Genomic DNA, 144179 nt, shown 5'->3' with positions numbered 1-144179 from the left:
AGTATGATAATTTTCATTAAAACTTGATTTCTATAACTTCGAATGATGACAAATGAATTATTTGCTTGAATTGGACCATTTTACACTATGTCCATTGTAGATTTGTGTCTCTAACAGTTTGTTTGGTTGCAGGGGACATATTCAGTTTTTATGGCCAAAATGTGCTTTTCAGGGGCTGAAAAGCATGTTTTGGCCGAATATGATAATTTTCATTAAAACTTGATTTCTATCACTTCGAATGATGCCAAATCAATAACTTACTTGAATTGGACCATTTTACACTATGTCCATTGTAGATTTGTGTCTCTGACAGTTCGTTTGGTTGCAGGGGACATATTCAGTTTTTATGGCCAAAATGTGCTTTTCAGGGGCTGAAAAGCATGTTTTGGCCGAGTATGATAGTTTTCAATAAAACTTGATTTCTATCACTTCGAATGATGCCAAATGAATAACTTACTTGAATTGGACCATTTTACACTATGTCCATTGTAGATTTGTGTCTCTAACAGTTTGTTTGGTTGCAGGGGACATATTCAGTTTTTATGGCCAAAATGTGCTTTTCAGAGGCTGAAAAGCATGTTTTGGCCGAGTATGATAATTTTCATTAAAACTTGATTTCTATAACTTCGAATGATGACAAATGAATTATTTGCTTGAATTGGACCATTTTACACTATGTCCATTGTAGATTTGTGTCTCTAACAGTTTGTTTGGTTGCAGGGGACATATTCAGTTTTTATGGCCAAAATGTGCTTTTCAGGGGCTGAAAAGCATGTTTTGGCCGAATATGATAATTTTCATTAAAACTTGATTTCTATCACTTCGAATGATGCCAAATCAATAACTTACTTGAATTGGACCATTTTACACTATGTCCATTGTAGATTTGTGTCTCTGACAGTTCGTTTGGTTGCAGGGGACATATTCAGTTTTTATGGCCAAAATGTGCTTTTCAGGGGCTGAAAAGCATGTTTTGGCCGAGTATGATAATTTTCAATAAAACTTGATTTCTATCACTTCGAATGATGCCAAATGAATAACTTACTTGAATTGGACCATTTTACACTATGTCCATTGTAGATTTGTGTCTCCGACAGTTCGTTTGGTTGCAGGGGACATTTTCAGTTTTTATGGCCAAAATGTGCTTTTCAGAGGCTGAAAAGCATGTTTTGGCCGAGTATGATAATTTTCATTAAAACTTAATTTCTATCACTTCGAATGATGCCAAATGAATAACTTACTTGAATTGGACCATTTTACACTATGTCCATTGTAGATTTGTGTCTCTGACAGTTCGTTTGGTTGCAGGGGACATATTCAGTTTTTATGGCCAAAATGTGCTTTTCAGGGGCTGAAAAGCATGTTTTGGCCGAGTATGATAATTTTCATTAAAACTTGATTTCTATCACTTCGATTGATGCCAAATGAATAACTTACTTGAATTGGACCATTTTACACTATGTCCATTGTAGATTTGTGTCTCCGACAGTTCGTTTGGTTGCAGGGGACATTTTCAGTTTTTATGGCCAAAATGTGCTTTTCAGAGGCTGAAAAGCATGTTTTGGCCGAGTATGATAATTTTCATTAAAACTTGATTTCTATCACTTCGAATGATGCCAAATGAATAATTTACTTGAATTGGACCATTTTACACTATGTCCATTGTAAATTTGTGTCTCTAACAGTTCGTTTGGTTGCAGGGGACATATTCAGTTTTTATGGCCAAAATGTGCTTTTCAGAGGCTGAAAAGCATGTTTTGGCCGAGTATGATAATTTTCATTAAAACTTGATTTCTATCACTTCGAATGATGCCAAATGAATAACTTACTTGAATTGGACCATTTTACACTATGTCCATTGTAGATTTGTGTCTCCGACCGTTCGTTTGGTTGCAGGGGACATTTTCAGTTTTTATGGCCAAAATGTGCTTTTCAGAGGCTGAAAAGCATGTTTTGGCCGAGTATGATCATTTTCATTAAAACTTAATTTCTATCACTTCGAATGATGCCAAATGAATGATTTACTTGAATTGGACCATTTTACACTATGTCCATTGTAGATTTGTATCTCTGACAGTTCGTTTGGTTGCAGGGGACAAATTCAGTTTTTATGGCCAAAATGTGCTTTTCAGAGGCTGAAAAGCATGTTTTGGCCGAGTATGATAATTTTGATTAAAACTTAATTTCTATCACTTCGAATGATGCCAAATGAATAACTTACTTGAATTGGACCATTTTACACTATGTCCATTGTAGATTTGTGTCTCTGACTGTTCGTTTGGTTGCAGGGGACATATTCAGTTTTTAAGGCCAAAATGTGCTTTTCAGGGGCTGAAAAGCATGTTTTGGGCGAGTATGATCATTTTCATTAAAACTTGATTTCTATCCATTCGAATGATGCCAAATCAATAACTTACTTGAATTGGACCATTTTACACTATGTCCATTGTAGATTTGTGTCTCCGACAGTTCGTTTGGTTGCAGTGGACATTTTCAGTTTTTATGGCCAAAATGTGCTTTTCAGAGGCTGAAAAGCATGTTTTGGCCGAGTATGATAATTTTCATTAAAACTTGATTTCTATCACTTCGAATGATGCCAAATGAATAACTTACTTGAATTGGACCATTTTACACTATGTCCATTGTAGATTTGTGTCTCTGACTGTTCGTTTGGTTGCAGGGGACATATTCAGTTTTTAAGGCCAAAATGTGCTTTTCAGGGGCTGAAAAGCATGTTTTGGCCGAGTATGATAATTTTCATTAAAACTTGATTTCTATCCATTCGAATGATGCCAAATGAATAACTTATTTGAATTGGACCATTTTACACTATGTCCATTGTAGATTTGTGTCTCTGACAGTTCGTTTGGTTGCAGGGGACATATTCAGTTTTTATGGCCAAAATGTGCTTTTCAGGGGCTGAAAAGCACGTTTTGGCAGAGTATGATAATTTTCATTAAAACTTGATTTCTATCCATTCGAATGATGCCAAATGAATAATTTACTTGAATTGGACCATTTTACACTATGTCCATTGTAGATTTGTGTCTCCGACAGTTCGTTTGGTTGCAGGGGACATATTCAGTTTTTATGGCCAAAATGTGCTTTTCAGGGGCTGAAAAGCACGTTTTGGCAGAGTATGATAATTTTCATTAAAACTTGATTTCTATCCATTCGAATGATGCCAAATGAATAACTTACTTGAATTGGACCATTTTACACTATGTCCATTGTAGATTTGTGTCTCTAACAGTTTGTTTGGTTGCAGGGGACATACTCAGTTTTTATGGCCAAAATGTGCTTTTCAGAGGCTGAAAAGCATGTTTTGGCCGAGTATGATAATTTTCATTAAAACTTGATTTCTATAACTTCGAATGATGACAAATGAATTATTTGCTTGAATTGGACCATTTTACACTATGTCCATTGTAGATTTGTGTCTCTAACAGTTTGTTTGGTTGCAGGGGACATATTCAGTTTTTATGGCCAAAATGTGCTTTTCAGGGGCTGAAAAGCATGTTTTGGCCGAATATGATAATTTTCATTAAAACTTGATTTCTATCACTTCGAATGATGCCAAATCAATAACTTACTTGAATTGGACCATTTTACACTATGTCCATTGTAGATTTGTGTCTCTGACAGTTCGTTTGGTTGCAGGGGACATATTCAGTTTTTATGGCCAAAATGTGCTTTTCAGGGGCTGAAAAGCATGTTTTGGCCGAGTATGATAGTTTTCAATAAAACTTGATTTCTATCACTTCGAATGATGCCAAATGAATAACTTACTTGAATTGGACCATTTTACACTATGTCCATTGTAGATTTGTGTCTCCGACAGTTCGTTTGGTTGCAGGGGACATTTTCAGTTTTTATGGCCAAAATGTGCTTTTCAGAGGCTGAAAAGCATGTTTTGGCCGAGTATGATAATTTTCATTAAAACTTAATTTCTATCACTTCGAATGATGCCAAATGAATAACTTACTTGAATTGGACCATTTTACACTATGTCCATTGTAGATTTGTGTCTCTGACAGTTCGTTTGGTTGCAGGGGACATATTCAGTTTTTATGGCCAAAATGTGCTTTTCAGGGGCTGAAAAGCATGTTTTGGCCGAGTATGATAATTTTCATTAAAACTTGATTTCTATCACTTCGATTGATGCCAAATGAATAACTTACTTGAATTGGACCATTTTACACTATGTCCATTGTAGATTTGTGTCTCCGACAGTTCGTTTGGTTGCAGGGGACATTTTCAGTTTTTATGGCCAAAATGTGCTTTTCAGAGGCTGAAAAGCATGTTTTGGCCGAGTATGATAATTTTCATTAAAACTTGATTTCTATCACTTCGAATGATGCCAAATGAATAATTTACTTGAATTGGACCATTTTACACTATGTCCATTGTAAATTTGTGTCTCTAACAGTTCGTTTGGTTGCAGGGGACATATTCAGTTTTTATGGCCAAAATGTGCTTTTCAGAGGCTGAAAAGCATGTTTTGGCCGAGTATGATAATTTTCATTAAAACTTGATTTCTATCACTTCGAATGATGCCAAATGAATAACTTACTTGAATTGGACCATTTTACACTATGTCCATTGTAGATTTGTGTCTCCGACCGTTCGTTTGGTTGCAGGGGACATTTTCAGTTTTTATGGCCAAAATGTGCTTTTCAGAGGCTGAAAAGCATGTTTTGGCCGAGTATGATCATTTTCATTAAAACTTAATTTCTATCACTTCGAATGATGCCAAATGAATGATTTACTTGAATTGGACCATTTTACACTATGTCCATTGTAGATTTGTATCTCTGACAGTTCGTTTGGTTGCAGGGGACATATTCAGTTTTTATGGCCAAAATGTGCTTTTCAGAGGCTGAAAAGCATGTTTTGGCCGAGTATGATAATTTTGATTAAAACTTAATTTCTATCACTTCGAATGATGCCAAATGAATAACTTACTTGAATTGGACCATTTTACACTATGTCCATTGTAGATTTGTGTCTCTGACTGTTCGTTTGGTTGCAGGGGACATATTCAGTTTTTAAGGCCAAAATGTGCTTTTCAGGGGCTGAAAAGCATGTTTTGGGCGAGTATGATCATTTTCATTAAAACTTGATTTCTATCCATTCGAATGATGCCAAATCAATAACTTACTTGAATTGGACCATTTTACACTATGTCCATTGTAGATTTGTGTCTCCGACAGTTCGTTTGGTTGCAGTGGACATTTTCAGTTTTTATGGCCAAAATGTGCTTTTCAGAGGCTGAAAAGCATGTTTTGGCCGAGTATGATAATTTTCATTAAAACTTGATTTCTATCACTTCGAATGATGCCAAATGAATAACTTACTTGAATTGGACCATTTTACACTATGTCCATTGTAGATTTGTGTCTCTGACTGTTCGTTTGGTTGCAGGGGACATATTCAGTTTTTAAGGCCAAAATGTGCTTTTCAGGGGCTGAAAAGCATGTTTTGGCCGAGTATGATAATTTTCATTAAAACTTGATTTCTATCCATTCGAATGATGCCAAATGAATAACTTATTTGAATTGGACCATTTTACACTATGTCCATTGTAGATTTGTGTCTCTGACAGTTCGTTTGGTTGCAGGGGACATATTCAGTTTTTATGGCCAAAATGTGCTTTTCAGGGGCTGAAAAGCACGTTTTGGCAGAGTATGATAATTTTCATTAAAACTTGATTTCTATCCATTCGAATGATGCCAAATGAATAATTTACTTGAATTGGACCATTTTACACTATGTCCATTGTAGATTTGTGTCTCCGACAGTTCGTTTGGTTGCAGGGGACATATTCAGTTTTTATGGCCAAAATGTGCTTTTCAGGGGCTGAAAAGCACGTTTTGGCAGAGTATGATAATTTTCATTAAAACTTGATTTCTATCCATTCGAATGATGCCAAATGAATAACTTACTTGAATTGGACCATTTTACACTATGTCCATTGTAGATTTGTGTCTCTAACAGTTTGTTTGGTTGCAGGGGACATACTCAGTTTTTATGGCCAAAATGTGCTTTTCAGAGGCTGAAAAGCATGTTTTGGCCGAGTATGATAATTTTCATTAAAACTTGATTTCTATAACTTCGAATGATGACAAATGAATTATTTGCTTGAATTGGACCATTTTACACTATGTCCATTGTAGATTTGTGTCTCTAACAGTTTGTTTGGTTGCAGGGGACATATTCAGTTTTTATGGCCAAAATGTGCTTTTCAGGGGCTGAAAAGCATGTTTTGGCCGAATATGATAATTTTCATTAAAACTTGATTTCTATCACTTCGAATGATGCCAAATCAATAACTTACTTGAATTGGACCATTTTACACTATGTCCATTGTAGATTTGTGTCTCTGACAGTTCGTTTGGTTGCAGGGGACATATTCAGTTTTTATGGCCAAAATGTGCTTTTCAGGGGCTGAAAAGCATGTTTTGGCCGAGTATGATAGTTTTCAATAAAACTTGATTTCTATCACTTCGAATGATGCCAAATGAATAACTTACTTGAATTGGACCATTTTACACTATGTCCATTGTAGATTTGTGTCTCCGACAGTTCGTTTGGTTGCAGGGGACATTTTCAGTTTTTATGGCCAAAATGTGCTTTTCAGAGGCTGAAAAGCATGTTTTGGCCGAGTATGATAATTTTCATTAAAACTTAATTTCTATCACTTCGAATGATGCCAAATGAATAACTTACTTGAATTGGACCATTTTACACTATGTCCATTGTAGATTTGTGTCTCTGACAGTTCGTTTGGTTGCAGGGGACATATTCAGTTTTTATGGCCAAAATGTGCTTTTCAGGGGCTGAAAAGCATGTTTTGGCCGAGTATGATAATTTTCATTAAAACTTGATTTCTATCACTTCGATTGATGCCAAATGAATAACTTACTTGAATTGGACCATTTTACACTATGTCCATTGTAGATTTGTGTCTCCGACAGTTCGTTTGGTTGCAGGGGACATTTTCAGTTTTTATGGCCAAAATGTGCTTTTCAGAGGCTGAAAAGCATGTTTTGGCCGAGTATGATAATTTTCATTAAAACTTGATTTCTATCACTTCGAATGATGCCAAATGAATAATTTACTTGAATTGGACCATTTTACACTATGTCCATTGTAAATTTGTGTCTCTAACAGTTCGTTTGGTTGCAGGGGACATATTCAGTTTTTATGGCCAAAATGTGCTTTTCAGAGGCTGAAAAGCATGTTTTGGCCGAGTATGATAATTTTCATTAAAACTTGATTTCTATCACTTCGAATGATGCCAAATGAATAACTTACTTGAATTGGACCATTTTACACTATGTCCATTGTAGATTTGTGTCTCCGACCGTTCGTTTGGTTGCAGGGGACATTTTCAGTTTTTATGGCCAAAATGTGCTTTTCAGAGGCTGAAAAGCATGTTTTGGCCGAGTATGATCATTTTCATTAAAACTTAATTTCTATCACTTCGAATGATGCCAAATGAATGATTTACTTGAATTGGACCATTTTACACTATGTCCATTGTAGATTTGTATCTCTGACAGTTCGTTTGGTTGCAGGGGACATATTCAGTTTTTATGGCCAAAATGTGCTTTTCAGAGGCTGAAAAGCATGTTTTGGCCGAGTATGATAATTTTGATTAAAACTTAATTTCTATCACTTCGAATGATGCCAAATGAATAACTTACTTGAATTGGACCATTTTACACTATGTCCATTGTAGATTTGTGTCTCTGACTGTTCGTTTGGTTGCAGGGGACATATTCAGTTTTTAAGGCCAAAATGTGCTTTTCAGGGGCTGAAAAGCATGTTTTGGGCGAGTATGATCATTTTCATTAAAACTTGATTTCTATCCATTCGAATGATGCCAAATCAATAACTTACTTGAATTGGACCATTTTACACTATGTCCATTGTAGATTTGTGTCTCCGACAGTTCGTTTGGTTGCAGTGGACATTTTCAGTTTTTATGGCCAAAATGTGCTTTTCAGAGGCTGAAAAGCATGTTTTGGCCGAGTATTATAATTTTCATTAAAACTTGATTTCTATCACTTCGAATGATGCCAAATGAATAACTTACTTGAATTGGACCATTTTACACTATGTCCATTGTAGATTTGTGTCTCTGACTGTTCGTTTGGTTGCAGGGGACATATTCAGTTTTTAAGGCCAAAATGTGCTTTTCAGGGGCTGAAAAGCATGTTTTGGCCGAGTATGATAATTTTCATTAAAACTTGATTTCTATCCATTCGAATGATGCCAAATGAATAACTTATTTGAATTGGACCATTTTACACTATGTCCATTGTAGATTTGTGTCTCTGACAGTTCGTTTGGTTGCAGGGGACATATTCAGTTTTTATGGCCAAAATGTGCTTTTCAGGGGCTGAAAAGCACGTTTTGGCAGAGTATGATAATTTTCATTAAAACTTGATTTCTATCCATTCGAATGATGCCAAATGAATAATTTACTTGAATTGGACCATTTTACACTATGTCCATTGTAGATTTGTGTCTCCGACAGTTCGTTTGGTTGCAGGGGACATATTCAGTTTTTATGGCCAAAATGTGCTTTTCAGGGGCTGAAAAGCACGTTTTGGCAGAGTATGATAATTTTCATTAAAACTTGATTTCTATCCATTCGAATGATGCCAAATGAATAACTTACTTGAATTGGACCATTTTACACTATGTCCATTGTAGATTTGTGTCTCTAACAGTTTGTTTGGTTGCAGGGGACATATTCAGTTTTTATGGCCAAAATGTGCTTTTCAGAGGCTGAAAAGCATGTTTTGGCCGAGTATGATAATTTTCATTAAAACTTGATTTCTATAACTTCGAATGATGACAAATGAATTATTTGCTTGAATTGGACCATTTTACACTATGTCCATTGTAGATTTGTGTCTCTAACAGTTTGTTTGGTTGCAGGGTACATATTCAGTTTTTATGGCCAAAATGTGCTTTTCAGGGGCTGAAAAGCATGTTTTGGCCGAATATGATAATTTTCATTAAAACTTGATTTCTATCACTTCGAATGATGCCAAATCAATAACTTACTTGAATTGGACCATTTTACACTATGTCCATTGTAGATTTGTGTCTCTGACAGTTCGTTTGGTTGCAGGGGACATATTCAGTTTTTATGGCCAAAATGTGCTTTTCAGGGGCTGAAAAGCATGTTTTGGCCGAGTATGATAATTTTCAATAAAACTTGATTTCTATCACTTCGAATGATGCCAAATGAATAACTTACTTGAATTGGACCATTTTACACTATGTCTGTCCATTGTAGATTTGTGTCTCCGACAGTTCGTTTGGTTGCAGGGGACATTTTCAGTTTTTATGGCCAAAATGTGCTTTTCAGAGGCTGAAAAGCATGTTTTGGCCGAGTATGATAATTTTCATTAAAACTTAATTTCTATCACTTCGAATGATGCCAAATAAATAACTTACTTGAATTGGACCATTTTACACTATGTCCATTGTAGATTTGTGTCTCTGACAGTTCGTTTGGTTGCAGGGGACATATTCAGTTTTTATGGCCAAAATGTGCTTTTCAGGGGCTGAAAAGCATGTTTTGGCCGAGTATGATAATTTTCATTAAAACTTGATTTCTATCACTTCGATTGATGCCAAATGAATAACTTACTTGAATTGGACCATTTTACACTATGTCCATTGTAGATTTGTGTCTCCGACAGTTCGTTTGGTTGCAGGGGACATTTTCAGTTTTTATGGCCAAAATGTGCTTTTCAGAGGCTGAAAAGCATGTTTTGGCCGAGTATGATAATTTTCATTAAAACTTGATTTCTATCACTTCGAATGATGCCAAATGAATAACTTACTTGAATTGGACCATTTTACACTATGTCCATTGTAGATTTGTGTCTCCGACCGTTCGTTTGGTTGCAGGGGACATTTTCAGTTTTTATGGCCAAAATGTGCTTTTCAGAGGCTGAAAAGCATGTTTTGGCCGAGTATGATCATTTTCATTAAAACTTAATTTCTATCACTTCGAATGATGCCAAATGAATGATTTACTTGAATTGGACCATTTTACACTATGTCCATTGTAGATTTGTATCTCTGACAGTTCGTTTGGTTGCAGGGGACATATTCAGTTTTTATGGCCAAAATGTGCTTTTCAGAGGCTGAAAAGCATGTTTTGGCCGAGTATGATAATTTTGATTAAAACTTAATTTCTATCACTTCGAATGATGCCAAATGAATAACTTACTTGAATTGGACCATTTTACACTATGTCCATTGTAGATTTGTGTCTCTGACTGTTCGTTTGGTTGCAGGGGACATATTCAGTTTTTAAGGCCAAAATGTGCTTTTCAGGGGCTGAAAAGCATGTTTTGGGCGAGTATGATCATTTTCATTAAAACTTGATTTCTATCCATTCGAATGATGCCAAATCAATAACTTACTTGAATTGGACCATTTTACACTATGTCCATTGTAGATTTGTGTCTCCGACAGTTCGTTTGGTTGCAGTGGACATTTTCAGTTTTTATGGCCAAAATGTGCTTTTCAGAGGCTGAAAAGCATGTTTTGGCCGAGTATGATAATTTTCATTAAAACTTGATTTCTATCACTTCGAATGATGCCAAATGAATAACTTACTTGAATTGGACCATTTTACACTATGTCCATTGTAGATTTGTGTCTCTGACTGTTCGTTTGGTTGCAGGGGACATATTCAGTTTTTAAGGCCAAAATGTGCTTTTCAGGGGCTGAAAAGCATGTTTTGGGCGAGTATGATAATTTTCATTAAAACTTGATTTCTATCCATTCGAAAGATGCCAAATGAATAACTTACTTGAATTGAACCATTTTACACTATGTCCATTGTAGATTTGTGTCTCCGACAGTTCGTTTGGTTGCAGTGGACATTTTCAGTTTTTATGGCCAAAATGTGCTTTTCAGAGGCTGAAAAGCATGTTTTGGCCGAGTATGATAATTTTCATTAAAACTTGATTTCTATCACTTCGAATGATGCCAAATGAATAACTTACTTGAATTGGACCATTTTACACTATGTCCATTGTAGATTTGTGTCTCTGACTGTTCGTTTGGTTGCAGGGGACATATTAAGTTTTTATGGCCAAAATGTGCTTTTCAGGGGCTGAAAAGCATGTTTTGGCCGAGTATGATAATTTTCATTGAAACTTGATTTCTATCACTTCGAATGATGCCAAATGAATAACTTACTTGAATTGGACCATTTAACACTATGTCCATTGTAGATTTGTGTCTCTGACAGTTCGTTTGGTTGCAGGGGACATATTCAGTTTTTATGGCCAAAATGTGCTTTTCAGGGGCTGAAAAGCACGTTTTGGCAGAGTATGATAATTTTCATTAAAACTTGATTTCTATCCATTCGAATGATGCCAAATGATTAATTTACTTGAATTGGACCATTTTACTCTATGTCCATTGTAGATTTGTGTCTCCGACAGTTCGTTTGGTTGCAGGGGACATATTCAGTTTTTATGGCCAAAATGTGCTTTTCAGGGGCTGAAAAGCACGTTTTGGCAGAGTATGATAATTTTCATTAAAACTTGATTTCTATCCATTCGAATGATGCCAAATGAATAACTTACTTGAATTGGACCATTTTACACTATGTCCATTGTAGATTTGTGTCTCCGACAGTTCGTTTGGTTGCAGGGGACATTTTCAGTTTTTATGGCCAAAATGTGCTTTTCAGAGGCTGAAAAGCATGTTTTGGCCGAGTATGATAATTTTCATTAAAACTTGATTTCTATCACTTCGAATGATGCCAAATGAATAATTTACTTGAATTGGACCATTTTACACTATGTCCATTGTAAATTTGTGTCTCTAACAGTTCGTTTGGTTGCAGGGGAAATATTCAGTTTTTATGGCCAAAATGTGCTTTTCAGGGGCTGAAAAGCATGTTTTGGCCGAGTATGATAATTTTCATTAAAACTTGATTTCTATCACTTCGAATGATGCCAAATGAATAACTTACTTGAATTGGACCATTTTACACTATGTCCATTGTAGATTTGTGTCTCCGACCGTTCGTTTGGTTGCAGGGGACATTTTCAGTTTTTATGGCCAAAATGTGCTTTTCAGAGGCTGAAAAGCATGTTTTGGCCGAGTATGATCATTTTCATTAAAACTTAATTTCTATCACTTCGAATGATGCCAAATGAATGATTTACTTGAATTGGACCATTTTACACTATGTCCATTGTAGATTTGTATCTCTGACAGTTCGTTTGGTTGCAGGGGACATATTCAGTTTTTATGGCCAAAATGTGCTTTTCAGAGGCTGAAAAGCATGTTTTGGCCGAGTATGATAATTTTGATTAAAACTTAATTTCTATCACTTCGAATGATGCCAAATGAATAACTTACTTGAATTGGACCATTTTACACTATGTCCATTGTAGATTTGTGTCTCTGATTGTTCGTTTGGTTGCAGGGGACATATTCAGTTTTTAAGGCCAAAATGTGCTTTTTAGGGGCTGAAAAGCATGTTTTGGGCGAGTATGATCATTTTCATTAAAACTTGATTTCTATCCATTCGAATGATGCCAAATCAATAACTTACTTGAATTGGACCATTTTACACTATGTCCATTGTAGATTTGTGTCTCCGACAGTTCGTTTGGTTGCAGTGGACATTTTCAGTTTTTATGGCCAAAATGTGCTTTTCAGAGGCTGAAAAGCATGTTTTGGACGAGTATGATAATTTTCATTAAAACTTGATTTCTATCAATTCGAATGATGCCAAATGAATAACTTACTTGAATTGGACCATTTTACACTATGTCCATTGTAGATTTGTGTCTCTGACTGTTCGTTTGGTTGCAGGGGACATATTCAGTTTTTAAGGCCAAAATGTGCTTTTCAGGGGCTGAAAAGCATGTTTTGGGCGAGTATGATAATTTTCATTAAAACTTGATTTCTATCCATTCGAAAGATGCCAAATGAATAACTTACTTGAATTGAACCATTTTACACTATGTCCATTGTAGATTTGTGTCTCCGACAGTTCGTTTGGTTGCAGTGGACATTTTCAGTTTTTATGGCCAAAATGTGCTTTTCAGAGGCTGAAAAGCATGTTTTGGCCGAGTATGATAATTTTCATTAAAACTTGATTTCTATCACTTCGAATGATGCCAAATGAATAACTTACTTGAATTGGACCATTTTACACTATGTCCATTGTAGATTTGTGTCTCTGACTGTTCGTTTGGTTGCAGGGGACATATTCAGTTTTTAAGGCCAAAATGTGCTTTTCAGGGGCTGAAAAGCATGTTTTGGCCGAGTATGATAATTTTCATTAAAACTTGATTTCTATCCATTCGAATGATGCCAAATGAATAACTTATTTGAATTGGACCATTTTACACTATGTCCATTGTAGATTTGTGTCTCTGACAGTTCGTTTGGTTGCAGGGGACATATTCAGTTTTTATGGCCAAAATGTGCTTTTCAGGGGCTGAAAAGCATGTTTTGGCCGAGTATGATAATTTTCATTGAAACTTGATTTCTATCACTTCGAATGATGCCAAATGAATAACTTACTTGAATTGGACCATTTAACACTATGTCCATTGTAGATTTGTGTCTCTGACAGTTCGTTTTGGTTGCAGGGGACATATTCAGTTTTTATGGCCAAAATGTGCTTTTCAGGTGCTGAAAAGCACGTTTTGGCAGAGTATGATAATTTTCATTAAAACTTGATTTCTATCCATTCGAATGATGCCAAATGATTAATTTACTTGAATTGGACCATTTTACACTATGTCCATTGTAGATTTGTGTCTCTAACAGTTTGTTTGGTTGCAGGGGACATATTCAGTTTTTATGGCCAAAATGTGCTTTTCAGAGGCTGAAAAGCATGTTTTGGCCGAGTATGATAATTTTCATTAAAACTTGATTTCTATAACTTCGAATGATGACAAATGAATTATTTGCTTGAATTGGACCATTTTACACTATGTCCATTGTAGATTTGTGTCTCTGACAGTTCGTTTGGTTGCAGGGGACATATTCATTTTTTAAGGCCAAAATGTGCTTTTCAGGGGCTGAAAAGCATGTTTTGGCCGAGTATGATAATTTTCAATAAAACTTGATTTCTATCACTTCGAATGATGCCAAATGAATAACTTACTTGAATTGGACCATTTTACACTATGTCCATTGTAGATTTGTGTCTCCGACAGTTCGTTTGGTTGCAGGGGACATTTTCAGTTTTTATGGCCAAAATGTGCTTTTCAGAGGCTGAAAAGCATGTTTTGGCCGAGTATGATAATTTTCATTAAAACTTAATTTCTATCACTTCGAATGATGCCAAATGAATAACTTACTTGAATTGGACCATTTTACACTATGTCCATTGTAGATTTGTGTCTCTGACAGTTCGTTTGGTTGCAGGGGACATATTCAGTTTTTATGGCCAAAATGTGCTTTTCAGGGGCTGAAAAGCATGTTTTGGCCGAGTATGATAATTTTCATTAAAACTTGATTTCTATCACTTCGATTGATGCCAAATGAATAACTTACTCGAATTGGACCATTTTACACTATGTCCATTGTAGATTTGTGTCTCCGACAGTTCGTTTGGTTGCAGGGGACATTTTCAGTTTTTATGGCCAAAATGTGCTTTTCAGAGGCTGAAAAGCATGTTTTGGCCGAGTATGATAATTTTCATTAAAACTTGATTTCTATCACTTCGAATGATGCCAAATGAATAATTTACTTGAATTGGACCATTTTACACTATGTCCATTGTAGATTTGTGTCTCTAACAGTTCGTTTGGTTGCAGGGGACATATTCAGTTTTTATGGCCAAAATGTGCTTTTCAGGGGCTGAAAAGCATGTTTTGGCCGAGTATGATAATTTTCATTAAAACTTGATTTCTATCACTTCGAATGATGCCAAATGAATAACTTACTTGAATTGGACCATTTTACACTATGTCCATTGTAGATTTGTGTCTCCGACAGTTCGTTTGGTTGCAGGGGACATTTTCAGTTTTTATGGCCAAAATGTGCTTTTCAGAGGCTGAAAAGCATGTTTTGGCCGAGTATGATCATTTTCATTAAAACTTAATTTCTATCACTTCGAATGATGCCAAATGAATGATTTACTTGAATTGGACCATTTTACACTATGTCCATTGTAGATTTGTATCTCTGACAGTTCGTTTGGTTGCAGGGGACATATTCAGTTTTTAAGGCCAAAAGGTGCTTTTCAGGGGCTGAAAAGCATGTTTTGGCCGAGTATGATAATTTGCATTAAAACGATTTCTATCACTTCGAATGATGCCAAATGAATAATTTGCTTGAATTGGACCATTTTACACTATGTCCATTGTAGATTTGTGTCTCCGACAGTTCGTTTGGTTGCAGGGGACATTTTCAGTTTTTATGGCCAAAATGTGCTTTTCAGAGGCTGTAAAGCATGTTTTGGCCGAGTATGATAATTTTCATTAAAACTTGATTTCTATCACTTCGAATGATGCCAAATGAATAACTTACTTGAATTGGACTATTTTACACTATGTCCATTGTAGATTTGTGTCTCTGACTGTTCGTTTGGTTGCAGGGGACATATTCAGTTTTTAAGGCCAAAATGTGCTTTTCAGGGGCTGAAAAGCATGTTTTGGGCGAGTATGATAATTTTCATTAAAACTTGATTTCTATCCATTCGAAAGATGCCAAATGAATTACTTACTTGAATTGAACCATTTTACACTATGTCCATTGTAGATTTTTGTCTCCGACAGTTCGTTTGGTTGCAGTGGACATTTTCAGTTTTTATGGCCAAAATGTGCTTTTCAGAGGCTGAAAAGCATGTTTTGGCCGAGTATGATAATTTTCATTAAACCTTGATTTCTATCACTTCGAATGATGCCAAATGAATAACTTACTTGAATTGGACCATTTTACACTATGTCCATTGTAGATTTGTGTCTCTGACTGTTCGTTTGGTTGCAGGGGACATATTCAGTTTTTAAGGCCAAAATGTGCTTTTCAGGGGCTGAAAAGCATGTTTTGGCCGAGTATGATAATTTTCATTAAAACTTGATTTCTATCCATTCGAATGATGCCAAATGAATAACTTATTTGAATTGGACCATTTTACACTATGTCCATTGTAGATTTGTGTCTCTGACAGTTCGTTTGGTTGCAGGGGACATATTCAGTTTTTATGGCCAAAATGTGCTTTTCAGGGGCTGAAAAGCATGTTTTGGCCGAGTATGATAATTTTCATTGAAACTTGATTTCTATCACTTCGAATGATGCCAAATGAATAACTTACTTGAATTGGACCATTTAACACTATGTCCATTGTAGATTTGTGTCTCTGACAGTTCGTTTTGGTTGCAGGGGACATATTCAGTTTTTATGGCCAAAATGTGCTTTTCAGGGGCTGAAAAGCACGTTTTGGCAGAGTATGATAATTTTCATTAAAACTTGATTTCTATCCATTCGAATGATGCCAAATGATTAATTTACTTGAATTGGACCATTTTACACTATGTCCATTGTAGATTTGTGTCTCCGACAGTTCGTTTGGTTGCAGGGGACATATTCAGTTTTTATGGCCAAAATGTGCTTTTCAGGGGCTGAAAAGCACGTTTTGGCAGAGTATGATAATTTTCATTAAAACTTGATTTCTATCCATTCGAATGATGCCAAATGAATAACTTACTTGAATTGGACCATTTTACACTATGTCCATTGTAGATTTGTGTCTCTAACAGTTTGTTTGGTTGCAGGGGACATATTCAGTTTTTATGGCCAAAATGTGCTTTTCAGAGGCTGAAAAGCATGTTTTGGCCGAGTATGATAATTTTCATTAAAACTTGATTTCTATAACTTCGAATGATGACAAATGAATTATTTGCTTGAATTGGACCATTTTACACTATGTCCATTGTAGATTTGTGTCTCTGACAGTTCGTTTGGTTGCAGGGGACATATTCATTTTTTAAGGCCAAAATGTGCTTTTCAGGGGCTGAAAAGCATGTTTTGGCCGAGTATGATAATTTTCATTAAAACTTGATTTCTATCCATTCGAATGATGCCAACTTATTTGAATTGGACCATTTTACACTATGTCCATTGTAGATTTGTGTCTCCGACAGTTCGTTTGGTTGCAGGGGACATATTCAGTTTTTATGGCCAAAATGTGCTTTTCAGGGGCTGAAAAGCATGTTTTGGCCGAGTATGATAATTTTCATTAAAACTTGATTTCTATCACTTCGATTTATGCCAAATGAATAACTTACTCGAATTGGACCATTTTACACTATGTCCATTGTAGATTTGTGTCTCCGACAGTTCGTTTGGTTGCAGGGGACATTTTCAGTTTTTATGGCCAAAATGTGCTTTTCAGAGGCTGAAAAGCATGTTTTGGCCGAGTATGATAATTTTCATTAAAACTTGATTTCTATCACTTCGAATGATGCCAAATGAATAATTTACTTGAATTGGACCATTTTACACTATGTCCATTGTAGATTTGTGTCTCTAACAGTTCGTTTGGTTGCAGGGGACATATTCAGTTTTTATGGCCAAAATGTGCTTTTCAGAGGCTGAAAAGCATGTTTTGGCCGAGTATGATCATTTTCATTAAAACTTAATTTCTATCACTTCGAATGATGCCAAATGAATGATTTACTTGAATTGGACCATTTTACACTATGTCCATTGTAGATTTGTATCTCTGACAGTTCGTTTGGTTGCAGGGGACATATTCAGTTTTTAAGGCCAAAAGGTGCTTTTCAGGGGCTGAAAAGCATGTTTTGGCCGAGTATGATAATTTGCATTAAAACTTGATTTCTATCACTTCGAATGATGCCAAATGAATAATTTGCTTGAATTGGACCATTTTACACTATGTCCATTATAGATTTGTGTCTCCGACAGTTCGTTTGGTTGCAGGGGACATTTTCAGTTTTTATGGCCAAAATGTGCTTTTCAGAGGCTGTAAAGCATGTTTTGGCCGAGTATGATAATTTTGATTAAAACTTAATTTCTATCACTTCGAATGATGCCAAATGAATAACTTACTTGAATTGGACCATTTTACACTATGTCCATTGTAGATTTGTGTCTCTGACTGTTCGTTTGGTTGCAGGGGACATATTCAGTTTTTAAGGCCAAAATGTGCTTTTCAGGGGCTGAAAAGCATGTTTTGGGCGAGTATGATCATTTTCATTAAAACTTGATTTCTATCCATTCGAATGATGCCAAATGAATAACTTACTTGAATTGGACCATTTTATACTATGTCCATTGTAGATTTGTGTCTCTGACTGTTCGTTTGGTTGCAGGGGACATATTCAGTTTTTAAGGCCAAAATGTGCTTTTCAGGGGCTGAAAAGCATGTTTTGGGCGAGTATGATAATTTTCATTAAAACTTGATTTCTATCCATTCGAATGATGCCAAATTAATAACTTACTTGAATTGGACCATTTTACACTATGTCCATTGTAGATTTGTGTCTCCGACAGTTCTTTTGGTTGCAGTGGACATTTTCAGTTTTTATGGCCAAAATGTGCTTTTCAGAGGCTGAAAAGCATGTTTTGGCCGAGTATGATAATTTTCATTAAAACTTGATTTCTATCACTTCGAATGATGCCAAATGAATAATTTGCTTGAATTGGACCATTTTACACTATGTCCATTGTAGATTTGTGTCTCTGACAGTTCGTTTGGTTGCAGGGGACATATTCATTTTTTAAGGCCAAAATGTGCTTTTCAGGGGCTGAAAAGCATGTTTTGGCCGAGTATGATAATTTTCAATAAAACTTGATTTATATCACTTCGAATGATGCCAAATGAATAACTTACTTGAATTGGACCATTTTACACTATGTCCATTGTAGATTTGTGTCTCCGAAGGTTCGTTTGGTTGCAGGGGATATTCAGTTTTTATGGCCAAAAGGTGCTTTTCAGGGGCTGAAAAGCATGTTTTGGCCGAGTATGATAATTTTCATTAAAACTTGATTTCTATCACTTCAATTGATGCCAAATGAATAACTTACTTGAATTGGACCATTTTACACTATGTCCATTGTAGATTTGTGTCTCCGACAGTTCGTTTGGTTGCAGGGGACATATTCAGTTTTTAAGGCCAAAATGTGCTTTTCAGGGGCTGAAAAGCATGTTTTGGCCGAGTATGATAATTTTCATTAAAACTTGATTTCTATCCATTCGAATGATGCCAAATGAATAACTTACTTGAATTGGACCATTTTACACTATGTCCATTGTAGATTTGTGTCTCCGACAGTTCGTTTGGTTGCAGGGGACATATTCAGTTTTTAAGGCCAAAATGTGCTTTTCAGGGGCTGAAAAGCATGTTTTGGGCGAGTATGATAATTTTCATTAAAACTTGATTTCTATCCATTCGAATGATGCCAAATGAATAACTTACTTGAATTGGACCATTTTACACTATGTCCATTGTAGATTTGTGTCTCTGACAGTTCGTTTGGTTGCAGGGGACATATTCAGTTTTTATGGCCAAAATGTGCTTTTCAGGGGCTGAAAAGCATGTTTTGGCCGAGTATGATAATTTTCATTAAAACTTGATTTCTATCCATTCGAATGATGCCAAATGAATAACTTATTTGAATTGGACCATTTTACACTATGTCCATTGTAGATTTGTGTCTCTGACAGTTCGTTTGGTTGCAGGGGACATATTCAGTTTTTATGGCCAAAATGTGCTTTTCAGGGGCTGAAAAGCATGTTTTGGCCGAGTATGATAATTTTCATTGAAACTTGATTTCTATCACTTCGAATGATGCCAAATGAATAACTTACTTGAATTGGACCATTTAACACTATGTCCATTGTAGATTTGTGTCTCTGACAGTTCGTTTTGGTTGCAGGGGACATATTCAGTTTTTATGGCCAAAATGTGCTTTTCAGGGGCTGAAAAGCACGTTTTGGCAGAGTATGATAATTTTCATTAAAACTTGATTTCTATCCATTCGAATGATGCCAAATGATTAATTTACTTGAATTGGACCATTTTACACTATGTCCATTGTAGATTTGTGTCTCCGACAGTTCGTTTGGTTGCAGGGGACATATTCAGTTTTTATGGCCAAAATGTGCTTTTCAGGGGCTGAAAAGCACGTTTTGGCAGAGTATGATAATTTTCATTAAAACTTGATTTCTATCCATTCGAATGATGCCAAATGAATAACTTACTTGAATTGGACCATTTTACACTATGTCCATTGTAGATTTGTGTCTCTAACAGTTTGTTTGGTTGCAGGGGACATATTCAGTTTTTATGGCCAAAATGTGCTTTTCAGAGGCTGAAAAGCATGTTTTGGCCGAGTATGATAATTTTCATTAAAACTTGATTTCCATAACTTCGAATGATGACAAATGAATTATTTGCTTGAATTGGACCATTTTACACTATGTCCATTGTAGATTTGTGTCTCTGACAGTTCGTTTGGTTGCAGGGGACATATTCATTTTTTAAGGCCAAAATGTGCTTTTCAGGGGCTGAAAAGCATGTTTTGGCCGAGTATGATAATTTTCATTAAAACTTGATTTCTATCCATTCGAATGATGCCAACTTATTTGAATTGGACCATTTTACACTATGTCCATTGTAGATTTGTGTCTCCGACAGTTCGTTTGGTTGCAGGGGACATATTCAGTTTTTATGGCCAAAATGTGCTTTTCAGGGGCTGAAAAGCATGTTTTGGCCGAGTATGATAATTTTCATTAAAACTTGATTTCTATCACTTCGATTTATGCCAAATGAATAACTTACTCGAATTGGACCATTTTACACTATGTCCATTGTAGATTTGTGTCTCCGACAGTTCGTTTGGTTGCAGGGGACATTTTCAGTTTTTATGGCCAAAATGTGCTTTTCAGAGGCTGAAAAGCATGTTTTGGCCGAGTATGATAATTTTCATTAAAACTTGATTTCTATCACTTCGAATGATGCCAAATGAATAATTTACTTGAATTGGACCATTTTACACTATGTCCATTGTAGATTTGTGTCTCTAACAGTTCGTTTGGTTGCAGGGGACATATTCAGTTTTTATGGCCAAAATGTGCTTTTCAGAGGCTGAAAAGCACGTTTTGGCCGAGTATGATCATTTTCATTAAAACTTAATTTCTATCACTTCGAATGATGCCAAATGAATGATTTACTTGAATTGGACCATTTTACACTATGTCCATTGTAGATTTGTATCTCTGACAGTTCGTTTGGTTGCAGGGGACATATTCAGTTTTTAAGGCCAAAAGGTGCTTTTCAGGGGCTGAAAAGCATGTTTTGGCCGAGTATGATAATTTGCATTAAAACTTGATTTCTATCACTTCGAATGATGCCAAATGAATAATTTGCTTGAATTGGACCATTTTACACTATGTCCATTGTAGATTTGTGTCTCCGACAGTTCGTTTGGTTGCAGGGGACATTTTCAGTTTTTATGGCCAAAATGTGCTTTTCAGAGGCTGTAAAGCATGTTTTGGCCGAGTATGATAATTTTGATTAAAACTTAATTTCTATCACTTCGAATGATGCCAAATGAATAACTTACTTGAATTGGACCATTTTACACTATGTCCATTGTAGATTTGTGTCTCTGACTGTTCGTTTGGTTGCAGGGGACATATTCAGTTTTTAAGGCCAAAATGTGCTTTTCAGGGGCTGAAAAGCATGTTTTGGGCGAGTATGATCATTTTCATTAAAACTTGATTTCTATCCATTCGAATGATGCCAAATGAATAACTTACTTGAATTGGACCATTTTATACTATGTCCATTGTAGATTTGTGTCTCCGACAGTTCGTTTGGTTGCAGTGGACATTTTCAGTTTTTATGGCCAAAATGTGCTTTTCAGAGGCTGAAAAGCATGTTTTGGCCGAGTATGATAATTTTCATTAAAACTTGATTTCTATCACTTCGAATGATGCCAAATGAATAACTTACTTGAATTGGACCATTTTACACTATGTCCATTGTAGATTTGTGTCTCTGACTGTTCGTTTGGTTGCAGGGGACATATTCAGTTTTTAAGGCCAAAATGTGCTTTTCAGGGGCTGAAAAGCATGTTTTGGGCGAGTATGATAATTTTCATTAAAACTTGATTTCTATCCATTCTAATGATGCCAAATTAATAACTTACTTGAATTGGACCATTTTACACTATGTCCATTGTAGATTTGTGTCTCCGACAGTTCTTTTGGTTGCAGTGGACATTTTCAGTTTTTATGGCCAAAATGTGCTTTTCAGAGGCTGAAAAGCATGTTTTGGCCGAGTATGATAATTTTCATTAAAACTTGATTTCTATCACTTCGAATGATGCCAAATGAATAATTTGCTTGAATTGGACCATTTTACACTATGTCCATTGTAGATTTGTGTCTCTGACAGTTCGTTTGGTTGCAGGGGACATATTCAGTTTTTAAGGCCAAAATGTGCTTTTCAGGGGCTGAAAAGCATGTTTTGGCCGAGTATGATAATTTTCATTAAAACTTGATTTCTATCCATTCGAATGATGCCAAATGAATAACTTACTTGAATTGGACCATTTTACACTATGTCCATTGTAGATTTGTGTCTCTGACAGTTGGTTTGGTTGCAGGGGACATATTCAGTTTTTAAGGCCAAAATGTGCTTTTCAGGGGCTGAAAAGCATGTTTTGGGCGAGTATGATAATTTTCATTAAAACTTGATTTCTATCCATTCGAATGATGCCAAATGAATAACTTACTTGAATTGGACCATTTTACACTATGTCCATTGTAGATTTGTGTCTCTGACAGTTCGTTTGGTTGCAGGGGACATATTCAGTTTTTATGGCCAAAATGTGCTTTTCAGGGGCTGAAAAGCATGTTTTGGCCGAGTATGATAATTTTCAATAAAACTTGATTTCTATCACTTCGAATGATGCCAAATGAATAACTTACTTGAATTGGACCATTTTACACTATGTCCATTGTAGATTTGTGTCTCTGACTGTTCGTTTGGTTGCAGGGGACATATTCAGTTTTTAAGGCCAAAATGTGCTTTTCAGGGGCTGAAAAGCATGTTTTGGGCGAGTATGATAATTTTCATTAAAACTTGATTTCTATCCATTAGAATGATGCCAAATGAATAACTTACTTGAATTGGACCATTTTACACTATGTCCATTGTAGATTTGTGTCTCCGACAGTTCGTTTGGTTGCAGGGGACATTTTCAGTTTTTATGGCCAAAATGTGCTTTTCAGAGGCTGTAAAGCATGTTTTGGCCGAGTATGATAATTTTGATTAAAACTTAATTTCTATCACTTCGAATGATGCCAAATGAATAACTTACTTGAATTGGACCATTTTACACTATGTCCATTGTAGATTTGTGTCTCCGAAGGTTCGTTTGGTTGCAGGGGATATTCAGTTTTTATGGCCAAAAGGTGCTTTTCAGGGGCTGAAAAGCATGTTTTGGCCGAGTATGATAATTTTCATTAAAACTTGATTTCTATCCATTCGAATGATGCCAAATTAATAACTTACTTGAATTGGACCATTTTACACTATGTCCATTGTAGATTTGTGTCTCCGACAGTTCTTTTGGTTGCAGTGGACATTTTCAGTTTTTATGGCCAAAATGTGCTTTTCAGAGGCTGAAAAGCATGTTTTGGCCAAGTATGATAATTTTCATTAAAACTTGATTTCTATCACTTCGAATGATGCCAAATGAATAATTTGCTTGAATTGGACCATTTTACACTATGTCCATTGTAGATTTGTGTCTCTGACAGTTCGTTTGGTTGCAGGGGACATATTCATTTTTTAAGGCCAAAATGTGCTTTTCAGGGGCTGAAAAGCATGTTTTGGCCGAGTATGATAATTTTCATTAAAACTTGATTTCTATCCATTCGAATGATGCCAAATGAATAACTTACTAGAATTGGACCATTTTACACTATGTCCATTGTAGATTTGTGTCTCTGACAGTTCGTTTGGTTGCAGGGGACATATTCCGTTTTTATGGCCAAAATGTGCTTTTCAGGGGCTGAAAAGCATGTTTTGGCCGAGTATGATAATTTTCAATAAAACTTGATTTATATCACTTCGAATGATGCCAAATGAATAACTTACTTGAATTGGACCATTTTACACTATGTCCATTGTAGATTTGTGTCTCCGAAGGTTCGTTTGGTTGCAGGGGATATTCAGTTTTTATGGCCAAAAGGTGCTTTTCAGGGGCTGAAAAGCATGTTTTGGCCGAGTATGATAATTTTCATTAAAACTTGATTTCTATCACTTCAATTGATGCCAAATGAATAACTTACTTGAATTGGACCATTTTACACTATGTCCATTGTAGATTTGTGTCTCCGACAGTTCGTTTGGTTGCAGGGGACATATTCAGTTTTTAAGGCCAAAATGTGCTTTTCAGGGGCTGAAAAGCATGTTTTGGCCGAGTATGATAATTTTCATTAAAACTTGATTTCTATCCATTTGAATGATGCCAAATGAATAACTTACTTGAATTGGACCATTTTACACTATGTCCATTGTAGATTTGTGTCTCTGACAGTTGGTTTGGTTGCAGGGGACATATTCAGTTTTTAAGGCCAAAATGTGCTTTTCAGGGGCTGAAAAGCATGTTTTGGGCGAGTATGATAATTTTCATTAAAACTTGATTTCTATCCATTCGAATGATGCCAAATGAATAACTTACTTGAATTGGACCATTTTACACTATGTCCATTGTAGATTTGTGTCTCTGACAGTTCGTTTGGTTGCAGGGGACATATTCAGTTTTTATGGCCAAAATGTGCTTTTCAGGGGCTGAAAAGCATGTTTTGGCCGAGTATGATAATTTTCAATAAAACTTGATTTCTATCACTTCGAATGATGCCAAATGAATAACTTACTTGAATTGGACCATTTTACACTATGTCCATTGTAGATTTGTGTCTCTGACTGTTCGTTTGGTTGCAGGGGACATATTCAGTTTTTAAGGCCAAAATGTGCTTTTCAGGGGCTGAAAAGCATGTTTTGGGCGAGTATGATAATTTTCATTAAAACTTGATTTCTATCCATTCGAATGATGCCAAATGAATAACTTACTTGAATTGGACCATTTTACACTATGTCCATTGTAGATTTGTGTCTCCGACAGTTCGTTTGGTTGCAGTGGACATTTTCAGTTTTTATGGCCAAAATGTGCTTTTCAGAGGCTGAAAAGCATGTTTTGGCCGAGTATGATAATTTTCATTAAAACTTGATTTCTATCACTTCGAATGATGCCAAATGAATAACTTACTTGAATTGGACCATTTTACACTATGTCCATTGTAGATTTGTGTCTCTGACTGTTCGTTTGGTTGCAGGGGACATATTCAGTTTTTAAGGCCAAAATGTGCTATTCAGGGGCTGAAAAGCATGTTTTGGGCGAGTATGATAATTTTCATTAAAACTTGATTTCTATCCATTCGAATGATGCCAAATGAATAACTTACTTGAATTGGACCATTTTACACTATGTCCATTGTAGATTTGTGTCTCCGACAGTTCGTTTGGTTGCAGTGGACATTTTCAGTTTTTATGGCCAAAATGTGCTTTTCAGGGGCTGAAAAGCACGTTTTGGCAGAGTATGATAATTTTCATTAAAACTTGATTTCTATCCATTCGAATGATGCCAAATGAATAACTTACTTGAATTGGACCATTTTACACTATGTCCATTGTAGATTTGTGTGTCTGACAGTTCGTTTGGTTGCAGGGGACATATTCAGTTTTTATGGCCAAAATGTGCTTTTCAGAGGCTGAAAAGCATGTTTTGGCCGAGTATGATAATTTTCATTAAAACTTGATTTCTATAACTTCGAATGATGACAAATGAATTATTTGCTTGAATTGGACCATTTTACACTATGTCCATTGTAGATTTGTGTCTCTGACAGTTCGTTTGGTTGCAGGGGACATATTCATTTTTTAAGGCCAAAATGTGCTTTTCAGGGGCTGAAAAGCATGTTTTGGCCGAGTATGATAATTTTCAATAAAACTTGATTTCTATCACTTCGAATGATGCCAAATGAATAACTTACTTGAATTGGACCATTTTATACTATGTCCATTGTAGATTTGTGTCTCCGACAGTTCGTTTGGTTGCAGTGGACATTTTCAGTTTTTATGGCCAAAATGTGCTTTTCAGAGGCTGAAAAGCATGTTTTGGCCGAGTATGATAATTTTCATTAAAACTTGATTTCTATCACTTCGAATGATGCCAAATGAATAACTTACTTGAATTGGACCATTTTACACTATGTCCATTGTAGATTTGTGTCTCTGACTGTTCGTTTGGTTGCAGGGGACATATTCAGTTTTTAAGGCCAAAATGTGCTTTTCAGGGGCTGAAAAGCATGTTTTGGGCGAGTATGATAATTTTCATTAAAACTTGATTTCTATCCATTCGAATGATGCCAAATTAATAACTTACTTGAATTGGACCATTTTACACTATGTCCATTGTAGATTTGTGTCTCCGACAGTTCTTTTGGTTGCAGTGGACATTTTCAGTTTTTATGGCCAAAATGTGCTTTTCAGAGGCTGAAAAGCATGTTTTGGCCGAGTATGATAATTTTCATTAAAACTTGATTTCTATCACTTCGAATGATGCCAAATGAATAATTTGCTTGAATTGGACCATTTTACACTATGTCCATTGTAGATTTGTGTCTCTGACAGTTCGTTTGGTTGCAGGGGACATATTCATTTTTTAAGGCCAAAATGTGCTTTTCAGGGGCTGAAAAGCATGTTTTGGCCGAGTATGATAATTTTCATTAAAACTTGATTTCTATCCATTCGAATGATGCCAAATGAATAACTTACTAGAATTGGACCATTTTACACTATGTCCATTGTAGATTTGTGTCTCTGACAGTTCGTTTGGTTGCAGGGGACATATTCCGTTTTTATGGCCAAAATGTGCTTTTCAGGGGCTGAAAAGCATGTTTTGGCCGAGTATGATAATTTTCAATAAAACTTGATTTATATCACTTCGAATGATGCCAAATGAATAACTTACTTGAATTGGACCATTTTACACTATGTCCATTGTAGATTTGTGTCTCCGAAGGTTCGTTTGGTTGCAGGGGATATTCAGTTTTTATGGCCAAAAGGTGCTTTTCAGGGGCTGAAAAGCATGTTTTGGCCGAGTATGATAATTTTCATTAAAACTTGATTTCTATCCATTCGAATGATGCCAAATTAATAACTTACTTGAATTGGACCATTTTACACTATGTCCATTGTAGATTTGTGTCTCCGACAGTTCTTTTGGTTGCAGTGGACATTTTCAGTTTTTATGGCCAAAATGTGCTTTTCAGAGGCTGAAAAGCATGTTTTGGCCGAGTATGATAATTTTCATTAAAACTTGATTTCTATCACTTCGAATGATGCCAAATGAATAATTTGCTTGAATTGGACCATTTTACACTATGTCCATTGTAGATTTGTGTCTCTGACAGTTCGTTTGGTTGCAGGGGACATATTCATTTTTTAAGGCCAAAATGTGCTTTTCAGGGGCTGAAAAGCATGTTTTGGCCGAGTATGATAATTTTCATTAAAACTTGATTTCTATCCATTCGAATGATGCCAAATGAATAACTTACTAGAATTGGACCATTTTACACTATGTCCATTGTAGATTTGTGTCTCTGACAGTTCGTTTGGTTGCAGGGGACATATTCCGTTTTTATGGCCAAAATGTGCTTTTCAGGGGCTGAAAAGCATGTTTTGGCCGAGTATGATAATTTTCAATAAAACTTGATTTATATCACTTCGAATGATGCCAAATGAATAACTTACTTGAATTGGACCATTTTACACTATGTCCATTGTAGATTTGTGTCTCCGAAGGTTCGTTTGGTTGCAGGGGATATTCAGTTTTTATGGCCAAAAGGTGCTTTTCAGGGGCTGAAAAGCATGTTTTGGCCGAGTATGATAATTTTCATTAAAACTTGATTTCTATCACTTCAATTGATGCCAAATGAATAACTTACTTGAATTGGACCATTTTACACTATGTCCATTGTAGATTTGTGTCTCCGACAGTTCGTTTGGTTGCAGGGGACATATTCAGTTTTTAAGGCCAAAATGTGCTTTTCAGGGGCTGAAAAGCATGTTTTGGCCGAGTATGATAATTTTCATTAAAACTTGATTTCTATCCATTTGAATGATGCCAAATGAATAACTTACTTGAATTGGACCATTTTACACTATGTCCATTGTAGATTTGTGTCTCTGACAGTTGGTTTGGTTGCAGGGGACATATTCAGTTTTTAAGGCCAAAATGTGCTTTTCAGGGGCTGAAAAGCATGTTTTGGGCGAGTATGATAATTTTCATTAAAACTTGATTTCTATCCATTCGAATGATGCCAAATGAATAACTTACTTGAATTGGACCATTTTACACTATGTCCATTGTAGATTTGTGTCTCTGACAGTTCGTTTGGTTGCAGGGGACATATTCAGTTTTTATGGCCAAAATGTGCTTTTCAGGGGCTGAAAAGCATGTTTTGGCCGAGTATGATAATTTTCAATAAAACTTGATTTCTATCACTTCGAATGATGCCAAATGAATAACTTACTTGAATTGGACCATTTTACACTATGTCCATTGTAGATTTGTGTCTCTGACTGTTCGTTTGGTTGCAGGGGACATATTCAGTTTTTAAGGCCAAAATGTGCTTTTCAGGGGCTGAAAAGCATGTTTTGGGCGAGTATGATAATTTTCATTAAAACTTGATTTCTATCCATTCGAATGATGCCAAATGAATAACTTACTTGAATTGGACCATTTTACACTATGTCCATTGTAGATTTGTGTCTCCGACAGTTCGTTTGGTTGCAGTGGACATTTTCAGTTTTTATGGCCAAAATGTGCTTTTCAGAGGCTGAAAAGCATGTTTTGGCCGAGTATGATAATTTTCATTAAAACTTGATTTCTATCACTTCGAATGATGCCAAATGAATAACTTACTTGAATTGGACCATTTTACACTATGTCCATTGTAGATTTGTGTCTCTGACTGTTCGTTTGGTTGCAGGGGACATATTCAGTTTTTAAGGCCAAAATGTGCTATTCAGGGGCTGAAAAGCATGTTTTGGGCGAGTATGATAATTTTCATTAAAACTTGATTTCTATCCATTCGAATGATGCCAAATGAATAACTTACTTGAATTGGACCATTTTACACTATGTCCATTGTAGATTTGTGTCTCCGACAGTTCGTTTGGTTGCAGTGGACATTTTCAGTTTTTATGGCCAAAATGTGCTTTTCAGGGGCTGAAAAGCACGTTTTGGCAGAGTATGATAATTTTCATTAAAACTTGATTTCTATCCATTCGAATGATGCCAAATGAATAACTTACTTGAATTGGACCATTTTACACTATGTCCATTGTAGATTTGTGTGTCTGACAGTTCGTTTGGTTGCAGGGGACATATTCAGTTTTTATGGCCAAAATGTGCTTTTCAGAGGCTGAAAAGCATGTTTTGGCCGAGTATGATAATTTTCATTAAAACTTGATTTCTATAACTTCGAATGATGACAAATGAATTATTTGCTTGAATTGGACCATTTTACACTATGTCCATTGTAGATTTGTGTCTCTGACAGTTCGTTTGGTTGCAGGGGACATATTCATTTTTTAAGGCCAAAATGTGCTTTTCAGGGGCTGAAAAGCATGTTTTGGCCGAGTATGATAATTTTCAATAAAACTTGATTTCTATCACTTCGAATGATGCCAAATGAATAACTTACTTGAATTGGACCATTTTACACTATGTCCATTGTAGATTTGTGTCTCCGACAGTTCGTTTGGTTGCAGGGGACATTTTCAGTTTTTATGGCCAAAATGTGCTTTTCAGAGGCTGAAAAGCATGTTTTGGCCGAGTATGATAATTTTCATTAAAACTTGATTTCTATCACTTCGAATGATGCCAAATGAATAACTTACTTGAATTGGACCATTTTACACTATGTCCATTGTAGATTTGTGTCTCTGACTGTTCGTTTGGTTGCAGGGGACATATTCAGTTTTTAAGGCCAAAATGTGCTTTTCAGGGGCTGAAAAGCATGTTTTGGGCGAGTATGATAATTTTCATTAAAACTTGATTTCTATCACTTCGAATGATGCCAAATGAATAACTAACTTGAATTGGACCATTTTACACTATGTCCATTGTAGATTTGTGTCTCTGACTGTTCGTTTGGTTGCAGGGGACATATTCAGTTTTTAAGGCCAAAATGTGCTTTTCAGGGGCTGAAAAGCATGTTTTGGGCGAGTATGATAATTTTCATTAAAACTTGATTTCTATCACTTCGAATGATGCCAAATGAATAACTTACTTGAATTGGACCATTTTACACTATGTCCATTGTAGATTTGTGTCTCTGACTGTTCGTTTGGTTGCAGGGGACATATTCAGTTTTTAAGGCCAAAATGTGCTTTTCAGGGGCTGAAAAGCATGTTTTGGCCGAGTATGATAATTTTCATTAAAACTTGATTTCTATCCATTCGAATGATGCCAAATGAATAACTTACTTGAATTGGACCATTTTACACTATGTCCATTGTAGATTTGTGTCTCTGACAGTTCGTTTGGTTGCAGGGGACATATTCAGTTTTTATGGCCAAAATGTGCTTTTCAGAGGCTGAAAAGCATGTTTTGGCCGAGTATGATAATTTTCATTAAAACTTGATTTCTATCACTTCGAATGATGCCAAATGAATAACTTACTTGAATTGGACCATTTTACACTATGTCCATTGTAGATTTGTGTCTCCGACAGTTCTTTTGGTTGCAGTGGACATTTTCAGTTTTTATGGCCAAAATGTGCTTTTCAGAGGCTGAAAAGCATGTTTTGGCCGAGTATGATAATTTTCATTAAAACTTGATTTCTATCACTTCGAATGATGCCAAATGAATAATTTGCTTGAATTGGACCATTTTACACTATGTCCATTGTAGATTTGTGTCTCTGACAGTTCGTTTGGTTGCAGGGGACATATTCATTTTTTAAGGCCAAAATGTGCTTTTCAGGGGCTGAAAAGCATGTTTTGGCCGAGTATGATAATTTTCATTAAAACTTGATTTCTATCCATTCGAATGATGCCAAATGAATAACTTACTAGAATTGGACCATTTTACACTATGTCCATTGTAGATTTGTGTCTCTGACAGTTCGTTTGGTTGCAGGGGACATATTCCGTTTTTATGGCCAAAATGTGCTTTTCAGGGGCTGAAAAGCATGTTTTGGCCGAGTATGATAATTTTCAATAAAACTTGATTTATATCACTTCGAATGATGCCAAATGAATAACTTACTTGAATTGGACCATTTTACACTATGTCCATTGTAGATTTGTGTCTCCGAAGGTTCGTTTGGTTGCAGGGGATATTCAGTTTTTATGGCCAAAAGGTGCTTTTCAGGGGCTGAAAAGCATGTTTTGGCCGAGTATGATAATTTTCATTAAAACTTGATTTCTATCACTTCAATTGATGCCAAATGAATAACTTACTTGAATTGGACCATTTTACACTATGTCCATTGTAGATTTGTGTCTCCGACAGTTCGTTTGGTTGCAGGGGACATATTCAGTTTTTAAGGCCAAAATGTGCTTTTCAGGGGCTGAAAAGCATGTTTTGGCCGAGTATGATAATTTTCATTAAAACTTGATTTCTATCCATTTGAATGATGCCAAATGAATAACTTACTTGAATTGGACCATTTTACACTATGTCCATTGTAGATTTGTGTCTCTGACAGTTGGTTTGGTTGCAGGGGACATATTCAGTTTTTAAGGCCAAAATGTGCTTTTCAGGGGCTGAAAAGCATGTTTTGGGCGAGTATGATAATTTTCATTAAAACTTGATTTCTATCCATTCGAATGATGCCAAATGAATAACTTACTTGAATTGGACCATTTTACACTATGTCCATTGTAGATTTGTGTCTCTGACAGTTCGTTTGGTTGCAGGGGACATATTCAGTTTTTATGGCCAAAATGTGCTTTTCAGGGGCTGAAAAGCATGTTTTGGCCGAGTATGATAATTTTCAATAAAACTTGATTTCTATCACTTCGAATGATGCCAAATGAATAACTTACTTGAATTGGACCATTTTACACTATGTCCATTGTAGATTTGTGTCTCTGACTGTTCGTTTGGTTGCAGGGGACATATTCAGTTTTTAAGGCCAAAATGTGCTTTTCAGGGGCTGAAAAGCATGTTTTGGGCGAGTATGATAATTTTCATTAAAACTTGATTTCTATCCATTCGAATGATGCCAAATGAATAACTTACTTGAATTGGACCATTTTACACTATGTCCATTGTAGATTTGTGTCTCCGACAGTTCGTTTGGTTGCAGTGGACATTTTCAGTTTTTATGGCCAAAATGTGCTTTTCAGAGGCTGAAAAGCATGTTTTGGCCGAGTATGATAATTTTCATTAAAACTTGATTTCTATCACTTCGAATGATGCCAAATGAATAACTTACTTGAATTGGACCATTTTACACTATGTCCATTGTAGATTTGTGTCTCTGACTGTTCGTTTGGTTGCAGGGGACATATTCAGTTTTTAAGGCCAAAATGTGCTATTCAGGGGCTGAAAAGCATGTTTTGGGCGAGTATGATAATTTTCATTAAAACTTGATTTCTATCCATTCGAATGATGCCAAATGAATAACTTACTTGAATTGGACCATTTTACACTATGTCCATTGTAGATTTGTGTCTCCGACAGTTCGTTTGGTTGCAGTGGACATTTTCAGTTTTTATGGCCAAAATGTGCTTTTCAGGGGCTGAAAAGCACGTTTTGGCAGAGTATGATAATTTTCATTAAAACTTGATTTCTATCCATTCGAATGATGCCAAATGAATAACTTACTTGAATTGGACCATTTTACACTATGTCCATTGTAGATTTGTGTGTCTGACAGTTCGTTTGGTTGCAGGGGACATATTCAGTTTTTATGGCCAAAATGTGCTTTTCAGAGGCTGAAAAGCATGTTTTGGCCGAGTATGATAATTTTCATTAAAACTTGATTTCTATAACTTCGAATGATGACAAATGAATTATTTGCTTGAATTGGACCATTTTACACTATGTCCATTGTAGATTTGTGTCTCTGACAGTTCGTTTGGTTGCAGGGGACATATTCATTTTTTAAGGCCAAAATGTGCTTTTCAGGGGCTGAAAAGCATGTTTTGGCCGAGTATGATAATTTTCAATAAAACTTGATTTCTATCACTTCGAATGATGCCAAATGAATAACTTACTTGAATTGTACCATTTTACACTATGTCCATTGTAGATTTGTGTCTCCGACAGTTCGTTTGGTTGCAGGGGACATTTTCAGTTTTTATGGCCAAAATGTGCTTTTCAGAGGCTGAAAAGCATGTTTTGGCCGAGTATGATAATTTTCATTAAAACTTGATTTCTATCACTTCGAATGATGCCAAATGAATAACTTACTTGAATTGGACCATTTTACACTATGTCCATTGTAGATTTGTGTCTCTGACTGTTCGTTTGGTTGCAGGGGACATATTCAGTTTTTAAGGCCAAAATGTGCTTTTCAGGGGCTGAAAAGCATGTTTTGGGCGAGTATGATAATTTTCATTAAAACTTGATTTCTATCACTTCGAATGATGCCAAATGAATAACTAACTTGAATTGGACCATTTTACACTATGTCCATTGTAGATTTGTGTCTCTGACTGTTCGTTTGGTTGCAGGGGACATATTCAGTTTTTAAGGCCAAAATGTGCTTTTCAGGGGCTGAAAAGCATGTTTTGGGCGAGTATGATAATTTTCATTAAAACTTGATTTCTATCACTTCGAATGATGCCAAATGAATAACTTACTTGAATTGGACCATTTTACACTATGTCCATTGTAGATTTGTGTCTCTGACAGTTGGTTTGGTTGCAGGGGACATATTCAGTTTTTAAGGCCAAAATGTGCTTTTCAGGGGCTGAAAAGCATGTTTTGGGCGAGTATGATAATTTTCATTAAAACTTGATTTCTATCCATTCGAATGATGCCAAATGAATAACTTACTTGAATTGGACCATTTTACACTATGTCCATTGTAGATTTGTGTCTCTGACAGTTCGTTTGGTTGCAGGGGACATATTCAGTTTTTATGGCCAAAATGTGCTTTTCAGGGGCTGAAAAGCATGTTTTGGCCGAGTATGATAATTTTCAATAAAACTTGATTTCTATCACTTCGAATGATGCCAAATGAATAACTTACTTGAATTGGACCATTTTACACTATGTCCATTGTAGATTTGTGTCTCTGACTGTTCGTTTGGTTGCAGGGGACATATTCAGTTTTTAAGGCCAAAATGTGCTTTTCAGGGGCTGAAAAGCATGTTTTGGGCGAGTATGATAATTTTCATTAAAACTTGATTTCTATCCATTCGAATGATGCCAAATGAATAACTTACTTGAATTGGACCATTTTACACTATGTCCATTGTAGATTTGTGTCTCCGACAGTTCGTTTGGTTGCAGTGGACATTTTCAGTTTTTATGGCCAAAATGTGCTTTTCAGAGGCTGAAAAGCATGTTTTGGCCGAGTATGATAATTTTCATTAAAACTTGATTTCTATCACTTCGAATGATGCCAAATGAATAACTTACTTGAATTGGACCATTTTACACTATGTCCATTGTAGATTTGTGTCTCTGACTGTTCGTTTGGTTGCAGGGGACATATTCAGTTTTTAAGGCCAAAATGTGCTATTCAGGGGCTGAAAAGCATGTTTTGGGCGAGTATGATAATTTTCATTAAAACTTGATTTCTATCCATTCGAATGATGCCAAATGAATAACTTACTTGAATTGGACCATTTTACACTATGTCCATTGTAGATTTGTGTCTCCGACAGTTCGTTTGGTTGCAGTGGACATTTTCAGTTTTTATGGCCAAAATGTGCTTTTCAGGGGCTGAAAAGCACGTTTTGGCAGAGTATGATAATTTTCATTAAAACTTGATTTCTATCCATTCGAATGATGCCAAATGAATAACTTACTTGAATTGGACCATTTTACACTATGTCCATTGTAGATTTGTGTGTCTGACAGTTCGTTTGGTTGCAGGGGACATATTCAGTTTTTATGGCCAAAATGTGCTTTTCAGAGGCTGAAAAGCATGTTTTGGCCGAGTATGATAATTTTCATTAAAACTTGATTTCTATAACTTCGAATGATGACAAATGAATTATTTGCTTGAATTGGACCATTTTACACTATGTCCATTGTAGATTTGTGTCTCTGACAGTTCGTTTGGTTGCAGGGGACATATTCATTTTTTAAGGCCAAAATGTGCTTTTCAGGGGCTGAAAAGCATGTTTTGGCCGAGTATGATAATTTTCAATAAAACTTGATTTCTATCACTTCGAATGATGCCAAATGAATAACTTACTTGAATTGGACCATTTTACACTATGTCCATTGTAGATTTGTGTCTCCGACAGTTCGTTTGGTTGCAGGGGACATTTTCAGTTTTTATGGCCAAAATGTGCTTTTCAGAGGCTGAAAAGCATGTTTTGGCCGAGTATGATAATTTTCATTAAAACTTGATTTCTATCACTTCGAATGATGCCAAATGAATAACTTACTTGAATTGGACCATTTTACACTATGTCCATTGTAGATTTGTGTCTCTGACTGTTCGTTTGGTTGCAGGGGACATATTCAGTTTTTAAGGCCAAAATGTGCTTTTCAGGGGCTGAAAAGCATGTTTTGGGCGAGTATGATAATTTTCATTAAAACTTGATTTCTATCACTTCGAATGATGCCAAATGAATAACTAACTTGAATTGGACCATTTTACACTATGTCCATTGTAGATTTGTGTCTCTGACTGTTCGTTTGGTTGCAGGGGACATATTCAGTTTTTAAGGCCAAAATGTGCTTTTCAGGGGCTGAAAAGCATGTTTTGGGCGAGTATGATAATTTTCATTAAAACTTGATTTCTATCACTTCGAATGATGCCAAATGAATAACTTACTTGAATTGGACCATTTTACACTATGTCCATTGTAGATTTGTGTCTCTGACTGTTCGTTTGGTTGCAGGGGACATATTCAGTTTTTAAGGCCAAAATGTGCTTTTCAGGGGCTGAAAAGCATGTTTTGGCCGAGTATGATAATTTTCATTAAAACTTGATTTCTATCCATTCGAATGATGCCAAATGAATAACTTACTTGAATTGGACCATTTTACACTATGTCCATTGTAGATTTGTGTCTCTGACAGTTCGTTTGGTTGCAGGGGACATATTCAGTTTTTATGGCCAAAATGTGCTTTTCAGAGGCTGAAAAGCATGTTTTGGCCGAGTATGATAATTTTCATTAAAACTTGATTTCTATCACTTCGAATGATGCCAAATGAATAACTTACTTGAATTGGACCATTTTACACTATGTCCATTGTAGATTTGTGTCTCCGACAGTTCTTTTGGTTGCAGTGGACATTTTCAGTTTTTATGGCCAAAATGTGCTTTTCAGAGGCTGAAAAGCATGTTTTGGCCGAGTATGATAATTTTCATTAAAACTTGATTTCTATCACTTCGAATGATGCCAAATGAATAATTTGCTTGAATTGGACCATTTTACACTATGTCCATTGTAGATTTGTGTCTCTGACAGTTCGTTTGGTTGCAGGGGACATATTCATTTTTTAAGGCCAAAATGTGCTTTTCAGGGGCTGAAAAGCATGTTTTGGCCGAGTATGATAATTTTCATTAAAACTTGATTTCTATCCATTCGAATGATGCCAAATGAATAACTTACTAGAATTGGACCATTTTACACTATGTCCATTGTAGATTTGTGTCTCTGACAGTTCGTTTGGTTGCAGGGGACATATTCCGTTTTTATGGCCAAAATGTGCTTTTCAGGGGCTGAAAAGCATGTTTTGGCCGAGTATGATAATTTTCAATAAAACTTGATTTATATCACTTCGAATGATGCCAAATGAATAACTTACTTGAATTGGACCATTTTACACTATGTCCATTGTAGATTTGTGTCTCCGAAGGTTCGTTTGGTTGCAGGGGATATTCAGTTTTTATGGCCAAAAGGTGCTTTTCAGGGGCTGAAAAGCATGTTTTGGCCGAGTATGATAATTTTCATTAAAACTTGATTTCTATCACTTCAATTGATGCCAAATGAATAACTTACTTGAATTGGACCATTTTACACTATGTCCATTGTAGATTTGTGTCTCCGACAGTTCGTTTGGTTGCAGGGGACATATTCAGTTTTTAAGGCCAAAATGTGCTTTTCAGGGGCTGAAAAGCATGTTTTGGCCGAGTATGATAATTTTCATTAAAACTTGATTTCTATCCATTTGAATGATGCCAAATGAATAACTTACTTGAATTGGACCATTTTACACTATGTCCATTGTAGATTTGTGTCTCTGACAGTTGGTTTGGTTGCAGGGGACATATTCAGTTTTTAAGGCCAAAATGTGCTTTTCAGGGGCTGAAAAGCATGTTTTGGGCGAGTATGATAATTTTCATTAAAACTTGATTTCTATCCATTCGAATGATGCCAAATGAATAACTTACTTGAATTGGACCATTTTACACTATGTCCATTGTAGATTTGTGTCTCTGACAGTTCGTTTGGTTGCAGGGGACATATTCAGTTTTTATGGCCAAAATGTGCTTTTCAGGGGCTGAAAAGCATGTTTTGGCCGAGTATGATAATTTTCAATAAAACTTGATTTCTATCACTTCGAATGATGCCAAATGAATAACTTACTTGAATTGGACCATTTTACACTATGTCCATTGTAGATTTGTGTCTCTGACTGTTCGTTTGGTTGCAGGGGACATATTCAGTTTTTAAGGCCAAAATGTGCTTTTCAGGGGCTGAAAAGCATGTTTTGGGCGAGTATGATAATTTTCATTAAAACTTGATTTCTATCCATTCGAATGATGCCAAATGAATAACTTACTTGAATTGGACCATTTTACACTATGTCCATTGTAGATTTGTGTCTCCGACAGTTCGTTTGGTTGCAGTGGACATTTTCAGTTTTTATGGCCAAAATGTGCTTTTCAGAGGCTGAAAAGCATGTTTTGGCCGAGTATGATAATTTTCATTAAAACTTGATTTCTATCACTTCGAATGATGCCAAATGAATAACTTACTTGAATTGGACCATTTTACACTATGTCCATTGTAGATTTGTGTCTCTGACTGTTCGTTTGGTTGCAGGGGACATATTCAGTTTTTAAGGCCAAAATGTGCTATTCAGGGGCTGAAAAGCATGTTTTGGGCGAGTATGATAATTTTCATTAAAACTTGATTTCTATCCATTCGAATGATGCCAAATGAATAACTTACTTGAATTGGACCATTTTACACTATGTCCATTGTAGATTTGTGTCTCCGACAGTTCGTTTGGTTGCAGTGGACATTTTCAGTTTTTATGGCCAAAATGTGCTTTTCAGGGGCTGAAAAGCACGTTTTGGCAGAGTATGATAATTTTCATTAAAACTTGATTTCTATCCATTCGAATGATGCCAAATGAATAACTTACTTGAATTGGACCATTTTACACTATGTCCATTGTAGATTTGTGTGTCTGACAGTTCGTTTGGTTGCAGGGGACATATTCAGTTTTTATGGCCAAAATGTGCTTTTCAGAGGCTGAAAAGCATGTTTTGGCCGAGTATGATAATTTTCATTAAAACTTGATTTCTATAACTTCGAATGATGACAAATGAATTATTTGCTTGAATTGGACCATTTTACACTATGTCCATTGTAGATTTGTGTCTCTGACAGTTCGTTTGGTTGCAGGGGACATATTCATTTTTTAAGGCCAAAATGTGCTTTTCAGGGGCTGAAAAGCATGTTTTGGCCGAGTATGATAATTTTCAATAAAACTTGATTTCTATCACTTCGAATGATGCCAAATGAATAACTTACTTGAATTGTACCATTTTACACTATGTCCATTGTAGATTTGTGTCTCCGACAGTTCGTTTGGTTGCAGGGGACATTTTCAGTTTTTATGGCCAAAATGTGCTTTTCAGAGGCTGAAAAGCATGTTTTGGCCGAGTATGATAATTTTCATTAAAACTTGATTTCTATCACTTCGAATGATGCCAAATGAATAACTAACTTGAATTGGACCATTTTACACTATGTCCATTGTAGATTTGTGTCTCTGACTGTTCGTTTGGTTGCAGGGGACATATTCAGTTTTTAAGGCCAAAATGTGCTTTTCAGGGGCTGAAAAGCATGTTTTGGGCGAGTATGATAATTTTCATTAAAACTTGATTTCTATCACTTCGAATGATGCCAAATGAATAACTTACTTGAATTGGACCATTTTACACTATGTCCATTGTAGATTTGTGTCTCTGACAGTTGGTTTGGTTGCAGGGGACATATTCAGTTTTTAAGGCCAAAATGTGCTTTTCAGGGGCTGAAAAGCATGTTTTGGGCGAGTATGATAATTTTCATTAAAACTTGATTTCTATCCATTCGAATGATGCCAAATGAATAACTTACTTGAATTGGACCATTTTACACTATGTCCATTGTAGATTTGTGTCTCTGACAGTTCGTTTGGTTGCAGGGGACATATTCAGTTTTTATGGCCAAAATGTGCTTTTCAGGGGCTGAAAAGCATGTTTTGGCCGAGTATGATAATTTTCAATAAAACTTGATTTCTATCACTTCGAATGATGCCAAATGAATAACTTACTTGAATTGGACCATTTTACACTATGTCCATTGTAGATTTGTGTCTCTGACTGTTCGTTTGGTTGCAGGGGACATATTCAGTTTTTAAGGCCAAAATGTGCTTTTCAGGGGCTGAAAAGCATGTTTTGGGCGAGTATGATAATTTTCATTAAAACTTGATTTCTATCCATTCGAATGATGCCAAATGAATAACTTACTTGAATTGGACCATTTTACACTATGTCCATTGTAGATTTGTGTCTCCGACAGTTCGTTTGGTTGCAGTGGACATTTTCAGTTTTTATGGCCAAAATGTGCTTTTCAGAGGCTGAAAAGCATGTTTTGGCCGAGTATGATAATTTTCATTAAAACTTGATTTCTATCACTTCGAATGATGCCAAATGAATAACTTACTTGAATTGGACCATTTTACACTATGTCCATTGTAGATTTGTGTCTCTGACTGTTCGTTTGGTTGCAGGGGACATATTCAGTTTTTAAGGCCAAAATGTGCTATTCAGGGGCTGAAAAGCATGTTTTGGGCGAGTATGATAATTTTCATTAAAACTTGATTTCTATCCATTCGAATGATGCCAAATGAATAACTTACTTGAATTGGACCATTTTACACTATGTCCATTGTAGATTTGTGTCTCCGACAGTTCGTTTGGTTGCAGTGGACATTTTCAGTTTTTATGGCCAAAATGTGCTTTTCAGGGGCTGAAAAGCACGTTTTGGCAGAGTATGATAATTTTCATTAAAACTTGATTTCTATCCATTCGAATGATGCCAAATGAATAACTTACTTGAATTGGACCATTTTACACTATGTCCATTGTAGATTTGTGTGTCTGACAGTTCGTTTGGTTGCAGGGGACATATTCAGTTTTTATGGCCAAAATGTGCTTTTCAGAGGCTGAAAAGCATGTTTTGGCCGAGTATGATAATTTTCATTAAAACTTGATTTCTATAACTTCGAATGATGACAAATGAATTATTTGCTTGAATTGGACCATTTTACACTATGTCCATTGTAGATTTGTGTCTCTGACAGTTCGTTTGGTTGCAGGGGACATATTCATTTTTTAAGGCCAAAATGTGCTTTTCAGGGGCTGAAAAGCATGTTTTGGCCGAGTATGATAATTTTCAATAAAACTTGATTTCTATCACTTCGAATGATGCCAAATGAATAACTTACTTGAATTGGACCATTTTACACTATGTCCATTGTAGATTTGTGTCTCCGACAGTTCGTTTGGTTGCAGGGGACATTTTCAGTTTTTATGGCCAAAATGTGCTTTTCAGAGGCTGAAAAGCATGTTTTGGCCGAGTATGATAATTTTCATTAAAACTTGATTTCTATCACTTCGAATGATGCCAAATGAATAACTTACTTGAATTGGACCATTTTACACTATGTCCATTGTAGATTTGTGTCTCTGACTGTTCGTTTGGTTGCAGGGGACATATTCAGTTTTTAAGGCCAAAATGTGCTTTTCAGGGGCTGAAAAGCATGTTTTGGGCGAGTATGATAATTTTCATTAAAACTTGATTTCTATCACTTCGAATGATGCCAAATGAATAACTAACTTGAATTGGACCATTTTACACTATGTCCATTGTAGATTTGTGTCTCTGACTGTTCGTTTGGTTGCAGGGGACATATTCAGTTTTTAAGGCCAAAATGTGCTTTTCAGGGGCTGAAAAGCATGTTTTGGGCGAGTATGATAATTTTCATTAAAACTTGATTTCTATCACTTCGAATGATGCCAAATGAATAACTTACTTGAATTGGACCATTTTACACTATGTCCATTGTAGATTTGTGTCTCTGACTGTTCGTTTGGTTGCAGGGGACATATTCAGTTTTTAAGGCCAAAATGTGCTTTTCAGGGGCTGAAAAGCATGTTTTGGCCGAGTATGATAATTTTCATTAAAACTTGATTTCTATCCATTCGAATGATGCCAAATGAATAACTTACTTGAATTGGACCATTTTACACTATGTCCATTGTAGATTTGTGTCTCTGACAGTTCGTTTGGTTGCAGGGGACATATTCAGTTTTTATGGCCAAAATGTGCTTTTCAGGGGCTGAAAAGCATGTTTTGGCCGAATATGATAATTTTCATTAAAACTTGATTTCTATCATTTCGAATGATGCCAAATGAATAACTTACTTGAATTTGAACATTTTACACTATGTCCATTGTAGATTTGTGTGTCTGACAGTTCGTTTGGTTGCAGGGGACATATTCAGTTTTTAAGGCCAAAATGTGCTTTTCAGGGGCTGAAAAGCATGTTTTGGGCGAGTATGATAATTTTCATTAAAACTTGATTTCTATCCATTCGAATGATGCCAAATGAATAACTTACTTGAATTGGACCATTTTACACTATGTCCATTGTAGATTTGTGTCTCTGACAGTTCGTTTGGTTGCAGGGGACATATTCAGTTTTTATGGCCAAAATGTGCTTTTCAGGGGCTGAAAAGCATGTTTTGGCCGAGTATGATAATTTTCAATAAAACTTGATTTCTATCACTTCGAATGATGCCAAATGAATAACTTACTTGAATTGGACCATTTTACACTATGTCCATTGTAGATTTGTGTCTCTGACTGTTCGTTTGGTTGCAGGGGACATATTCAGTTTTTAAGGCCAAAATGTGCTTTTCAGGGGCTGAAAAGCATGTTTTGGGCGAGTATGATAATTTTCATTAAAACTTGATTTCTATCCATTCGAATGATGCCAAATGAATAACTTACTTGAATTGGACCATTTTACACTATGTCCATTGTAGATTTGTGTCTCCGACAGTTCGTTTGGTTGCAGTGGACATTTTCAGTTTTTATGGCCAAAATGTGCTTTTCAGAGGCTGAAAAGCATGTTTTGGCCGAGTATGATAATTTTCATTAAAACTTGATTTCTATCACTTCGAATGATGCCAAATGAATAACTTACTTGAATTGGACCATTTTACACTATGTCCATTGTAGATTTGTGTCTCTGACTGTTCGTTTGGTTGCAGGGGACATATTCAGTTTTTAAGGCCAAAATGTGCTATTCAGGGGCTGAAAAGCATGTTTTGGGCGAGTATGATAATTTTCATTAAAACTTGATTTCTATCCATTCGAATGATGCCAAATGAATAACTTACTTGAATTGGACCATTTTACACTATGTCCATTGTAGATTTGTGTCTCCGACAGTTCGTTTGGTTGCAGTGGACATTTTCAGTTTTTATGGCCAAAATGTGCTTTTCAGGGGCTGAAAAGCACGTTTTGGCAGAGTATGATAATTTTCATTAAAACTTGATTTCTATCCATTCGAATGATGCCAAATGAATAACTTACTTGAATTGGACCATTTTACACTATGTCCATTGTAGATTTGTGTGTCTGACAGTTCGTTTGGTTGCAGGGGACATATTCAGTTTTTATGGCCAAAATGTGCTTTTCAGAGGCTGAAAAGCATGTTTTGGCCGAGTATGATAATTTTCATTAAAACTTGATTTCTATAACTTCGAATGATGACAAATGAATTATTTGCTTGAATTGGACCATTTTACACTATGTCCATTGTAGATTTGTGTCTCTGACAGTTCGTTTGGTTGCAGGGGACATATTCATTTTTTAAGGCCAAAATGTGCTTTTCAGGGGCTGAAAAGCATGTTTTGGCCGAGTATGATAATTTTCAATAAAACTTGATTTCTATCACTTCGAATGATGCCAAATGAATAACTTACTTGAATTGGACCATTTTACACTATGTCCATTGTAGATTTGTGTCTCCGACAGTTCGTTTGGTTGCAGGGGACATTTTCAGTTTTTATGGCCAAAATGTGCTTTTCAGAGGCTGAAAAGCATGTTTTGGCCGAGTATGATAATTTTCATTAAAACTTGATTTCTATCACTTCGAATGATGCCAAATGAATAACTTACTTGAATTGGACCATTTTACACTATGTCCATTGTAGATTTGTGTCTCTGACTGTTCGTTTGGTTGCAGGGGACATATTCAGTTTTTAAGGCCAAAATGTGCTTTTCAGGGGCTGAAAAGCATGTTTTGGGCGAGTATGATAATTTTCATTAAAACTTGATTTCTATCACTTCGAATGATGCCAAATGAATAACTAACTTGAATTGGACCATTTTACACTATGTCCATTGTAGATTTGTGTCTCTGACTGTTCGTTTGGTTGCAGGGGACATATTCAGTTTTTAAGGCCAAAATGTGCTTTTCAGGGGCTGAAAAGCATGTTTTGGGCGAGTATGATAATTTTCATTAAAACTTGATTTCTATCACTTCGAATGATGCCAAATGAATAACTTACTTGAATTGGACCATTTTACACTCTGTCCATTGTAGATTTGTGTCTCTGACTGTTCGTTTGGTTGCAGGGGACATATTCAGTTTTTAAGGCCAAAATGTGCTTTTCAGGGGCTGAAAAGCATGTTTTGGCCGAGTATGATAATTTTCATTAAAACTTGATTTCTATCCATTCGAATGATGCCAAATGAATAACTTACTTGAATTGGACCATTTTACACTATGTCCATTGTAGATTTGTGTCTCTGACAGTTCGTTTGGTTGCAGGGGACATATTCAGTTTTTATGGCCAAAATGTGCTTTTCAGGGGCTGAAAAGCATGTTTTGGCCGAATATGATAATTTTCATTAAAACTTGATTTCTATCATTTCGAATGATGCCAAATGAATAACTTACTTGAATTGGAACATTTTACACTATGTCCATTGTAGATTTGTGTGTCTGACAGTTCGTTTGGTTGCAGGGGACATATTCAGTTTTTAAGGCCAAAATGTGCTTTTCAGGGGCTGAAAAGCATGTTTTGGCCGAGTATGATAATTTTCATTAAAACTTGATTTCTATCCATTCGAATGATGCCAAATGAATAACTTACTTGAAATGGACCATTTTACACTATGTCCATTGTAGATTTGTGTCTCTGACTGTTCGTTTGGTTGCAGGGGACATATTCAGTTTTTAAGGCCAAAATGTGCTTTTCAGGGGCTGAAAAGCATGTTTTGGGCGAGTATGATAATTTTCATTAAAACTTGATTTCTATCCATTCGATTGATGCCAAATGAATAACTTACTTGAATTGGACCATTTTACACTATGTCCATTGTAGATTTGTGTCTCCGACAGTTCGTTTGGTTGCAGTGGACATTTTCAGTTTTTATGGCCAAAATGTGCTTTTCAGAGGCTGAAAAGCATGTTTTGGCCGAGTATGATAATTTTCATTAAAACTTGATTTCTATCACTTCGAATGATGCCAAATGAATAACTTACTTGAATTGGACCATTTTACACTATGTCCATTGTAGATTTGTGTCTCTGACTGTTCGTTTGGTTGCAGTGGACATTTTCAGTTTTTATGGCCAAATTGTGCTTTTCAGGGGCTGAAAAGCATGTTTTGGCCGAATATGATAATTTTCATTAAAACTTGATTTCTATCATTTCGAATGATGCCAAATGAATAACTTACTTGAATTGGACCATTTTACACTATGTCCATTGTAGATTTGTGTGTCTGACAGTTCGTTTGGTTGCAGGGGACATATTCAGTTTTTATGGCCAAAATGTGCTTTTCAGGGGCTGAAAAGCATGTTTTGGCCGAGTATGATAATTTTCAATAAAACTTGATTTATATCACTTCGAATGATGCCAAATGAATAACTTACTTGAATTGGACCATTTTACACTATGTCCATTGTAGATTTGTGTCTCCGACAGTTCGTTTGGTTGCAGGGGATATTCAGTTTTTATGGCCAAAATGTGCTTTTCAGGGGCTGAAAAGCATGTTTTGGCCGAGTATGGTAATTTTCATTAAAACTTGATTTCTATCCATTCGAATGATGCCAAATGAATAACTTACTTGAATTGGACCATTTTACACTATGTCCATTGTAGATTTGTGTCTCTGACTGTTCGTTTGGTTGCAGGGGACATATTCAGTTTTTAAGGCCAAAATGTGCTTTTCAGGGGCTGAAAAGCATGTTTTGGCCGAGTATGATAATTTTCATTAAAACTTGATTTCTATCCATTCGAATGATGCCAAATGAATAACTTACTTGAAATGGACCATTTTACACTATGTCCATTGTAGATTTGTGTCTCTGACAGTTCGTTTGGTTGCAGGGGACATTTTCAGTTTTTATGGCCAAAATGTGCTTTTCAGGGGCTGAAAAGCATGTTTTGGCCGAGTATGATGATTTTCATTAAAACTTAATTTCTATCACTTCGAATTATGCCAAATGAATAACTTACTTGAATTGGACCATTTTACACTATGTCCATTGTAGATTTGTGTCTCCGACAGTTCGTTTGGTTGCAGTGGACATTTTCAGTTTTTATGGCCAAAATGTGCTTTTCAGAGGCTGAAAAGCATGTTTTGGCCGAGTATGATAATTTTCATTAAAACTTGATTTCTATCACTTCGAATGATGCCAAATGAATGATTTGCTTGAATTGGACCATTTTACACTATGTCCATTGTAGATTTGTGTCTCTGACAGTTCGTTTGGTTGCAGGGGACATATTCATTTTTTAAGGCCAAAATGTGCTTTTCAGGGGCTGAAAAGCATGTTTTGGCCGAGTATGATAATTTTCATTAAAACTTGATTTCTATCCATTTGAATGATGCCAAATGAATAACTTACTAGAATTAGACCATTGTACACTATGTCCATTGTAGATTTGTGTCTCTGACAGTTCGTTTGGTTGCAGGGGACATATTCAGTTTTTATGGCCAAAATGTGCTTTTCAGGGGCTGAAAAGCATGTTTTGGCCGAGTATGATAATTTTCAATAAAACTTGATTTATATCACTTCGAATGATGCCAAATGAATAACTTACTTGAATTGGAGCATTTTACACTATGTCCATTGTAGATTTGTGTCTCCGACAGTTCGTTTGGTTGATGGGGATATTCAGTTTTTATGGCCAAAAGGTGCTTTTCAGGGGCTGAAAAGCATGTTTTGGCCGAGTATGATAATTTTCATTAAAACTTGATTTCTATCACTTCGATTGATGCCAAATGAATAACTTACTTGAATTGGACCATTTTACACTATGTCCATTGTAGATTTGTGTCTCCGACAGTTCGTTTGGTTGCAGGGGATAGTCAGTTTTTATGGCCAAAATGTGCTTTTCAGGGGCTGAAAAGCATGTTTTGGCCGAGTATGGTAATTTTCATTAAAACTTGATTTCTATCCATTCGAATGATGCCAAATGAATAACTTACTTGAATTGGACCATTTTACACTATGTCCATTGTAGATTTGTGTCTCTGACAGTTGGTTTGGTTGCAGGGGACATATTCAGTTTTTAAGGCCAAAATGTGCTTTTCAGGGGCTGAAAAGCATGTTATGGGCGAGTATGATAATTTTCATTAAAATTTGATTTCTATCACTTCGAATGATGCCAAATGAATAACTTACTTGAATTGGACCATTTTACACTTTGTCCATTGTAGATTTGTGTCTCCGACAGTTCGTTTGGTTGCAGGGGACATTTTCAGTTTTTATGGCCAAAATGTGCTTTTCAGAGGCTGAAAAGCATGTTTTGGCCGAGTATGATAATTTTCAATAAAACTTGATTTCTATCACTTCGAATGATGCCAAATGAATAACTTACTTGAATTGGACCATTTTACACTATGTCCATTGTAGATTTGTGTCTCCGACAGTTCGTTTGGTTGCAGGGGACATTTTCAGTTTTTATGGCCAAAATGTGCTTTTCAGAGGCTGAAAAGCATGTTTTGGCCGAGTATGATAATTTTGATTAAAACTTAATTTCTATCACTTCGAATGATGCCAAATGAATAACTTACTTGAATTGGACCATTTTACACTATGTCCATTGTAGATTTGTGTCTCTGACTGTTCGTTTGGTTGCAGGGGACATATTCAGTTTTTAAGGCCAAAATGTGCTTTTCAGGGGCTGAAAAGCATGTTTTGGCCGAATATGATAATTTTCATTAAAACTTGATTTCTATCATTTCGAATGATGCCAAATGAATAACTTACTTGAATTGGAACATTTTACACTATGTCCATTGTAGATTTGTGTGTCTGACAGTTCGTTTGGTTGCAGGGGACATATTCAGTTTTTAAGGCCAAAATGTGCTTTTCAGGGGCTGAAAAGCATGTTTTGGCCGAGTATGATAATTTTCATTAAAACTTGATTTCTATCCATTCGAATGATGCCAAATGAATAACTTACTTGAAATGGACCATTTTACACTATGTCCATTGTAGATTTGTGTCTCTGACTGTTCGTTTGGTTGCAGGGGACATATTCAGTTTTTAAGGCCAAAATGTGCTTTTCAGGGGCTGAAAAGCATGTTTTGGGCGAGTATGATAATTTTCATTAAAACTTGATTTCTATCCATTCGATTGATGCCAAATGAATAACTTACTTGAATTGGACCATTTTACACTATGTCCATTGTAGATTTGTGTCTCCGACAGTTCGTTTGGTTGCAGTGGACATTTTCAGTTTTTATGGCCAAAATGTGCTTTTCAGAGGCTGAAAAGCATGTTTTGGCCGAGTATGATAATTTTCATTAAAACTTGATTTCTATCACTTCGAATGATGCCAAATGAATAACTTACTTGAATTGGACCATTTTACACTATGTCCATTGTAGATTTGTGTCTCTGACTGTTCGTTTGGTTGCAGTGGACATTTTCAGTTTTTATGGCCAAATTGTGCTTTTCAGGGGCTGAAAAGCATGTTTTGGCCGAATATGATAATTTTCATTAAAACTTGATTTCTATCATTTCGAATGATGCCAAATGAATAACTTACTTGAATTGGACCATTTTACACTATGTCCATTGTAGATTTGTGTGTCTGACAGTTCGTTTGGTTGCAGGGGACATATTCAGTTTTTATGGCCAAAATGTGCTTTTCAGGGGCTGAAAAGCATGTTTTGGCCGAGTATGATAATTTTCAATAAAACTTGATTTATATCACTTCGAATGATGCCAAATGAATAACTTACTTGAATTGGACCATTTTACACTATGTCCATTGTAGATTTGTGTCTCCGACAGTTCGTTTGGTTGCAGGGGATATTCAGTTTTTATGGCCAAAATGTGCTTTTCAGGGGCTGAAAAGCATGTTTTGGCCGAGTATGGTAATTTTCATTAAAACTTGATTTCTATCCATTCGAATGATGCCAAATGAATAACTTACTTGAATTGGACCATTTTACACTATGTCCATTGTAGATTTGTGTCTCTGACTGTTCGTTTGGTTGCAGGGGACATATTCAGTTTTTAAGGCCAAAATGTGCTTTTCAGGGGCTGAAAAGCATGTTTTGGCCGAGTATGATAATTTTCATTAAAACTTGATTTCTATCCATTCGAATGATGCCAAATGAATAACTTACTTGAAATGGACCATTTTACACTATGTCCATTGTAGATTTGTGTCTCTGACAGTTCGTTTGGTTGCAGGGGACATTTTCAGTTTTTATGGCCAAAATGTGCTTTTCAGGGGCTGAAAAGCATGTTTTGGCCGAGTATGATGATTTTCATTAAAACTTAATTTCTATCACTTCGAATTATGCCAAATGAATAACTTACTTGAATTGGACCATTTTACACTATGTCCATTGTAGATTTGTGTCTCCGACAGTTCGTTTGGTTGCAGTGGACATTTTCAGTTTTTATGGCCAAAATGTGCTTTTCAGAGGCTGAAAAGCATGTTTTGGCCGAGTATGATAATTTTCATTAAAACTTGATTTCTATCACTTCGAATGATGCCAAATGAATGATTTGCTTGAATTGGACCATTTTACACTATGTCCATTGTAGATTTGTGTCTCTGACAGTTCGTTTGGTTGCAGGGGACATATTCATTTTTTAAGGCCAAAATGTGCTTTTCAGGGGCTGAAAAGCATGTTTTGGCCGAGTATGATAATTTTCATTAAAACTTGATTTCTATCCATTTGAATGATGCCAAATGAATAACTTACTAGAATTAGACCATTGTACACTATGTCCATTGTAGATTTGTGTCTCTGACAGTTCGTTTGGTTGCAGGGGACATATTCAGTTTTTATGGCCAAAATGTGCTTTTCAGGGGCTGAAAAGCATGTTTTGGCCGAGTATGATAATTTTCAATAAAACTTGATTTATATCACTTCGAATGATGCCAAATGAATAACTTACTTGAATTGGAGCATTTTACACTATGTCCATTGTAGATTTGTGTCTCCGACAGTTCGTTTGGTTGATGGGGATATTCAGTTTTTATGGCCAAAAGGTGCTTTTCAGGGGCTGAAAAGCATGTTTTGGCCGAGTATGATAATTTTCATTAAAACTTGATTTCTATCACTTCGATTGATGCCAAATGAATAACTTACTTGAATTGGACCATTTTACACTATGTCCATTGTAGATTTGTGTCTCCGACAGTTCGTTTGGTTGCAGGGGATAGTCAGTTTTTATGGCCAAAATGTGCTTTTCAGGGGCTGAAAAGCATGTTTTGGCCGAGTATGGTAATTTTCATTAAAACTTGATTTCTATCCATTCGAATGATGCCAAATGAATAACTTACTTGAATTGGACCATTTTACACTATGTCCATTGTAGATTTGTGTCTCTGACAGTTGGTTTGGTTGCAGGGGACATATTCAGTTTTTAAGGCCAAAATGTGCTTTTCAGGGGCTGAAAAGCATGTTATGGGCGAGTATGATAATTTTCATTAAAATTTGATTTCTATCACTTCGAATGATGCCAAATGAATAACTTACTTGAATTGGACCATTTTACACTTTGTCCATTGTTGATTTGTGTCTCCGACAGTTCGTTTGGTTGCAGGGGACATTTTCAGTTTTTATGGCCAAAATGTGCTTTTCAGAGGCTGAAAAGCATGTTTTGGCCGAGTATGATAATTTTCAATAAAACTTGATTTCTATCACTTCGAATGATGCCAAATGAATAACTTACTTGAATTGGACCATTTTACACTATGTCCATTGTAGATTTGTGTCTCCGACAGTTCGTTTGGTTGCAGGGGACATTTTCAGTTTTTATGGCCAAAATGTGCTTTTCAGAGGCTGAAAAGCATGTTTTGGCCGAGTATGATAATTTTGATTAAAACTTAATTTCTATCACTTCGAATGATGCCAAATGAATAACTTACTTGAATTGGACCATTTTACACTATGTCCATTGTAGATTTGTGTCTCTGACTGTTCGTTTGGTTGCAGGGGACATATTCAGTTTTTAAGGCCAAAATGTGCTTTTCAGGGGCTGAAAAGCATGTTTTGGGCGAGTATGACATTTTCATTAAAACTTGATTTCTATCCATTCGAATGATGCCAAATGAATAACTTACTTGAATTGGACCATTTTACACTATGTCCATTGTAGATTTGTGTCTCCGACAGTTCGTTTGGTTGCAGTGGACATTTTCAGTTTTTATGGCCAAAATGTGCTTTTCAGAGGCTGAAAAGCATGTTTTGGCCGAGTATGATAATTTTCATTAAAACTTGATTTCTATCACTTCGAATGATGCCAAATGAATAACTTACTTGAATTGGACCATTTTACACTATGTCCATTGTAGATTTGTGTCTCTGACTGTTCGTTTGGTTGCAGGGGACATATTCAGTTTTTAAGGCCAAAATGTGCTTTTCAGGGGCTGAAAAGCATGTTTTGGGCGAGTATGATAATTTTCATTAAAACTTGATTTCTATCCATTCGAATGATGCCAAATGAATAACTTACTTGAATTGGACCATTTTACACTATGTCCATTGTAGATTTGTGTCTCGGACAGTTCGTTTGGTTGCAGTGGACATTTTCAGTTTTTATGGCCAAAATGTGCTTTTCAGAGGCTGAAAAGCATGTTTTGGCCGAGTATGATAATTTTCATTAAAACTTGATTTCTATCACTTCGAATGATGCCAAATGAATAATTTGCTTGAATTGGACCATTTTACACTATGTCCATTGTAGATTTGTGTCTCTGACAGTTCGTTTGGTTGCAGGGGACATATTCAGTTTTTATGGCCAAAATGTGCTTTTCAGGGGTTGAAAAGCATGTTTTGGCCGAATATGATAATTTTCATTAAAACTTGATTTCTATCATTTCGAATGATGCCAAATGAATAACTTACTTGAATTGGACCATTTTACACTATGTCCATTGTAGATTTGTGTGTCTGACAGTTCGTTTGGTTGCAGGGGACATATTCAGTTTTTATGGCCAAAATGTGCTTTTCAGGGGCTGAAAAGCATGTTTTGGCCGAGTATGATAATTTTCAATAAAACTTGATTTCTATCCATTCGAATGATGCCAAATGAATAACTTACTTGAATTGGACAATTTTACACTATGTCCATTGTAGATTTGTGTCTCCGACAGTTCGTTTGGTTGCAGGGGATATTCAGTTTTTATGGCCAAAATGTGCTTTTCAGGGGCTGAAAAGCATGTTTTGGCCGAGTATGGTAATTTTCATTAAAACTTGATTTCTATCCATTCGAATGATGCCAAATGAATAACTTACTTGAATTGGACCATTTTACACTATGTCCATTGTAGATTTGTGTCTCTGACTGTTCGTTTGGTTGCAGGGGACATATTCAGTTTTTAAGGCCAAAATGTGCTTTTCAGGGGCTGAAAAGCATGTTTTGGCCGAGTATGATAATTTTCATTAAAACTTGATTTCTATCCATTCGAATGATGCCAAATGAATAACTTACTTGAAATGGACCATTTTACACTATGTCCATTGTAGATTTGTGTCTCTGACTGTTCGTTTGGTTGCAGGGGACATATTCAGTTTTTAAGGCCAAAATGTGCTTTTCAGGGGCTGAAAAGCATGTTTTGGGCGAGTATGATAATTTTCATTAAAACTTGATTTCTATCCATTCGAATGATGCCAAATGAATAACTTACTTGAATTGGACCATTTTACACTATGTCCATTGTAGATTTGTGTCTCCGACAGTTCGTTTGGTTGCAGTGGACATTTTCAGTTTTTATGGCCAAAATGTGCTTTTCAGAGGCTGAAAAGCATGTTTTGGCCGAGTATGATAATTTTCATTAAAACTTGATTTCTATCACTTCGAATGATGCCAAATGAATAACTTACTTGAATTGGACCATTTTACACTATGTCCATTGTAGATTTTTGTCTCTCCGACAGTTCGTTTGGTTGCAGGGGATATTCAGTTTTTATGGCCAAAATATGCTTTTCAGGGGCTGAAAAGCATGTTTTGGCCGAGTATGATAATTTTCATTAAAACTTGATTTCTGTCACTTCGATTGATGCCAAATGAATAACTTACTTGAATTGGACCATTTTACACTATGTCCATTGTAGATTTGTGTCTCCGACAGTTCGTTTGGTTGCAGGGGATATTCCGTTTTTATGGCCAAAATGTGCTTTTCAGGGGCTGAAAAGCATGTTTTGGCCGAGTATGGTAATTTTCATTAAAACTTGATTTCTATCCATTCGAATGATGCCAAATGAATAACTTACTTGAATTGGACCATTTTACACTATGTCCATTGTAGATTTGTGTCTCTGACTGTTCGTTTGGTTGCAGGGGACATTTTCAGTTTTTATGGCCAAAATGTTCTTTTCAGGGGCTGAAAAGCATGTTTTGGCCGAGTATGATGATTTTCATTAAAACTTAATTTCTATCACTTCGAATGATGCCAAATGAATAACTTACTTGAATTGGACCATTTTACACTATGTCCATTGTAGATTTGTGTCTCCGACAGTTCGTTTGGTTGCAGTGGACATTTTCAGTTTTTATGGCCAAAATGTGCTTTTCAGAGGCTGAAAAGCATGTTTTGGCCGAGTATGATAATTTTCATTAAAACTTGATTTCTATCACTTCGAATGATGCCAAATGAATAATTTGCTTGAATTGGACCATTTTACACTATGTCCATTGTAGATTTGTGTCTCTGACAGTTCGTTTGGTTGCAGGGGACATATTCATTTTTTAAGGCCAAAATGTGCTTTTCAGGGGCTGAAAAGCATGTTTTGGCCGAGTATGATAATTTTCATTAAAACTTGATTTCTATCCATTTGAATGATGCCAAATGAATAACTTACTAGAATTAGACCATTGTACACTATGTTTATGTAGATTTGTGTCTCTGACAGTTCGTTTGGTTGCAGGGGACATATTCAGTTTTTATGGCCAAAATGTGCTTTTCAGGGGCTGAAAAGCATGTTTTGGCCGAGTATGATAATTTTCAATAAAACTTGATTTATATCACTTCGAATGATGCCAAATGAATAACTTACTTGAATTGGACCATTTTACACTATGTCCATTGTAGATTTGTGTCTCTGACTGTTCGTTTGGTTGCAGGGGACATATTCAGTTTTTAAGGCCAAAATGTGCTTTTCAGGGGCTGAAAAGCATGTTTTGGCCGAGTATGATAATTTTCATTAAAACTTGATTTCTATCCATTCGAATGATGCCAAATGAATAACTTACTTGAATTGGACCATTTTACACTATGTCCATTGTAGATTTGTGTCTCTGACAGTTCGTTTGGTTGCAGGGGACATATTCAGTTTTTATGGCCAAAATGTGCTTTTCAGGGGCTGAAAAGCATGTTTTGGCCGAATATGATAATTTTCATTAAAACTTGATTTCTATCATTTCGAATGATGCCAAATGAATAACTTACTTGAATTGGAACATTTTACACTATGTCCATTGTAGATTTGTGTGTCTGACAGTTCGTTTGGTTGCAGGGGACATATTCAGTTTTTAAGGCCAAAATGTGCTTTTCAGGGGCTGAAAAGCATGTTTTGGCCGAGTATGATAATTTTCATTAAAACTTGATTTCTATCCATTCGAATGATGCCAAATGAATAACTTACTTGAAATGGACCATTTTACACTATGTCCATTGTAGATTTGTGTCTCTGACTGTTCGTTTGGTTGCAGGGGACATATTCAGTTTTTAAGGCCAAAATGTGCTTTTCAGGGGCTGAAAAGCATGTTTTGGGCGAGTATGATAATTTTCATTAAAACTTGATTTCTATCCATTCGAATGATGCCAAATGAATAACTTACTTGAATTGGACCATTTTACACTATGTCCATTGTAGATTTGTGTCTCCGACAGTTCGTTTGGTTGCAGTGGACATTTTCAGTTTTTATGGCCAAAATGTGCTTTTCAGAGGCTGAAAAGCATGTTTTGGCCGAGTATGATAATTTTCATTAAAACTTGATTTCTATCACTTCGAATGATGCCAAATGAATAACTTACTTGAATTGGACCATTTTACACTATGTCCATTGTAGATTTGTGTCTCTGACTGTTCGTTTGGTTGCAGTGGACATTTTCAGTTTTTATGGCCAAAATGTGCTTTTCAGGGGCTGAAAAGCATGTTTTGGCCGAATATGATAATTTTCATTAAAACTTGATTTCTATCATTTCGAATGATGCCAAATGAATAACTTACTTGAATTGGACCATTTTACACTATGTCCATTGTAGATTTGTGTGTCTGACAGTTCGTTTGGTTGCAGGGGACATATTCAGTTTTTATGGCCAAAATGTGCTTTTCAGGGGCTGAAAAGCATGTTTTGGCCGAGTATGATAATTTTCAATAAAACTTGATTTATATCACTTCGAATGATGCCAAATGAATAACTTACTTGAATTGGACCATTTTACACTATGTCCATTGTAGATTTGTGTCTCCGACAGTTCGTTTGGTTGCAGGGGATATTCAGTTTTTATGGCCAAAATGTGCTTTTCAGGGGCTGAAAAGCATGTTTTGGCCGAGTATGGTAATTTTCATTAAAACTTGATTTCTATCCATTCGAATGATGCCAAATGAATAACTTACTTGAATTGGACCATTTTACACTATGTCCATTGTAGATTTGTGTCTCTGACTGTTCGTTTGGTTGCAGGGGACATATTCAGTTTTTAAGGCCAAAATGTGCTTTTCAGGGGCTGAAAAGCATGTTTTGGCCGAGTATGATATTTTTCATTAAAACTTGATTTCTATCCATTCGAATGATGCCAAATGAATAACTTACTTGAAATGGACCATTTTACACTATGTCCATTGTAGATTTGTGTCTCTGACAGTTCGTTTGGTTGCAGGGGACATTTTCAGTTTTTATGGCCAAAATGTGCTTTTCAGGGGCTGAAAAGCATGTTTTGGCCGAGTATGATGATTTTCATTAAAACTTAATTTCTATCACTTCGAATTATGCCAAATGAATAACTTACTTGAATTGGACCATTTTACACTATGTCCATTGTAGATTTGTGTCTCCGACAGTTCGTTTGGTTGCAGTGGACATTTTCAGTTTTTATGGCCAAAATGTGCTTTTCAGAGGCTGAAAAGCATGTTTTGGCCGAGTATGATAATTTTCATTAAAACTTGATTTCTATCACTTCGAATGATGCCAAATGAATGATTTGCTTGAATTGGACCATTTTACACTATGTCCATTGTAGATTTGTGTCTCTGACAGTTCGTTTGGTTGCAGGGGACATATTCATTTTTTAAGGCCAAAATGTGCTTTTCAGGGGCTGAAAAGCATGTTTTGGCCGAGTATGATAATTTTCATTAAAACTTGATTTCTATCCATTTGAATGATGCCAAATGAATAACTTACTAGAATTAGACCATTGTACACTATGTCCATTGTAGATTTGTGTCTCTGACAGTTCGTTTGGTTGCAGGGGACATATTCAGTTTTTATGGCCAAAATGTGCTTTTCAGGGGCTGAAAAGCATGTTTTGGCCGAGTATGATAATTTTCAATAAAACTTGATTTATATCACTTCGAATGATGCCAAATGAATAACTTACTTGAATTGGACCATTTTACACTATGTCCATTGTAGATTTGTGTCTCCGACAGTTCGTTTGGTTGATGGGGATATTCAGTTTTTATGGCCAAAAGGTGCTTTTCAGGGGCTGAAAAGCATGTTTTGGCCGAGTATGATAATTTTCATTAAAACTTGATTTCTATCACTTCGATTGATGCCAAATGAATAACTTACTTGAATTGGACCATTTTACACTATGTCCATTGTAGATTTGTGTCTCCGACAGTTCGTTTGGTTGCAGGGGATAGTCAGTTTTTATGGCCAAAATGTGCTTTTCAGGGGCTGAAAAGCATGTTTTGGCCGAGTATGGTAATTTTCATTAAAACTTGATTTCTATCCATTCGAATGATGCCAAATGAATAACTTACTTGAATTGGACCATTTTACACTATGTCCATTGTAGATTTGTGTCTCTGACAGTTGGTTTGGTTGCAGGGGACATATTCAGTTTTTAAGGCCAAAATGTGCTTTTCAGGGGCTGAAAAGCATGTTATGGGCGAGTATGATAATTTTCATTAAAATTTGATTTCTATCACTTCGATTGATGCCAAATGAATAACTACTTGAATTGGACCATTTTACACTATGTCCATTGTAGATTTGTGTCTCCGACAGTTCGTTTGGTTGCAGGGGACATTTTCAGTTTTTATGGCCAAAATGTGCTTTTCAGAGGCTGAAAAGCATGTTTTGGCCGAGTATGATAATTTTGATTAAAACTTAATTTCTATCACTTCGAATGATGCCAAATGAATAACTTACTTGAATTGGACCATTTTACACTATGTCCATTGTAGATTTGTGTCTCTGACTGTTCGTTTGGTTGCAGGGGACATATTCAGTTTTTAAGGCCAAAATGTGCTTTTCAGAGGCTAAAAAGCATGTTTTGGCCGAGTATGATAATTTTCATTAAAACTTGATTTCTATCACTTCGAATGATGCCAAATGAATAACTTACTTGAATTGGACCATTTTACACTATGTCCATTGTAGATTTGTGTCTCTGACTGTTCGTTTGGTTGCAGGGGACATATTCAGTTTTTAAGGCCAAAATGTGCTTTTCAGGGGCTGAAAAGCATGTTTTGGGCGAGTATGATAATTTTCATTAAAACTTGATTTCTATCCATTCGAATGATGCCAAATGAATAACTTACTTGAATTGGACCATTTTACACTATGTCCATTGTAGATTTGTGTCTTGGACAGTTCGTTTGGTTGCAGTGGACATTTTCAGTTTTTATGGCCAAAATGTGCTTTTCAGAGGCTGAAAAGCATGTTTTGGCCGAGTATGATAATTTTCATTAAAACTTGATTTCTATCACTTCGAATGATGCCAAATGAATAATTTGCTTGAATTGGACCATTTTACACTATGTCCATTGTAGATTTGTGTCTCTGACAGTTCGTTTGGTTGCAGGGGACATATTCAGTTTTTATGGCCAAAATGTGCTTTTCAGGCGTTGAAAAGCATGTTTTGGCCGAATATGATAATTTTCATTAAAACTTGATTTCTATCATTTCGAATGATGCCAAATGAATAACTTACTTGAATTGGACCATTTTACACTATGTCCATTGTAGATTTGTGTGTCTGACAGTTCGTTTGGTTGCAGGGGACATATTCAGTTTTTATGGCCAAAATGTGCTTTTCAGGGGCTGAAAAGCATGTTTTGGCCGAGTATGATAATTTTCAATAAAACTTGATTTCTATCCATTCGAATGATGCCAAATGAATAACTTACTTGAATTGGACCATTTTACACTATGTCCATTGTAGATTTGTGTCTCCGACAGTTCGTTTGGTTGCAGGGGATATTCAGTTTTTATGGCCAAAATGTGCTTTTCAGGGGCTGAAAAGCATGTTTTGGCCGAGTATGGTAATTTTCATTAAAACTTGATTTCTATCCATTCGAATGATGCCAAATGAATAACTTACTTGAATTGGACCATTTTACACTATGTCCATTGTAGATTTGTGTCTCTGACTGTTCGTTTGGTTGCAGGGGACATATTCAGTTTTTAAGGCCAAAATGTGCTTTTCAGGGGCTGAAAAGCATGTTTTGGCCGAGTATGATAATTTTCATTAAAACTTGATTTCTATCCATTCGAATGATGCCAAATGAATAACTTACTTGAAATGGACCATTTTACACTATGTCCATTGTAGATTTGTGTCTCTGACTGTTCGTTTGGTTGCAGGGGACATATTCAGTTTTTAAGGCCAAAATGTGCTTTTCAGGGGCTGAAAAGCATGTTTTGGGCGAGTATGATAATTTTCATTAAAACTTGATTTCTATCCATTCGAATGATGCCAAATGAATAACTTACTTGAATTGGACCATTTTACACTATGTCCATTGTAGATTTGTGTCTCCGACAGTTCGTTTGGTTGCAGTGGACATTTTCAGTTTTTATGGCCAAAATGTGCTTTTCAGAGGCTGAAAAGCATGTTTTGGCCGAGTATGATAATTTTCATTAAAACTTGATTTCTATCACTTCGAATGATGCCAAATGAATAACTTACTTGAATTGGACCATTTTACACTATGTCCATTGTAGATTTTTGTCTCTCCGACAGTTCGTTTGGTTGCAGGGGATATTCAGTTTTTATGGCCAAAATATGCTTTTCAGGGGCTGAAAAGCATGTTTTGGCCGAGTATGATAATTTTCATTAAAACTTGATTTCTGTCACTTCGATTGATGCCAAATGAATAACTTACTTGAATTGGACCATTTTACACTATGTCCATTGTAGATTTGTGTCTCCGACAGTTCGTTTGGTTGCAGGGGATATTCCGTTTTTATGGCCAAAATGTGCTTTTCAGGGGCTGAAAAGCATGTTTTGGCCGAGTATGGTAATTTTCATTAAAACTTGATTTCTATCCATTCGAATGATGCCAAATGAATAACTTACTTGAATTGGACCATTTTACACTATGTCCATTGTAGATTTGTGTCTCTGACAGTTCGTTTGGTTGCAGGGGACATATTCATTTTTTAAGGCCAAAATGTGCTTTTCAGGGGCTGAAAAGCATGTTTTGGCCGAGTATGATAATTTTCATTAAAACTTGATTTCTATCCATTTGAATGATGCCAAATGAATAACTTACTAGAATTAGACCATTGTACACTATGTTTATGTAGATTTGTGTCTCTGACAGTTCGTTTGGTTGCAGGGGACATATTCAGTTTTTATGGCCAAAATGTGCTTTTCAGGGGCTGAAAAGCATGTTTTGGCCGAGTATGATAATTTTCAATAAAACTTGATTTATATCACTTCGAATGATGCCAAATGAATAACTTACTTGAATTGGACCATTTTACACTATGTCCATTGTAGATTTGTGTCTCCGACAGTTCGTTTGGTTGATGGGGATATTCAGTTTTTATGGCCAAAAGGTGCTTTTCAGGGGCTGAAAAGCATGTTTTGGCCGAGTATGATAATTTTCATTAAAACTTGATTTCTATCACTTCGATTGATGCCAAATGAATAACTTACTTGAATTGGACCATTTTACACTATGTCCATTGTAGATTTGTGTCTCTGTTCGTTTGGTTGCAGGGGACATATTCAGTTTTTAAGGCCAAAATGTGCTTTTCAGGGGCTGAAAAGCATATTTTGGCCGAGTATGATAATTTTCATTAAAACTTGATTTCTATCCATTCGAATGATGCCAAATGAATAACTTACTTGAATTGGACCATTTTACACTATGTCCATTGTAGATTTGTGTCTCTGACAGTTGATTTGGTTGCAGGGGACATATTCAGTTTTTAAGGCCAAAATGTGCTTTTCAGGGGCTGAAAAGCATGTTTTGGGCGAGTATGATAATTTTCATTAAAACTTGATTTCTATCCATTCGAATGATGCCAAATGAATAACTTACTTGAATTGGACCATTTTACACTATGTCCATTGTAGATTTGTGTCTCTGACAGTTCGTTTGGTTGCAGGGGACATATTCAGTTTTTATGGCCAAAATGTGCTTTTCAGGGGCTGAAAAGCATGTTTTGGCCGAATATGATAATTTTCATTAAAACTTGATTTCTATCATTTCGAATGATGCCAAATGAATAACTTACTTGAATTGGACCATTTTACTCTATGTCCATTGTAGATTTGTGTGTCTGACAGTTCGTTTGGTTGCAGGGGACATATTCAGTTTTTAAGGCCAAAATGTGCTTTTCAGGGGCTGAAAAGCATGTTTTGGCCGAGTATGATAATTTTCATTAAAACTTGATTTCTATCACTTCGAATGATGCCAAATGAATAACTTACTTGAATTGGACCATTTTACACTATGTCCATTGTAGATTTGTGTCTCTGACAGTTGGTTTGGTTGCAGGGGACATATTCAGTTTTTAAGGCCAAAATGTGCTTTTCAGGGGCTGAAAAGCATGTTTTGGGCGAGTATAATAATTTTCATTAAAACTTGATTTCTATCACTTCGAATGATGCCAAATGAATAACTTACTTGAATTGGACCATTTTACACTATGTCCATTGTAGATTTGTGTCTCCGACAGTTCGTTTGGTTGCAGGGGACATTTTCAGTTTTTATGGCCAAAATGTGCTTTTCAGAGGCTGAAAAGCATGTTTTGGCCGAGTATGATAATTTTCATTAAAACTTGATTTCTATCCATTCGAATGATGCCAAATGAATAACTTACTTGAAATGGACCATTTTACACTATGTCCATTGTAGATTTGTGTCTCTGACTGTTCGTTTGGTTGCAGGGGACATATTCAGTTTTTAAGGCCAAAATGTGCTTTTCAGGGGCTGAAAAGCATGTTTTGGGCGAGTATGACATTTTCATTAAAACTTGATTTCTATCCATTCGAATGATGCCAAATGAATAACTTACTTGAATTGGACCATTTTACACTATGTCCATTGTAGATTTGTGTCTCCGACAGTTCGTTTGGTTGCAGTGGACATTTTCAGTTTTTATGGCCAAAATGTGCTTTTCAGAGGCTGAAAAGCATGTTTTGGCCGAGTATGATAATTTTCATTAAAACTTGATTTCTATCACTTCGAATGATGCCAAATGAATAACTTACTTGAATTGGACCATTTTACACTATGTCCATTGTAGATTTGTGTCTCTGACTGTTCGTTTGGTTGCAGGGGACATATTCAGTTTTTAAGGCCAAAATGTGCTTTTCAGGGGCTGAAAAGCATGTTTTGGGCGAGTATGATAATTTTCATTAAAACTTGATTTCTATCCATTCGAATGATGCCAAATGAATAACTTACTTGAATTGGACCATTTTACACTATGTCCATTGTAGATTTGTGTCTCGGACAGTTCGTTTGGTTGCAGTGGACATTTTCAGTTTTTATGGCCAAAATGTGCTTTTCAGAGGCTGAAAAGCATGTTTTGGCCGAGTATGATAATTTTCATTAAAACTTGATTTCTATCACTTCGAATGATGCCAAATGAATAATTTGCTTGAATTGGACCATTTTACACTATGTCCATTGTAGATTTGTGTCTCTGACAGTTCGTTTGGTTGCAGGGGACATATTCAGTTTTTATGGCCAAAATGTGCTTTTCAGGGGCTGAAAAGCATGTTTTGGCCGAATATGATAATTTTCATTAAAACTTGATTTCTATCATTTCGAATGATGCCAAATGAATAACTTACTTGAATTGGACCATTTTACACTATGTCCATTGTAGATTTGTGTGTCTGACAGTTCGTTTGGTTGCAGGGGACATATTCAGTTTTTATGGCCAAAATGTGCTTTTCAGGGGCTGAAAAGCATGTTTTGGCCGAGTATGATAATTTTCAATAAAACTTGATTTCTATCCATTCGAATGATGCCAAATGAATAACTTACTTGAATTGGACCATTTTACACTATGTCCATTGTAGATTTGTGTCTCCGACAGTTCGTTTGGTTGCAGGGGATATTCAGTTTTTATGGCCAAAATGTGCTTTTCAGGGGCTGAAAAGCATGTTTTGGCCGAGTATGGTAATTTTCATTAAAACTTGATTTCTATCCATTCGAATGATGCCAAATGAATAACTTACTTGAATTGGACCATTTTACACTATGTCCATTGTAGATTTGTGTCTCCGACAGTTCGTTTGGTTGCAGTGGACATTTTCAGTTTTTATGGCCAAAATGTGCTTTTCAGAGGCTGAAAAGCATGTTTTGGCCGAGTATGATAATTTTCATTAAAACTTGATTTCTATCACTTCGAATGATGCCAAATGAATAACTTACTTGAATTGGACCATTTTACACTATGTCCATTGTAGATTTGTGTCTCTGACTGTTCGTTTGGTTGCAGGGGACATATTCAGTTTTTAAGGCCAAAATGTGCTTTTCAGGGGCTGAAAAGCATGTTTTGGGCGAGTATGATAATTTTCATTAAAACTTGATTTCTATCCATTCGAATGATGCCAAATGAATAACTTACTTGAATTGGACCATTTTACACTATGTCCATTGTAGATTTGTGTCTCGGACAGTTCGTTTGGTTGCAGTGGACATTTTCAGTTTTTATGGCCAAAATGTGCTTTTCAGAGGCTGAAAAGCATGTTTTGGCCGAGTATGATAATTTTCATTAAAACTTGATTTCTATCACTTCGAATGATGCCAAATGAATAATTTGCTTGAATTGGACCATTTTACACTATGTCCATTGTAGATTTGTGTCTCTGACAGTTCGTTTGGTTGCAGGGGACATATTCAGTTTTTATGGCCAAAATGTGCTTTTCAGGGGCTGAAAAGCATGTTTTGGCCGAATATGATAATTTTCATTAAAACTTGATTTCTATCATTTCGAATGATGCCAAATGAATAACTTACTTGAATTGGACCATTTTACACTATGTCCATTGTAGATTTGTGTGTCTGACAGTTCGTTTGGTTGCAGGGGACATATTCAGTTTTTATGGCCAAAATGTGCTTTTCAGGGGCTGAAAAGCATGTTTTGGCCGAGTATGATAATTTTCAATAAAACTTGATTTCTATCCATTCGAATGATGCCAAATGAATAACTTACTTGAATTGGACCATTTTACACTATGTCCATTGTAGATTTGTGTCTCCGACAGTTCGTTTGGTTGCAGGGGATATTCAGTTTTTATGGCCAAAATGTGCTTTTCAGGGGCTGAAAAGCATGTTTTGGCCGAGTATGGTAATTTTCATTAAAACTTGATTTCTATCCATTCGAATGATGCCAAATGAATAACTTACTTGAATTGGACCATTTTACACTATGTCCATTGTAGATTTGTGTCTCTGACTGTTCGTTTGGTTGCAGGGGACATATTCAGTTTTTAAGGCCAAAATGTGCTTTTCAGGGGCTGAAAAGCATGTTTTGGCCGAGTATGATAATTTTCATTAAAACTTGATTTCTATCCATTCGAATGATGCCAAATGAATAACTTACTTGAAATGGACCATTTTACACTATGTCCATTGTAGATTTGTGTCTCTGACTGTTCGTTTGGTTGCAGGGGACATATTCAGTTTTTAAGGCCAAAATGTGCTTTTCAGGGGCTGAAAAGCATGTTTTGGGCGAGTATGATAATTTTCATTAAAACTTGATTTCTATCCATTCGAATGATGCCAAATGAATAACTTACTTGAATTGGACCATTTTACACTATGTCCATTGTAGATTTGTGTCTCCGACAGTTCGTTTGGTTGCAGTGGACATTTTCAGTTTTTATGGCCAAAATGTGCTTTTCAGAGGCTGAAAAGCATGTTTTGGCCGAGTATGATAATTTTCATTAAAACTTGATTTCTATCACTTCGAATGATGCCAAATGAATAACTTACTTGAATTGGACCATTTTACACTATGTCCATTGTAGATTTGTGTCTCCGACAGTTCGTTTGGTTGCAGGGGATATTCAGTTTTTATGGCCAAAATATGCTTTTCAGGGGCTGAAAAGCATGTTTTGGCCGAGTATGATAATTTTCATTAAAACTTGATTTCTGTCACTTCGATTGATGCCAAATGAATAACTTACTTGAATTGGACCATTTTACACTATGTCCATTGTAGATTTGTGTCTCCGACAGTTCGTTTGGTTGCAGGGGATATTCAGTTTTTATGGCCAAAATGTGCTTTTCAGGGGCTGAAAAGCATGTTTTGGCCGAGTATGGTAATTTTCATTAAAACTTGATTTCTATCCATTCGAATGATGCCAAATGAATAACTTACTTGAATTGGACCATTTTACACTATGTCCATTGTAGATTTGTGTCTCTGACTGTTCGTTTGGTTGCAGGGGACATTTTCAGTTTTTATGGCCAAAATGTGCTTTTCAGGGGCTGAAAAGCATGTTTTGGCCGAGTATGATGATTTTCATTAAAACTTAATTTCTATCACTTCGAATGATGCCAAATGAATAACTTACTTGAATTGGACCATTTTACACTATGTCCATTGTAGATTTGTGTCTCCGACAGTTCGTTTGGTTGCAGTGGACATTTTCAGTTTTTATGGCCAAAATGTGCTTTTCAGAGGCTGAAAAGCATGTTTTGGCCGAGTATGATAATTTTCATTAAAACTTGATTTCTATCACTTCGAATGATGCCAAATGAATAATTTGCTTGAATTGGACCATTTTACACTATGTCCATTGTAGATTTGTGTCTCTGACAGTTCGTTTGGTTGCAGGGGACATATTCATTTTTTAAGGCCAAAATGTGCTTTTCAGGGGCTGAAAAGCATGTTTTGGCCGAGTATGATAATTTTCATTAAAACTTGATTTCTATCCATTTGAATGATGCCAAATGAATAACTTACTAGAATTAGACCATTGTACACTATGTCCATTGTAGATTTGTGTCTCTGACAGTTCGTTTGGTTGCAGGGGACATATTCAGTTTTTATGGCCAAAATGTGCTTTTCAGGGGCTGAAAAGCATGTTTTGGCCGAGTATGATAATTTTCAATAAAACTTGATTTATATCACTTCGAATGATGCCAAATGAATAACTTACTTGAATTGGACCATTTTACACTATGTCCATTGTAGATTTGTGTCTCCGACAGTTCGTTTGGTTGATGGGGATATTCAGTTTTTATGGCCAAAAGGTGCTTTTCAGGGGCTGAAAAGCATGTTTTGGCCGAGTATGATAATTTTCATTAAAACTTGATTTCTATCACTTCGATTGATGCCAAATGAATAACTTACTTGAATTGGACCATTTTACACTATGTCCATTGTAGATTTGTGTCTCCGACAGTTCGTTTGGTTGCAGGGGATATTCAGTTTTTATGGCCAAAATGTGCTTTTCAGGGGCTGAAAAGCATGTTTTGGCCGAGTATGGTAATTTTCATTAAAACTTGATTTCTATCCATTCGAATGATGCCAAATGAATAACTTACTTGAATTGGACCATTTTACACTATGTCCATTGTAGATTTGTGTCTCTGTTCGTTTGGTTGCAGGGGTCATATTCAGTTTTTAAGGCCAAAATGTGCTTTTCAGGGGCTGAAAAGCATATTTTGGCCGAGTATGATAATTTTCATTAAAACTTGATTTCTATCCATTCGAATGATGCCAAATGAATAACTTACTTGAATTGGACCATTTTACACTATGTCCATTGTAGATTTGTGTCTCTGACAGTTGATTTGGTTGCAGGGGACATATTCAGTTTTTAAGGCCAAAATGTGCTTTTCAGGGGCTGAAAAGCATGTTTTGGGCGAGTATGATAATTTTCATTAAAACTTGATTTCTATCCATTCGAATGATGCCAAATGAATAACTTACTTGATGGACCATTTTACACTATGTCCATTGTAGATTTGTGTCTCTGACAGTTCGTTTGGTTGCAGGGGACATATTCAGTTTTTATGGCCAAAATGTGCTTTTCAGGGGCTGAAAAGCATGTTTTGGCCGAATATGATAATTTTCATTAAAACTTGATTTCTATCATTTCGAATGATGCCAAATGAATAACTTACTTGAATTGGACCATTTTACACTATGTCCATTGTAGATTTGTGTGTCTGACAGTTCGTTTGGTTGCAGGGGACATATTCAGTTTTTAAGGCCAAAATGTGCTTTTCAGGGGCTGAAAAGCATGTTTTGGCCGAGTATGATAATTTTCATTAAAACTTGATTTCTATCACTTCGAATGATGCCAAATGAATAACTTACTTGAATTGGACCATTTTACACTATGTCCATTGTAGATTTGTGTCTCTGACAGTTGGTTTGGTTGCAGGGGACATATTCAGTTTTTAAGGCCAAAATGTGCTTTTCAGGGGCTGAAAAGCATGTTTTGGGCGAGTATGATAATTTTCATTAAAACTTGATTTCTATCACTTCGAATGATGCCAAATGAATAATTTACTTGAATTGGACCATTTTACACTATGTCCATTGTAGATTTGTGTCTCCGACAGTTCGTTTGGTTGCAGGGGACATTTTCAGTTTTTATGGCCAAAATGTGCTTTTCAGAGTCTGAAAAGCATGTTTTGGCCGAGTATGATAATTTTCAATAAAACTTGATTTCTATCACTTCGAATGATGCCAAATGAATAACTTACTTGAATTGGACCATTTTACACTATGTCCATTGTAGATTTGTGTCTCCGACAGTTCGTTTGGTTGCAGGGGACATTTTCAGTTTTTATGGCCAAAATGTGCTTTTCAGAGTCTGAAAAGCATGTTTTGGCCGAGTATGATAATTTTCAATAAAACTTGATTTCTATCACTTCGAATGATGCCAAATGAATAACTTACTTGAATTGGACCATTTTACACTATGTCCATTGTAGATTTGTGTCTCTGACAGTTCGTTTGGTTGCAGGGGACATTTTCAGTTTTTATGGCCAAAATGTGCTTTTCAGAGGCTGAAAAGCATGTTTTGGCCGAGTATGATAATTTTCATTAAAACTTAATTTCTATCACTTCGAATGATGCCAAATGAATAACTTACTTGAATTGGACCATTTTACACTATGTCCATTGTAGATTTGTGTCTCCGACAGTTCGTTTGGTTGCAGGGGACATTTTCAGTTTTTATGGCCAAAATGTGCTTTTCAGAGGCTGAAAAGCATGTTTTGGCCGAGTATGATAATTTTCATTAAAACTTGATTTCTATCACTTCGAATGATGCCAAATGAATAATTTACTTGAATTGGACCATTTTACCATATGTCCATTGTAGATTTGTGTCTCTAACAGTTCGTTTGGTTGCAGGGGACATATTCAGTTTTTATGGCCAAAATGTGCTTTTCAGGGGCTGAAAAGCATGTTTTGGCCGAGTATGATAATTTTCATTAAAACTTGATTTCTATCACTTCGAATGATGCCAAATGAATAACTACTTGAATTGGACCATTTTACACTATGTCCATTGTAGATTTGTGTCTCTGACAGTTGGTTTGGTTGCAGGGGACATATTCAGTTTTTAAGGCCAAAATGTGCTTTTCAGGGGCTGAAAAGCATGTTTTGGGCGAGTATGATAATTTTCATTAAAACTTGATTTCTATCACTTCGAATGATGCCAAATGAATAATTTACTTGAATTGGACCATTTTACACTATGTCCATTGTAGATTTGTGTCTCCGACAGTTCGTTTGGTTGCAGGGGACATTTTCAGTTTTTATGGCCAAAATGTGCTTTTCAGAGTCTGAAAAGCATGTTTTGGCCGAGTATGATAATTTTCAATAAAACTTGATTTCTATCACTTCGAATGATGCCAAATGAATAACTTACTTGAATTGGACCATTTTACACTATGTCCATTGTAGATTTGTGTCTCCGACAGTTCGTTTGGTTGCAGGGGACATTTTCAGTTTTTATGGCCAAAATGTGCTTTTCAGAGTCTGAAAAGCATGTTTTGGCCGAGTATGATAATTTTCAATAAAACTTGATTTCTATCACTTCGAATGATGCCAAATGAATAACTTACTTGAATTGGACCATTTTACACTATGTCCATTGTAGATTTGTGTCTCTGACAGTTCGTTTGGTTGCAGGGGACATTTTCAGTTTTTATGGCCAAAATGTGCTTTTCAGAGGCTGAAAAGCATGTTTTGGCCGAGTATGATAATTTTCATTAAAACTTAATTTCTATCACTTCGAATGATGCCAAATGAATAACTTACTTGAATTGGACCATTTTACACTATGTCCATTGTAGATTTGTGTCTCCGACAGTTCGTTTGGTTGCAGGGGACATTTTCAGTTTTTATGGCCAAAATGTGCTTTTCAGAGGCTGAAAAGCATGTTTTGGCCGAGTATGATAATTTTCATTAAAACTTGATTTCTATCACTTCGAATGATGCCAAATGAATAATTTACTTGAATTGGACCATTTTACCATATGTCCATTGTAGATTTGTGTCTCTAACAGTTCGTTTGGTTGCAGGGGACATATTCAGTTTTTATGGCCAAAATGTGCTTTTCAGGGGCTGAAAAGCATGTTTTGGCCGAGTATGATAATTTTCATTAAAACTTGATTTCTATCACTTCGAATGATGCCAAATGAATAACTACTTGAATTGGACCATTTTACACTATGTCCATTGTAGATTTGTGTCTCCGACAGTTCGTTTGGTTGCAGGGGACATTTTCAGTTTTTATGGCCAAAATGTGCTTTTCAGAGGCTGAAAAGCATGTTTTGGCCGAGTATGATAATTTTGATTAAAACTTAATTTCTATCACTTCGAATGATGCCAAATGAATAACTTACTTGAATTGGACCATTTTACACTATGTCCATTGTAGATTTGTGTCTCTGACTGTTCGTTTGGTTGCAGGGGACATATTCAGTTTTTAAGGCCAAAATGTGCTTTTCAGGGGCTGAAAAGCATGTTTTGGGCGAGTATGACATTTTCATTAAAACTTGATTTCTATCCATTCGAATGATGCCAAATGAATAACTTACTTGAATTGGACCATTTTACACTATGTCCATTGTAGATTTGTGTGTCTGACAGTTCGTTTGGTTGCAGGGGACATATTCAGTTTTTATGGCCAAAATGTGCTTTTCAGGGGCTGAAAAGCATGTTTTGGCCGAGTATGATAATTTTCAATAAAACTTGATTTCTATCCATTCGAATGATGCCAAATGAATAACTTACTTGAATTGGACCATTTTACACTATGTCCATTGTAGATTTGTGTCTCCGACAGATCGTTTGGTTGCAGGGGATATTCAGTTTTTATGGCCAAAATGTGCTTTTCAGGGGCTGAAAAGCATGTTTTGGCCGAGTATGATAATTTTCATTAAAACTTGATTTCTATCACTTCGATTGATGCCAAATGAATAACTTACTTGAATTGGACCATTTTACACTATGTCCATTGTAGATTTGTGTCTCCGACAGTTCGTTTGGTTGCAGGGGATATTCAGTTTTTATGGCCAAAATGTGCTTTTCAGGGGCTGAAAAGCATGTTTTGGCCGAGTATGGTAATTTTCATTAAAACTTGATTTCTATCCATTCGAATGATGCCAAATGAATAACTTACTTGAATTGGACCATTTTACACTATGTCCATTGTAGATTTGTGTCTCTGACTGTTCGTTTGGTTGCAGGGGACATATTCAGTTTTTAAGGCCAAAATGTGCTTTTCTGGGGCTGAAAAGCATGTTTTGGCCGAGTATGATAATTTTCATTAAAACTTGATTTCTATCCATTCGAATGATGCCAAATGAATAACTTACTTGAAATGGACCATTTTACACTATGTCCATTGTAGATTTGTGTCTCTGACTGTTCGTTTGGTTGCAGGGGACATATTCAGTTTTTAAGGCCAAAATGTGCTTTTCAGGGGCTGAAAAGCATGTTTTGGGCGAGTATGATAATTTTCATTAAAACTTGATTTCTATCCATTCGAATGATGCCAAATGAATAACTTACTTGAATTGGACCATTTTACACTATGTCCATTGTAGATTTGTGTCTCCGACAGTTCGTTTGGTTGCAGTGGACATTTTCAGTTTTTATGGCCAAAATGTGCTTTTCAGAGGCTGAAAAGCATGTTTTGGCCGAGTATGATAATTTTCATTAAAACTTGATTTCTATCACTTCGAATGATGCCAAATGAATAACTTACTTGAATTGGACCATTTTACACTATGTCCATTGCAGATTTGTGTCTCTGACTGTTCGTTTGGTTGCAGGGGACATATTCAGTTTTTAAGGCCAAAATGTGCTTTTCAGGGGCTGAAAAGCATGTTTTGGGCGAGTATGATAATTTTCATTAAAACTTGATTTCTATCCATTCGAATGATGCCAAATGAATAACTTACTTGAATTGGACCATTTTACACTATGTCCATTGTAGATTTGTGTCTCCGACAGTTCGTTTGGTTGCAGTGGACATTTTCAGTTTTTATGGCCAAAATGTGCTTTTCAGGGGCTGAAAAGCATGTTTTGGGCGAGTATGATAATTTTCATTAAAACTTGATTTCTATCCATTCGAATGATGCCAAATGAATAACTTACTTGAATTGGACCATTTTACACTATGTCCATTGTAGATTTGTGTCTCCGACAGTTCGTTTGGTTGCAGTGGACATTTTCAGTTTTTATGGCCAAAATGTGCTTTTCAGAGGCTGAAAAGCATGTTTTGGCCGAGTATGATAATTTTCATTAAAACTTGATTTCTATCACTTCGAATGATGCCAAATGAATAACTTACTTGAATTGGACCATTTTACACTATGTCCATTGCAGATTTGTGTCTCTGACTGTTCGTTTGGTTGCAGGGGACATATTCAGTTTTTAAGGCCAAAATGTGCTTTTCAGGGGCTGAAAAGCATGTTTTGGGCGAGTATGATAATTTTCATTAAAACTTGATTTCTATCCATTCGAATGATGCCAAATGAATAACTTACTTGAATTGGACCATTTTACACTATGTCCATTGTAGATTTGTGTCTCCGACAGTTCGTTTGGTTGCAGTGGACATTTTCAGTTTTTATGGCCAAAATGTGCTTTTCAGAGGCTGAAAAGCATGTTTTGGCCGAGTATGATAATTTTCATTAAAACTTGATTTCTATCCATTCGAATGATGCCAAATGAATAACTTACTTGAATTGGACCATTTTACACTATGTCCATTGTAGATTTGTGTCTCTGACAGTTCGTTTGGTTGCAGGGGACATATTCAGTTTTTATGGCCAAAATGTGCTTTTCAGGGGCTGAAAAGCATGTTTTGGCCGAATATGATAATTTTCATTAAAACTTGATTTCTATCATTTCGAATGATGCCAAATGAATAACTTACTTGAATTGGACCATTTTACACTATGTCCATTGTAGATTTGTGTGTCTGACAGTTTGTTTGGTTGCAGGGGACATATTCAGTTTTTATGGCCAAAATGTGCTTTTCAGGGGCTGAAAAGCATGTTTTGGCCGAGTATGATAATTTTCAATAAAACTTGATTTATATCACTTCGAATGATGCCAAATGAATAACTTACTTGAATTGGACCATTTTACACTATGTCCATTGTAGATTTGTGTCTCCGACAGTTCGTTTGGTTGCAGGGGATATTCAGTTTTTATGGCCAAAATGTGCTTTTCAGGGGCTGAAAAGCATGTTTTGGCCGAGTATGATAATTTTCATTAAAACTTGATTTCTGTCACTTCGATTGATGCCAAATGAATAACTTACTTGAATTGGACCATTTTACACTATGTCCATTGTAGATTTGTGTCTCCGACAGTTCGTTTGGTTGCAGGGGATATTCAGTTTTTATGGCCAAAATGTGCTTTTCAGCGGCTGAAAAGCATGTTTTGGCCGAGTATGGTAATTTTCATTAAAACTTTATTTCTATCCATTCGAATGATGCCAAATGAATAACTTACTTGAATTGGACCATTTTACGCTATGTCCATTGTAGATTTGTGTCTCTGACTGTTCGTTTGGTTGCAGGGGACATATTCAGTTTTTAAGGCCAAAATGTGCTTTTCAGGGGCTGAAAAGCATGTTTTGGCCGAGTATGATAATTTTCATTAAAACTTAATTTCTATCCATTCGAATGATGCCAAATGAATAACTTACTTGAAATGGACCATTTTACACTATGTCCATTGTAGATTTGTGTCTCCGACAGTTCGTTTGGTTGCAGGGGACATTTTCAGTTTTTATGGCCAAAATGTGCTTTTCAGAGGCTGAAAAGCATGTTTTGGCAGAGTATGATAATTTTCATTAAAACTTAATTTCTATCACTTCGAATGATGCCAAATGAATAACTTACTTGAATTGGATCATTTTACACTATGTCCATTGTAGATTTGTGTCTCTGACAGTTCGTTTGGTTGCAGGGGAAATATTCAGTTTTTAAGGCCAAAAGGTGCTTTTCAGGGGCTGAAAAGCATGTTTTGGCCGAGTATGATAATTTTCATTAAAACTTGATTTCTATCACTTCGAATGATGCCAAATGAATAATTTGCTTGAATTGGACCATTTTACACTATGTCCATTGTAGATTTGTGTCTCCGACAGTTCGTTTGGTTGCAGGGGACATTTTCAGTTTTTATGGCCAAAATGTGCTTTTCAGAGGCTGAAAAGCATGTTTTGGCCGAGTATGATAATTTTCATTAAAACTTGATTTCTATCACTTCGATTGATGCCAAATGAATAACTTACTTGAATTGGACCATTTTACACTATGTCCATTGTAGATTTGTGTCTCCGACAGTTCGTTTGGTTGCAGGGGATATTCAGTTTTTATGGCCAAAATGTGCTTTTCAGGGGCTGAAAAGCATGTTTTGGCCGAGTATGGTAATTTTCATTAAAACTTGATTTCTATCCATTCGAATGATGCCAAATGAATAACTTACTTGAATTGGACCATTTTACACTATGTCCATTGTAGATTTGTGTCTCTGACTGTTCGTTTGGTTGCAGGGGACATATTCAGTTTTTAAGGCCAAAATGTGCTTTTCAGGGGCTGAAAAGCATGTTTTGGCCGAGTATGATAATTTTCATTAAAACTTGATTTCTATCCATTCGAATGATGCCAAATGATTAACTTACTTGAAATGGACCATTTTACACTATGTCCATTGTAGATTTGTGTCTCTGACTGTTCGTTTGGTTGCAGGGGACATATTCAGTTTTTAAGGCCAAAATGTGCTTTTCAGGGGCTGAAAAGCATGTTTTGGGCGAGTATGATAATTTTCATTAAAACTTGATTTCTATCCATTCGAATGATGCCAAATGAATAACTTACTTGAATTGGACCATTTTACACTATGTCCATTGTAGATTTGTGTCTCCGACAGTTCGTTTGGTTGCAGTGGACATTTTCAGTTTTTATGGCCAAAATGTGCTTTTCAGAGGCTGAAAAGCATGTTTTGGCCGAGTATGATAATTTTCATTAAAACTTGATTTCTATCACTTCGAATGATGCCAAATGAATAACTTACTTGAATTGGACCATTTTACACTATGTCCATTGCAGATTTGTGTCTCTGACTGTTCGTTTGGTTGCAGGGGACATATTCAGTTTTTTAAGGCCAAAATGTGCTTTTCAGGGGCTGAAAAGCATGTTTTGGGCGAGTATGATAATTTTCATTAAAACTTGATTTCTATCCATTCGAATGATGCCAAATGAATAACTTACTTGAATTGGACCATTTTACACTATGTCCATTGTAGATTTGTGTCTCCGACAGTTCGTTTGGTTGCAGTGGACATTTTCAGTTTTTATGGCCAAAATGTGCTTTTCAGGGGCTGAAAAGCATGTTTTGGGCGAGTATGATAATTTTCATTAAAACTTGATTTCTATCCATTCGAATGATGCCAAATGAATAACTTACTTGAATTGGACCATTTTACACTATGTCCATTGTAGATTTGTGTCTCCAACAGTTCGTTTGGTTGCAGTGGACATTTTCAGTTTTTATGGCCAAAATGTGCTTTTCAGAGGCTGAAAAGCATGTTTTGGCCGAGTATGATAATTTTCATTAAAACTTGATTTCTATCACTTCGAATGATGCCAAATGAATAACTTACTTGAATTGGACCATTTTACACTATGTCCATTGCAGATTTGTGTCTCTGACTGTTCGTTTGGTTGCAGGGGACATATTCAGTTTTTAAGGCCAAAATGTGCTTTTCAGGGGCTGAAAAGCATGTTTTGGGCGAGTATGATAATTTTCATTAAAACTTGATTTCTATCCATTCGAATGATGCCAAATGAATAACTTACTTGAATTGGACCATTTTACACTATGTCCATTGTAGATTTGTGTCTCCAACAGTTCGTTTGGTTGCAGTGGACATTTTCAGTTTTTATGGCCAAAATGTGCTTTTCAGAGGCTGAAAAGCATGTTTTGGCCGAGTATGATAATTTTCATTAAAACTTGATTTCTATCACTTCGAATGATGCCAAATGAATAACTTACTTGAATTGGACCATTTTACACTATGTCCATTGCAGATTTGTGTCTCTGACTGTTCGTTTGGTTGCAGGGGACATATTCAGTTTTTAAGGCCAAAATGTGCTTTTCAGGGGCTGAAAAGCATGTTTTGGGCGAGTATGATAATTTTCATTAAAACTTGATTTCTATCCATTCGAATGATGCCAAATGAATAACTTACTTGAATTGGACCATTTTACACTATGTCCATTGTAGATTTGTGTCTCCGACAGTTCGTTTGGTTGCAGTGGACATTTTCAGTTTTTATGGCCAAAATGTGCTTTTCAGAGGCTGAAAAGCATGTTTTGGCCGAGTATGATAATTTTCATTAAAACTTGATTTCTATCCATTCGAATGATGCCAAATGAATAACTTACTTGAATTGGACCATTTTACACTATGTCCATTGTAGATTTGTGTCTCTGACAGTTCGTTTGGTTGCAGGGGACATATTCAGTTTTTATGGCCAAAATGTGCTTTTCAGGGGCTGAAAAGCATGTTTTGGCCGAATATGATAATTTTCATTAAAACTTGATTTCTATCATTTCGAATGATGCCAAATGAATAACTTACTTGAATTGGACCATTTTACACTATGTCCATTGTAGATTTGTGTGTCTGACAGTTTGTTTGGTTGCAGGGGACATATTCAGTTTTTATGGCCAAAATGTGCTTTTCAGGGGCTGAAAAGCATGTTTTGGCCGAGTATGATAATTTTCAATAAAACTTGATTTATATCACTTCGAATGATGCCAAATGAATAACTTACTTGAATTGGACCATTTTACACTATGTCCATTGTAGATTTGTGTCTCCGACAGTTCGTTTGGTTGCAGGGGATATTCAGTTTTTATGGCCAAAATGTGCTTTTCAGGGGCTGAAAAGCATGTTTTGGCCGAGTATGATAATTTTCATTAAAACTTGATTTCTGTCACTTCGATTGATGCCAAATGAATAACTTACTTGAATTGGACCATTTTACACTATGTCCATTGTAGATTTGTGTCTCCGACAGTTCGTTTGGTTGCAGGGGATATTCAGTTTTTATGGCCAAAATGTGCTTTTCAGCGGCTGAAAAGCATGTTTTGGCCGAGTATGGTAATTTTCATTAAAACTTTATTTCTATCCATTCGAATGATGCCAAATGAATAACTTACTTGAATTGGACCATTTTACGCTATGTCCATTGTAGATTTGTGTCTCTGACTGTTCGTTTGGTTGCAGGGGACATATTCAGTTTTTAAGGCCAAAATGTGCTTTTCAGGGGCTGAAAAGCATGTTTTGGCCGAGTATGATAATTTTCATTAAAACTTAATTTCTATCCATTCGAATGATGCCAAATGAATAACTTACTTGAAATGGACCATTTTACACTATGTCCATTGTAGATTTGTGTCTCCGACAGTTCGTTTGGTTGCAGGGGACATTTTCAGTTTTTATGGCCAAAATGTGCTTTTCAGAGGCTGAAAAGCATGTTTTGGCAGAGTATGATAATTTTCATTAAAACTTAATTTCTATCACTTCGAATGATGCCAAATGAATAACTTACTTGAATTGGACCATTTTACACTATGTCCATTGTAGATTTGTGTCTCTGACAGTTGGTTTGGTTGCAGGGGACATATTCAGTTTTTAAGGCCAAAATGTGCTTTTCAGGGGCTGAAAAGCATGTTTTGGGCGAGAATGATAATTTTCATTAAAACTTGATTTCTATCCATTCGAATGATGCCAAATGAATAACTTACTTGAATTGGACCATTTTACACTATGTCCATTGTAGATTTGTGTCTCTGACTGTTCGTTTGGTTGCAGGGGACATATTCAGTTTTTATGGCCAAAATGTGCTTTTCAGAGGCTGAAAAGCATGTTTTGGCCGAGTATGATAATTTTGAATAAAACTTGATTTCTATCACTTCGAATGATGCCAAATGAATAACTTACTTGAATTGGACCATTTTACACTATGTCCATTGTAGATTTGTGTCTCTGACAGTTCGTTTGGTTGCAGGGGACATTTTCAGTTTTTATGGCCAAAATGTGCTTTTCAGAGGCTGAAAAGCATGTTTTGGCCGAGTATGATAATTTTCAATAAAACTTGATTTCTATCACTTCGAATGATGCCAAATGAATAACTTACTTGAATTGGACCATTTTACACTATGTCCATTGTAGATTTGTGTCTCCGACAGTTCGTTTGGTTGCAGTGGACATTTTCAGTTTTTATGGCCAAAATGTGCTTTTCAGAGGCTGAAAAGCATGTTTTGGCCGAGTATGATAATTTTCATTAAAACTTGATTTCTATCACTTAGAATGATGCCAAATGAATAACTTACTTGAATTGGACCATTTTACACTATGTCCATTGTAGATTTGTGTCTCTGACTGTTCGTTTGGTTGCAGGGGACATATTCAGTTTTTAAGGCCAAAATGTGCTTTTCAGGGGCTGAAAAGCATGTTTTGGGCGAGTATGATAATTTTCATTAAAACTTGATTTCTATCCATTCGAATGATGCCAAATGAATAACTTACTTGAATTGGACCATTTTACACTATGTCCATTGTAGATTTGTGTCTCCGACAGTTCGTTTGGTTGCAGTGGACATTTTCAGTTTTTATGGCCAAAATGTGCTTTTCAGAGGCTGAAAAGCATGTTTTGGCCGAGTATGATAGTTTTCATTAAAACTTGATTTCTATCCATTCGAATGATGCCAAATGAATAACTTACTTGAATTGGACCATTTTACACTATGTCCATTGTAGATTTGTGTCTCCGACAGTTCGTTTGGTTGATGGGGATATTCAGTTTTTATGGCCAAAAGGTGCTTTTCACGGGCTGAAAAGCATGTTTTGGCCGAGTATGATAATTTTCATTAAAACTTGATTTCTATCACTTCGATTGATGCCAAATGAATAACTTACTTGAATTGGACCATTTTACACTATGTCCATTGTAGATTTGTGTCTCCGACAGTTCGTTTGGTTGCAGGGGATATTCAGTTTTTATGGCCAAAATGTGCTTTTCAGGGGCTGAAAAGCATGTTTTGGCCGAGTATGGTAATTTTCATTAAAACTTGATTTCTATCCATTCGAATGATGCCAAATGAATAACTTACTTGAATTGGACCATTTTACACTATGTCCATTGTAGATTTGTGTCTCTGACTGTTCGTTTGGTTGCAGGGGACATATTCAGTTTTTAAGGCCAAAATGTGCTTTTCAGGGGCTGAAAAGCATGTTTTGGCCGAGTATGATAATTTTCATTAAAACTTGATTTCTATCCATTCGAATGATGCCAAATGAATAACTTACTTGAATTGGACCATTTTACACTATGTCCATTGTAGATTTGTGTCTCTGACAGTTGGTTTGGTTGCAGGGGACATATTCAGTTTTTAAGGCCAAAATGTGCTTTTCAGGGGCTGAAAAGCATGTTTTGGGCGAGAATGATAATTTTCATTAAAACTTGATTTCTATCCATTCGAATGATGCCAAATGAATAACTTACTTGAATTGGACCATTTTACACTATGTCCATTGTAGATTTGTGTCTCTGACTGTTCGTTTGGTTGCAGGGGACATATTCAGTTTTTATGGCCAAAATGTGCTTTTCAGAGGCTGAAAAGCATGTTTTGGCCGAGTATGATAATTTTGAATAAAACTTGATTTCTATCACTTCGAATGATGCCAAATGAATAACTTACTTGAATTGGACCATTTTACACTATGTCCATTGTAGATTTGTGTCTCTGACAGTTCGTTTGGTTGCAGGGGACATTTTCAGTTTTTATGGCCAAAATGTGCTTTTCAGAGGCTGAAAAGCATGTTTTGGCCGAGTATGATAATTTTCAATAAAACTTGATTTCTATCACTTCGAATGATGCCAAATGAATAACTTACTTGAATTGGACCATTTTACACTATGTCCATTGTAGATTTGTGTCTCCGACAGTTCGTTTGGTTGCAGGGGACATTTTCAGTTTTTATGGCCAAAATGTGCTTTTCAGAGGCTGAAAAGCATGTTTTGGCCGAGTATGATAATTTTCATTAAAACTTAATTTCTATCACTTCGAATGATGCCAAATGAATAACTTACTTGAATTGGACCATTTTACATTATGTCCATTGTAGATTTGTGTCTCCGACAGTTCGTTTGGTTGCAGGGGACATTTTCAGTTTTTATGGCCAAAATGTGCTTTTCAGGGGCTGAAAAGCATGTTTTGGCCGAGTATGATAATTTTCATTAAAACTTGATTTCTATCACTTCGAATGATGCCAAATGAATAACTACTTGAATTGGACCATTTTACACTATGTCCATTGTAGATTTGTGTCTCTGACAGTTCGTTTGGTTGCAGGGGACATTTTCAGTTTTTATGGCCAAAATGTGCTTTTCAGAGGCTGAAAAGCATGTTTTGGCCGAGTATGATAATTTTCAATAAAACTTGATTTCTATCACTTCGAATGATGCCAAATGAATAACTTACTTGAATTGGACCATTTTACACTATGTCCATTGTAGATTTGTGTCTCCGACAGTTCGTTTGGTTGCAGGGGACATTTTCAGTTTTTATGGCCAAAATGTGCTTTTCAGAGGCTGAAAAGCATGTTTTGGCCGAGTATGATAATTTTCATTAAAACTTAATTTCTATCACTTCGAATGATGCCAAATGAATAACTTACTTGAATTGGACTATTTTACACTATGTCCATTGTAGATTTGTGTCTCCGACAGTTCGTTTGGTTGCAGGGGACATTTTCAGTTTTTATGGCCAAAATGTGCTTTTCAGAGGCTGAAAAGCATGTTTTGGCCGAGTATGATCATTTTCATTAAAACTTGATTTCTATCACTTCGAATGATGCCAAATGAATGATTTACTTGAATTGGACCATTTTACACTATGTCCATTGTAGATTTGTGTCTCTGATTGTTCGTTTGGTTGCAGGGGACATATTCAGTTTTTAAGGCCAAAATGTGCTTTTCAGGGGCTGAAAAGCATGTTTTGGCCGAGTATGATAATTTTCATTAAAACTTGATTTCTATCACTTCGATTGATGCCAAATGAATAACTTACTTGAATTGGACCATTTTACACTATGTCCATTGTAGATTTGTGTCTCCGACAGTTCGTTTGGTTGCAGGGGATATTCAGTTTTTATGGCCAAAATGTGCTTTTCAGGGGCTGAAAAGCATGTTTTGGCCGAGTATGGTAATTTTCATTAAAACTTGATTTCTATCCATTCGAATGATGCCAAATGAATAACTTACTTGAATTGGACCATTTTACACTATGTCCATTGTAGATTTGTGTCTCTGACTGTTCGTTTGGTTGCAGGGGACATATTCAGTTTTTAAGGCCAAAATGTGCTTTTCAGGGGCTGAAAAGCATGTTTTGGCCGAGTATGATAATTTTCATTAAAACTTGATTTCTATCCATTCGAATGATGCCAAATGAATAACTTACTTGAATTGGACCATTTTACACTATGTCCATTGTAGATTTGTGTCTCTGACAGTTGGTTTGGTTGCAGGGGACATATTCAGTTTTTAAGGCCAAAATGTGCTTTTCAGGGGCTGAAAAGCATGTTTTGGGCGAGTATGATAATTTTCATTAAAACTTGATTTCTATCCATTCGAATGATGCCAAATGAATAACTTACTTGAATTGGACCATTTTACACTATGTCCATTGTAGATTTGTGTCTCTGACTGTTCGTTTGGTTGCAGGGGACATATTCAGTTTTTATGGCCAAAATGTGCTTTTCAGGGGCTGAAAAGCATGTTTTGGCCGAGTATGATAATTTTCAATAAAACTTGATTTCTATCACTTCGAATGATGCCAAATGAATAACTTACTTGAATTGGACCATTTTACACTATGTCCATTGTAGATTTGTGTCTCCGACAGTTCGTTTGGTTGCAGTGGACATTTTCAGTTTTTATGGCCAAAATGTGCTTTTCAGAGGCTGAAAAGCATGTTTTGGCCGAGTATGATAATTTTCATTAAAACTTGATTTCTATCACTTCGAATGATGCCAAATGAATAACTTACTTGAATTGGACCATTTTACACTATGTCCATTGCAGATTTGTGTCTCTGACTGTTCGTTTGGTTGCAGGGGACATATTCAGTTTTTTAAGGCCAAAATGTGCTTTTCAGGGGCTGAAAAGCATGTTTTGGGCGAGTATGATAATTTTCATTAAAACTTGATTTCTATCCATTCGAATGATGCCAAATGAATAACTTACTTGAATTGGACCATTTTACACTATGTCCATTGTAGATTTGTGTCTCCGACAGTTCGTTTGGTTGCAGTGGACATTTTCAGTTTTTATGGCCAAAATGTGCTTTTCAGGGGCTGAAAAGCATGTTTTGGGCGAGTATGATAATTTTCATTAAAACTTGATTTCTATCCATTCGAATGATGCCAAATGAATAACTTACTTGAATTGGACCATTTTACACTATGTCCATTGTAGATTTGTGTCTCCAACAGTTCGTTTGGTTGCAGTGGACATTTTCAGTTTTTATGGCCAAAATGTGCTTTTCAGAGGCTGAAAAGCATGTTTTGGCCGAGTATGATAATTTTCATTAAAACTTGATTTCTATCACTTCGAATGATGCCAAATGAATAACTTACTTGAATTGGACCATTTTACACTATGTCCATTGCAGATTTGTGTCTCTGACTGTTCGTTTGGTTGCAGGGGACATATTCAGTTTTTAAGGCCAAAATGTGCTTTTCAGGGGCTGAAAAGCATGTTTTGGGCGAGTATGATAATTTTCATTAAAACTTGATTTCTATCCATTCGAATGATGCCAAATGAATAACTTACTTGAATTGGACCATTTTACACTATGTCCATTGTAGATTTGTGTCTCCAACAGTTCGTTTGGTTGCAGTGGACATTTTCAGTTTTTATGGCCAAAATGTGCTTTTCAGAGGCTGAAAAGCATGTTTTGGCCGAGTATGATAATTTTCATTAAAACTTGATTTCTATCACTTCGAATGATGCCAAATGAATAACTTACTTGAATTGGACCATTTTACACTATGTCCATTGCAGATTTGTGTCTCTGACTGTTCGTTTGGTTGCAGGGGACATATTCAGTTTTTAAGGCCAAAATGTGCTTTTCAGGGGCTGAAAAGCATGTTTTGGGCGAGTATGATAATTTTCATTAAAACTTGATTTCTATCCATTCGAATGATGCCAAATGAATAACTTACTTGAATTGGACCATTTTACACTATGTCCATTGTAGATTTGTGTCTCCGACAGTTCGTTTGGTTGCAGTGGACATTTTCAGTTTTTATGGCCAAAATGTGCTTTTCAGAGGCTGAAAAGCATGTTTTGGCCGAGTATGATAATTTTCATTAAAACTTGATTTCTATCCATTCGAATGATGCCAAATGAATAACTTACTTGAATTGGACCATTTTACACTATGTCCATTGTAGATTTGTGTCTCTGACAGTTCGTTTGGTTGCAGGGGACATATTCAGTTTTTATGGCCAAAATGTGCTTTTCAGGGGCTGAAAAGCATGTTTTGGCCGAATATGATAATTTTCATTAAAACTTGATTTCTATCATTTCGAATGATGCCAAATGAATAACTTACTTGAATTGGACCATTTTACACTATGTCCATTGTAGATTTGTGTGTCTGACAGTTTGTTTGGTTGCAGGGGACATATTCAGTTTTTATGGCCAAAATGTGCTTTTCAGGGGCTGAAAAGCATGTTTTGGCCGAGTATGATAATTTTCAATAAAACTTGATTTATATCACTTCGAATGATGCCAAATGAATAACTTACTTGAATTGGACCATTTTACACTATGTCCATTGTAGATTTGTGTCTCCGACAGTTCGTTTGGTTGCAGGGGATATTCAGTTTTTATGGCCAAAATGTGCTTTTCAGGGGCTGAAAAGCATGTTTTGGCCGAGTATGATAATTTTCATTAAAACTTGATTTCTGTCACTTCGATTGATGCCAAATGAATAACTTACTTGAATTGGACCATTTTACACTATGTCCATTGTAGATTTGTGTCTCCGACAGTTCGTTTGGTTGCAGGGGATATTCAGTTTTTATGGCCAAAATGTGCTTTTCAGCGGCTGAAAAGCATGTTTTGGCCGAGTATGGTAATTTTCATTAAAACTTTATTTCTATCCATTCGAATGATGCCAAATGAATAACTTACTTGAATTGGACCATTTTACGCTATGTCCATTGTAGATTTGTGTCTCTGACTGTTCGTTTGGTTGCAGGGGACATATTCAGTTTTTAAGGCCAAAATGTGCTTTTCAGGGGCTGAAAAGCATGTTTTGGCCGAGTATGATAATTTTCATTAAAACTTAATTTCTATCCATTCGAATGATGCCAAATGAATAACTTACTTGAAATGGACCATTTTACACTATGTCCATTGTAGATTTGTGTCTCCGACAGTTCGTTTGGTTGCAGGGGATATTCAGTTTTTATGGCCAAAATGTGCTTTTCAGGGGCTGAAAAGCATGTTTTGGCCGAGTATGATAATTTTCATTAAAACTTGATTTCTGTCACTTCGATTGATGCCAAATGAATAACTTACTTGAATTGGACCATTTTACACTATGTCCATTGTAGATTTGTGTCTCCGACAGTTCGTTTGGTTGCAGGGGATATTCAGTTTTTATGGCCAAAATGTGCTTTTCAGCGGCTGAAAAGCATGTTTTGGCCGAGTATGGTAATTTTCATTAAAACTTTATTTCTATCCATTCGAATGATGCCAAATGAATAACTTACTTGAATTGGACCATTTTACGCTATGTCCATTGTAGATTTGTGTCTCTGACTGTTCGTTTGGTTGCAGGGGACATATTCAGTTTTTAAGGCCAAAATGTGCTTTTCAGGGGCTGAAAAGCATGTTTTGGCCGAGTATGATAATTTTCATTAAAACTTAATTTCTATCCATTCGAATGATGCCAAATGAATAACTTACTTGAAATGGACCATTTTACACTATGTCCATTGTAGATTTGTGTCTCCGACAGTTCGTTTGGTTGCAGGGGACATTTTCAGTTTTTATGGCCAAAATGTGCTTTTCAGAGGCTGAAAAGCATGTTTTGGCAGAGTATGATAATTTTCATTAAAACTTAATTTCTATCACTTCGAATGATGCCAAATGAATAACTTACTTGAATTGGACCATTTTACACTATGTCCATTGTAGATTTGTGTCTCTGACAGTTGGTTTGGTTGCAGGGGACATATTCAGTTTTTAAGGCCAAAATGTGCTTTTCAGGGGCTGAAAAGCATGTTTTGGGCGAGAATGATAATTTTCATTAAAACTTGATTTCTATCCATTCGAATGATGCCAAATGAATAACTTACTTGAATTGGACCATTTTACACTATGTCCATTGTAGATTTGTGTCTCTGACTGTTCGTTTGGTTGCAGGGGACATATTCAGTTTTTATGGCCAAAATGTGCTTTTCAGAGGCTGAAAAGCATGTTTTGGCCGAGTATGATAATTTTGAATAAAACTTGATTTCTATCACTTCGAATGATGCCAAATGAATAACTTACTTGAATTGGACCATTTTACACTATGTCCATTGTAGATTTGTGTCTCTGACAGTTCGTTTGGTTGCAGGGGACATTTTCAGTTTTTATGGCCAAAATGTGCTTTTCAGAGGCTGAAAAGCATGTTTTGGCCGAGTATGATAATTTTCAATAAAACTTGATTTCTATCACTTCGAATGATGCCAAATGAATAACTTACTTGAATTGGACCATTTTACACTATGTCCATTGTAGATTTGTGTCTCCGACAGTTCGTTTGGTTGCAGTGGACATTTTCAGTTTTTATGGCCAAAATGTGCTTTTCAGAGGCTGAAAAGCATGTTTTGGCCGAGTATGATAATTTTCATTAAAACTTGATTTCTATCACTTAGAATGATGCCAAATGAATAACTTACTTGAATTGGACCATTTTACACTATGTCCATTGTAGATTTGTGTCTCTGACTGTTCGTTTGGTTGCAGGGGACATATTCAGTTTTTAAGGCCAAAATGTGCTTTTCAGGGGCTGAAAAGCATGTTTTGGGCGAGTATGATAATTTTCATTAAAACTTGATTTCTATCCATTCGAATGATGCCAAATGAATAACTTACTTGAATTGGACCATTTTACACTATGTCCATTGTAGATTTGTGTCTCCGACAGTTCGTTTGGTTGCAGTGGACATTTTCAGTTTTTATGGCCAAAATGTGCTTTTCAGAGGCTGAAAAGCATGTTTTGGCCGAGTATGATAGTTTTCATTAAAACTTGATTTCTATCCATTCGAATGATGCCAAATGAATAACTTACTTGAATTGGACCATTTTACACTATGTCCATTGTAGATTTGTGTCTCCGACAGTTCGTTTGGTTGATGGGGATATTCAGTTTTTATGGCCAAAAGGTGCTTTTCACGGGCTGAAAAGCATGTTTTGGCCGAGTATGATAATTTTCATTAAAACTTGATTTCTATCACTTCGATTGATGCCAAATGAATAACTTACTTGAATTGGACCATTTTACACTATGTCCATTGTAGATTTGTGTCTCCGACAGTTCGTTTGGTTGCAGGGGATATTCAGTTTTTATGGCCAAAATGTGCTTTTCAGGGGCTGAAAAGCATGTTTTGGCCGAGTATGGTAATTTTCATTAAAACTTGATTTCTATCCATTCGAATGATGCCAAATGAATAACTTACTTGAATTGGACCATTTTACACTATGTCCATTGTAGATTTGTGTCTCTGACTGTTCGTTTGGTTGCAGGGGACATATTCAGTTTTTAAGGCCAAAATGTGCTTTTCAGGGGCTGAAAAGCATGTTTTGGCCGAGTATGATAATTTTCATTAAAACTTGATTTCTATCCATTCGAATGATGCCAAATGAATAACTTACTTGAATTGGACCATTTTACACTATGTCCATTGTAGATTTGTGTCTCTGACAGTTGGTTTGGTTGCAGGGGACATATTCAGTTTTTAAGGCCAAAATGTGCTTTTCAGGGGCTGAAAAGCATGTTTTGGGCGAGAATGATAATTTTCATTAAAACTTGATTTCTATCCATTCGAATGATGCCAAATGAATAACTTACTTGAATTGGACCATTTTACACTATGTCCATTGTAGATTTGTGTCTCTGACTGTTCGTTTGGTTGCAGGGGACATATTCAGTTTTTATGGCCAAAATGTGCTTTTCAGAGGCTGAAAAGCATGTTTTGGCCGAGTATGATAATTTTGAATAAAACTTGATTTCTATCACTTCGAATGATGCCAAATGAATAACTTACTTGAATTGGACCATTTTACACTATGTCCATTGTAGATTTGTGTCTCTGACAGTTCGTTTGGTTGCAGGGGACATTTTCAGTTTTTATGGCCAAAATGTGCTTTTCAGAGGCTGAAAAGCATGTTTTGGCCGAGTATGATAATTTTCAATAAAACTTGATTTCTATCACTTCGAATGATGCCAAATGAATAACTTACTTGAATTGGACCATTTTACACTATGTCCATTGTAGATTTGTGTCTCCGACAGTTCGTTTGGTTGCAGGGGACATTTTCAGTTTTTATGGCCAAAATGTGCTTTTCAGAGGCTGAAAAGCATGTTTTGGCCGAGTATGATAATTTTCATTAAAACTTAATTTCTATCACTTCGAATGATGCCAAATGAATAACTTACTTGAATTGGACCATTTTACATTATGTCCATTGTAGATTTGTGTCTCCGACAGTTCGTTTGGTTGCAGGGGACATTTTCAGTTTTTATGGCCAAAATGTGCTTTTCAGGGGCTGAAAAGCATGTTTTGGCCGAGTATGATAATTTTCATTAAAACTTGATTTCTATCACTTCGAATGATGCCAAATGAATAACTACTTGAATTGGACCATTTTACACTATGTCCATTGTAGATTTGTGTCTCTGACAGTTCCTTTGGTTGCAGGGGACATTTTCAGTTTTTATGGCCAAAATGTGCTTTTCAGAGGCTGAAAAGCATGTTTTGGCCGAGTATGATAATTTTCAATAAAACTTGATTTCTATCACTTCGAATGATGCCAAATGAATAACTTACTTGAATTGGACCATTTTACACTATGTCCATTGTAGATTTGTGTCTCCGACAGTTCGTTTGGTTGCAGGGGACATTTTCAGTTTTTATGGCCAAAATGTGCTTTTCAGAGGCTGAAAAGCATGTTTTGGCCGAGTATGATAATTTTCATTAAAACTTAATTTCTATCACTTCGAATGATGCCAAATGAATAACTTACTTGAATTGGACTATTTTACACTATGTCCATTGTAGATTTGTGTCTCCGACAGTTCGTTTGGTTGCAGGGGACATTTTCAGTTTTTATGGCCAAAATGTGCTTTTCAGAGGCTGAAAAGCATGTTTTGGCCGAGTATGATCATTTTCATTAAAACTTGATTTCTATCACTTCGAATGATGCCAAATGAATGATTTACTTGAATTGGACCATTTTACACTATGTCCATTGTAGATTTGTGTCTCTGATTGTTCGTTTGGTTGCAGGGGACATATTCAGTTTTTAAGGCCAAAATGTGCTTTTCAGGGGCTGAAAAGCATGTTTTGGCCGAGTATGATAATTTTCATTAAAACTTGATTTCTATCACTTCGATTGATGCCAAATGAATAACTTACTTGAATTGGACCATTTTACACTATGTCCATTGTAGATTTGTGTCTCCGACAGTTCGTTTGGTTGCAGTGGACATTTTCAGTTTTTATGGCCAAAATGTGCTTTTCAGAGGCTGAAAAGCATGTTTTGGCCGAGTATGATAGTTTTCATTAAAACTTGATTTCTATCCATTCGAATGATGCCAAATGAATAACTTACTTGAATTGGACCATTTTACACTATGTCCATTGTAGATTTGTGTCTCCGACAGTTCGTTTGGTTGATGGGGATATTCAGTTTTTATGGCCAAAAGGTGCTTTTCACGGGCTGAAAAGCATGTTTTGGCCGAGTATGATAATTTTCATTAAAACTTGATTTCTATCACTTCGATTGATGCCAAATGAATAACTTACTTGAATTGGACCATTTTACACTATGTCCATTGTAGATTTGTGTCTCCGACAGTTCGTTTGGTTGCAGGGGATATTCAGTTTTTATGGCCAAAATGTGCTTTTCAGGGGCTGAAAAGCATGTTTTGGCCGAGTATGGTAATTTTCATTAAAACTTGATTTCTATCCATTCGAATGATGCCAAATGAATAACTTACTTGAATTGGACCATTTTACACTATGTCCATTGTAGATTTGTGTCTCTGACTGTTCGTTTGGTTGCAGGGGACATATTCAGTTTTTAAGGCCAAAATGTGCTTTTCAGGGGCTGAAAAGCATGTTTTGGCCGAGTATGATAATTTTCATTAAAACTTGATTTCTATCCATTCGAATGATGCCAAATGAATAACTTACTTGAATTGGACCATTTTACACTATGTCCATTGTAGATTTGTGTCTCTGACAGTTGGTTTGGTTGCAGGGGACATATTCAGTTTTTAAGGCCAAAATGTGCTTTTCAGGGGCTGAAAAGCATGTTTTGGGCGAGAATGATAATTTTCATTAAAACTTGATTTCTATCCATTCGAATGATGCCAAATGAATAACTTACTTGAATTGGACCATTTTACACTATGTCCATTGTAGATTTGTGTCTCTGACTGTTCGTTTGGTTGCAGGGGACATATTCAGTTTTTATGGCCAAAATGTGCTTTTCAGAGGCTGAAAAGCATGTTTTGGCCGAGTATGATAATTTTGAATAAAACTTGATTTCTATCACTTCGAATGATGCCAAATGAATAACTTACTTGAATTGGACCATTTTACACTATGTCCATTGTAGATTTGTGTCTCTGACAGTTCGTTTGGTTGCAGGGGACATTTTCAGTTTTTATGGCCAAAATGTGCTTTTCAGAGGCTGAAAAGCATGTTTTGGCCGAGTATGATAATTTTCAATAAAACTTGATTTCTATCACTTCGAATGATGCCAAATGAATAACTTACTTGAATTGGACCATTTTACACTATGTCCATTGTAGATTTGTGTCTCCGACAGTTCGTTTGGTTGCAGGGGACATTTTCAGTTTTTATGGCCAAAATGTGCTTTTCAGAGGCTGAAAAGCATGTTTTGGCCGAGTATGATAATTTTCATTAAAACTTAATTTCTATCACTTCGAATGATGCCAAATGAATAACTTACTTGAATTGGACCATTTTACATTATGTCCATTGTAGATTTGTGTCTCCGACAGTTCGTTTGGTTGCAGGGGACATTTTCAGTTTTTATGGCCAAAATGTGCTTTTCAGGGGCTGAAAAGCATGTTTTGGCCGAGTATGTTAATTTTCATTAAAACTTGATTTCTATCACTTCGAATGATGCCAAATGAATAACTACTTGAATTGGACCATTTTACACTATGTCCATTGTAGATTTGTGTCTCTGACAGTTCCTTTGGTTGCAGGGGACATATTCAGTTTTTAAGGCCAAAATGTGCTTTTCAGAGGCTGAAAAGCATGTTTTGGCCGAGTATGATAATTTTCAATAAAACTTGATTTCTATCACTTCGAATGATGCCAAATGAATAACTTACTTGAATTGGACCATTTTACACTATGTCCATTGTAGATTTGTGTCTCCGACAGTTCGTTTGGTTGCAGTGGACATTTTCAGTTTTTATGGCCAAAATGTGCTTTTCAGAGGCTGAAAAGCATGTTTTGGCCGAGTATGATAGTTTTCATTAAAACTTGATTTCTATCACTTCGAATGATGCCAAATGAATAACTTACTTGAATTGGACTATTTTACACTATGTCCATTGTAGATTTGTGTCTCCGACAGTTCGTTTGGTTGATGGGGATATTCAGTTTTTATGGCCAAAAGGTGCTTTTCAGAGGCTGAAAAGCATGTTTTGGCCGAGTATGATCATTTTCATTAAAACTTGATTTCTATCACTTCGAATGATGCCAAATGAATGATTTACTTGAATTGGACCATTTTACACTATGTCCATTGTAGATTTGTGTCTCTGATTGTTCGTTTGGTTGCAGGGGACATATTCAGTTTTTAAGGCCAAAATGTGCTTTTCAGGGGCTGAAAAGCATGTTTTGGCCGAGTATGATAATTTTCATTAAAACTTGATTTCTATCACTTCGATTGATGCCAAATGAATAACTTACTTGAATTGGACCATTTTACACTATGTCCATTGTAGATTTGTGTCTCCGACAGTTCGTTTGGTTGCAGGGGATATTCAGTTTTTATGGCCAAAATGTGCTTTTCAGGGGCTGAAAAGCATGTTTTGGCCGAGTATGGTAATTTTCATTAAAACTTGATTTCTATCCATTCGAATGATGCCAAATGAATAACTTACTTGAATTGGACCATTTTACACTATGTCCATTGTAGATTTGTGTCTCTGACTGTTCGTTTGGTTGCAGGGGACATATTCAGTTTTTAAGGCCAAAATGTGCTTTTCAGGGGCTGAAAAGCATGTTTTGGCCGAGTATGATAATTTTCATTAAAACTTGATTTCTATCCATTCGAATGATGCCAAATGAATAACTTACTTGAATTGGACCATTTTACACTATGTCCATTGTAGATTTGTGTCTCTGACAGTTGGTTTGGTTGCAGGGGACATATTCAGTTTTTAAGGCCAAAATGTGCTTTTCAGGGGCTGAAAAGCATGTTTTGGGCGAGTATGATAATTTTCATTAAAACTTGATTTCTATCCATTCGAATGATGCCAAATGAATAACTTACTTGAATTGGACCATTTTACACTATGTCCATTGTAGATTTGTGTCTCTGACTGTTCGTTTGGTTGCAGGGGACATATTCAGTTTTTATGGCCAAAATGTGCTTTTCAGGGGCTGAAAAGCATGTTTTGGCCGAGTATGATAATTTTCAATAAAACTTGATTTCTATCACTTCGAATGATGCCAAATGAATAACTTACTTGAATTGGACCATTTTACACTATGTCCATTGTAGATTTGTGTCTCCGACAGTTCGTTTGGTTGCAGGGGACATTTTCAGTTTTTATGGCCAAAATGTGCTTTTCAGAGGCTGAAAAGCATGTTTTGGCCGAGTATGATAATTTTCATTAAAACTTAATTTCTATCACTTCGAATGATGCCAAATGAATAACTTACTTGAATTGGACCATTTTACACTATGTCCATTGTAGATTTGTGTCTCCGACAGTTCGTTTGGTTGCAGGGGACATTTTCAGTTTTTATGGCCAAAATGTGCTTTTCAGGGGCTGAAAAGCATGTTTTGGCCGAGTATGATAATTTTCATTAAAACTTGATTTCTATCACTTCGAATGATGCCAAATGAATAACTACTTGAATTGGACCATTTTACACTATGTCCATTGTAGATTTGTGTCTCCGACAGTTCGTTTGGTTGCAGGGGACATTTTCAGTTTTTATGGCCAAAATGTGCTTTTCAGAGGCTGAAAAGCATGTTTTGGCCGAGTATGATAATTTTCAATAAAACTTGATTTCTATCACTTCGAATGATGCCAAATGAATAACTTACTTGAATTGGACCATTTTACACTATGTCCATTGTAGATTTGTGTCTCCGACAGTTCGTTTGGTTGCAGGGGACATTTTCAGTTTTTATGGCCAAAATGTGCTTTTCAGAGGCTGAAAAGCATGTTTTGGCCGAGTATGATAATTTTCATTAAAACTTAATTTCTATCACTTCGAATGATGCCAAATGAATAACTTACTTGAATTGGACTATTTTACACTATGTCCATTGTAGATTTGTGTCTCCGACAGTTCGTTTGGTTGCAGGGGACATTTTCAGTTTTTATGGCCAAAATGTGCTTTTCAGAGGCTGAAAAGCATGTTTTGGCCGAGTATGATCATTTTCATTAAAACTTGATTTCTATCACTTCGAATGATGCCAAATGAATGATTTACTTGAATTGGACCATTTTACACTATGTCCATTGTAGATTTGTGTCTCTGATTGTTCGTTTGGTTGCAGTGGACATTTTCAGTTTTTATGGCCAAAATGTGCTTTTCAGAGGCTGAAAAGCATGTTTTGGCCGAGTATGATAATTTTCATTAAAACTTGATTTCTATCACTTCGAATGATGCCAAATGAATAATTTGCTTGAATTGGACCATTTTACACTATGTCCATTGTAGATTTGTGTCTCTGACAGTTCGTTTGGTTGCAGGGGACATATTCATTTTTTAAGGCCAAAATGTGCTTTTCAAGGGCTGAAAAGCATGTTTTGGCCGAGTATGATAATTTTCATTAAAACTTGATTTCTATCCATTCGAATGATGCCAAATGAATAACTTACTTGAATTGGACCATTTTACACTATGTCCATTGTAGATTTGTGTCTCTGACAGTTCGTTTGGTTGCAGGGGACATATTCAGTTTTTATGGCCAAAATGTGCTTTTCAGGGGCTGAAAAGCATGTTTTGGCCGAATATGATAATTTTCATTAAAACTTGATTTCTATCATTTCGAATGATGCCAAATGAATAACTTACTTGAATTGGACCATTTTACACTATGTCCATTGTAGATTTGTGTCTCCGACAGTTCGTTTGGTTGCAGGGGATATTCAGTTTTTATGGCCAAAATGTGCTTTTCAGGGGCTGAAAAGCATGTTTTGGCCGAGTATGGTAATTTTCATTAAAACTTGATTTCTATCCATTCGAATGATGCCAAATGAATAACTTACTTGAATTGGACCATTTTACACTATGTCCATTGTAGATTTGTGTCTCTGACTGTTCGTTTGGTTGCAGGGGACATATTCAGTTTTTAAGGCCAAAATGTGCTTTTCAGGGGCTGAAAAGCATGTTTTGGCCGAGTATGATAATTTTCATTAAAACTTGATTTCTATCCATTCGAATGATGCCAAATTAATAACTTACTTGAAATGGACCATTTTACACTATGTCCATTGTAGATTTGTGTCTCTGACAGTTCGTTTGGTTGCAGGGGACATTTTCAGTTTTTATGGCCAAAATGTGCTTTTCAGGGGCTGAAAAGCATGTTTTGGCCGAGTATGATGATTTTCATTAAAACTTAATTTCTATCACTTCGAATGATGCCAAATGAATAACTTACTTGAATTGGACCATTTTACACTATGTCCATTGTAGATTTGTGTCTCCGACAGTTCGTTTGGTTGCAGGGGACATTTTCAGTTTTTATGGCCAAAATGTGCTTTTCAGAGGCTGAAAAGCATGTTTTGGCAGAGTATGATAATTTTCATTAAAACTTAATTTTTATCACTTCGAATGATGCCAAATGAATAACTTACTTGAATTGGACCATTTTACACTATGTCCAATGTAGATTTGTGTCTCCGACAGTTCGTTTGGTTGCAGGGGACATTTTCAGTTTTTATGGCCAAAATGTGCTTTTCAGAGGCTGAAAAGCATGTTTTGGCCGAGTATGATAATTTTCATTAAAACTTAATTTCTATCACTTCGAATGATGCCAAATGAATAACTTACTTGAATTGGACCATTTTACATTATGTCCATTGTAGATTTGTGTCTCCGACAGTTCGTTTGGTTGCAGGGGACATTTTCAGTTTTTATGGCCAAAATGTGCTTTTCAGGGGCTGAAAAGCATGTTTTGGCCGAGTATGATAATTTTCATTAAAACTTGATTTCTATCACTTCGAATGATGCCAAATGAATAACTACTTGAATTGGACCATTTTACACTATGTCCATTGTAGATTTGTGTCTCTGACAGTTCGTTTGGTTGCAGGGGACATTTTCAGTTTTTATGGCCAAAATGTGCTTTTCAGAGGCTGAAAAGCATGTTTTGGCCGAGTATGATAATTTTCAATAAAACTTGATTTCTATCACTTCGAATGATGCCAAATGAATAACTTACTTGAATTGGACCATTTTACACTATGTCCATTGTAGATTTGTGTCTCCGACAGTTCGTTTGGTTGCAGGGGACATTTTCAGTTTTTATGGCCAAAATGTGCTTTTCAGAGGCTGAAAAGCATGTTTTGGCCGAGTATGATAATTTTCATTAAAACTTAATTTCTATCACTTCGAATGATGCCAAATGAATAACTTACTTGAATTGGACTATTTTACACTATGTCCATTGTAGATTTGTGTCTCCGACAGTTCGTTTGGTTGCAGGGGACATTTTCAGTTTTTATGGCCAAAATGTGCTTTTCAGAGGCTGAAAAGCATGTTTTGGCCGAGTATGATCATTTTCATTAAAACTTGATTTCTATCACTTCGAATGATGCCAAATGAATGATTTACTTGAATTGGACCATTTTACACTATGTCCATTGTAGATTTGTGTCTCTGATTGTTCGTTTGGTTGCAGGGGACATATTCAGTTTTTAAGGCCAAAATGTGCTTTTCAGGGGCTGAAAAGCATGTTTTGGCCGAGTATGATAATTTTCATTAAAACTTGATTTCTATCACTTCGATTGATGCCAAATGAATAACTTACTTGAATTGGACCATTTTACACTATGTCCATTGTAGATTTGTGTCTCCGACAGTTCGTTTGGTTGCAGGGGATATTCAGTTTTTATGGCCAAAATGTGCTTTTCAGGGGCTGAAAAGCATGTTTTGGCCGAGTATGGTAATTTTCATTAAAACTTGATTTCTATCCATTCGAATGATGCCAAATGAATAACTTACTTGAATTGGACCATTTTACACTATGTCCATTGTAGATTTGTGTCTCTGACTGTTCGTTTGGTTGCAGGGGACATATTCAGTTTTTAAGGCCAAAATGTGCTTTTCAGGGGCTGAAAAGCATGTTTTGGCCGAGTATGATAATTTTCATTAAAACTTGATTTCTATCCATTCGAATGATGCCAAATGAAAAACTTACTTGAATTGGACCATTTTACACTATGTCCATTGTAGATTTGTGTCTCTGACAGTTGGTTTGGTTGCAGGGGACATATTCAGTTTTTAAGGCCAAAATGTGCTTTTCAGGGGCTGAAAAGCATGTTTTGGGCGAGTATGATAATTTTCATTAAAACTTGATTTCTATCCATTCGAATGATGCCAAATGAATAACTTACTTGAATTGGACCATTTTACACTATGTCCATTGTAGATTTGTGTCTCTGACTGTTCGTTTGGTTGCAGGGGACATATTCAGTTTTTATGGCCAAAATGTGCTTTTCAGGGGCTGAAAAGCATGTTTTGGCCGAGTATGATAATTTTCAATAAAACTTGATTTCTATCACTTCGAATGATGCCAAATGAATAACTTACTTGAATTGGACCATTTTACACTATGTCCATTGTAGATTTGTGTCTCCGACAGTTCGTTTGGTTGCAGGGGACATTTTCAGTTTTTATGGCCAAAATGTGCTTTTCAGAGGCTGAAAAGCATGTTTTGGCCGAGTATGATAATTTTCATTAAAACTTAATTTCTATCACTTCGAATGATGCCAAATGAATAACTTACTTGAATTGGACCATTTTACACTATGTCCATTGTAGATTTGTGTCTCCGACAGTTCGTTTGGTTGCAGGGGACATTTTCAGTTTTTATGGCCAAAATGTGCTTTTCAGGGGCTGAAAAGCATGTTTTGGCCGAGTATGATAATTTTCATTAAAACTTGATTTCTATCACTTCGAATGATGCCAAATGAATAACTACTTGAATTGGACCATTTTACACTATGTCCATTGTAGATTTGTGTCTCCGACAGTTCGTTTGGTTGCAGGGGACATTTTCAGTTTTTATGGCCAAAATGTGCTTTTCAGAGGCTGAAAAGCATGTTTTGGCCGAGTATGATCATTTTCATTAAAACTTGATTTCTATCACTTCGAATGATGTCAAATGAATGATTTACTTGAATTGGACCATTTTACACTATGTCCATTGTAGATTTGTGTCTCTGATTGTTCCTTTGGTTGCAGGGGACATATTCAGTTTTTAAGGCCAAAATGTGCTTTTCAGGGGCTGAAAAGCATGTTTTGGGCGAGTATGATAATTTTCATTAAAACTTGATTTCTATCCATTCGAATGATGCCAAATGAATAACTTACTTGAATTGGACCATTTTATACTATGTCCATTGTAGATTTGTGTCTCCGACAGTTCGTTTGGTTGCAGTGGACATTTTCAGTTTTTATGGCCAAAATGTGCTTTTCAGAGGCTGAAAAGCATGTTTTGGCCGAGTATGATAATTTTCATTAAAACTTGATTTCTATCACTTCGAATGATGCCAAATGAATAATTTGCTTGAATTGGACCATTTTACACTATGTCCATTGTAGATTTGTGTCTCTGACAGTTCGTTTGGTTGCAGGGGACATATTCATTTTTTAAGGCCAAAATGTGCTTTTCAAGGGCTGAAAAGCATGTTTTGGCCGAGTATGATAATTTTCATTAAAACTTGATTTCTATCCATTCGAATGATGCCAAATGAATAACTTACTTGAATTGGACCATTTTACACTATGTCCATTGTAGATTTGTGTCTCTGACAGTTCGTTTGGTTGCAGGGGACATATTCAGTTTTTATGGCCAAAATGTGCTTTTCAGGGGCTGAAAAGCATGTTTTGGCCGAATAAGATAATTTTCATTAAAACTTGATTTCTATCATTTCGAATGATGCCAAATGAATAACTTACTTGAATTGGACCATTTTACACTATGTCCATTGTAGATTTGTGTCTCCGACAGTTCGTTTGGTTGCAGGGGATATTCAGTTTTTATGGCCAAAATGTGCTTTTCAGGGGCTGAAAAGCATGTTTTGGCAGAGTATGGTAATTTTCATTAAAACTTGATTTCTATCCATTCGAATGATGCCAAATGAATAACTTACTTGAATTGGACCATTTTACACTATGTCCATTGTAGATTTGTGTCTCTGACTGTTCGTTTGGTTGCAGGGGACATATTCAGTTTTTAAGGCCAAAATGTGCTTTTCAGGGGCTGAAAAGCATGTTTTGGCCGAGTATGATAATTTTCATTAAAACTTGATTTCTATCCATTCGAATGATGCCAAATTAATAACTTACTTGAAATGGACCATTTTACACTATGTCCATTGTAGATTTGTCTCTGACAGTTCGTTTGGTTGCAGGGGACATTTTCAGTTTTTATGGCCAAAATGTGCTTTTCAGAGGCTGAAAAGCATGTTTTGGCCGAGTATGATAATTTTCAATAAAACTTGATTTCTATCACTTCGAATGATGCCAAATGAATAACTTACTTGAATTGGACCATTTTACACTATGTCCATTGTAGATTTGTGTCTCCGACAGTTCGTTTGGTTGCAGGGGACATTTTCAGTTTTTATGGCCAAAATGTGCTTTTCAGAGGCTGAAAAGCATGTTTTGGCCGAGTATGATAATTTTCATTAAAACTTAATTTCTATCACTTCGAATGATGCCAAATGAATAACTTACTTGAATTGGACTATTTTACACTATGTCCATTGTAGATTTGTGTCTCCGACAGTTCGTTTGGTTGCAGGGGACATTTTCAGTTTTTATGGCCAAAATGTGCTTTTCAGAGGCTGAAAAGCATGTTTTGGCCGAGTATGATCATTTTCATTAAAACTTGATTTCTATCACTTCGAATGATGCCAAATGAATGATTTACTTGAATTGGACCATTTTACACTATGTCCATTGTAGATTTGTGTCTCTGATTGTTCGTTTGGTTGCAGGGGACATATTCAGTTTTTAAGGCCAAAATGTGCTTTTCAGGGGCTGAAAAGCATGTTTTGGCCGAGTATGATAATTTTCATTAAAACTTGATTTCTATCACTTCGATTGATGCCAAATGAATAACTTACTTGAATTGGACCATTTTACACTATGTCCATTGTAGATTTGTGTCTCCGACAGTTCGTTTGGTTGCAGGGGATATTCAGTTTTTATGGCCAAAATGTGCTTTTCAGGGGCTGAAAAGCATGTTTTGGCCGAGTATGGTAATTTTCATTAAAACTTGATTTCTATCCATTCGAATGATGCCAAATGAATAACTTACTTGAATTGGACCATTTTACACTATGTCCATTGTAGATTTGTGTCTCTGACTGTTCGTTTGGTTGCAGGGGACATATTCAGTTTTTAAGGCCAAAATGTGCTTTTCAGGGGCTGAAAAGCATGTTTTGGCCGAGTATGATAATTTTCATTAAAACTTGATTTCTATCCATTCGAATGATGCCAAATGAATAACTTACTTGAATTGGACCATTTTACACTATGTCCATTGTAGATTTGTGTCTCTGACAGTTGGTTTGGTTGCAGGGGACATATTCAGTTTTTAAGGCCAAAATGTGCTTTTCAGGGGCTGAAAAGCATGTTTTGGGCGAGTATGATAATTTTCATTAAAACTTGATTTCTATCCATTCGAATGATGCCAAATGAATAACTTACTTGAATTGGACCATTTTACACTATGTCCATTGTAGATTTGTGTCTCTGACTGTTCGTTTGGTTGCAGGGGACATATTCAGTTTTTATGGCCAAAATGTGCTTTTCAGGGGCTGAAAAGCATGTTTTGGCCGAGTATGATAATTTTCAATAAAACTTGATTTCTATCACTTCGAATGATGCCAAATGAATAACTTACTTGAATTGGACCATTTTACACTATGTCCATTGTAGATTTGTGTCTCCGACAGTTCGTTTGGTTGCAGGGGACATTTTCAGTTTTTATGGCCAAAATGTGCTTTTCAGAGGCTGAAAAGCATGTTTTGGCCGAGTATGATAATTTTCATTAAAACTTAATTTCTATCACTTCGAATGATGCCAAATGAATAACTTACTTGAATTGGACCATTTTACACTATGTCCATTGTAGATTTGTGTCTCCGACAGTTCGTTTGGTTGCAGGGGACATTTTCAGTTTTTATGGCCAAAATGTGCTTTTCAGGGGCTGAAAAGCATGTTTTGGCCGAGTATGATAATTTTCATTAAAACTTGATTTCTATCACTTCGAATGATGCCAAATGAATAACTACTTGAATTGGACCATTTTACACTATGTCCATTGTAGATTTGTGTCTCCGACAGTTCGTTTGGTTGCAGGGGACATTTTCAGTTTTTATGGCCAAAATGTGCTTTTCAGAGGCTGAAAAGCATGTTTTGGCCGAGTATGATCATTTTCATTAAAACTTGATTTCTATCACTTCGAATGATGTCAAATGAATGATTTACTTGAATTGGACCATTTTACACTATGTCCATTGTAGATTTGTGTCTCTGATTGTTCCTTTGGTTGCAGGGGACATATTCAGTTTTTAAGGCCAAAATGTGCTTTTCAGGGGCTGAAAAGCATGTTTTGGGCGAGTATGATAATTTTCATTAAAACTTGATTTCTATCCATTCGAATGATGCCAAATGAATAACTTACTTGAATTGGACCATTTTATACTATGTCCATTGTAGATTTGTGTCTCCGACAGTTCGTTTGGTTGCAGTGGACATTTTCAGTTTTTATGGCCAAAATGTGCTTTTCAGAGGCTGAAAAGCATGTTTTGGCCGAGTATGATAATTTTCATTAAAACTTGATTTCTATCACTTCGAATGATGCCAAATGAATAATTTGCTTGAATTGGACCATTTTACACTATGTCCATTGTAGATTTGTGTCTCTGACAGTTCGTTTGGTTGCAGGGGACATATTCATTTTTTAAGGCCAAAATGTGCTTTTCAAGGGCTGAAAAGCATGTTTTGGCCGAGTATGATAATTTTCATTAAAACTTGATTTCTATCCATTCGAATGATGCCAAATGAATAACTTACTTGAATTGGACCATTTTACACTATGTCCATTGTAGATTTGTGTCTCTGACAGTTCGTTTGGTTGCAGGGGACATATTCAGTTTTTATGGCCAAAATGTGCTTTTCAGGGGCTGAAAAGCATGTTTTGGCCGAATAAGATAATTTTCATTAAAACTTGATTTCTATCATTTCGAATGATGCCAAATGAATAACTTACTTGAATTGGACCATTTTACACTATGTCCATTGTAGATTTGTGTCTCCGACAGTTCGTTTGGTTGCAGGGGATATTCAGTTTTTATGGCCAAAATGTGCTTTTCAGGGGCTGAAAAGCATGTTTTGGCCGAGTATGGTAATTTTCATTAAAACTTGATTTCTATCCATTCGAATGATGCCAAATGAATAACTTACTTGAATTGGACCATTTTACACTATGTCCATTGTAGATTTGTGTCTCTGACTGTTCGTTTGGTTGCAGGGGACATATTCAGTTTTTAAGGCCAAAATGTGCTTTTCAGGGGCTGAAAAGCATGTTTTGGCCGAGTATGATAATTTTCATTAAAACTTGATTTCTATCCATTCGAATGATGCCAAATTAATAACTTACTTGAAATGGACCATTTTACACTATGTCCATTGTAGATTTGTCTCTGACAGTTCGTTTGGTTGCAGGGGACATTTTCAGTTTTTATGGCCAAAATGTGCTTTTCAGGGGCTGAAAAGCATGTTTTGGCCGAGTATGATGATTTTCATTAAAACTTAATTTCTATCACTTCGAATGATGCCAAATGAATAACTTACTTGAATTGGACCATTTTACACTATGTCCATTGTAGATTTGTGTCTCCGACAGTTCGTTTGGTTGCAGGGGACATTTTCAGTTTTTATGGCCAAAATGTGCTTTTCAGAGGCTGAAAAGCATGTTTTGGCAGAGTATGATAATTTTCATTAAAACTTGATTTCTATCACTTCGATTGATGCCAAATGAATAACTTACTTGAATTGGACCATTTTACACTATGTCCATTGTAGATTTGTGTGTCTGACAGTTCGTTTGGTTGCAGGGGACATATTCAGTTTTTATGGCCAAAATGTGCTTTAGGGGCTGAAAAGCATGTTTTGGCCGAGTATGATAATTTTCATTAAAACTTGATTTATATCACTTCGATTGATGCCAAATGAATAACTTACTTGAATTGGACCATTTTACACTATGTCCATTGTAGATTTGTGTCTCCGACAGTTCGTTTGGTTGCAGGGGATATTCAGTTTTTATGGCCAAAATGTGCTTTTCAGCGGCTGAAAAGCATGTTTTGGCCGAGTATGGTAATTTTCATTAAAACTTGATTTCTATCCATTCGAATGATGCCAAATGAATAACTTACTTGAATTGGACCATTTTATACTATGTCCATTGTAGATTTGTGTCTCCGACAGTTCGTTTGGTTGCAGTGGACATTTTCAGTTTTTATGGCCAAAATGTGCTTTTCAGAGGCTGAAAAGCATGTTTTGGCCGAGTATGATAATTTTCATTAAAACTTGATTTCTATCACTTCGAATGATGCCAAATGAATAATTTGCTTGAATTGGACCATTTTACACTATGTCCATTGTAGATTTGTGTCTCTGACAGTTCGTTTGGTTGCAGGGGACATATTCATTTTTTAAGGCCAAAATGTGCTTTTCAAGGGCTGAAAAGCATGTTTTGGCCGAGTATGATAATTTTCATTAAAACTTGATTTCTATCCATTCGAATGATGCCAAATGAATAACTTACTTGAATTGGACCATTTTACACTATGTCCATTGTAGATTTGTGTCTCTGACAGTTCGTTTGGTTGCAGGGGACATATTCAGTTTTTATGGCCAAAATGTGCTTTTCAGGGGCTGAAAAGCATGTTTTGGCCGAATATGATAATTTTCATTAAAACTTGATTTCTATCATTTCGAATGATGCCAAATGAATAACTTACTTGAATTGGACCATTTTACACTATGTCCATTGTAGATTTGTGTCTCCGACAGTTCGTTTGGTTGCAGGGGATATTCAGTTTTTATGGCCAAAATGTGCTTTTCAGGGGCTGAAAAGCATGTTTTGGCCGAGTATGGTAATTTTCATTAAAACTTGATTTCTATCCATTCGAATGATGCCAAATGAATAACTTACTTGAATTGGACCATTTTACACTATGTCCATTGTAGATTTGTGTCTCTGACTGTTCGTTTGGTTGCAGGGGACATATTCAGTTTTTAAGGCCAAAATGTGCTTTTCAGGGGCTGAAAAGCATGTTTTGGCCGAGTATGATAATTTTCATTAAAACTTGATTTCTATCCATTCGAATGATGCCAAATTAATAACTTACTTGAAATGGACCATTTTACACTATGTCCATTGTAGATTTGTGTCTCTGACAGTTCGTTTGGTTGCAGGGGACATTTTCAGTTTTTATGGCCAAAATGTGCTTTTCAGGGGCTGAAAAGCATGTTTTGGCCGAGTATGATGATTTTCATTAAAACTTAATTTCTATCAATTCGAATGATGCCAAATGAATAACTTACTTGAATTGGACCATTTTACACTATGTCCATTGTAGATTTGTGTCTCCGACAGTTCGTTTGGTTGCAGGGGACATTTTCAGTTTTTATGGCCAAAATGTGCTTTTCAGAGGCTGAAAAGCATGTTTTGGCAGAGTATGATAATTTTCATTAAAACTTAATTTTTATCACTTCGAATGATGCCAAATGAATAACTTACTTGAATTGGATCATTTTACACTATGTCCATTGTAGATTTGTGTCTCTGACAGTTCGTTTGGTTGCAGGGGAAATATTCAGTTTTTAAGGCCAAAAGGTGCTTTTCAGGGGCTGAAAAGCTTGTTTTGGCCGAGTATGATAATTTTCATTAAAACTTGATTTCTATCACTTCGAATGATGCCAAATGAATAATTTGCTTGAATTGGACCATTTTACACTATGTCCATTGTAGATTTGTGTCTCCGACAGTTCGTTTGGTTGCAGGGGATATTCAGTTTTTATGGCCAAAATGTGCTTTTCAGGGGCTGAAAAGCATGTTTTGGCCGAGTATGATAATTTTCATTAAAACTTGATTTCTATCACTTCGATTGATGCCAAATGAATAACTTACTTGAATTGGACCATTTTACACTATGTCCATTGTAGATTTGTGTCTCCGACAGTTCGTTTGGTTGCAGGGGATATTCAGTTTTTATGGCCAAAATGTGCTTTTCAGGGGCTGAAAAGCATGTTTTGGCCGAGTATGGTAATTTTCATTAAAACTTGATTTCTATCCATTCGAATGATGCCAAATGAATAACTTACTTGAATTGGACCATTTTACACTATGTCCATTGTAGATTTGTGTCTCTGACAGTTGGTTTGGTTGCAGGGGACATATTCAGTTTTTAAGGCCAAAATGTGCTTTTCAGGGGCTGAAAAGCATGTTTTGGCCGAGTATGATAATTTTCAATAAAACTTGATTTCTATCACTTCGAATGATGCCAAATGAATAACTTACTTGAATTGGACCATTTTACACTATGTCCATTGTAGATTTGTGTCTCCGACAGTTCGTTTGGTTGCAGGGGACATTTTCAGTTTTTATTGCCAAAATGTGCTTTTCAGAGGCTGAAAAGCATGTTTTGGCCGAGTATGATAATTTTCATTAAAACTTAATTTCTATCACTTCGAATGATGCCAAATGAATAACTTACTTGAATTGGACCATTTTACACTATGTCCATTGTAGATTTGTGTCTCCGACAGTTCGTTTGGTTGCAGGGGACATTTTCAGTTTTTATGGCCAAAATGTGCTTTTCAGGGGCTGAAAAGCATGTTTTGGCCGAGTATGATAATTTTCATTAAAACTTGATTTCTATCACTTCGAATGATGCCAAATGAATAACTACTTGAATTGGACCATTTTACACTATGTCCATTGTAGATTTGTGTCTCCGACAGTTCGTTTGGTTGCAGGGGACATTTTCAGTTTTTATGGCCAAAATGTGCTTTTCAGAGGCTGAAAAGCATGTTTTGGCCGAGTATGATCATTTTCATTAAAACTTGATTTCTATCACTTCGAATGATGCCAAATGAATGATTTACTTGAATTGGACCATTTTACACTATGTCCATTGTAGATTTGTGTCTCTGATTGTTCGTTTGGTTGCAGGGGACATATTCAGTTTTTAAGGCCAAAATGTGCTTTTCAGGGGCTGAAAAGCATGTTTTGGGCGAGTATGATAATTTTCATTAAAACTTGATTTCTATCCATTCGAATGATGCCAAATGAATAACTTACTTGAATTGGACCATTTTATACTATGTCCATTGTAGATTTGTGTCTCCGACAGTTCGTTTGGTTGCAGTGGACATTTTCAGTTTTTATGGCCAAAATGTGCTTTTCAGAGGCTGAAAAGCATGTTTTGGCCGAGTATGATAATTTTCATTAAAACTTGATTTCTATCACTTCGAATGATGCCAAATGAATAATTTGCTTGAATTGGACCATTTTACACTATGTCCATTGTAGATTTGTGTCTCTGACAGTTCGTTTGGTTGCAGGGGACATATTCATTTTTTAAGGCCAAAATGTGCTTTTCAAGGGCTGAAAAGCATGTTTTGGCCGAGTATGATAATTTTCATTAAAACTTGATTTCTATCCATTCGAATGATGCCAAATGAATAACTTACTTGAATTGGACCATTTTACACTATGTCCATTGTAGATTTGTGTCTCTGACAGTTCGTTTGGTTGCAGGGGACATATTCAGTTTTTATGGCCAAAATGTGCTTTTCAGGGGCTGAAAAGCATGTTTTGGCCGAATATGATAATTTTCATTAAAACTTGATTTCTATCATTTCGAATGATGCCAAATGAATAACTTACTTGAATTGGACCATTTTACACTATGTCCATTGTAGATTTGTGTCTCCGACAGTTCGTTTGGTTGCAGGGGATATTCAGTTTTTATGGCCAAAATGTGCTTTTCAGGGGCTGAAAAGCATGTTTTGGCCGAGTATGGTAATTTTCATTAAAACTTGATTTCTATCCATTCGAATGATGCCAAATGAATAACTTACTTGAATTGGACCATTTTACACTATGTCCATTGTAGATTTGTGTCTCTGACTGTTCGTTTGGTTGCAGGGGACATATTCAGTTTTTAAGGCCAAAATGTGCTTTTCAGGGGCTGAAAAGCATGTTTTGGCCGAGTATGATAATTTTCATTAAAACTTGATTTCTATCCATTCGAATGATGCCAAATTAATAACTTACTTGAAATGGACCATTTTACACTATGTCCATTGTAGATTTGTGTCTCTGACAGTTCGTTTGGTTGCAGGGGACATTTTCAGTTTTTATGGCCAAAATGTGCTTTTCAGGGGCTGAAAAGCATGTTTTGGCCGAGTATGATGATTTTCATTAAAACTTAATTTCTATCACTTCGAATGATGCCAAATGAATAACTTACTTGAATTGGACCATTTTACACTATGTCCATTGTAGATTTGTGTCTCCGACAGTTCGTTTGGTTGCAGGGGACATTTTCAGTTTTTATGGCCAAAATGTGCTTTTCAGAGGCTGAAAAGCATGTTTTGGCAGAGTATGATAATTTTCATTAAAACTTAATTTTTATCACTTCGAATGATGCCAAATGAATAACTTACTTGAATTGGATCATTTTACACTATGTCCATTGTAGATTTGTGTCTCTGACAGTTCGTTTGGTTGCAGGGGAAATATTCAGTTTTTAAGGCCAAAAGGTGCTTTTCAGGGGCTGAAAAGCATGTTTTGGCCGAGTATGATAATTTTCATTAAAACTTGATTTCTATCACTTCGAATGATGCCAAATGAATAATTTGCTTGAATTGGACCATTTTACACTATGTCCATTGTAGATTTGTGTCTCCGACAGTTCGTTTGGTTGCAGGGGACATTTTCAGTTTTTATGGCCAAAATGTGCTTTTCAGAGGCTGAAAAGCATGTTTTGGCCGAGTATGATGATTTTCATTAAAACTTAATTTCTATCACTTCGAATGATGCCAAATGAATAACTTACTTGAATTGGACCATTTTACACTATGTCCATTGTAGATTTGTGTCTCCGACAGTTCGTTTGGTTGCAGTGGACATTTTCAGTTTTTATGGCCAAAATGTGCTTTTCAGAGGCTGAAAAGCATGTTTTGGCCGAGTATGATAATTTTCATTAAAACTTGATTTCTATCACTTCGAATGATGCCAAATGAATAATTTGCTTGAATTGGACCATTTTACACTATGTCCATTGTAGATTTGTGTCTCTGACAGTTCGTTTGGTTGCAGGGGACATATTCATTTTTTAAGGCCAAAATGTGCTTTTCAGGGGCTGAAAAGCATGTTTTGGCCGAGTATGATAATTTTCATTAAAACTTGATTTCTATCCATTCGAATGATGCCAAATGAATAACTTACTAGAATTGGACCATTTTACACTATGTCCATTGTAGATTTGTGTCTCTGACAGTTCGTTTGGTTGCAGGGGACATATTCAGTTTTTATGGCCAAAAGGTGCTTTTCAGGGGCTGAAAAGCATGTTTTGGCCGAGTATGATAATTTTCATTAAAACTTGATTTCTATCACTTCGATTGATGCCAAATGAATAACTTACTTGAATTGGACCATTTTACACTATGTCCATTGTAGATTTGTGTCTCCGACAGTTCGTTTGGTTGCAGGGGATATTCAGTTTTTATGGCCAAAATGTGCTTTTCAGGGGCTGAAAAGCATGTTTTGGCCGAGTATGGTAATTTTCATTAAAACTTGATTTCTATCCATTCGAATGATGCCAAATGAATAACTTACTTGAATTGGACCATTTTACACTATGTCCATTGTAGATTTGTGTCTCTGACTGTTCGTTTGGTTGCAGGGGACATATTCAGTTTTTAAGGCCAAAATGTGCTTTTCAGGGGCTGAAAAGCATGTTTTGGCCGAGTATGATAATTTTCATTAAACCTTGATTTCTATCCATTCGAATGATGCCAAATGAATAACTTACTTGAAATGGACCATTTTACACTATGTCCATTGTAGATTTGTGTCTCTGACAGTTCGTTTGGTTGCAGGGGACATTTTCAGTTTTTATGGCCAAAATGTGCTTTTCAGGGGCTGAAAAGCATGTTTTGGCCGAGTATGATGATTTTCATTAAAACTTATTTTCTATCACTTCGAATGATGCCAAATGAATAACTTACTTGAATTGGACCATTTTACACTATGTCCATTGTAGATTTGTCTCTGACAGTTCGTTTGGTTGCAGGGGACATATTCAGTTTTTATGGCCAAAATGTGCTTTTCAGGGGCTGAAAAGCATGTTTTGGCCGAGTATGATAATTTTCATTAAAACTTGATTTCTATCACTTCGAATGATGCCAAATGAATAATTTGCTTGAATTGGACCATTTTACACTATGTCCATTGTAGATTTGTGTCTCTGACAGTTCGTTTGGTTGCAGGGGACATATTCATTTTTTAAGGCCAAAATGTGCTTTTCAGGGGCTGAAAAGCATGTTTTGGCCGAGTATGATAATTTTCATTAAAACTTGATTTCTATCCATTCGAATGATGCCAAATGAATAACTTACTAGAATTGGACCATTTTACACTATGTCCATTGTAGATTTGTGTCTCTGACAGTTCGTTTGGTTGCAGGGGACATATTCAGTTTTTATGGCCAAAATGTGCTTTTCAGGGGCTGAAAAACATGTTTTGGCCGAGTATGATAATTTTCAATAAAACTTGATTTATATCACTTCGAATGATGCCAAATGAATAACTTACTTGAATTGGACCATTTTACACTATGTCCATTGTAGATTTGTGTCTCCGACAGTTCGTTTGGTTGATGGGGATATTCAGTTTTTATGGCCAAAAGGTGCTTTTCAGGGGCTGAAAAGCATGTTTTGGCCGAGTATGATAATTTTCATTAAAACTTGATTTCTATCACTTCGATTGATGCCAAATGAATAACTTACTTGAATTGGACCATTTTACACTATGTCCATTGTAGATTTGTGTCTCCGACAGTTCGTTTGGTTGCAGGGGATATTCAGTTTTTATGGCCAAAATGTGCTTTTCAGGGGCTGAAAAGCATGTTTTGGCCGAGTATGGTAATTTTCATTAAAACTTGATTTCTATCCATTCGAATGATGCCAAATGAATAACTTACTTGAATTGGACCATTTTACACTATGTCCATTGTAGATTTGTGTCTCTGACTGTTCGTTTGGTTGCAGGGGACATATTCAGTTTTTAAGGCCAAAATGTGCTTTTCAGGGGCTGAAAAGCATGTTTTGGCCGAGTATGATAATTTTCATTAAACCTTGATTTCTATCCATTCGAATGATGCCAAATGAATAACTTACTTGAAATGGACCATTTTACACTATGTCCATTGTAGATTTGTGTCTCTGACAGTTCGTTTGGTTGCAGGGGACATTTTCAGTTTTTATGGCCAAAATGTGCTTTTCAGGGGCTGAAAAGCATGTTTTGGCCGAGTATGATGATTTTCATTAAAACTTATTTTCTATCACTTCGAATGATGCCAAATGAATAACTTACTTGAATTGGACCATTTTACACTATGTCCATTGTAGATTTGTGTCTCCGACAGTTCGTTTGGTTGCAGGGGATATTCAGTTTTTATGGCCAAAATGTGCTTTTCAGCGGCTGAAAAGCATGTTTTGGCCGAGTATGGTAATTTTCATTAAAACTTGATTTCTATCCATTCGAATGATGCCAAATGAATAACTTACTTGAATTGGACCATTTTACGCTATGTCCATTGTAGATTTGTGTCTCTGACTGTTCGTTTGGTTGCAGGGAACATATTCAGTTTTTAAGGCCAAAATGTGCTTTTCAGGGGCTGAAAAGCATGTTTTGGCCGAGTATGATAATTTTCATTAAAACTTAATTTCTATCCATTCGAATGATGCCAAATGAATAACTTACTTGAAATGGACCATTTTACACTATGTCCATTGTAGATTTGTGTCTCCGACAGTTCGTTTGGTTGCAGGGGACATTTTCAGTTTTTATGGCCAAAATGTGCTTTTCAGAGGCTGAAAAGCATGTTTTGGCAGAGTATGATAATTTTCATTAAAACTTAATTTCTATCACTTCGAATGATGCCAAATGAATAACTTACTTGAATTGGATCATTTTACACTATGTCCATTGTAGATTTGTGTCTCTGACAGTTCGTTTGGTTGCAGGGGAAATATTCAGTTTTTAAGGCCAAAAGGTGCTTTTCAGGGGCTGAAAAGCATGTTTTGGCCGAGTATGATAATTTTCATTAAAACTTGATTTCTATCACTTCGAATGATGCCAAATGAATAATTTGCTTGAATTGGACCATTTTACACTATGTCCATTGTAGATTTGTGTCTCCGACAGTTCGTTTGGTTGCAGGGGACATTTTCAGTTTTTATGGCCAAAATGTGCTTTTCAGAGGCTGAAAAGCATGTTTTGGCCGAGTATGATAATTTTGATTAAAACTTAATTTCTATCACTTCGAATGATGCCAAATGAATAACTTACTTGAATTGGACCACTTTACACTATGTCCATTGTAGATTTGTGTCTCCGACAGTTCGTTTGGTTGCAGGGGACATTTTCAGTTTTTATGGCCAAAATGTGCTTTTCAGAGGCTGAAAAGCATGTTTTGGCCGAGTATGATGATTTTCATTAAAACTTAATTTCTATCACTTCGAATGATGCCAAATGAATAACTTACTAGAATTGGACCATTTTACACTATGTCCATTGTAGATTTGTGTCTCTGACAGTTCGTTTGGTTGCAGGGGACATATTCAGTTTTTATGGCCAAAATGTGCTTTTCAGGGGCTGAAAAGCATGTTTTGGCCGAGTATGATAATTTTCAATAAAACTTGATTTATATCACTTCGAATGATGCCAAATGAATAACTTACTTGAATTGGACCATTTTACACTATGTCCATTGTAGATTTGTGTCTCCGACAGTTCGTTTGGTTGATGGGGATATTCAGTTTTTATGGCCAAAAGGTGCTTTTCAGGGGCTGAAAAGCATGTTTTGGCCGAGTATGATAATTTTCATTAAAACTTGATTTCTATCACTTCGATTGATGCCAAATGAATAACTTACTTGAATTGGACCATTTTACACTATGTCCATTGTAGATTTGTGTCTCTGACAGTTCGTTTGGTTGCAGGGGATATTCAGTTTTTATGGCCAAAATGTGCTTTTCAGGGGCTGAAAAGCATGTTTTGGCCGAGTATGGTAATTTTCATTAAAACTTGATTTCTATCCATTCGAATGATGCCAAATGAATAACTTACTTGAATTGGACCATTTTACACTATGTCCATTGTAGATTTGTGTCTCTGACTGTTCGTTTGGTTGCAGGGGACATATTCAGTTTTTAAGGCCAAAATGTGCTTTTCAGGGGCTGAAAAGCATGTTTTGGCCGAGTATGATAATTTTCATTAAAACTTGATTTCTATCCATTCGAATGATGCCAAATGAATAACTTACTTGAATTGGACCATTTTACACTATGTCCATTGTAGATTTGTGTCTCTGACAGTTGGTTTGGTTGCAGGGGACATATTCAGTTTTTAAGGCCAAAATGTGCTTTTCAGGGGCTGAAAAGCATGTTTTGGGCGAGTATGATAATTTTCATTAAAACTTGATTTCTATCCATTCGAATGATGCCAAATGAATAACTTACTTGAATTGGACCATTTTACACTATGTCCATTGTAGATTTGTGTCTCTGACTGTTCGTTTGGTTGCAGGGGACATATTCAGTTTTTATGGCCAAAATGTGCTTTTCAGGGGCTGAAAAGCATGTTTTGGCCGAGTATGATAATTTTCAATAAAACTTGATTTCTATCACTTCGAATGATGCCAAATGAATAACTTACTTGAATTGGACCATTTTACACTATGTCCATTGTAGATTTGTGTCTCTGACAGTTCGTTTGGTTGCAGGGGACATTTTCAGTTTTTATGGCCAAAATGTGCTTTTCAGAGGCTGAAAAGCATGTTTTGGCCGAGTATGATAATTTTCAATAAAACTTGATTTCTATCACTTCGAATGATGCCAAATGAATAACTTACTTGAATTGGACCATTTTACACTATGTCCATTGTAGATTTGTGTCTCCGACAGTTCGTTTGGTTGCAGGGGACATTTTCAGTTTTTATGGCCAAAATGTGCTTTTCAGAGACTGAAAAGCATGTTTTGGCCGAGTATGATAATTTTGATTAAAACTTAATTTCTATCACTTCGAATGATGCCAAATGAATAACTTACTTGAATTGGACCATTTTACACTATGTCCATTGTAGATTTGTGTCTCCGACAGTTCGTTTGGTTGCAGGGGACATTTTCAGTTTTTATGGCCAAAATGTGCTTTTCAGGGGCTGAAAAGCATGTTTTGGCCGAGTATGATAATTTTCATTAAAACTTGATTTCTATCACTTCGAATGATGCCAAATGAATAACTACTTGAATTGGACCATTTTACACTATGTCCACTGTAGATTTGTGTCTCCGACAGTTCGTTTGGTTGCAGGGGACATTTTCAGTTTTTATGACCAAAATGTGCTTTTCAGAGGCTGAAAAGCATGTTTTGGCCGAGTATGATCATTTTCATTAAAACTTGATTTCTATCATTTCGAATGATGCCAAATGAATAACTTACTTGAATTGGACCATTTTACACTATGTCCATTGTAGATTTGTGTCTCCGACAGTTCGTTTGGTTGCAGGGGACATTTTCAGTTTTTATGGCCAAAATGTGCTTTTCAGAGGCTGAAAAGCATGTTTTGGCCGAGTATGATGATTTTCATTAAAACTTAATTTCTATCACTTCGAATGATGCCAAATGAATAACTTACTTGAATTTGACCATTTTACACTATGTCCATTGTAGATTTGTGTCTCCGACAGTTCGTTTGGTTGCAGTGGACATTTTCAGTTTTTATGGCCAAAATGTTTTTTTCAGAGGCTGAAAAGCATGTTTTGGCCGACTATGATAATTTTCATTAAAACTTGATTTCTATCACTTCGAATGATGCCAAATGAATAATTTGCTTGAATTGGACCATTTTACACTATGTCCATTGTAGATTTGTGTCTCTGACAGTTCGTTTGGTTGCAGGGGACATATTCATTTTTTAAGGCCAAAATGTGCTTTTCAGGGGCTGAAAAGCATGTTTTGGCCGAGTATGATAATTTTCATTAAAACTTGATTTCTATCCATTCGAATGATGCCAAATGAATAACTTACTAGAATTGGACCATTTTACACTATGTCCATTGTAGATTTGTGTCTCTGACAGTTCGTTTGGTTGCAGGGGACATATTCAGTTTTTATGGCCAAAATGTGCTTTTCAGGGGCTGAAAAGCATGTTTTGGCCGAGTATGATAATTTTCAATAAAACTTGATTTATATCACTTCGAATGATGCCAAATGAATAACTTACTTGAATTGGACCATTTTACACTATGTCCATTGTAGATTTGTGTCTCCGACAGTTCGTTTGGTTGATGGGGATATTCAGTTTTTATGGCCAAAAGGTGCTTTTCAGGGGCTGAAAAGCATGTTTTGGCCGAGTATGATAATTTTCATTAAAACTTGATTTCTATCACTTCGATTGATGCCAAATGAATAACTTACTTGAATTGGACCATTTTACACTATGTCCATTGTAGATTTGTGTCTCCGACAGTTCGTTTGGTTGCAGGGGATATTCAGTTTTTATGGCCAAAATGTGCTTTTCAGGGGCTGAAAAGCATGTTTTGGCCGAGTATGGTAATTTTCATTAAAACTTGATTTCTATCCATTCGAATGATGCCAAATGAATAACTTACTTGAATTGGACCATTTTACACTATGTCCATTGTAGATTTGTGTCTCTGACTGTTCGTTTGGTTGCAGGGGACATATTCAGTTTTTAAGGCCAAAATGTGCTTTTCAGGGGCTGAAAAGCATGTTTTGGCCGAGTATGATAATTTTCAATAAAACTTGATTTCTATCACTTCGAATGATGCCAAATGAATAACTTACTTGAATTGGACCATTTTACACTATGTCCATTGTAGATTTGTGTCTCTGACAGTTCGTTTGGTTGCAGGGGACATTTTCAGTTTTTATGGCCAAAATGTGCTTTTCAGAGGCTGAAAAGCATGTTTTGGCCGAGTATGATAATTTTCAATAAAACTTGATTTCTATCACTTCGAATGATGCCAAATGAATAACTTACTTGAATTGGACCATTTTACACTATGTCCATTGTAGATTTGTGTCTCCGACAGTTCGTTTGGTTGCAGGGGACATTTTCAGTTTTTATGGCCAAAATGTGCTTTTCAGAGACTGAAAAGCATGTTTTGGCCGAGTATGATAATTTTGATTAAAACTTAATTTCTATCACTTCGAATGATGCCAAATGAATAACTTACTTGAATTGGACCATTTTACACTATGTCCATTGTAGATTTGTGTCTCCGACAGTTCGTTTGGTTGCAGGGGACATTTTCAGTTTTTATGGCCAAAATGTGCTTTTCAGGGGCTGAAAAGCATGTTTTGGCCGAGTATGATAATTTTCATTAAAACTTGATTTCTATCACTTTGAATGATGCCAAATGAATAACTACTTGAATTGGACCATTTTACACTATGTCCACTGTAGATTTGTGTCTCCGACAGTTCGTTTGGTTGCAGGGGACATTTTCAGTTTTTATGACCAAAATGTGCTTTTCAGAGGCTGAAAAGCATGTTTTGGCCGAGTATGATCATTTTCATTAAAACTTGAATTCTATCACTTCGAATGATGCCAAATGAATGATTTACTTGAATTGGACCATTTTACACTATGTCCATTGTAGATTTGTGTCTCTGACTGTTCGTTTGGTTGCAGGGGACATATTCAGTTTTTAAGGCCAAAATGTGCTTTTCAGGGGCTGAAAAGCATGTTTTGGCCGAGTATGATAATTTTCATTAAAACTTGATTTCTATCCATTCGAATGATGCCAAATGAATAACTTACTTGAATTGGACCATTTTATACTATGTCCATTGTAGATTTGTGTCTCCGACAGTTCGTTTGGTTGCAGTGGACATTTTCAGTTTTTATGGCCAAAATGTGCTTTTCAGAGGCTGAAAAGCATGTTTTGGCCGAGTATGATAATTTTCATTAAAACTTGATTTCTATCACTTCGAATGATGCCAAATGAATAATTTGCTTGAATTGGACCATTTTACACTATGTCCATTGTAGATTTGTGTCTCTGACAGTTCGTTTGGTTGCAGGGGACATATTCATTTTTTAAGGCCAAAATGTGCTTTTCAAGGGCTGAAAAGCATGTTTTGGCCGAGTATGATAATTTTCATTAAAACTTGATTTCTATCCATTCGAATGATGCCAAATGAATAACTTACTTGAATTGGACCATTTTACACTATGTCCATTGTAGATTTGTGTCTCTGATTGTTCGTTTGGTTGCAGGGGACATATTCAGTTTTTAAGGCCAAAATGTGCTTTTCAGGGGCTGAAAAGCATGTTTTGGGCGAGTATGATAATTTTCATTAAAACTTGATTTCTATCCATTCGAATGATGCCAAATGAATAACTTACTTGAATTGGACCATTTTATACTATGTCCATTGTAGATTTGTGTCTCCGACAGTTCGTTTGGTTGCAGTGGACATTTTCAGTTTTTATGGCCAAAATGTGCTTTTCAGAGGCTGAAAAGCATGTTTTGGCCGAGTATGATAATTTTCATTAAAACTTGATTTCTATCACTTCGAATGATGCCAAATGAATAATTTGCTTGAATTGGACCATTTTACACTATGTCCATTGTAGATTTGTGTCTCTGACAGTTCGTTTGGTTGCAGGGGACATATTCATTTTTTAAGGCCAAAATGTGCTTTTCAAGGGCTGAAAAGCATGTTTTGGCCGAGTATGATAATTTTCATTAAAACTTGATTTCTATCCATTCGAATGATGCCAAATGAATAACTTACTTGAATTGGACCATTTTACACTATGTCTTGAATTGGACCATTTTACACTATGTCCATTGTAGATTTGTGTCTCTGACAGTTGGTTTGGTTGCAGGGGACATATTCAGTTTTTAAGGCCAAAATGTGCTTTTCAGGGGCTGAAAAGCATGTTTTGGGCGAGTATGATAATTTTCATTAAAACTTGATTTCTATCCATTCGAATGATGCCAAATGAATAACTTACTTGAATTGGACCATTTTACACTATGTCCATTGTAGATTTGTGTCTCTGACTGTTCGTTTGGTTGTAGGGGACATATTCAGTTTTTATGGCCAAAATGTGCTTTTCAGGGGCTGAAAAGCATGTTTTGGCCGAGTATGATAATTTTCAATAAAACTTGATTTCTATCACTTCGAATGATGCCAAATGAATAACTTACTTGAATTGGACCATTTTACACTATGTCCATTGTAGATTTGTGTCTCTGACAGTTCGTTTGGTTGCAGGGGACATTTTCAGTTTTTATGGCCAAAATGTGCTTTTCAGAGGCTGAAAAGCATGTTTTGGCCGAGTATGATAATTTTCAATAAAACTTGATTTCTATCACTTCGAATGATGCCAAATGAATAACTTACTTGAATTGGACCATTTTACACTATGTCCATTGTAGATTTGTGTCTCCGACAGTTCGTTTGGTTGCAGGGGACATTTTCAGTTTTTATGGCCAAAATGTGCTTTTCAGAGACTGAAAAGCATGTTTTGGCCGAGTATGATAATTTTGATTAAAACTTAATTTCTATCACTTCGAATGATGCCAAATGAATAACTTACTTGAATTGGACCATTTTACACTATGTCCATTGTAGATTTGTGTCTCCGACAGTTCGTTTGGTTGCAGGGGACATTTTCAGTTTTTATGGCCAAAATGTGCTTTTCAGGGGCTGAAAAGCATGTTTTGGCCGAGTATGATAATTTTCATTAAAACTTGATTTCTATCACTTCGAATGATGCCAAATGAATAACTACTTGAATTGGACCATTTTACACTATGTCCACTGTAGATTTGTGTCTCCGACAGTTCGTTTGGTTGCAGGGGACATTTTCAGTTTTTATGACCAAAATGTGCTTTTCAGAGGCTGAAAAGCATGTTTTGGCCGAGTATGATCATTTTCATTAAAACTTGATTTCTATCATTTCGAATGATGCCAAATGAATAACTTACTTGAATTGGACCATTTTACACTATGTCCATTGTAGATTTGTGTCTCCGACAGTTCGTTTGGTTGCAGGGGACATTTTCAGTTTTTATGGCCAAAATGTGCTTTTCAGAGGCTGAAAAGCATGTTTTGGCCGAGTATGATGATTTTCATTAAAACTTAATTTCTATCACTTCGAATGATGCCAAATGAATAACTTACTTGAATTGGACCATTTTACACTATGTCCATTGTAGATTTGTGTCTCCGACAGTTCGTTTGGTTGCAGTGGACATTTTCAGTTTTTATGGCCAAAATGTGCTTTTCAGAGGCTGAAAAGCATGTTTTGGCCGACTATGATAATTTTCATTAAAACTTGATTTCTATCCATTCGAATGATGCCAAATGAATAACTTACTAGAATTGGACCATTTTACACTATGTCCATTGTAGATTTGTGTCTCTGACAGTTCGTTTGGTTGCAGGGGACATATTCAGTTTTTATGGCCAAAATGTGCTTTTCAGGGGCTGAAAAGCATGTTTTGGCCGAGTATGATAATTTTCAATAAAACTTGATTTATATCACTTCGAATGATGCCAAATGAATAACTTACTTGAATTGGACCATTTTACACTATGTCCATTGTAGATTTGTGTCTCCGACAGTTCGTTTGGTTGATGGGGATATTCAGTTTTTATGGCCAAAAGGTGCTTTTCAGGGGCTGAAAAGCATGTTTTGGCCGAGTATGATAATTTTCATTAAAACTTGATTTCTATCACTTCGATTGATGCCAAATGAATAACTTACTTGAATTGGACCATTTTACACTATGTCCATTGTAGATTTGTGTCTCCGACAGTTCATTTGGTTGCAGGGGATATTCAGTTTTTATGGCCAAAATGTGCTTTTCAGGGGCTGAAAAGCATGTTTTGGCCGAGTATGGTAATTTTCATTAAAACTTGATTTCTATCCATTCGAATGATGCCAAATGAATAACTTACTTGAATTGGACCATTTTACACTATGTCCATTGTAGATTTGTGTCTCTGACTGTTCGTTTGGTTGCAGGGGACATATTCAGTTTTTAAGGCCAAAATGTGCTTTTCAGGGGCTGAAAAGCATGTTTTGGCCGAGTATGATAATTTTCAATAAAACTTGATTTCTATCACTTCGAATGATGCCAAATGAATAACTTACTTGAATTGGACCATTTTACACTATGTCCATTGTAGATTTGTGTCTCTGACAGTTCGTTTGGTTGCAGGGGACATTTTCAGTTTTTATGGCCAAAATGTGCTTTTCAGAGGCTGAAAAGCATGTTTTGGCCGAGTATGATAATTTTCAATAAAACTTGATTTCTATCACTTCGAATGATGCCAAATGAATAACTTACTTGAATTGGACCATTTTACACTATGTCCATTGTAGATTTGTGTCTCCGAAAGTTCGTTTGGTTGCAGGGGACATTTTCAGTTTTTATGGCCAAAATGTGCTTTTCAGAGACTGAAAAGCATGTTTTGGCCGAGTATGATAATTTTGATTAAAACTTAATTTCTATCACTTCGAATGATGCCAAATGAATAACTTACTTGAATTGGACCATTTTACACTATGTCCATTGTAGATTTGTGTCTCCGACAGTTCGTTTGGTTGCAGGGGACATTTTCAGTTTTTATGGCCAAAATGTGCTTTTCAGGGGCTGAAAAGCATGTTTTGGCCGAGTATGATAATTTTCATTAAAACTTGATTTCTATCACTTCGAATGATGCCAAATGAATAACTACTTGAATTGGACCATTTTACACTATGTCCACTGTAGATTTGTGTCTCCGACAGTTCGTTTGGTTGCAGGGGACATTTTCAGTTTTTATGACCAAAATGTGCTTTTCAGAGGCTGAAAAGCATGTTTTGGCCGAGTATGATCATTTTCATTAAAACTTGATTTCTATCACTTCGAATGATGCCAAATGAATGATTTACTTGAATTGGACCATTTTACACTATGTCCATTGTAGATTTGTGTCTCTGACTGTTCGTTTGGTTGCAGGGGACATATTCAGTTTTTAAGGCCAAAATGTGCTTTTCAGGGGCTGAAAAGCATGTTTTGGCCGAGTATGATAATTTTCATTAAAACTTGATTTCTATCCATTCGAATGATGCCAAATGAATAACTTACTTGAATTGGACCATTTTATACTATGTCCATTGTAGATTTGTGTCTCCGACAGTTCGTTTGGTTGCAGTGGACATTTTCAGTTTTTATGGCCAAAATGTGCTTTTCAGAGGCTGAAAAGCATGTTTTGGCCGAGTATGATAATTTTCATTAAAACTTGATTTCTATCACTTCGAATGATGCCAAATGAATAATTTGCTTGAATTGGACCATTTTACACTATGTCCATTGTAGATTTGTGTCTCTGACAGTTCGTTTGGTTGCAGGGGACATATTCATTTTTTAAGGCCAAAATGTGCTTTTCAAGGGCTGAAAAGCATGTTTTGGCCGAGTATGATAATTTTCATTAAAACTTGATTTCTATCCATTCGAATGATGCCAAATGAATAACTTACTTGAATTGGACCATTTTACACTATGTCCATTGTAGATTTGTGTCTCTGACAGTTCGTTTGGTTGCAGGGGACATATTCAGTTTTTATGGCCAAAATGTGCTTTTCAGGGGCTGAAAAGCATGTTTTGGCCGAATATGATAATTTTCATTAAAACTTGATTTCTATCATTTCGAATGATGCCAAATGAATAACTTACTTGAATTGGACCATTTTACACTATGTCCATTGTAGATTTGTGTCTCCGACAGTTCGTTTGGTTGCAGGGGATATTCAGTTTTTATGGCCAAAATGTGCTTTTCAGGGGCTGAAAAGCATGTTTTGGCCGAGTATGGTAATTTTCATTAAAACTTGATTTCTATCCATTCGAATGATGCCAAATGAATAACTTACTTGAATTGGACCATTTTACACTATGTCCATTGTAGATTTGTGTCTCTGACTGTTCGTTTGGTTGCAGGGGACATATTCAGTTTTTAAGGCCAAAATGTGCTTTTCAGGGGCTGAAAAGCATGTTTTGGCCGAGCATGATAATTTTCATTAAAACTTGATTTCTATCCATTCGAATGATGCCAAATGAATAACTTACTTGAAATGGACCATTTTACACTATGTCCATTGTAGATTTGTGTCTCTGACAGTTCGTTTGGTTGCAGGGGACATTTTCAGTTTTTATGGCCAAAATGTGCTTTTCAGGGGCTGAAAAGCATGTTTTGGCCGAGTATGATGATTTTCATTAAAACTTAATTTCTATCACTTCGAATGATGCCAAATGAATAACTTACTTGAATTGGACCATTTTACACTATGTCCATTGTAGATTTGTGTCTCCGACAGTTCGTTTGGTTGCAGGGGACATTTTCAGTTTTTATGGCCAAAATGTGCTTTTCAGAGGCTGAAAAGCATGTTTTGGCAGAGAATGATAATTTTCATTAAAACTTAATTTTTATCACTTCGAATGATGCCAAATGAATAACTTACTTGAATTGGATCATTTTACACTATGTCCATTGTAGATTTGTGTCTCTGACAGTTCGTTTGGTTGCAGGGGAAATATTCAGTTTTTAAGGCCAAAAGGTGCTTTTCAGGGGCTGAAAAGCATGTTTTGGCCGAGTATGATAATTTTCATTAAAACTTGATTTCTATCACTTCGAATGATGCCAAATGAATAATTTGCTTGAATTGGACCATTTTACACTATGTCCATTGTAGATTTGTGTCTCCGACAGTTCGTTTGGTTGCAGGGGACATTTTCAGTTTTTATGGCCAAAATGTGCTTTTCAGAGGCTGAAAAGCATGTTTTGGCCGAGTATGATGATTTTCATTAAAACTTAATTTCTATCACTTCGAATGATGCCAAATGAATAACTTACTTGAATTGGACCATTTTACACTGTCCATTGTAGATTTGTGTCTCCGACAGTTCGTTTGGTTGCAGTGGACATTTTCAGTTTTTATGGCCAAAATGTGCTTTTCAGAGGCTGAAAAGCATGTTTTGGCCGAGTATGATAATTTTCATTAAAACTTGATTTCTATCACTTCGAATGATGCCAAATGAATAATTTGCTTGAATTGGACCATTTTACACTATGTCCATTGTAGATTTGTGTGTCTGACAGTTCGTTTGGTTGCAGGGGACATATTCAGTTTTTATGGCCAAAATGTGCTTTTCAGGGGCTGAAAAGCATGTTTTGGCCGAGTATGATAATTTTCAATAAAACTTGATTTCTATCCATTCGAATGATGCCAAATGAATAACTTACTTGAATTGGACCATTTTACACTATGTCCATTGTAGATTTGTGTCTCCGACAGATCGTTTGGTTGCAGGGGATATTCAGTTTTTATGGCCAAAATGTGCTTTTCAGGGGCTGAAAAGCATGTTTTGGCCGAGTATGATAATTTTCATTAAAACTTGATTTCTATCACTTCGATTGATGCCAAATGAATAACTTACTTGAATTGGACCATTTTACACTATGTCCATTGTAGATTTGTGTCTCCGACAGTTCGTTTGGTTGCAGGGGATATTCAGTTTTTATGGCCAAAATGTGCTTTTCAGGGGCTGAAAAGCATGTTTTGGCCGAGTATGGTAATTTTCATTAAAACTTGATTTCTATCCATTCGAATGATGCCAAATGAATAACTTACTTGAATTGGACCATTTTACACTATGTCCATTGTAGATTTGTGTCTCCGACAGTTCGTTTGGTTGCAGGGGACATTTTCAGTTTTTATGGCCAAAATGTGCTTTTCAGAGGCTGAAAAGCATGTTTTGGCCGAGTATGATAATTTTCAATAAAACTTGATTTCTATCACTTCGAATGATGCCAAATGAATAACTTACTTGAATTGGACCATTTTACACTATGTCCATTGTAGATTTGTGTCTCCGACAGTTCGTTTGGTTGCAGGGGACATTTTCAGTTTTTATGGCCAAAATGTGCTTTTCAGAGACTGAAAAGCATGTTTTGGCCGAGTATGATAATTTTGATTAAAACTTAATTTCTATCACTTCGAATGATGCCAAATGAATAACTTACTTGAATTGGACCATTTTACACTATGTCCATTGTAGATTTGTGTCTCCGACAGTTCGTTTGGTTGCAGGGGACATTTTCAGTTTTTATGGCCAAAATGTGCTTTTCAGGGGCTGAAAAGCATGTTTTGGCCGAGTATGATAATTTTCATTAAAACTTGATTTCTATCACTTCGAATGATGCCAAATGAATAACTACTTGAATTGGACCATTTTACACTATGTCCACTGTAGATTTGTGTCTCCGACAGTTCGTTTGGTTGCAGGGGACATTTTCAGTTTTTATGACCAAAATGTGCTTTTCAGAGGCTGAAAAGCATGTTTTGGCCGAGTATGATCATTTTCATTAAAACTTGATTTCTATCATTTCGAATGATGCCAAATGAATAACTTACTTGAATTGGACCATTTTACACTATGTCCATTGTAGATTTGTGTCTCCGACAGTTCGTTTGGTTGCAGGGGACATTTTCAGTTTTTATGGCCAAAATGTGCTTTTCAGAGGCTGAAAAGCATGTTTTGGCCGAGTATGATGATTTTCATTAAAACTTAATTTCTATCACTTCGAATGATGCCAAATGAATAACTTACTTGAATTGGACCATTTTACACTATGTCCATTGTAGATTTGTGTCTCCGACAGTTCGTTTGGTTGCAGTGGACATTTTCAGTTTTTATGGCCAAAATGTGCTTTTCAGAGGCTGAAAAGCATGTTTTGGCCGACTATGATAATTTTCATTAAAACTTGATTTCTATCCATTCGAATGATGCCAAATGAATAACTTACTAGAATTGGACCATTTTACACTATGTCCATTGTAGATTTGTGTCTCTGACAGTTCGTTTGGTTGCAGGGGACATATTCAGTTTTTATGGCCAAAATGTGCTTTTCAGGGGCTGAAAAGCATGTTTTGGCCGAGTATGATAATTTTCAATAAAACTTGATTTATATCACTTCGAATGATGCCAAATGAATAACTTACTTGAATTGGACCATTTTACACTATGTCCATTGTAGATTTGTGTCTCCGACAGTTCGTTTGGTTGATGGGGATATTCAGTTTTTATGGCCAAAAGGTGCTTTTCAGGGGCTGAAAAGCATGTTTTGGCCGAGTATGATAATTTTCATTAAAACTTGATTTCTATCACTTCGATTGATGCCAAATGAATAACTTACTTGAATTGGACCATTTTACACTATGTCCATTGTAGATTTGTGTCTCCGACAGTTCGTTTGGTTGCAGGGGATATTCAGTTTTTATGGCCAAAATGTGCTTTTCAGGGGCTGAAAAGCATGTTTTGGCCGAGTATGGTAATTTTCATTAAAACTTGATTTCTATCCATTCGAATGATGCCAAATGAATAACTTACTTGAATTGGACCATTTTACACTATGTCCATTGTAGATTTGTGTCTCTGACTGTTCGTTTGGTTGCAGGGGACATATTCAGTTTTTAAGGCCAAAATGTGCTTTTCAGGGGCTGAAAAGCATGTTTTGGCCGAGTATGATAATTTTCAATAAAACTTGATTTCTATCACTTCGAATGATGCCAAATGAATAACTTACTTGAATTGGACCATTTTACACTATGTCCATTGTAGATTTGTGTCTCTGACAGTTCGTTTGGTTGCAGGGGACATTTTCAGTTTTTATGGCCAAAATGTGCTTTTCAGAGGCTGAAAAGCATGTTTTGGCCGAGTATGATAATTTTCAATAAAACTTGATTTCTATCACTTCGAATGATGCCAAATGAATAACTTACTTGAATTGGACCATTTTACACTATGTCCATTGTAGATTTGTGTCTCCGACAGTTCGTTTGGTTGCAGGGGACATTTTCAGTTTTTATGGCCAAAATGTGCTTTTCAGAGACTGAAAAGCATGTTTTGGCCGAGTATGATAATTTTGATTAAAACTTAATTTCTATCACTTCGAATGATGCCAAATGAATAACTTACTTGAATTGGACCATTTTACACTATGTCCATTGTAGATTTGTGTCTCCGACAGTTCGTTTGGTTGCAGGGGACATTTTCAGTTTTTATGGCCAAAATGTGCTTTTCAGGGGCTGAAAAGCATGTTTTGGCCGAGTATGATAATTTTCATTAAAACTTGATTTCTATCACTTCGAATGATGCCAAATGAATAACTACTTGAATTGGACCATTTTACACTATGTCCACTGTAGATTTGTGTCTCCGACAGTTCGTTTGGTTGCAGGGGACATTTTCAGTTTTTATGACCAAAATGTGCTTTTCAGAGGCTGAAAAGCATGTTTTGGCCGAGTATGATCATTTTCATTAAAACTTGATTTCTATCACTTCGAATGATGCCAAATGAATGATTTACTTGAATTGGACCATTTTACACTATGTCCATTGTAGATTTGTGTCTCTGACTGTTCGTTTGGTTGCAGGGGACATATTCAGTTTTTAAGGCCAAAATGTGCTTTTCAGGGGCTGAAAAGCATGTTTTGGCCGAGTATGATAATTTTCATTAAAACTTGATTTCTATCCATTCGAATGATGCCAAATGAATAACTTACTTGAATTGGACCATTTTATACTATGTCCATTGTAGATTTGTGTCTCCGACAGTTCGTTTGGTTGCAGTGGACATTTTCAGTTTTTATGGCCAAAATGTGCTTTTCAGAGGCTGAAAAGCATGTTTTGGCCGAGTATGATAATTTTCATTAAAACTTGATTTCTATCACTTCGAATGATGCCAAATGAATAATTTGCTTGAATTGGACCATTTTACACTATGTCCATTGTAGATTTGTGTCTCTGACAGTTCGTTTGGTTGCAGGGGACATATTCATTTTTTAAGGCCAAAATGTGCTTTTCAAGGGCTGAAAAGCATGTTTTGGCCGAGTATGATAATTTTCATTAAAACTTGATTTCTATCCATTCGAATGATGCCAAATGAATAACTTACTTGAATTGGACCATTTTACACTATGTCCATTGTAGATTTGTGTCTCTGACAGTTCGTTTGGTTGCAGGGGACATATTCAGTTTTTATGGCCAAAATGTGCTTTTCAGGGGCTGAAAAGCATGTTTTGGCCGAATATGATAATTTTCATTAAAACTTGATTTCTATCATTTCGAATGATGCCAAATGAATAACTTACTTGAATTGGACCATTTTACACTATGTCCATTGTAGATTTGTGTCTCCGACAGTTCGTTTGGTTGCAGGGGATATTCAGTTTTTATGGCCAAAATGTGCTTTTCAGGGGCTGAAAAGCATGTTTTGGCCGAGTATGGTAATTTTCATTAAAACTTGATTTCTATCCATTCGAATGATGCCAAATGAATAACTTACTTGAATTGGACCATTTTACACTATGTCCATTGTAGATTTGTGTCTCTGACTGTTCGTTTGGTTGCAGGGGACATTTTCAGTTTTTAAGGCCAAAATGTGCTTTTCAGGGGCTGAAAAGCATGTTTTGGCCGAGCATGATAATTTTCATTAAAACTTGATTTCTATCCATTCGAATGATGCCAAATGAATAACTTACTTGAAATGGACCATTTTACACTATGTCCATTGTAGATTTGTGTCTCTGACAGTTCGTTTGGTTGCAGGGGACATTTTCAGTTTTTATGGCCAAAATGTGCTTTTCAGGGGCTGAAAAGCATGTTTTGGCCGAGTATGATGATTTTCATTAAAACTTAATTTCTATCACTTCGAATGATGCCAAATGAATAACTTACTTGAATTGGACCATTTTACACTATGTCCATTGTAGATTTGTGTCTCCGACAGTTCGTTTGGTTGCAGGGGACATTTTCAGTTTTTATGGCCAAAATGTGCTTTTCAGAGGCTGAAAAGCATGTTTTGGCAGAGAATGATAATTTTCATTAAAACTTAATTTTTATCACTTCGAATGATGCCAAATGAATAACTTACTTGAATTGGATCATTTTACACTATGTCCATTGTAGATTTGTGTCTCTGACAGTTCGTTTGGTTGCAGGGGAAATATTCAGTTTTTAAGGCCAAAAGGTGCTTTTCAGGGGCTGAAAAGCATGTTTTGGCCGAGTATGATAATTTTCATTAAAACTTGATTTCTATCACTTCGAATGATGCCAAATGAATAATTTGCTTGAATTGGACCATTTTACACTATGTCCATTGTAGATTTGTGTCTCCGACAGTTCGTTTGGTTGCAGGGGACATTTTCAGTTTTTATGGCCAAAATGTGCTTTTCAGAGGCTGAAAAGCATGTTTTGGCCGAGTATGATGATTTTCATTAAAACTTAATTTCTATCACTTCGAATGATGCCAAATGAATAACTTACTTGAATTGGACCATTTTACACTGTCCATTGTAGATTTGTGTCTCCGACAGTTCGTTTGGTTGCAGTGGACATTTTCAGTTTTTATGGCCAAAATGTGCTTTTCAGAGGCTGAAAAGCATGTTTTGGCCGAGTATGATAATTTTCATTAAAACTTGATTTCTATCACTTCGAATGATGCCAAATGAATAATTTGCTTGAATTGGACCATTTTACACTATGTCCATTGTAGATTTGTGTGTCTGACAGTTCGTTTGGTTGCAGGGGACATATTCAGTTTTTATGGCCAAAATGTGCTTTTCAGGGGCTGAAAAGCATGTTTTGGCCGAGTATGATAATTTTCAATAAAACTTGATTTCTATCCATTCGAATGATGCCAAATGAATAACTTACTTGAATTGGACCATTTTACACTATGTCCATTGTAGATTTGTGTCTCCGACAGATCGTTTGGTTGCAGGGGATATTCAGTTTTTATGGCCAAAATGTGCTTTTCAGGGGCTGAAAAGCATGTTTTGGCCGAGTATGATAATTTTCATTAAAACTTGATTTCTATCACTTCGATTGATGCCAAATGAATAACTTACTTGAATTGGACCATTTTACACTATGTCCATTGTAGATTTGTGTCTCCGACAGTTCGTTTGGTTGCAGGGGATATTCAGTTTTTATGGCCAAAATGTGCTTTTCAGGGGCTGAAAAGCATGTTTTGGCCGAGTATGGTAATTTTCATTAAAACTTGATTTCTATCCATTCGAATGATGCCAAATGAATAACTTACTTGAATTGGACCATTTTACACTATGTCCATTGTAGATTTGTGTCTCTGACTGTTCGTTTGGTTGCAGGGGACATATTCAGTTTTTAAGGCCAAAATGTGCTTTTCAGGGGCTGAAAAGCATGTTTTGGCCGAGTATGATAATTTTCATTAAAACTTGATTTCTATCCATTCGAATGATGCCAAATGAATAACTTACTTGAAATGGACCATTTTACACTATGTCCATTGTAGATTTGTGTCTCTGACTGTTCGTTTGGTTGCAGGGGACATATTCAGTTTTTAAGGCCAAAATGTGCTTTTCAGGGGCTGAAAAGCATGTTTTGGGCGAGTATGATAATTTTCATTAAAACTTGATTTCTATCCATTCGAATGATGCCAAATGAATAACTTACTTGAATTGGACCATTTTACACTATGTCCATTGTAGATTTGTGTCTCTGACAGTTCGTTTGGTTGCAGTGGACATTTTCAGTTTTTATGGCCAAAATGTGCTTTTCAGAGGCTGAAAAGCATGTTTTGGCCGAGTATGATAATTTTCATTAAAACTTGATTTCTATCACTTCGAATGATGCCAAATGAATAACTTACTTGAATTGGACCATTTTACACTATGTCCATTGTAGATTTGTGTCTCTGACTGTTCGTTTGGTTGCAGGGGACATATTCAGTTTTTAAGGCCAAAATGTGCTTTTCAGGGGCTGAAAAGCATGTTTTGGGCGAGTATGATAATTTTCATTAAAACTTGATTTCTATCCATTTGAATGATTCCAAATGAATAACTTACTTGAATTGGACCATTTTACACTATGTCCATTGTAGATTTGTGTCTCCGACAGTTCGTTTGGTTGCAGTGGACATTTTCAGTTTTTATGGCCAAAATGTGCTTTACAGAGGCTGAAAAGCATGTTTTGGCCGAGTATGATAATTTTCATTAAAACTTGATTTCTATCCATTCGAATGATGCCAAATGAATAACTTACTTGAATTGGACCATTTTACACTATGTCCATTGTAGATTTGTGTCTCTGACAGTTCGTTTGGTTGCAGGGGACATATTCAGTTTTTATGGCCAAAATGTGCTTTTCAGGGGCTGAAAAGCATGTTTTGGCCGAGTATGATAATTTTCAATAAAACTTGATTTATATCACTTCGAATGATGCCAAATGAATAACTTACTTGAATTGGACCATTTTACACTATGTCCATTGTAGATTTGTGTCTCCGACAGTTCGTTTGGTTGCAGGGGATATTCAGTTTTTATGGCCAAAATGTGCTTTTCAGGGGCTGAAAAGCATGTTTTGGCCGAGTATGATAATTTTCATTAAAACTTGATTTCTGTCACTTCGATTGATGCCAAATGAATAATTTGCTTGAATTGGACCATTTTACACTATGTCCATTGTAGATTTGTGTCTCCGACAGTTCGTTTGGTTGATGGGGATATTCAGTTTTTATGGCCAAAAGGTGCTTTTCAGGGGCTGAAAAGCATGTTTTGGCCGAGTATGATAATTTTCATTAAAACTTGATTTCTATCACTTCGATTGATGCCAAATGAATAACTTACTTGAATTGGACCATTTTACACTATGTCCATTGTAGATTTTTGTCTCCGACAGTTCGTTTGGTTGCAGGGGATATTCAGTTTTTATGGCCAAAATGTGCTTTTCAGGGGCTGAAAAGCATGTTTTGGCCGAGTATGGTAATTTTCATTAAAACTTGATTTCTATCCATTCGAATGATGCCAAATGAATAACTTACTTGAATTGGACCATTTTACACTATGTCCATTGTAGATTTGTGTCTCTGACTGTTCGTTTGGTTGCAGGGGACATATTCAGTTTTTAAGGCCAAAATGTGCTTTTCAGGGGCTGAAAAGCATGTTTTGGCCGAGTATGATAATTTTCATTAAAACTTGATTTCTATCCATTCGAATGATGCCAAATGAATAACTTACTTGAATTGGACCATTTTACACTATGTCCATTGTAGATTTGTGTCTCTGACAGTTGGTTTGGTTGCAGGGGACATATTCAGTTTTTAAGGCCAAAATGTGCTTTTCAGGGGCTGAAAAGCATGTTTTGGGCGAGTATGATAATTTTCATTAAAACTTGATTTCTATCCATTCGAATGATGCCAAATGAATAACTTACTTGAATTGGACCATTTTACACTATGTCCATTGTAGATTTGTGTCTCTGACTGTTCGTTTGGTTGCAGGGGACATATTCAGTTTTTATGGCCAAAATGTGCTTTTCAGGGGCTGAAAAGCATGTTTTGGCCGAGTATGATAATTTTCAATAAAACTTGATTTCTATCACTTCGAATGATGCCAAATGAATAACTTACTTGAATTGGACCATTTTACACTATGTCCATTGTAGATTTGTGTCTCCGACAGTTCGTTTGGTTGCAGGGGACATTTTCAGTTTTTATGGCCAAAATGTGCTTTTCAGAGGCTGAAAAGCATGTTTTGGCCGAGTATGATCATTTTCATTAAAACTTGATTTCTATCACTTCGAATGATGCCAAATGAATGATTTACTTGAATTGGACCATTTTACACTATGTCCATTGTAGATTTGTGTCTCTGATTGTTCGTTTGGTTGCAGGGGACATATTCAGTTTTTAAGGCCAAAATGTGCTTTTCAGGGGCTGAAAAGCATGTTTTGGGCGAGTATGATAATTTTCATTAAAACTTGATTTCTATCCATTCGAATGATGCCAAATGAATAACTTACTTGAATTGGACCATTTTATACTATGTCCATTGTAGATTTGTGTCTCCGACAGTTCGTTTGGTTGCAGTGGACATTTTCAGTTTTTATGGCCAAAATGTGCTTTTCAGAGGCTGAAAAGCATGTTTTGGCCGAGTATGATAATTTTCATTAAAACTTGATTTCTATCACTTCGAATGATGCCAAATGAATAATTTGCTTGAATTGGACCATTTTACACTATGTCCATTGTAGATTTGTGTCTCTGACAGTTCGTTTGGTTGCAGGGGACATATTCATTTTTTAAGGCCAAAATGTGCTTTTCAAGGGCTGAAAAGCATGTTTTGGCCGAGTATGATAATTTTCATTAAAACTTGATTTCTATCCATTCGAAAGATGCCAAATGAATAACTTACTTGAATTGGACCATTTTACACTATGTCCATTGTAGATTTGTGTCTCTGACAGTTCGTTTGGTTGCAGGGGACATATTCAGTTTTTATGGCCAAAATGTGCTTTTCAGGGGCTGAAAAGCATGTTTTGGCCGAATATGATAATTTTCATTAAAACTTGATTTCTATCATTTCGAATGATGCCAAATGAATAACTTACTTGAATTGGACCATTTTACACTATGTCCATTGTAGATTTGTGTCTCCGACAGTTCGTTTGGTTGCAGGGGATATTCAGTTTTTATGGCCAAAATGTGCTTTTCAGGGGCTGAAAAGCATGTTTTGGCCGAGTATGGTAATTTTCATTAAAACTTGCTTTCTATCCATTCGAATGATGCCAAATGAATAACTTACTTGAATTGGACCATTTTACACTATGTCCATTGTAGATTTGTGTCTCTGACTGTTCGTTTGGTTGCAGGGGACATATTCAGTTTTTAAGGCCAAAATGTGCTTTTCAGGGGCTGAAAAGCATGTTTTGGCCGAGTATGATAATTTTCATTAAAACTTGATTTCTATCCATTCGAATGATGCCAAATGAATAACTTACTTGAAATGGACCATTTTACACTATGTCCATTGTAGATTTGTGTCTCTGACAGTTCGTTTGGTTGCAGGGGACATTTTCAGTTTTTATGGCCAAAATGTGCTTTTCAGGGGCTGAAAAGCATGTTTTGGCCGAGTATGATGATTTTCATTAAAACTTAATTTCTATCACTTCGAATGATGCCAAATGAATAACTTACTTGAATTGGACCATTTTACACTATGTCCATTGTAGATTTGTGTCTCCGACAGTTCGTTTGGTTGCAGGGGACATGTTCAGTTTTTATGGCCAAAATGTGCTTTTCAGAGGCTGAAAAGCATGTTTTGGCAGAGTATGATAATTTTCATTAAAACTTAATTTTTATCACTTCGAATGATGCCAAATGAATAACTTACTTGAATTGGATCATTTTACACTATGTCCATTGTAGATTTGTGTCTCTGACAGTTCGTTTGGTTGCAGGGGAAATATTCAGTTTTTAAGGCCAAAAGGTGCTTTTCAGGGGCTGAAAAGCATGTTTTGGCCGAGTATGATAATTTTCATTAAAACTTGATTTCTATCACTTCGAATGATGCCAAATGAATAATTTGCTTGAATTGGACCATTTTACACTATGTCCATTGTAGATTTGTGTCTCCGACAGTTCGTTTGGTTGCAGGGGACATTTTCAGTTTTTATGGCCAAAATGTGCTTTTCAGAGGCTGAAAAGCATGTTTTGGCCGAGTATGATGATTTTCATTAAAACTTAATTTCTATCACTTCGAATGATGCCAAATGAATAACTTACTTGAATTGGACCATTTTACACTATGTCCATTGTAGATTTGTGTCTCCGACAGTTCGTTTGGTTGCAGTGGACATTTTCAGTTTTTATGGCCAAAATGTGCTTTTCAGAGGCTGAAAAGCATGTTTTGGCCGAGTATGATAATTTTCATTAAAACTTGATTTCTATCACTTCGAATGATGCCAAATGAATAATTTGCTTGAATTGGACCATTTTACACTATGTCCATTGTAGATTTGTGTCTCTGACAGTTCGTTTGGTTGCAGGGGACATATTCATTTTTTAAGGCCAAAATGTGCTTTTCAGGGGCTGAAAAGCATGTTTTGGTCGAGTATGATAATTTTCATTAAAACTTGATTTCTATCCATTCGAATGATGCCAAATGAATAACTTACTAGAATTGGACCATTTTACACTATGTCCATTGTAGATTTGTGTCTCTGACAGTTCGTTTGGTTGCAGGGGACATATTCAGTTTTTATGGCCAAAATGTGCTTTTCAGGGGCTGAAAAGCATGTTTTGGCCGAGTATGATAATTTTCAATAAAACTTGATTTATATCACTTCGAATGATGCCAAATGAATAACTTACTTGAATTGGACCATTTTACACTATGTCCATTGTAGATTTGTGTCTCCGACAGTTCGTTTGGTTGATGGGGATATTCAGTTTTTATGGCCAAAAGGTGCTTTTCAGGGGCTGAAAAGCATGTTTTGGCCGAGTATGATAATTTTCATTAAAACTTGATTTCTATCACTTCGATTGATGCCAAATGAATAACTTACTTGAATTGGACCATTTTACACTATGTCCATTGTAGATTTGTGTCTCCGACAGTTCGTTTGGTTGCAGGGGATATTCAGTTTTTATGGCCAAAATGTGCTTTTCAGGGGCTGAAAAGCATGTTTTGGCCGAGTATGGTAATTTTCATTAAAACTTGATTTCTATCCATTCGAATGATGCCAAATGAATAACTTACTTGAATTGGACCATTTTACACTATGTCCATTGTAGATTTGTGTCTCTGACTGTTCGTTTGGTTGCAGGGGACATATTCAGTTTTTAAGGCCAAAATGTGCTTTTCAGGGGCTGAAAAGCATGTTTTGGCCGAGTATGATAATTTTCATTAAAACTTGATTTCTATCCATTCGAATGATGCCAAATGAATAACTTACTTGAAATGGACCATTTTACACTATGTCCATTGTAGATTTGTGTCTCTGACAGTTCGTTTGGTTGCAGGGGACATTTTCAGTTTTTATGGCCAAAATGTGCTTTTCAGGGGCTGAAAAGCATGTTTTGGCCGAGTATGATGATTTTCATTAAAACCTAATTTCTATCACTTCGAATGATGCCAAATGAATAACTTACTTGAATTGGACCATTTTACACTATGTCCATTGTAGATTTGTGTCTCCGACAGTTCGTTTGGTTGCAGGGGACATTTTCAGTTTTTATGGCCAAAATGTGCTTTTCAGAGGCTGAAAAGCATGTTTTGGCAGAGTATGATAATTTTCATTAAAACTTAATTTTTATCACTTCGAATGATGCCAAATGAATAACTTACTTGAATTGGATCATTTTACACTATGTCCATTGTAGATTTGTGTCTCTGACAGTTCGTTTGGTTGCAGGGGAAATATTCAGTTTTTAAGGCCAAAAGGTGCTTTTCAGGGGCTGAAAAGCATGTTTTGGCCGAGTATGATAATTTTCATTAAAACTTGATTTCTATCACTTCGAATGATGCCAAATGAATAATTTGCTTGAATTGGACCATTTTACACTATGTCCATTGTAGATTTGTGTCTCCGACAGTTCGTTTGGTTGCAGGGGACATTTTCAGTTTTTATGGCCAAAATGTGCTTTTCAGAGGCTGAAAAGCATGTTTTGGCCGAGTATGATAATTTTGATTAAAACTTAATTTCTATCACTTCGAATGATTCCAAATGAATAACTTACTTGAATTGGACCACTTTACACTATGTCCATTGTAGATTTGTGTCTCCGACAGTTCGTTTGGTTGCAGTGGACATTTTCAGTTTTTATGGCCAAAATGTGCTTTTCAGAGGCTGAAAAGCATGTTTTGGCCGAGTATGATAATTTTCATTAAAACTTGATTTCTATCACTTCGAATGATGCCAAATGAATAATTTGCTTGAATTGGACCATTTTACACTATGTCCATTGTAGATTTGTGTCTCTGACAGTTCGTTTGGTTGCAGGGGACATATTCATTTTTTAAGGCCAAAATGTGCTTTTCAAGGGCTGAAAAGCATGTTTTGGCCGAGTATGATAATTTTCATTAAAACTTGATTTCTATCCATTCGAATGATGCCAAATGAATAACTTACTAGAATTGGACCATTTTACACTATGTCCATTGTAGATTTGTGTCTCTGACAGTTCGTTTGGTTGCAGGGGACATATTCAGTTTTTATGGCCAAAATGTGCTTTTCAGGGGCTGAAAAGCATGTTTTGGCCGAGTATGATAATTTTCAATAAAACTTGATTTATATCACTTCGAATGATGCCAAATGAATAACTTACTTGAATTGGACCATTTTACACTATGTCCATTGTAGATTTGTGTCTCCGACAGTTCGTTTGGTTGATGGGGATATTCAGTTTTTATGGCCAAAAGGTGCTTTTCAGGGGCTGAAAAGCATGTTTTGGCCGAGTATGATAATTTTCATTAAAACTTGATTTCTATCACTTCGATTGATGCCAAATGAATAACTTACTTGAATTGGACCATTTTACACTATGTCCATTGTAGATTTGTGTCTCCGACAGTTCGTTTGGTTGCAGGGGATATTCAGTTTTTATGGCCAAAATGTGCTTTTCAGGGGCTGAAAAGCATGTTTTGGACGAGTATGGTAATTTTCATTAAAACTTGATTTCTATCCATTCGAATGATGCCAAATGAATAACTTACTTGAATTGGACCATTTTACACTATGTCCAATGTAGATTTGTGTCTCTGACTGTTCGTTTGGTTGCAGGGGACATATTCAGTTTTTAAGGCCAAAATGTGCTTTTCAGGGGCTGAAAAGCATGTTTTGGCCGAGTATGATAATTTTCATTAAAACTTGATTTCTATCCATTCGAATGATGCCAAATGAATAACTTACTTGAATTGGACCATTTTACACTATGTCCATTGTAGATTTGTGTCTCTGACAGTTGGTTTGGTTGCAGGGGACATATTCAGTTTTTAAGGCCAAAATGTGCTTTTCAGGGGCTGAAAAGCATGTTTTGGGCGAGTATGATAATTTTCATTAAAACTTGATTTCTATCCATTCGAATGATGCCAAATGAATAACTTACTTGAAATGGACCATTTTACACTATGTCCATTGTAGATTTGTGTCTCTGACAGTTCGTTTGGTTGCAGGGGACATTTTCAGTTTTTATGGCCAAAATGTGCTTTTCAGGGGCTGAAAAGCATGTTTTGGCCGAGTATGATGATTTTCATTAAAACCTAATTTCTATCACTTCGAATGATGCCAAATGAATAACTTACTTGAATTGGACCATTTTACACTATGTCCATTGTAGATTTGTGTCTCCGACAGTTCGTTTGGTTGCAGGGGACATTTTCAGTTTTTATGGCCAAAATGTGCTTTTCAGAGGCTGAAAAGCATGTTTTGGCAGAGTATGATAATTTTCATTAAAACTTAATTTTTATCACTTCGAATGATGCCAAATGAATAACTTACTTGAATTGGATCATTTTACACTATGTCCATTGTAGATTTGTGTCTCTGACAGTTCGTTTGGTTGCAGGGGAAATATTCAGTTTTTAAGGCCAAAAGGTGCTTTTCAGGGGCTGAAAAGCATGTTTTGGCCGAGTATGATAATTTTCATTAAAACTTGATTTCTATCACTTCGAATGATGCCAAATGAATAATTTGCTTGAATTGGACCATTTTACACTATGTCCATTGTAGATTTGTGTCTCCGACAGTTCGTTTGGTTGCAGGGGACATTTTCAGTTTTTATGGCCAAAATGTGCTTTTCAGAGGCTGAAAAGCATGTTTTGGCCGAGTATGATAATTTTGATTAAAACTTAATTTCTATCACTTCGAATGATTCCAAATGAATAACTTACTTGAATTGGACCACTTTACACTATGTCCATTGTAGATTTGTGTCTCCGACAGTTCGTTTGGTTGCAGTGGACATTTTCAGTTTTTATGGCCAAAATGTGCTTTTCAGAGGCTGAAAAGCATGTTTTGGCCGAGTATGATAATTTTCATTAAAACTTGATTTCTATCACTTCGAATGATGCCAAATGAATAATTTGCTTGAATTGGACCATTTTACACTATGTCCATTGTAGATTTGTGTCTCTGACAGTTCGTTTGGTTGCAGGGGACATATTCATTTTTTAAGGCCAAAATGTGCTTTTCAAGGGCTGAAAAGCATGTTTTGGCCGAGTATGATAATTTTCATTAAAACTTGATTTCTATCACTTCGATTGATGCCAAATGAATAACTTACTTGAATTGGACCATTTTACACTATGTCCATTGTAGATTTGTGTCTCCGACAGTTCGTTTGGTTGCAGGGGATATTCAGTTTTTATGGCCAAAATGTGCTTTTCAGGGGCTGAAAAGCATGTTTTGGACGAGTATGGTAATTTTCATTAAAACTTGATTTCTATCCATTCGAATGATGCCAAATGAATAACTTACTTGAATTGGACCATTTTACACTATGTCCAATGTAGATTTGTGTCTCTGACTGTTCGTTTGGTTGCAGGGGACATATTCAGTTTTTAAGGCCAAAATGTGCTTTTCAGGGGCTGAAAAGCATGTTTTGGCCGAGTATGATAATTTTCATTAAAACTTGATTTCTATCCATTCGAATGATGCCAAATGAATAACTTACTTGAATTGGACCATTTTACACTATGTCCATTGTAGATTTGTGTCTCTGACAGTTGGTTTGGTTGCAGGGGACATATTCAGTTTTTAAGGCCAAAATGTGCTTTTCAGGGGCTGAAAAGCATGTTTTGGGCGAGTATGATAATTTTCATTAAAACTTGATTTCTATCCATTCGAATGATGCCAAATGAATAACTTACTTGAAATGGACCATTTTACACTATGTCCATTGTAGATTTGTGTCTCTGACAGTTCGTTTGGTTGCAGGGGACATTTTCAGTTTTTATGGCCAAAATGTGCTTTTCAGGGGCTGAAAAGCATGTTTTGGCCGAGTATGATGATTTTCATTAAAACCTAATTTCTATCACTTCGAATGATGCCAAATGAATAACTTACTTGAATTGGACCATTTTACACTATGTCCATTGTAGATTTGTGTCTCCGACAGTTCGTTTGGTTGCAGGGGACATTTTCAGTTTTTATGGCCAAAATGTGCTTTTCAGAGGCTGAAAAGCATGTTTTGGCAGAGTATGATAATTTTCATTAAAACTTAATTTTTATCACTTCGAATGATGCCAAATGAATAACTTACTTGAATTGGATCATTTTACACTATGTCCATTGTAGATTTGTGTCTCTGACAGTTCGTTTGGTTGCAGGGGAAATATTCAGTTTTTAAGGCCAAAAGGTGCTTTTCAGGGGCTGAAAAGCATGTTTTGGCCGAGTATGATAATTTTCATTAAAACTTGATTTCTATCACTTCGAATGATGCCAAATGAATAATTTGCTTGAATTGGACCATTTTACACTATGTCCATTGTAGATTTGTGTCTCCGACAGTTCGTTTGGTTGCAGGGGACATTTTCAGTTTTTATGGCCAAAATGTGCTTTTCAGAGGCTGAAAAGCATGTTTTGGCCGAGTATGATAATTTTGATTAAAACTTAATTTCTATCACTTCGAATGATTCCAAATGAATAACTTACTTGAATTGGACCACTTTACACTATGTCCATTGTAGATTTGTGTCTCCGACAGTTCGTTTGGTTGCAGTGGACATTTTCAGTTTTTATGGCCAAAATGTGCTTTTCAGAGGCTGAAAAGCATGTTTTGGCCGAGTATGATAATTTTCATTAAAACTTGATTTCTATCACTTCGAATGATGCCAAATGAATAATTTGCTTGAATTGGACCATTTTACACTATGTCCATTGTAGATTTGTGTCTCTGACAGTTCGTTTGGTTGCAGGGGACATATTCATTTTTTAAGGCCAAAATGTGCTTTTCAAGGGCTGAAAAGCATGTTTTGGCCGAGTATGATAATTTTCATTAAAACTTGATTTCTATCCATTCGAATGATGCCAAATGAATAACTTACTAGAATTGGACCATTTTACACTATGTCCATTGTAGATTTGTGTCTCTGACAGTTCGTTTGGTTGCAGGGGACATATTCAGTTTTTATGGCCAAAATGTGCTTTTCAGGGGCTGAAAAGCATGTTTTGGCCGAGTATGATAATTTTCAATAAAACTTGATTTATATCACTTCGAATGATGCCAAATGAATAACTTACTTGAATTGGACCATTTTACACTATGTCCATTGTAGATTTGTGTCTCCGACAGTTCGTTTGGTTGATGGGGATATTCAGTTTTTATGGCCAAAAGGTGCTTTTCAGGGGCTGAAAAGCATGTTTTGGCCGAGTATGATAATTTTCATTAAAACTTGATTTCTATCACTTCGATTGATGCCAAATGAATAACTTACTTGAATTGGACCATTTTACACTATGTCCATTGTAGATTTGTGTCTCCGACAGTTCGTTTGGTTGCAGGGGATATTCAGTTTTTATGGCCAAAATGTGCTTTTCAGGGGCTGAAAAGCATGTTTTGGACGAGTATGGTAATTTTCATTAAAACTTGATTTCTATCCATTCGAATGATGCCAAATGAATAACTTACTTGAATTGGACCATTTTACACTATGTCCAATGTAGATTTGTGTCTCTGACTGTTCGTTTGGTTGCAGGGGACATATTCAGTTTTTAAGGCCAAAATGTGCTTTTCAGGGGCTGAAAAGCATGTTTTGGCCGAGTATGATAATTTTCATTAAAACTTGATTTCTATCCATTCGAATGATGCCAAATGAATAACTTACTTGAATTGGACCATTTTACACTATGTCCATTGTAGATTTGTGTCTCTGACAGTTGGTTTGGTTGCAGGGGACATATTCAGTTTTTAAGGCCAAAATGTGCTTTTCAGGGGCTGAAAAGCATGTTTTGGGCGAGTATGATAATTTTCATTAAAACTTGATTTCTATCCATTCGAATGATGCCAAATGAATAACTTACTTGAATTGGACCATTTTACACTATGTCCATTGTAGATTTGTGTCTCTGACAGTTCGTTTGGTTGCAGGGGACATATTCAGTTTTTATGGCCAAAATGTGCTTTTCAGAGGCTGAAAAGCACGTTTTGGCCGAGTATTATAATTTTCATTAAAACTTGATTTCTATCACTTCGAATGATGCCAAATGAATAATTTACTTGAATTGGACCATTTTACACTATGTCCATTGTAGATTTGTGTCTCTAACAGTTCGTTTGGTTGCAGGGGACATATTCAGTTTTTATGGCCAAAATGTGCTTTTCAGGGGCTGAAAAGCATGTTTTGGCCGAGTATGATAATTTTCATTAAAACTTGATTTCTATCACTTCGAATGATGCCAAATGAATAACTACTTGAATTGGACCATTTTACACTATGTCCATTGTAGATTTGTGTCTCCGACAGTTCGTTTGGTTGCAGTGGACATTTTCAGTTTTTATGGCCAAAATGTGCTTTTCAGAGGCTGAAAAGCATGTTTTGGCCGAGTATGATAATTTTCATTAAAACTTGATTTCTATCACTTCGAATGATGCCAAATGAATAATTTGCTTGAATTGAACCATTTTACACTATGTCCATTGTAGATTTGTGTCTCTGACAGTTCGTTTGGTTGCAGGGGACATATTCATTTTTTAAGGCCAAAATGTGCTTTTCAAGGGCTGAAAAGCATGTTTTGGCCGAGTATGATAATTTTCATTAAAACTTGATTTCTATCCATTCGAATGATGCCAAATGAATAACTTACTAGAATTGGACCATTTTACACTATGTCCATTGTAGATTTGTGTCTCTGACAGTTCGTTTGGTTGCAGGGGACATATTCAGTTTTTATGGCCAAAATGTGCTTTTCAGGGGCTGAAAAGCATGTTTTGGCCGAGTATGATAATTTTCAATAAAACTTGATTTATATCACTTCGAATGATGCCAAATGAATAACTTACTTGAATTGGACCATTTTACACTATGTCCATTGTAGATTTGTGTCTCCGACAGTTCGTTTGGTTGATGGGGATATTCAGTTTTTATGGCCAAAAGGTGCTTTTCAGGGGCTGAAAAGCATGTTTTGGCCGAGTATGATAATTTTCATTAAAACTTGATTTCTATCACTTCGATTGATGCCAAATGAATAACTTACTTGAATTGGACCATTTTACACTATGTCCATTGTAGATTTGTGTCTCCGACAGTTCGTTTGGTTGCAGGGGATATTCAGTTTTTATGGCCAAAATGTGCTTTTCAGGGGCTGAAAAGCATGTTTTGGACGAGTATGGTAATTTTCATTAAAACTTGATTTCTATCCATTCGAATGATGCCAAATGAATAACTTACTTGAATTGGACCATTTTACACTATGTCCAATGTAGATTTGTGTCTCTGACTGTTCGTTTGGTTGCAGGGGACATATTCAGTTTTTAAGGCCAAAATGTGCTTTTCAGGGGCTGAAAAGCATGTTTTGGCCGAGTATGATAATTTTCATTAAAACTTGATTTCTATCCATTCGAATGATGCCAAATGAATAACTTACTTGAATTGGACCATTTTACACTATGTCCATTGTAGATTTGTGTCTCTGACAGTTGGTTTGGTTGCAGGGGACATATTCAGTTTTTAAGGCCAAAATGTGCTTTTCAGGGGCTGAAAAGCATGTTTTGGGCGAGTATGATAATTTTCATTAAAACTTGATTTCTATCCATTCGAATGATGCCAAATGAATAACTTACTTGAATTGGACCATTTTACACTATGTCCATTGTAGATTTGTGTCTCTGACAGTTCGTTTGGTTGCAGGGGACATATTCAGTTTTTATGGCCAAAATGTGCTTTTCAGGGGCTGAAAAGCATGTTTTGGCCGAGTATGATAATTTTCAATAAAACTTGATTTCTATCACTTCGAATGATGCCAAATGAATAACTTACTTGAATTGGACCATTTTACACTATGTCCATTGTAGATTTGTGTCTCTGATAGTTCGTTTGGTTGCAGGGGACATTTTCAGTTTTTATGGCCAAAATGTGCTTTTCAGAGGCTGAAAAGCATGTTTTGGCCGAGTATGATAATTTTCAATAAAACTTGATTTCTATCACTTCGAATGATGCCAAATGAATAACTTACTTGAATTGGACCATTTTACACTATGTCCATTGTAGATTTGTGTCTCCGACAGTTCGTTTGGTTGCAGGGGACATTTTCAGTTTTTATGGCCAAAATGTGCTTTTCAGAGGCTGAAAAGCATGTTTTGGCCGAGTATGATAATTTTCATTAAAACTTAATTTCTATCACTTCGAATGATGCCAAATGAATAACTTACTTGAATTGGACCATTTTACACTATGTCCATTGTAGATTTGTGTCTCCGACAGTTCGTTTGGTTGCAGGGGACATTTTCAGTTTTTATGGCCAAAATGTGCTTTTCAGAGGCTGAAAAGCACGTTTTGGCCGAGTATTATAATTTTCATTAAAACTTGATTTCTATCACTTCGAATGATGCCAAATGAATAATTTACTTGAATTGGACCATTTTACACTATGTCCATTGTAGATTTGTGTCTCTAACAGTTCGTTTGGTTGCAGGGGACATATTCAGTTTTTATGGCCAAAATGTGCTTTTCAGGGGCTGAAAAGCATGTTTTGGCCGAGTATGATAATTTTCATTAAAACTTGATTTCTATCACTTCGAATGATGCCAAATGAATAACTACTTGAATTGGACCATTTTACACTATGTCCATTGTAGATTTGTGTCTCCGACAGTTCGTTTGGTTGCAGGGGACATTTTCAGTTTTTATGGCCAACATGTGCTTTTCAGAGGCTGAAAAGCATGTTTTGGCCGAGTATGATCATTTTCATTAAAACTTGATTTCTATCACTTCGAATGATGCCAAATGAATAACTTACTTGAATTGGACCATTTTACACTATGTCCATTGTAGATTTGTGTCTCCGACAGTTCGTTTGGTTGATGGGGATATTCAGTTTTTATGGCCAAAAGGTGCTTTTCAGGGGCTGAAAAGCATGTTTTGGCCGAGTATGATAATTTTCATTAAAACTTGATTTCTATCACTTCGATTGATGCCAAATGAATAACTTACTTGAATTGGACCATTTTACACTATGTCCATTGTAGATTTGTGTCTCCGACAGTTCGTTTGGTTGCAGGGGATATTCAGTTTTTATGGCCAAAATGTGCTTTTCAGGGGCTGAAAAGCATGTTTTGGCCGAGTATGGTAATTTTCATTAAAACTTGATTTCTATCCATTCGAATGATGCCAAATGAATAACTTACTTGAATTGGACCATTTTACACTATGTCCATTGTAGATTTGTGTCTCTGACTGTTCGTTTGGTTGCAGGGGACATATTCAGTTTTTATGGCCAAAATGTGCTTTTCAGGGGCTGAAAAGCATGTTTCGGCCGAGTATGATAATTTTCAATAAAACTTGATTTCTATCACTTCGAATGATGCCAAATGAATAACTTACTTGAATTGGACCATTTTACACTATGTCCATTGTAGATTTGTGTCTCTGATAGTTCGTTTGGTTGCAGGGGACATTTTCAGTTTTTATGGCCAAAATGTGCTTTTCAGAGGCTGAAAAGCATGTTTTGGCCGAGTATGATAATTTTCAATAAAACTTGATTTCTATCACTTCGAATGATGCCAAATGAATAACTTACTTGAATTGGACCATTTTACACTATGTCCATTGTAGATTTGTGTCTCCGACAGTTCGTTTGGTTGCAGGGGACATTTTCAGTTTTTATGGCCAAAATGTGCTTTTCAGAGGCTGAAAAGCATGTTTTGGCCGAGTATGATAATTTTCATTAAAACTTAATTTCTATCACTTCGAATGATGCCAAATGAATAACTTACTTGAATTGGACCATTTTACACTATGTCCATTGTAGATTTGTGTCTCCGACAGTTCGTTTGGTTGCAGGGGACATTTTCAGTTTTTATGGCCAAAATGTGCTTTTCAGAGGCTGAAAAGCACGTTTTGGCCGAGTATTATAATTTTCATTAAAACTTGATTTCTATCACTTCGAATGATGCCAAATGAATAATTTACTTGAATTGGACCATTTTACACTATGTCCATTGTAGATTTGTGTCTCTAACAGTTCGTTTGGTTGCAGGGGACATATTCAGTTTTTATGGCCAAAATGTGCTTTTCAGGGGCTGAAAAGCATGTTTTGGCCGAGTATGATAATTTTCATTAAAACTTGATTTCTATCACTTCGAATGATGCCAAATGAATAACTACTTGAATTGGACCATTTTACACTATGTCCATTGTAGATTTGTGTCTCCGACAGTTCGTTTGGTTGCAGGGGACATTTTCAGTTTTTATGGCCAAAATGTGCTTTTCAGAGGCTGAAAAGCATGTTTTGGCCGAGTATGATCATTTTCATTAAAACTTGATTTCTATCACTTCGAATGATGCCAAATGAATGATTTACTTGAATTGGACCATTTTACACTATGCCCATTGTAGATTTGTATCTCTGACAGTTCGTTTGGTTTGCTGGGGACATATTCAGTTTTTAAGGCCAAAAGGTGCTTTTCAGGGGCTGAAAAGCATGTTTTGGCCGAGTATGATAATTTTCATTAAAACTTGATTTCTATCACTTCGAATGATGCCAAATGAATAATTTGCTTGAATTGGACCATTTTACACTATGTCCATTGTAGATTTGTGTCTCTGACTGTTCGTTTGGTTGCAGGGGACATATTCAGTTTTTAAGGCCAAAATGTGCTTTTCAGGGGCTGAAAAGCATGTTTTGGGCGAGTATGATCATTTTCATTAAAACTTGATTTCTATCCATTCGAATGATGCCAAATGAATAACTTACTTGAATTGGACCATTTTACACTATGTCCATTGTAGATTTGTGTCTCTGACAGTTCGTTTGGTTGCAGTGGACATTTTCAGTTTTTATGGCCAAAATGTGCTTTTCAGAGACTGAAAAGCATGTTTTGGCCGAGTATGATAATTTTCATTAAAACTTGATTTCTATCCTTTCGAATGATGCCAAATGAATAACTTACTTGAATTGGACCATTTTACACTATGTCCATTGTAGATTTGTGTCTCTGACTGTTCGTTTGGTTGCAGGGGACATATTCAGTTTTTAAGGCCAAAATGTGCTTTTCAGGGGCTGAAAAGCATGTTTTGGGCAAGTATGATAATTTTCATTAAAACTTGATTTCTATCCATTCGAATAATGCCAAATGAATAACTTACTTGAATTGGACCATTTTACACTATGTCCATTGTAGATTTGTGTCTCCGACAGTTCGTTTGGTTGCAGGGGACATTTTCATTTTTATGGCCAAAATTTGCTTTTCAGAGGCTGAAAAGCATGTTTTGGCCGAGTATGATAATTTTCATTAAAACTTGATTTCTATCACTTCGAATGATGCCAAATGAATAATTTACTTGAATTGGACCATTTTACACTATGTCCATTGTAGATTTGTGTCTCTAACAGTTCGTTTGGTTGCAGGGGACATATTCAGTTTTTATGGCCAAAATGTGCTTCTCAGGGGCTGAAAAGCATGTTTTGGCCGAGTGTGATAATTTTCATTAAAACTTGATTTCTATCACTTCGAATGATGCCAAATGAATAACTACTTGAATTGGACCATTTTACACTATGTCCATTGTAGATTTGTGTCTCCGACAGTTCGTTTGGTTGCAGGGGACATTTTCAGTTTTTATGGCCAAAATGTGCTTTTCAGAGGCTGAAAAGCATGTTTTGGCCGAGTATGATCATTTTCATTAAAACTTGATTTCTATCACTTCGAATGATGCCAAATGAATGATTTACTTGAATTGGACCATTTTACACTATGTCCATTGTAGATTTGTATCTCTGACAGTTCGTTTGGTTGCAGGGGACATTTTCAGTTTTTATGGCCAAAATGTGCTTTTCAGAGGCTGAAAAGCATGTTTTGGCCGAGTATGATAATTTTGATTAAAACTTAATTTCTATCACTTCGAATGATGCCAAATGAATAACTTACTTGAATTGGACCATTTTACACTATGTCAATTGTAGATTTGTGTCTCTGACTGTTCGTTTGGTTGCAGG

The sequence above is a fragment of the Stigmatopora argus genome, unplaced genomic scaffold (assembly GCF_051989625.1).
Source record: "Stigmatopora argus isolate UIUO_Sarg unplaced genomic scaffold, RoL_Sarg_1.0 HiC_scaffold_27, whole genome shotgun sequence".
In the NCBI taxonomy this organism is placed as follows: Eukaryota; Metazoa; Chordata; class Actinopteri; order Syngnathiformes; family Syngnathidae; genus Stigmatopora; species Stigmatopora argus.
Note: the sequence above shows the minus strand (reverse complement) of the source record.